Source organism: Rattus norvegicus, chromosome 11 (genome assembly GCF_036323735.1).
Source record: "Rattus norvegicus strain BN/NHsdMcwi chromosome 11, GRCr8, whole genome shotgun sequence".
In the NCBI taxonomy this organism is placed as follows: Eukaryota; Metazoa; Chordata; class Mammalia; order Rodentia; family Muridae; genus Rattus; species Rattus norvegicus.
Window position 1 is genome coordinate 90,320,621 of NC_086029.1, and position 143,562 is coordinate 90,464,182.

General features: G+C 45.0%; 3 protein-coding genes and 2 long non-coding RNA genes across 10 annotated transcripts; 3 read left to right on the forward strand and 2 right to left on the reverse strand.

Moving 5' to 3' along the window:
* Positions 1 to 22,177: 22,177 nt before the first annotated feature.
* Positions 22,178 to 38,032, reverse strand: LOC120095689 (uncharacterized). 2 transcript variants are annotated; one of them, XR_005491443.1, is made up of 3 exons: positions 37,614 to 38,032; positions 27,307 to 27,410; positions 22,178 to 26,399 (listed from the first exon to the last, which is right to left on the reverse strand). It is a non-coding gene; the product is annotated as an uncharacterized LOC120095689 (long non-coding RNA). The 2 variants fall into 2 exon arrangements; XR_010056177.1 differs by lacking the exons at positions 22,178 to 26,399; positions 27,307 to 27,410 and adding an exon at positions 34,672 to 37,072.
* Positions 38,033 to 38,132: 100 nt separating this feature from the next.
* Bcl6 (BCL6, transcription repressor) lies at positions 38,133 to 61,429 on the forward strand. Of its 3 annotated transcripts, none has more exons than NM_001107084.1 (10): positions 38,133 to 38,273; positions 48,046 to 48,084; positions 48,890 to 49,061; positions 51,127 to 51,348; positions 52,956 to 53,930; positions 54,446 to 54,630; positions 55,998 to 56,165; positions 57,696 to 57,826; positions 57,936 to 58,073; positions 60,210 to 61,427. In NM_001107084.1, the coding sequence occupies exons 3-10, from the start codon at positions 48,901 to 48,903 to the stop codon at positions 60,351 to 60,353; spliced, it is 2,124 nt and encodes a 707-aa protein (NP_001100554.1). In that variant the 5' UTR covers positions 38,133 to 38,273; positions 48,046 to 48,084; positions 48,890 to 48,900; the 3' UTR covers positions 60,354 to 61,427. The 3 variants fall into 3 exon arrangements, with proteins under 3 accessions (NP_001100554.1, XP_038944226.1, XP_038944225.1); XM_039088298.2 differs by lacking the exon at positions 38,133 to 38,273 and adding an exon at positions 44,603 to 45,573 and having other exon boundaries at positions 60,210 to 61,429; XM_039088297.2 differs by lacking the exon at positions 38,133 to 38,273 and adding an exon at positions 45,588 to 46,714 and having other exon boundaries at positions 60,210 to 61,429.
* Positions 61,430 to 101,932: 40,503 nt separating this feature from the next.
* Rtp2 (receptor (chemosensory) transporter protein 2) lies at positions 101,933 to 116,064 on the forward strand. 2 transcript variants are annotated; one of them, NM_001107083.1, is made up of 4 exons: positions 101,933 to 102,095; positions 110,123 to 110,212; positions 111,138 to 111,305; positions 113,839 to 114,355. In NM_001107083.1, the coding sequence occupies exons 3-4, from the start codon at positions 111,142 to 111,144 to the stop codon at positions 114,344 to 114,346; spliced, it is 672 nt and encodes a 223-aa protein (NP_001100553.1). In that variant the 5' UTR covers positions 101,933 to 102,095; positions 110,123 to 110,212; positions 111,138 to 111,141; the 3' UTR covers positions 114,347 to 114,355. The 2 variants fall into 2 exon arrangements, with proteins under 2 accessions (NP_001100553.1, XP_038944224.1); XM_039088296.2 differs by lacking the exon at positions 101,933 to 102,095 and having other exon boundaries at positions 110,045 to 111,305; positions 113,839 to 116,064.
* Positions 102,598 to 110,038, reverse strand: LOC134481024 (uncharacterized). 2 transcript variants are annotated; one of them, XR_010056179.1, is made up of 2 exons: positions 109,200 to 110,038; positions 102,598 to 104,239 (listed from the first exon to the last, which is right to left on the reverse strand). It is a non-coding gene; the product is annotated as an uncharacterized LOC134481024 (long non-coding RNA). The 2 variants fall into 2 exon arrangements; XR_010056180.1 differs by having other exon boundaries at positions 107,031 to 110,038.
* A 24,861-nt stretch (positions 116,065 to 140,925) lies between the features above and the next one.
* Positions 140,926 to 142,203, forward strand: Sst (somatostatin). Its single transcript, NM_012659.2, has 2 exons — positions 140,926 to 141,213; positions 141,835 to 142,203. The coding sequence occupies exons 1-2, from the start codon at positions 141,076 to 141,078 to the stop codon at positions 142,045 to 142,047; spliced, it is 351 nt and encodes a 116-aa protein (NP_036791.1). The 5' UTR covers positions 140,926 to 141,075; the 3' UTR covers positions 142,048 to 142,203.
* Positions 142,204 to 143,562: the final 1,359 nt, after the last annotated feature.

Below are 143,562 nucleotides of genomic sequence, written 5' to 3' on the forward strand. Positions count from 1 at the left end.
CACTTCCTTCTCCCACTTTCTGTTCTGTTTTATACCTACATATCTTACGTTAAAATAATTATCATGAGAACTTTACAAGAACTTTCTTATTTAATATTCACAGTGGCTGTCAGTACTCCATTCAGCTGCGTGACGGGCCAACAACATGGCTGCTGCTCCTGTCTGGTTGAGGTATTAGCTAAGAGGGACAGGCCTGGCTTTCCAGAGCTGTACAGCATGGCAATAAGCCTTTTTCTCCTCATGGCAATTTTGGCAATGTAAATAAAGAAACCACTTTGTTATTTTGGCCTTTCTTATTTTGGATCCCAGTCAGGGCAGCTGAACTCAGCCCTACAAAGTCACCAAGGAATGGCAATCGGAACACAGCAAAAATGCCGTACCTCACAAGGCAGAGTAAGCAAGTGAGTTAGGCATAACCTCAAACTCAGGAAACTCAACATGAGACAGAAAATGTCAGGCACATGCATTTCAACCATGCTAGAAAGGAACGGCCACAATACTCTGAGGCAAAAGGGTGGCCAGTTTGACAGGGATCATCATTACCAATGAGTGGCCTTCAAGTTCAGCTTCTCAAGATAGAGAAATTTTTGATTCCTAGAAATGAATAAGAAAAAGACTGAGTGTCCAGCTCAATGACAGGGCCTTGCTTTGCCCTCATGGCCCTGGGTTTAGTCCCCAGCAGTACTGGAGACAAGGAAAAGCGACAAGACATCTTGGGCAGAAGGAATATGACTTTCCCTTCAGATTTTAGATTCCAGTCATCCTAGAGGCATGATCATCTCCCAGAGCGGTTCCAAGTTGTGCTCCTATCTCCAAAACAGGACAATGAACATTGGGAAGTTATGACAGAAACATTTCCAGTGTTTAGAAGAATCCAATGTTTTCCTCTGAGCCCCCTATTTACAAAGAGGCCTTGATCTGCTCATTTCAAAGATTTTGCTGGATTGATTAGAGTGTTTCTCTAAGTGCTTTCCTGAGAGCGATTCATGGGCTTACTTTGAATTACTCAAAGTGCAGAAGACACGGAAACAGCATTGTTCTAAAGCATCACCGAGAATGACACCTTTCCTCCAATGCAAATAGAGCTTTACTGCAATTACCACTCCTAAAAGAAAGGACTGGGCCTTACACTAGGTGTTTATGGTTTCATAGTACCTGGTAAGGCAGTGAGCTCCAGAAGCCCAAAGCTGCTGCATATTTTGTTTTGTTTGTTTGTTTGTTGTTTGTTAATTAACAAAACAAACGTAGTTGCCCTATAGCATTGTCCATGTGGAGTACAGTGCCCTTTCAGTCCACAGGTGGACATGGATTGATGAGCTCCAGTATTTGATGCGACTGACTATCACTTGAGGTGCGTACTGTCAGCTTGGGTTAGAATGTTTAATATCTTCTCAGCCAGCTACTTTGAAAGACCCAACCAATTGTTGAAATTGTCATCACCCAACAGGAAAATTAGCCTTTGTATCCAGCTGTGCCCTAGAATCCAGACTTGGATATCAAGAAGGAGGGTGTTCTGTTTGGGTGGGTGAAGAATGGTCTACACAAAGGAATGAAACAGGGGCCCCTCTGATGTGCTGTTTGTAACTACTCTAGGAACAGGTGGAGTGAGAATGTAACTTTGAACTCAGTTTAAATTTTCCTGGCCTCATTCTCCCACAGTTCAAGCCTGCAACATTAAGTTAAGCCTAAACGTAGCCCAGACATTTATCTTTATTTGCACCCAACAATATGAACTATTGTTTGCCTGACTTCTGAACTTCTAGACTAACCTGTGAGTAACTTGCTCTTTTTGCCAAACCTTTTTACCCTCGGCTCCATTCTCTCCACAGCCCCTGGAGTGGCACTTCTAATCAGAACCTTCAAGGGGCTCCCCATTTCCTCCAGAGTCAGAACCAACAGCAGGCTCCCTTGCTAACCTTTGGACCTCTTTTCACATTCTGCTCTAACTACCCTGGCCACCTTGCTTTTCGGAGGATGCTCAACTAAATCCTCATGACAATACCATTTCAAATGATGCTGGGAACTCTTCCTTTGGATTGCTACAGGTATACTCCTTCATGGCTCAGTTCAAGCACCACCTCCGCTAAACAGTGCACACTTGGCCCTGTACTCTTTGTGCTCCAATTAATATAGACTTAAAACAAACCTCAGCAAACCCTACCGTGCTTCCGTTTGTGTCTTTCTTTTGCTCCCCCCTCACTAAATATCAACTCTGTAAGATTGAAGACTGTATCTGCCTTATTTATCCAATTCTGTATGTCTACTTCTGAAAAATACATTCAAGGTCATTCTTGACTTCGAAGTTTGAAGCCGCTGTTGGTTATATGAAAAAACACATGGGTTGGGGATTTAGCTCAGTGGTAGAGCACTTGCCTAGGAAGCGCAAGGCCCTGGGTTCAGTCCCCAGCTCCGAAAAAAAAGAAAAGAAAAAAAAAGAAAAAAGAAAAAACACAGAACAAGAACAAAAGGAAGCAGAAGGGTATTTACTGTGAGATACATTTTTTTCTAGGTTAGCTTCATTTGGGTGTCAGATTTTTGTTCATTAAGATTGTCTGGGGCAGAAGAGATAGTTCAGCAGATAAAGTGCTTGCAGAGCAAGCCCAACAACCCACGTTCAATTCCCGCAACCCACACAAAGGTAGAAGGAGGGGCCGACTCTGTAAAATTCTCCTATGACCTCCACATGCATTCCATAGCAGGTGCATGCCCATGTACATACATCATTTAAGAACATGATAATAAATACATTTTTAACTAAAACAATATTACAGGAAGATGACAGAAAACACTCCAGCATGGGTAATGTTCTCAGCCTTGGTCAGAAAAGCTTCTATTTACCATAGGTGGCAGATGATAGGAAGACCCATATGTGGTCAGTAGCAGATAAATGACAGTTGAGTGCTCATTCCTAAATGGGACCTCTACAATACCTGCTCCAAGGTTCAGGGAACATTTTGACTGAAGGACTAGAAAGGTAAAAAGAACGTCAGGATAGTTTTAGGAAATGCTGTCTTCAAGGCATGGCATGACTGGAACACTCATGGTGGCCATGGCTACCTGCACAAGGTAGGTCCATCAATATTCCTTGGTGGAATTAATTTTTGTCATTTACTAGTTTTTCAATGGTTCAAATATCGACACACAAAAATAGCAAGTCAACATATGAAAACAAGTAGCTCGTTCCGAATACTATAATATTCTTTGGGGTTTTTTTTTTGTTTAAAAGATTTATTTTTACTTATGTGTGTGTCCATGTGTTTGTTTGTATTCATATGTGTGTGTTTGTGTGTGTGTGTGTGTGTGTGTGTGTGTGAGAGAGAGAGAGAGAGAGAGAGAGAGAGAGAGAGAGAGAGAGAGAACAGTGACTTCGAAGAGGGCATTGAGTCCCTGGGATCTGGAATGAGAAATACTTGTGCTGTCCAGTGTGAGTGCTGGGTACTGAACTCAGGTCCTCTAGAAGAGCAGCCAGCAGCCTTAACCATTTAGCAAGTTCTCCAGCCCAGTTTTTGCTTCTTTTAGCTATAGTTTTGATCTTGCTATGTTACTCAGCATGAAAAATTCCAGGACATTCCTAAGAGATCGACTGGTCAAGAGGACAATTGCTAGACTCAAGGGTCCAGAAGTCCTGTCCTATCACTTTCTCATGGTGTTAGCATCATCAACCTATCAAGTCCAGATAACTATCATTTTCTGTCTGAGTACACAATTCGACAGCTTATAGGTGCAGTATGACGATGTACATTGTGTACATTATCTTGGTTTATGGGTGTAATCATTATCAGGTGATTGGGCTGAAGCAGTCTATGTTCTTCTTTAGCTGGACTAAAGTGTGTTTAGGTGTCAAAGATGCAGGCAGTGTGTGAGCTCTGGGAACAGGGTTCAGAGTCTCGGCTGGAGATTCAAATCTACACTCAACTGCTTCCCACTGACTGGGTTTACGCACTTCCCCAGACCAAGTCGTCTCTTTTGCAAAATGAGTCACAAACAATTCCTGCCTAACCACCTCATGTTGTAAAATGAGCAGTGTTAGCTTCTCAGAGTAGACCAGACCCTGGGTAAATTGTTCAGTAAGTGACTGAAAGCCATTATCCAGGGCCTTAACTGATTCCTGGAAAGATTAGTGGTCACGTCTGGTAGACGGTCTCATCCAAATCTTCTCACGGGAGAACAAAGCCGGGTAATGAAAGAATCTAATTTTATGATTTTAAGGGCTACCTTTGGAGGTTTGTTCGCTGTTCCACTGAGCACCTTGCTGTGTATAAAATGCTGAACCTCAGAATTAGAGTCAGACAAACCAGCCTGAATGTTATGAAGGTCTTGTCCCGAAAGTATCCCTAGAACAACAGCAAAGACCAGCCCTACACAAACCCACGTCATTGCACACAGTGGGGAGTGTGTTAGGAGCAAGGAGAACGTGGCATGAAGTCAGTTCTGCATGGCCTTTGTCAATCATTCTGGGTCTCTGGACTTTTATTTTCTCTTCTGGGATAGTTTAGTAATCAGGAGATGACTGAATCAAAATAGGAGAGCCTTTTGCTGAGGAGCTTTGCAAAATGGGAATTCCTCTTCCTTCCTTCTCTACCTTCTCCCATCTGCCTCCTCTTTCTCCTTACTCCATCCCTTGCCCCCTTTCTCTATTCCTCTTTGACGGGTTTCCTGCTGTCAGAGAGAGGCACGTCCGTGGCTGGTTTACCTCGATCACTCCAGGTATAGCACAGTTGCTAATCCTAGGATCCAACCTGTTTCCTTATTGTTTCACGGGCGCGTGAAGGTTCTGAGGCGATGATAGATTTAACTCTCGCCTGATTTAGACATGTCTTTCCAGTTTGTTGCAATAGAGAAGATGGAATCAAGATGAACAATGACCTTTATTTCCGAAAGATACGCATACACCTCAGGACCAGGTTGTTTGTAAAGTAGGCAGTATTTCAAGTCACTTAGCACTAATGAGCTAAAATAGACACACCCACAACTTCACCTCCCTTCACCTGCGCTCCCTGGAACTTGTGATAGAATATGAAGAATGACAGGAAACTTAATTCTTGATGCATTTTATTTCTTAGCTGGTAAACCGAGGCTCAAAAGAAGGATCCGGTTACTGTGCAACTAAACCAACAATTGATCTTGAACTTTGATCTTTAGTCCACAATTTTATTTTTTCCTTGGACTCTTAGCAGGTGCAAAGGGCCGGGCAGCCAGAGGCTCAAATCACTTCCATTTACCCTTTCTCTTTAGCTTGGATTTCCCTCTTTGGACATTCTCTGTGCTTCAACATTTAGACCTTCTTCCTGAGTCAGTTCTAACAGCACGTCTCTCCAGCCTCAGGGCCTTCCAGGTCAAAGGCAGAGTTACATATTTAGCTTAACATCACCAATACTCCATGATGCAACTCCCCTCCTCATTGTAAGTGCCATCTAGCCAGGAATCATAAAGACTCACTGTTTCGTTTTACAGACTAGTCACCAAAACCGGAGGACTGTGTTGCCTGCCCCAGATCACATAGCTAGAAAACAATAGAGTCAAGATTTGGATCAGATCTGACAAGTGCCAGAGTGGGTTACTGCCTCAGTGCCCCCCAGCATAGCTTTGACCTTGGGAATGGAACCTCATGGTTGAAGTTCACCCATGGGGTAACTGAGTCCTGGCTCTTCCCTGGGGGTGGCGGCTCTGTGATCTTAGGCTCTGGAACATTTCTGCAAGCCTAACCACACACAAAGTGGTGAGAACTAGGGCAAGTCACTTCCCTCCCCCTCAGATCTGAGAAGAGATAACGCCTCCCAAACAGCTGTGAAAATGAAGGATTAAGAGACACAAGGTTCAAGCTTCAACCAGGGAGTCTGTCAAAGACAGGACAGCCAGATAAAAGCCTTGCCTAAAATGACCCTGGCTTTTCTAATTTATATGTTAACTAGTATATTGGTTACATTGTTTATTTTTTCCTTCGTGAGCCCTTTCTTGATTTTCTTAAGATTGCTTTCAATTTATGTACATGCATTCGAGTGAGTACATTCCACATGTGTTTCAGTGCCCGTAGAAGCCAGAAAAGGCCATTAGACCCCCGGAGCTGGAGTTCTAGGCAGTGTGAGTCATTTGATACAGATGCTATGAACCACACTCAGGGCCCTCGGACGAGCAGAGAGGTCTCGTACATACTAAGGCATCACTCCAGCCTTCTGTAAACCTTTGTAATATCTTCTTTAAACAGTCAGTTTATGTACAGTAAATGAAGAAATAATTTTTGGATATTATTGAAGTTTTTACTTGACCTGATACCAAGGGTCTATTTATAGTTTATCATGCCATTATATCAATCCTTTAATCTAGACAAAAACATAATGTTGGCATATTAACAAACATCTATTGAGCACATATCAGAGAATGAGCTAAGTTTTCTATTTCCCATAATTCCATTTGGTATTAGAAAAGGTAGATGCTATTGTTGTTTCCATTTTTTTAAATGAGAAAACTAAGATCCAAAGTGTCTGAGCAGCTTGGTTATGTAACAATTAAGTAAAAAGATATCAGCCCTATCAATGAAAAACACCCAAATGTCATGGGTGACGTGCAGACTTGCAATCCAGTACATATGGAAAGCAGGTGAGATATAGCTAATCGTTTGGGGAGTTTACGAAACTATGTGTGTTTGTGTGTTTCTGGGCATGTATTTGTTTGTATATGTGTATGTCTACTTGTATGTGTGTCTATGTGTATGTGTGTGTGTCTGTGTGCATATCTGCAAATGTGTGTATGCATCTCTGTGTATGTGTGCCTGAGTATGTGTCTGTGTATATGTATGTGTGAGTATGTATATCTATGCATATGTGTATCTGTGTGTATCTATCTACGTGTATGTCCATATGTGTGACTGTGTGTATCTTTGTGTATGGGGAAAGGATGGTTAGAAGGCAGGATTGTAAATAATATTTAAGCTACAGATAATATATATTATATATATAATATATATATATATAATCTGGTATATTATTACCAAACATATACATACATATATATATATATATATATATATATATATTCCCTTCACAGAAAGACATGTGCATGATTACTAACAAAAAGAACCCATCATTTTCTGTGCATAAGGACAGATGTGCAAACTTTGGACAGCACAGAATACAGAAGCAGAAACTGGAACTCACAGAGGTCTAGATAAACTGTTGGATGAGTATATTCAAGTTATTTAACATAAATAATTTGCATTTAATTAAATTTCCTCTGGGGTATGTCAGAAAATTGGTTTGTTTTGTTTGCTGGTTTATTGAGACAGGATTTCTTTATGTGCAACTCTGAGTGCCCTCAAACTTGCTCTGTAGACCAGGCTGGCCTCAATCTCAGAGATCCACCTGCCTTTGCCTCCCAAGTGCTGGGATTAAAGGTGGGCACCACCACTGCCTGCTTCAAAAATTGGTTTTTAATTAAACTGCCCCTCGATATATTTGCTGGGAAGAAATAAAAAAGAATGCTCAGTTTGAGGGAATACAGAAGTAGATTTGGAAGCAAAAGAGGTAAGTTCTTTAAATGGCCAAGACTTTGAGCACAGGATACTTTGGCCTTCAGTGGAACTTTGAGCTCACCAAACCAAACCAAACCAAACCAAACCAAACCAAACCAAACCAAACCAAACCAAACCAAACCACACCAAACAAGCAAAAAAAAAAAAAACAAAAAAAAAAAACAAAAAAAAACCACAAAACAACAACAAAAGAAACAAACAAAAGCAAATCCAGTATCCTGAAATCTACATAAAGCAAACTTGGCTTTTGATTCCCAGAGGTTCAGATTAAGAAGACAGCTCTTCCACGGCGAACAGCAAAACAGAGCGATGGAATGGCCATTACAAATAACCCCAGAGTCTAGACAAAGAGCAATTTCTTTTGAAGTCCTTGAAAGAAGCTGGGAGTAAGCCAGAAGAAAGGTAACCAATAGGTTTCACCAAGAAGCAGAAAATATCTACAGCTGATTTCATTTTCATAGCACCTAAATACTGCAGATCCCAGCTGGACCTGCTGTCCGATGTCTCCACTGCTACTCAGGCTATGTGGCCTCTGCTTCTCTAGCATGTCTGTAACCCCAAGTCCAGCTCCAGAAAAGACCCCTGAAGCCAGAAACAATGAAGTTCATGTCTTCCATGAGCCACATGACTGCTGTGGCTGCAGACAAGTTGTCTTAACTCCCCACGGGCTTCTCCTCACTGGTAGTTGGCCTCAATCTCTACCAGACGGCCCCAGCTTCTTAGTGGGATCACTGAAGCCACACAATGGCTATGTCACCTCCAAATGAATCATATCAGCAACACATGAATGTAAAAATACACCGGGAGGTGATTAAGTTTTCTAAGTAGGGAAGGCTATTATACACGACTGAACCTCTAAAAGCTGTGAGGAGACGCACCAGAGGAGTGCTCACTGTTCTTCCAGAGGACAGGAGTCCAATTCCCAGTGCCATTTTTGGTAGCTTAACCATCTGTAACTCCAGTTCCAGAAGATCAGATATGAAGACATATGAATTAAACATAGAAATATTCTTTCGAACCTCCAAGAGGTGAGAGTACAGATATTCACACCACCCACAGTTGCTAACAACAGTCCAATCAATGAATGAATCAGGTGAAAGCATAGAAATGCCCCTGGACTATTCAGAGCAGAGCCCCAGTGCCCTGCCGGAGTCTCAAAATAATCTGCCACAGTGTAGTCAAGGATTTTACCCTGGGCTGGCGCAGCCTATCCCTTTTATGCCTACATATTAATGGCCCGTTTCTACTTTGGAGGATGTCTTTCCCTGACCTGCCTTCCTGTCCAGAGCCTCTTAATCTCCCCCCAGGGAAAGACATCCCCCCCATTCCTCCTGCTGTCATCTGAGGCTTACTCTGAATCATTCTGGTCGTTTTGTTTGTGTCCCATATCCCTTTTCTTCCCATGGATGCAAGTCCTTTGAGGTCAACAGTTTTTCTTTGTTTTGGTTGCCAAGCAAATGCTAAGAGACAACAGCTAGAGGTGGGGGAGGGAGGGGGAGAGAAGGGAGGGAGGGAGGAAGGGGTGAGAGACAGAGAGAGAGAGAGAGAGAACACTTTACACCTGTGTTCTCCTTTCATCCTTTACTGCTTCCCAACAATGTTAATCCCTCATTTAGCAGTTGAGGAAGCAGATGCTCCGACGGGCTGACTGGGTTGACTGTGCTTATAGCTGTTAAGCAGGAAAGTCCGAGTGAAAGCCAGGGGTAGTCTCAGTTGTTTTGTCGCCCATATGTGCACACACTGCAGAGCTGAGGCAGGAAGCACTCCCAAGATGCTCATCAATCAGACAGGGAACAAGTAGATGGGGAGGGACCTGCCAGTCTTCAAATGTGTGAATGTCTCTGCTCCTAGAGCCTCACTTTCTTTCTGGGTAGTGGCTGTGCAGTGATCATCTCCTGAAGGAATTAGAGGAGCCCGCGGTGCCTGGCTAGCCCTCACTCTTCCTCCCAGCATTTATAAGCAGTCTGCTATGTCCTGGACAGATGGCCTAGGAATAGAGACTAAATCAGACATTTGCTCTGTTCTTTGGGGACTTATCTTTGATAAAATGGGAATTACTGGCTTCCCCCCCCCACCCCGAGTCTAGAAGGAGATGTTGCTAAAAGAATAAGAATTGTCTGAGCTCAGGGAATGGCCAACAGAGCTTTAGAGGTGGCCAGTAAGGTAAGTCTCAGGCTGAGCATAAATAAGCCTCCCTTCAGAGAGGAAACTGAACTGAAGATCACGAAGAATAGACAGATGACTCACCCATCAAAATGGGAAGCTCTCTCTGGAAAAGGTGGTGGCACCAGAGAGACCTAAACCACGAAGATCCGCAGAGGCCCTTACCACACCAGGGACTACGTTCTTGTTTCTTGGTGCTTGTGGTGGCTTGGACCCTGTCAGGGGCTAGAGAGGGAGTGAAGCAGACTGTTAGGGCACTCCCATACCTAGACTTACTTTGTCTGCCTCTAAGCCATTGGTCCCTGACCTACCTAATGCTGTGACCCTTTATGTAAGGGTGACCCCGAACCATAAAATTCCTTTTCTTGCTACTTCATAACTGTAATTCTGCTACTGTTACTAATCATAATATAAATATGCAGGACATCTGATATGCGACCCCGTGGGGTCTCAACCCACAGGTTGAGAGCTGCCGTTCTTCCCTCAAGCAGCAGATGCACAGATGTGGACTCTGGGCCAAGTGGAGGCAATCACAGGTCTACCGTCACCTAACTGTGAAGAACAAGGACCCGATGCCTGTGGCGTACGTAGACCAGTGGCTGGCTCACAGTAAATGCTCGGGAAAGGCTGACTACATTTACGGAGCTTTGAACAATGACTCTGTAAATCCGAACTGAAGTATTCAGTGAATTTCAGCAGGAAGAGAAGATGTTTATATCTTACGCAGACCTGAAATAGCACAGTATCATTTAGCATACACTTTCTAACCACCAGATTGCCAAGATGACAGTTGCCCATCACCCAAAGAGAGGTTCCCCCGAGCTGCTGTTTGTGGACAGCACACTATGCTCTGTGCCTATGAAGTTCACCCTCAACTCCAGGGCAGCAGGAAAGTTATTCTTCTAAAGTCACAAAGTCATATTTGTTCTTACTTACTAGTAAATTTATCTGGACACATGATCTATTTGTGGCACACAAAAATATTATGCTCACCTCAAAAGTAAATGTTTTTTTTAAAAAAATCAACCAATGCTAATTGAAAACACATTTTATATATCAAAATATATACATTGCAAAAATAATAATTTATGCAAGTAATATATAGCCAAATACAAGACTTAGCTTTAATGCAAAAGGTTCTGATTTTAAATCTATTAAAAAAGATGGTTTTAACATAATCATATTTTTGACACAAAATAATTTTTTAAAGTTATAAATGGTGAAAAGGTGTTTTCAAATTTTTATGTATTTATTAATTATTTTATGATTATACATTTCATCATGCTACTAGAGGCTTTAATTTGTCGTATTTCCTATACAGTACATTAAATACAAGAGCCATACCAATTAGTTTGAGAGATGCTTCTTGAACTGGCAGAGGAGATAACCAGGCTAATTTTACAGGAATTTAATTTAAAGCAAAACCAAATAACTCAAGTGTATGCCATAGCAGCAGTTAGCCATATTAGGGTTTATTGTTGGAGGCCCCAAATGAGTTGGAGAAAACTTAGAGAAGGTAGATCCCATGGTCAAAATAGAATCAACCAAACCGTAGCTCCGAGATTTTGGCTATGTGGCCTATACACTTCAGCTTCTTCACCTAAAAAGAACCTCAGTAACTCACCAAACCTGTGACGTGTTGGAAAACTGAGAGTCGGTCATAGATGAAAAGCACTTGGAGCAGAGCAAATGCAGTTCTCATACTGTGGTGATAGATAACCTGGAATGTTTGAGCGCGTATGCATGAGTCCGTGTTCATGATTCACTTACTTCATACTGATACTGCTAAAGAAGGCTGCCACCTTGAGAGCCGAAGGAGGCTGGCTTGTGTGTGTGTGTGTGTGTGTGTGTGCTGTTGTGGCTGATGTTTTGTTTTGTCTTGTTTTTGCTTTTTCTGTAAACCTTTCTCTAGGTTTTCCATGAAAGTTCATAATCAGCGAGGGCACCACACCCTGCCCTGGTGAGTTACTTATGTCATGGCACACGCTCCGTGTGTTACTCGTGGAACCCCATAGGGTTTGAAGATGGGCTCACTTCTGACTCAATCTCAACGGGCTCTGTGAACTTAGATGGGTTCCTTGTCTTTCTGACCTCAGATCAACTTTCTTCTGGGAACTTTCCTCTAAAACTGTAACAAAAAAACTAATTCTACATGTGCGTACTTTTAGACATGGCTCGAGACTATAGATGTATTTTTGGAAGGGAGCTGGGGCACAGTCACAGGTCCTACTTTCATCAATTCAAGTCCCATAAAGCTCTAAGTATGACTGCTAACTGATACTGCACCATGATAATATCTCTTCTAATAATTGAGCCAGTAAATAAGTTCAAATAGCTGTGAAATAAGTTCTTTGGCTGTGAGCCTAGCCTTTAATGGCTCAGCCATCTCTCCAGCCTGTAAGTTCACATTTAAACTGTTCAACTTCTAAGCTTGGCCAAGACATAGAAAGAGTCAACTTGAGAAGCACACTATTTTCTCCTCAAGAGATATACAAGAAGGGGATGTTTTCAGTAGATGTGGTATGTTAGGGATTCAAACTGGATTGATGTCTCGCTTCCCCTCTGAATCCAACAATTTTTTATGATTCTCTAGTTATAGTCACGCTTACAAGATCAACTCTGGAAGTTGGAGTATTAGCCTATATATTGAGATTTTTTTTTCTTCTAATTAAAAAAAAAATAAATGTGCAGCTCTGTAGGGACAGAGGGAGATACCAATGCCAACGCACAACTAGTTGAATCTTAGTACGGACGACTCCTGTATTCCAGGATTCTGAGCTATACAGCATTGTGACCAAAAAAAAAAAAGTCAGTCAGTAGAGGAAACTGACATGCCCAAACGCAGACTTGGCAAGCAGGAAGGAGCACGATCACCTTACTGGTATTCGCTGTGGTTCCTGCTGATTACCTCCTCACTTCTCTCAGAGCTTCTGAGAATCCCAAAGCCTGTTTGGTTTGTGCCCCATTTGGTGCCACAGGCTCATTGGATTCTCTTGCACTTGAATCCACTCCTCCTCTCGGCATACTGCCAGGTCCAACTCGAAATTTAAAAGGTTGCACTTCCTTAAAATGCAGCATTCGCCAATAGAACCTCCGTCAATCAACTGACTGATTGTTCCTGTACTGTTCACTGATGAGCGCTAGGTGATGAGCTCTGGCTTGGTTGTCTATGAGGCTGCTCTCCCCCTCATCCATCCGAGACTCAGCTACTTAAGAGGAAGTGCATGGAGTTACCTGGAATGTAGCAGGGAGAACACCTGGTTGGGTCACCGGAGCATCCAGAGGCAGATTTGGAAGCATCTCTCCAGATCTGGTAAGCCTGTTGAGTCTTGGTTTAAACGTCAGGGTTTGGAGAATGACCCGGGAATTAAGAGACGACATAGATGGAGAGATCTAGTCCAGTTCTTGCTTCTCTGGTCTTTAGGAAGCCCTACTTGCCTCCTTTTCTAGGCTTACCTAGGGTTTGTAATGATTTAATAGCCTAAAGAAGGAATGGCATAGTCCAACCAAACATCCAAAGGGCAGCTCGTCTATGTGGATCAAGGACTTGAAGCCTTTACAGGACTTATCTTGGCTCCAGACTGAACCCAAGTCAGGGAAGAGAGGCCCATCTCTGTAAGAATTGTACCTGAAGGGCCGGGCCCATGCTTGTCAAAACAGAGCTAGGTGTTAGGGCCTGACTTGCTCTAATGTTCTCTGGGGAACCACAAATGGGTGGTGACATCCTACTCATTGAATTGGGTTCATGTTTCTGCTCCTGTCTGGGTTTACTGCAATCTACTCTGTTGGAAGAAAATTCTTTGGCTCTAAATTAAAGTAATCCTCATTGGCTACCAAGCCTCCAAAGAATATCCCTGCACCCTTCTCTTCCAACTCCCTCTCTTCTGCTGGGCCTATGTCTATTTTTTGTTTGCACTAAATGTTGATGTAGGGGCCCTTAATGTTTGACATGGTCACCAGAGAAGCCCAACACACAGGTCTTTGAATCTGTTACTGAAAAGAGGGAAGTGAAAATGCCCATTGGCTGAGTGGTGACATCAAAGACAAGTCTGTTCTGGACTGTGCAGTGTGACTGGGAGATTTTGCTCCCAGAAGAGGATTAAGTAACAGAGCTTTCCAGGAAAAGAATGGCGTTTTCTTTGCACTCCCTTCATGTCCCAAACCATTCAGAAAGGTGAGCATTAGATACACAGAGATCAACTTCATTCGGCGAGAAGCCCTAATGTCATTGACAATACACACTAGAATTATATGTGATTCAAATGATAGTATTCAAATGTTATGTTAACTCTGTGGATCTCTTAACAGTGGGCTATAAAAGGATGAGTTTGAATATTTTCCCAACTTTTCAGCAAGAACATTAGTCCAGAAAGTAAAATATCTTGTCCATAGATGATAGTTACAGACACCAAATACAGTACATACGTTCTTTACTTGGATGATTAAACCTAGACCAGGAGTAAGTCTCTGGATTCTGTAGTTGGGCTTAAGTATCAAGGAAGAGGATTGCTTTTTAAGACTGATTTGAAGACTCACTAGGCTACAATTACTTTCCTGAGAACCATAACAAAAGCTTGCAAACCCAAACCAGGCCTTTGAGCATTTCTTGGCTATTGTTTGTCTTAGTTGAGTGGCTAGCTATGTTTTATCTTGATTAGCAAGAAGCCTTTGTAAGATCAATGTCCATTTATGATATTTCTGTTGTGACCTAGGGAGGGACTGTAGGCAAGTTCATCTCTGCTGCTAGTGAGAATGACACAGGAGCTGACACAGGCATTATCCCACCTCTGGTAAAGTTCAAGTTCAGGAGACAGCTGCAGCTCAGCGTGTTCTGGAGTCCAGAGTCCCTGGGAATATCTTCCAGTTTAACGTGCCTGCCTAACAAGTAAGGCTATGCGTAAAGGACCATTTCTCCCATCTTTTCCTCTCTGGATCACTCCCTGCATCCTAAAATTAACCCCAGTGCAACCTTAGAGAGACCGATGTATAGTGGGGCATACTTAGCTAGGAGTATGAAGTTCGTCATTCTTTCAAGGGTCTCTGGGTTCTTGGACAGATGGCTTAGCTTTGTGGCTAGTAGTCCCCAGCTAACCAATGAGCACCAGACTGAAGTGCTCTGTTTCATCTACTTTCTCTTTATTGTAGTATGTCAATATAGTATCTTGAGCTTCTTTTGTTAAAATTCATTTTAACCTTAAATTATACATGTGCGTATGCATGTGTGTGTATGTGTGTAGGAATATGTGAATGTGATTGCAGGTGTGGTGGAGTCTGAAAAAGGGTGTGAGATTCCCTGAGGCTATAGTCACAGATGTTTATAAGCTCCCACAGTGTGGATGCTGGGAGCCAAACTAAGGTTCTCCGCAAGAGAAGCGCTCACTCTTAACTGCTGAGCCATCTTCTCCCTGTCCACGTTGAACATTTAGAGGAAAGAAGTCCTAGGAAAAGTAAGAAGTCAATGACCAGTAGATATTAACAAATAATTTGGTCTTTAAAAATAATCATTTAATGTGCAAAACTAGAAAACAAGTAAATGGAATGAAAATGGATACTTCTTATTGTTTAGTCATCCAAAGATTCCCACTGTGAAAATCTTAGTGAGTTTCTTTTCATTGTTTCACATATGCATATAGCGCATAGATAATTTATAGCACAAATATATACTCGTATGCCACATGTAATATATCCATGCATTTGTGAGTACTCTGCACTATGTCCCAAAGGATGTTTCAGGAGTTACTACTGTGTGTCCAAGACCTTGTATCACTTGTATAAGACCTAACTTCCATAATAAATTCTTAATTCCTATAATTTATTGTGGTGCTGCTTTCCTGCTTGTGTTCTGACTGGTGCAGGAACAACTTTTGAAGCATTTCGATGGAATGTTACAAAATATCCCCAGGGCTACAAAATAAATCCTCCAGTTCCTATTATAGTTAACATTTACTGCATATATACTGTACACATCAGAGGCCACACTAAGTGATTTATAAGTATAATATTACTTAATCCTAACTCCCCAGAGGGAAAAATATCACTGTCCTCATTTACGGATGAGGAAACCGGGGTTTAGTCAAGTTAGTTGGGCCAAAGTCACTAGCTAATGAATATCAAAATCATGATTCAAACACAGGCAGTTTGCTTCCAAAGTCCGCCTCATGGATTCAAAGTTAAACCACTCCTAAACATGCTGCTCCAAGGGGTCCTAATGTACTGGGGCTCTGGCAGGCCTTCGGGTGCTTGCTTGATTGAAGCTTTCAAGCTGAGTTGTTGAGAGAGGCATGAGCTGTGCTAGGCGAAAGTCATGAAGTCAAACAGGCCTGGGAACCCACCATGACAGCCATGTGACCTCGGGTATCTAAGTCACTATATTGCTGTGAATAGACACCATGATGAAGGAAACATAAAAGAGCATTTGATTGAGGGCTTGCTTGCAGTTTCAAAGGTTCAGGCTAGGACCATCATGGCAAGAAGCATGGCAGTAGACAGGTAGGCATGACCCTGGAGCAGTGGTTGAGAGACTATGTACCAATCATCTATAGGCAGGAGGCAGAGAAAGCAACTGGGCCTGGCATGGCCTTTGGGAACCTCAAAACTCCAGTCCTGGTGACCACCTCCTCCAGCAAGGCTACACCTCCTAATTCTTTACCAACCGGGAATCAAATGTTCAGATAGATGAGCCTATGGAAGCTATTCTTAGTCAACCTTCCATACCCTCCATGTTACTTTTCTGTGTAAGCATCAGAGTCTACTGATAAGGGTTATGCTGTTAATTGAGAAGGTAGTTCGTAGAAGTATTTGGCTTGCTTCCCCTGCAATAATAAATCTGAATAATTCAACTGCTGTCAATCTGATCAGAAAAGGTCCAAGTAGAGGGCTGGCATTCAGTCATGGTTGGAACATAGTTGTGATGGGATTTTGAGCAAGACCTTGCTGGACTAGTCCCTCGTTTTTCCGGATGGCTATCTGGTTGAACTAGGTGAGAAGTTCTTACCCTGTGGGTTATGTCCACTTTGGGTGTCAAACGATCCTCTCCCAGGATCACACATCAAATATTCTGCACTATCAGATTTATATTGCCACTCATAGCAGTAGCAAAATTACAGTTATGAAGTAGCCACAAAACAATGTTATAGTTGGGGATCACTACAACAGGATGAACTGTATTAAAGGTGTAGGTTTAGAGCCACCGGACTGAGTGATCTCTGTAAGACCGTATAGCATCCTAGGCCTTCCTTCATCTGGTCTCAGAACCAGTTGTTCTATCTTCTCACAACCATCAAAACGAAGGCACTGAAGTGTGTATCCTCTACCCTGGGTAGGGAGCTGAGACATAATCTATGCATTTCCAACTTTCTGAGATGCTCAGAGTCTAGTAAAAGTTACAGTCATTTCCCAGAAGAAGGGGTGAGGCTGTTTGTTTTGAGGACCCGGATGCTATAGCTTCTCCTTCTAGGAAAGGAGTAGGCTGTGGGCCTAGAGAGATGCCGCAGTACGTGTGTGTGCTGCTCTTGTAGAGAGCCCTAGTTGAACCTGCAGCACCCAGATTGAATGGCTCGAAACTTTCTCTAAGTCCACATCCAAACTCTATGCTCTCTTCTGGCTTCTATGAACAACCACACTCATGGACACACAAAATCTCCACAGAATCGGTCACAAAGAATCTGACACGTACACGTTCACACAATAAATAAACAAACGAATTAATAAACACAACTTTAAAAAAAAGGTAGTCAACTAGGAAATGACAAATCCAAATGAATTCTTGAGTTTTTTTTTTTATTTGCTGTAATTCTGTATTTAGCTGGAGGATAAGTGCCCTAATGTCAGTGGTTCTTAACCCGTGAGGGTCTTGACTCCCACAGGGGTCACATTCGAGATGGGTATCAGATATTTACATTACAATTCATAACAGTAGCAAAATTACAGTTGTGAAGTAGCAACAAAATAATTTTCTGGTTGGAAGGTCACCACAGAATGAGGAACTGTATCCGAGTGTCTCTCAGCATTGAGGTTGAGAGCCACTGCCCCAAGTGAAGACGTCCTAGATGTTGAAGGTTTTGGAGAAAGGGTGAAGTGCTTGCTCTGCAGTTCCTCCCTTCTGTTGCCTCCTATGTCTCTGCTCCACAGCCTTACCCTCGGTGTGCACTCAGGCCTCTGTGCGCTGCTTCTCAGTCTTCAATCAAATGCTGCCTGCCAGTGAGCATTTTCTGAAACATCCGCGTGCTCCCTCCTCCCCTCCCCCATTTGTTTTTGGTGCTATCACTATAAGGAGTGTTTAAGTGATTGCTATTTCTCTCCGCTAGAAAGAGTCCACAAAAATCCCTGGAGAATATTATCATATACTTAATGAGTATGAAGCAAAGAAACAAATGGAGGGTTGACTAAAGCTTTCATCATGGAGTCTGGATTTGAGTTAGGTGCTGCTCCCCTGATAGGAGGAGAGGAAGAGAGATTCTGGACAGCTGCTTGGGAGAGAGGAACACAGAAAAGAGGCCTGGGAAAGGGGTAATGACATGGGTAGGGCTGGACCTGAGACCTTTGGCCCATCAACATCTACCTTTCTAACATTATGTCTTCCAGAACACCATTCATTGTCTTTCCTCTGTCAGTGGCAAAACCCCCGGGTCTGTCCATGTACTAAAAAGCTCATAGGGGGATTTCAGAGCCAGGGACCTGAATCTAGAATTGTGACTGTGGGTCTAACCACTAAGCTTTCTGACCTTTAGCTTGCAAAGCTATGGAAGCAGCCCTGGCATGCAGTTCTCGTGGGACTGTGGTGAAGATCCGATGAGGTCAATAATGGGTGGCACTCCACTCTCTGAGACTTGGACCACTGTAGTGGTTGGTAGACTGTGTGACTGTTGTGATAATGGGGAAGGGAGATTCCACACGTCTGGCTACTCAGGGGATCCTTCATCTGGATTGAGGAGTCACACAGCAGAGGGGAGGGATTAAGAAGACGCACCTTCCTGGGCATGCGTTCAGTGTCCTAATAAGGTGCTATTTCTTGCCTGCATGTCGGGGTTTGCGGCTTACTTCTCCTTTCACCTTTACAGACGTTTTCAAGTTAGATGTTATGTATCCCTTTCTTTAGAGATAGGAGACTCAACTCAGAAAAGTTGTTTAACTTCTCGATGCTATTTAGTGTCAGTCCCTAGGGTGTGGGGGTGGGAGTGGGCCGACCTCATCTCTATAGCCTGTATGCTGCCTTTTCAAACCCCCAAGGCAAACAATGAAGTGTTGACAGTACTGCTTCAAGCAGCTTGAATGTGGAAAAGTTACAAAGTAAAAATTTAAAGTGGGAGCTGAAACAGGCAAGAGACTGAGCTGTTAGACATTTTCTAAAGGTCCAGGAAAAGGCTATGGTGCCCACAAACCTGCAATCAGGTCCTATCCAGACCTGGTACTGTGAATATTTAATTCAACTGTACTTTTTTTGAAGAAATCAGGTGTTTGGCTTATATTTTCTGAAAGAGTAAAAGAAAAAATATATATCACTGGGGGTGATACCTTCTGGTCGCTCCACAAACCACATCATTGAGATGATAGGCACACAGCAGCTACCTGTCACTCAGTAGGGCTTAGCAAATGCTTACTAAGCATGGCCAAGGCTCTATGCGTACATATAGAGTAGGCAGGGCCACAGCACAATTGAGTAAACATGTGTCTTCGCTTAGATAGATGATGGACGTCCACATGAGTGGATAAAGAGAACACTCCACACAGTGGAGAGCAGAGACACTCCACACACAGCCCTAAGCTGAAAAAGCGTAGAGAATGCCGAGAGATCTTATCGTAAAAATTAAAGCACAAGGAAAACTGATAGAGCACCTACTGTGTGCTCGTAGTAGGAACTGGGAGACACGGCACCTTGCACTGGCCTCAGAAGATCCTAGGAAACATATATTGGCAGTTTTAAGCTATAATCTCTGTAGCTAAGGAACACTTGTATGTGGAAGCAAAGGAGAACATCTTCTTTCCGGGGATTCACAGGTCAGAGTGTTAGAGATAAGAAAGCCCGAGTCGTTGGGTGCACTGAACCATTTCCGATTTCAAAGTTGAGCCACATAAAGGAAAGTTACACCGTGATGTATAAGCAGACTGAAATAGTCCAAACAAAAACATTCCTTTCCGGGCCACCCTTATTTCAGAAGCTACCATGGAAAATTCAAGAAAGAGGTTGTTACATAGAAATAGAAGCTTTGCTGGAGCTCAGGAGCATAGTTCAGTGGTAACATGCTTACACAAACAGGCATGCACAAAAGTGCATGCACAAGCATGCATGCACAAAAACTCAAGCACAAAGCCCAAGCTTCAATCGAGTCTCTGTTCAGAATAAAGCGAACCACTGCATTATAAAGGCTTAGCCGGCTGAGTCCCCAGTCTAAGTGGTCCTAGTATTTCATCTCCCTCTAGGGTCCTATGCACCCTCACACTTGGGCAAGGCACCTTCTGCTGTATCCCTCTTCTGCCATTCTCAGGTGATCTAAGAAGGTGCCATTAAGTCAGTGTTTCTCAACCTGTGGGTCATGACCCCTTCGGGAGTTAAATGACCCTCTCACAGGGTTCACTATCAGATATCTTGCATATCAGATATTGACATTATGTTTCATAACACTAGAAAGTTGCAGTTATGAAGTAGCAATGAAAATAATTTTATGACAAGAGGAACTGTGATAAAGTGTCATAGCATTAGGAAGGTTTGAAAACCACTGGGTTAAATGAATCTTTCCAGTCCTACCATCGACTTTAAACAAAAGGCCAAGATAATGGTAGCATATGAACATCCAGTCTCCATGCATTTATGTAAAGAAATAGCTACTGTTCCTTGTTACATTAAATCCTCAATGTATTACTTGCACCCTAGCAGTTTCTTTTACCTTTCCAAAGGAGTAAATTAAAGCATGCAACCTAGAAAGAAATAATGATGTCTAGCATGTTGGGGAGACTCTTTTGGAAGACTTGACAGAATGTAGAAACGAGGTCTTTCGCTGGAGCGATAGCCTTGATAAATCACATGCAAACTTTTCAGATTCCTTCCTGTGTGTTCCTTCATCTTGCACCGAAAACTTTAGTTGTCTTTCTTTCTTATTGTCTTTTTATAAATGTTGCCTTTCTGGGCTGAGGTCACAACTCTGCTAAGAGCTGGGATAGAATCCGGAAGACAAAAAAACAAAACATGGTCTTCTGAACTGAGTCCCTGACCAAACATGCACAAACAAATCTGACGACGCTTGGGAACCCAGCCCTTGCTGCCGGAGGCGATCGGGCTGCCTGAGAATTTTCACTCATCTCTTTGATTGCATTTCTTTTAGCATTTGATGTACTTGCCTCTGGATCCATGATAGAGTCAGCCCTGTTCTCTGGACATTGATTTTATAGTCTCCCTGGAGGCTCTCAAACTGTACCCTATGAAATGGTACTTACTGAGCTGTACCCGATGTGACTGTCAGTGCAGTACAAGGTGTTGTCCTTATTTCAGCAATAGACCGAGCCTGGGGTATTACTGGCAGCCTTATTCCCAGCCGTTTCCAAACAGACACAAAGCCCAGCTTCAACTAATTCTAATAATGGAATTAAAATTTTGAAAACACTGAAGCTAGGTCTCATATTTAAATATTGACTTTCACCACGCAGGAAAGGGCGGCCAAATATAAGAGTGACTGGAAGATTTTGGCAAAGGTATTAATTGGGATTTTTCCATTGTCGGAGAAGCTGTCTAACCAATTCACGGGTGATGCTGTGGATTATTGGGGTTCGGGGTTCTCAGGGTCAAAAATCAGAATGTGAGTACTAGCATACTTCATAGGAGTCACCAGCTTCCCAGAGAGGATCCAGGCTTGAACTCTTTCCCCTCTGAGAGGCAAGAACACCCAGTACACACGGATATTCGAGAGGTGACATTAGAATACTGTCTCTCCACACTCCCTCCCCTCGACCTGCATTCATTCAAAGGGGTCTAGAATAGCCCTAAGTGCAGGCTGCACACTGTCGGGAGTCAAAGCCCAGCCGTGTTATCTGGGCCTTCACATTCTGGTACATCAGTTTCCAGTCTGTCAGACAGGGGCAATACCACCAATACCGCCACCCATTTTATGATGCCGTTATGATGACTGAGTAAATCATAAGTACAAAATATTTTTATAACAGTCCAGACGAGGTACTGTGATAGAAAGAATGGGCTAGTTATTGCAAAGCTGCTTGCTGGCTTTGTGCCTGTTATGTCAAGGATACGTTCGTTATTTTACTTTATTTCAATGTTATGCCAGAATCTCACTCCTCCAAGAAACTCCCTGAGCTCTTTGGGTATAAGGCAGCCATGTACTTACTCGACTAGAGTATCTGTGAATGAATGCTGAGGTCATCGCTTTTGTTTTCCAGCACCAAGCTTACATATAACACACACACATATTATATATATATATATATATATATATATATATATATATAGTAGTCAGTTATAGGTTTCTGTAACATCCTCCATCTTCTGTACAAAGAAGTTTCCTTCAAGAGGAGAAGACTACACGTATCCGTGGGTAGAAGGACCAACACTTAGAACGTAGTTAGGGACTACACTGGTTTAATAAAGTGGTGGTGGTAGGCTTCTCTTCCAATTGTCATAACTTTACCAGCCCCGAGTAACTTGCCAGCTTTTCAGTACCAAATATGATTTCCCTCTCGTTGAGTGGGTCTTAAGTCCAATTAGAAATCTGTTGGTCACTGCCAAGTTATGTGTGCCAACACTGTACCTTTAGGGTTATTGGGTCATACTAATGGTTATGTTACCATAACACAATTCTATTTTTAAAGACTGAAAAGCATTACAATCAGTTATACTCTAACTGACATGTAATATACTCACGGCAAATGTGTGCACATGGAAAAACAGAAAGGTAAACCAAGATATTACAAAAAGTTTAATAGAAGTTCCTATTCACTGGTTGCCTCTTACCCTAACCATGTATTTGATGGATAAACTGCTTAACCTACATGTTAGGTCTAGATTAAGGTTTCAAGGAGAAGAAAAGAATGGTCTTAATCTTTACATACTCGAATTCAAAAGGAAAGAGTTCAATTACAAGCAAATGCTAATTGGACTTGAGTGCCAAATAATAGGGACTTATAAAATGTGCGTTAGGCTTAGTCATTATGCCGAGGCTTAATACAGTGGTTCTCAACTTTCCTAGTGCTGCAACCCTTTAATATAGTTCCACCTATCTGATAGGTGACCTCTGTGAAAGGTTCATTTGACCCCCAAAAAGGTCACGGCCCACAAGTTGAGAACCACTGTAGTAGGCTAGCAAACTGTCCAGTTATTTCCATCCCAAATGACCATACCTAATGTTCTGATAAAGAAGGAATCAAGAAGACAACTCCTTCTTGACTTTAAATGAAGTGGAGAAGTCAGTTCTGAGAGTGTGTGGCGGTTCGCACATAGTGGATGTGATTATAAAATGAAGAAAAGGTGGTGGCCATGAACCACATACATCTACACAGTTCAATCAGAGGGTTTGTCAGCTTCAGTCTCTTGAATGTCAAACCTTGAGAGTACATTATGAGATGAAGAACGTTCTCCTTAGGCCAATGGTGCTAGCTGTTCTCACCAACCCATTTTTGCCAGGGAGTTCATTTGTTTCAGCTGATTTCTCTGTAATTGAGAAGTTTGTCTGAAGTATTTCTAAGGACTGTTTCACCTTACTGTTTGGGGGCAGTGGGTGCTGTTCCAGTAAAGCTGGGACTCACACTGTAGCTCAGATTGCCCGAGAACTCGCTGTAATCTATGGTAGCATTAACCTCATGACGTCTTTTCCCCAGCCATCTGGGGGCTGGTACCCAGGAGTGAGCCACCACTTTTGGCTTGGTTCTTTTGTTGTTATTGTTTTGGTTTTAAAGTGGTCTGCTACAAAAATAAATTCTTTCCCCTACTATCAAAAATTAATGAATTCCAAATTTGTATCTCCAAACTGGTATCTTTTTTTTTTTTTAAGTTCAGGTCTTGAGTATTCAATTGCCTGTCTTAAAACTTCTACCTCAGGGACATCTTAAGTATATAATGTTCAAAACTGAGTTCTGAACAATTCCCACCCACACCCACATATTTCTTTACCCTGTTAGTCCTTGAGCTACCTAGTTTAAAGGAAAATGAAATTTATTATTGCCAGCTCTACTGCCCTTCCACTCTCCACAGTGTAGTCAGATCTGTTGTTAAGTCTTGTCGATTCTCCCTTGGCAGTGCGTCTCAAGTCTTTTTATGCCTCACTATCTACAAGGCTAACTCCTTAGTCTATGTTAATACCTTTCATACCAGGGATTCTATAATAGACTTTTTAGAAGATTCCCTTCTGGTCTCTTTCTTCCCCTAAACAGGTAGAATTACGTGCTGGTGAGTTTGGTTTGCTTGTCTACTTGTCACAAGCTAGGATCATTCAAGAAAATGAATATCAACCGAGGAAGGGGGCAAGTATAAGATAGGCCTATAGGCAAGCATGTGGGCGATTTTCTTCATTAATGAATGCTGTGTGAGGACTCAACACACTGTGGGTAGTCCCACTTTTGAGTGGGTTGTCCTGAGTTGTATAAGAAACTAGGCTGAGAAAGATGTGAGGAGCAGGCCAATAAGTAGCACTCCCGCGTGGCCTCTGCTTTATTTAGTTCCTGCCTCCAGGTTCCTGTCTTGTCTTCCTCTGATAATGTAAGCTTTAAGCCAAAATATATAAAACCTTTCCTTCCCAAGTTGCTTTGGGTCACGGTGCTTTATCACAGAAATAGTGTACAAATTTTGTCTTAAGACAAAAGTCAGATCTGTCTACCATCTTGCTAACAACCTTCCATGATATGTTGAACATCTGGAATAACCTATAAAGTCTTAACTGTGGCCTGTGAAGAGCCATCTACATCCTGATCTTCTCCCATATCAGCCCATTTCAGCCATTAGAACAAAACATGAATTTACTCTGTGTAATGTTTCACTCCTGTTTCCTTGGCCTGAACATGCTCCCTCCCACATTTGGCCTGGCCAATTGAGCCTTCTCTTTATAATTTCATATTAAAGTTTACTTAACATATATTCCTGTGGACCATTTCTGAGAAAGTACTGCCAAGTGGGTGGTCAAACTCTTTCTGTTCTGACCTCCTCAAGTCTTACAATACAGTACTCTCTCCTTGGACCATCCCAGTCTCCCAGTTTCCAGTGAGGAGGTCATCATACCTTGGTACAGAGGTTCCTCTGCTTTGATCTGCCTAGATATAGGGATGGGAAGACCTACAAGTATGGTTGGGTGAAAGATTTGGGGGAATGGGATGATTGGGTGGGGGAATATTGAACCAGAGTGGGAGACTGTACTTGCCCAATGTTGACATTGTCTAGGATCCTAATTTTTGTGGTGATTCACCCATTTTCAGCATTTAGACCATATACAACAATATTCTTGCCTCTTCGCTTCTAGGAATCTAAAAATAAATGGTCTATTGATCATTTGGCTTTAAATTGTAGATATTCTCATGCCTGCCACCTTCCCTTTGGAGGTGTGTGGCCCATCCATTTGTGTGGAATACCCTGATTTCTGTTCCATTTAAGTACTTACTGGAGACTATACAAAGCATGGGATGAGCCTGACATGGTAACACACACCTTTAATCTCAGAACTTGAGAGGTAGGGAAGGTTAGATCTTCAAGGCCAATCTAGGCTATGTGGTGAGTTTGGAGCCAACCTTTAAGAGGAAGGACTAGAGGGGAGGTGGCCAAGGAAGAGAAGAAAAGAAGGAAGGCTTTTAAAATCTTTATTCATTTAGTTTTATGTTGTGTGAGTGTGGTATATATGTTCAGGCTGTATATGTACACGTGCAGACGGCTGTGTGTGAATACATATATGCATGCAGGTAGAAACTAGAGATTGATCATTGAGTATCTGCCTTGATCTTCCTTAACTGGTCTCTCTTCCATATCTTTTGGGGCAGTGTCTCTCACTGAACCCAAAGTTCATCAATTCATCTAGGCTTGTTGACCATTGATCTCCGGGGTCTACCTGTCTTCACCCATGAGCCAGATGTACGCCACAGGGTCTGGCTTTTATATGGGTGCTGAGTCTCTGTTTCCGGTCTTGGTGTTTGTGTCACCAAGAGAGCCATCTCTCTGGCCTCTAAGATGGGCTTTTAAAAACTGTGTTCTCTCTCTCTCTCTGTGTGTGTGTGTGTGTGTGTGTGTGTGTGTGTGTGTGTGTGTGTGTGTGAGTATATTGGGGGAGGTATGTGTGCCTCTGTACGGGAGTGTGCATTGCATGCACATGAGTATGGAAACAGGATCTCTCATGGAACCCAATGCTCAGCAATTGGCCAGACTGAGGATGGGTCTGACTCTTCCTGCCTTCCTTCTGTGTCCCCAGGCGTACACTAGGTTACAGATTCACCACCTTGCCATGGCTTTCACATGGCTGCTGAGTGTCCGAACTCAAGTCTCCGTACTCAAGCATCAGGCACTTATCCTTTGCCATCTCTGTAGCTTCATGAGATGGGTTTTTGAGTAGTTATTCTTTTTTTACTTAATACGTAACAAATGTCACACTCAACTGTTTTACTTGCTTGATCATTGCCTCTTGAAGATGGTGGGTTGTCTCTCTCCCCTCAACATCTATGCTGACATTTTCTTTAATCCTTATGGAGATCCTCTTTTATTTACTATAATGTCCTGGGGATGGCTCTGTATTTGCTGCAGAGAGGAAAAGGACAGATTTAAACTCCACCATGAGATGGAGTTAGACCAGGATTCATTCTATCATTTAGGGTTTGATAATTCTCTCATCACTTCCAATGCTTTAAAACGGTATTAGCAGCTGCCTTGCGGATCCTAGAACACAGGCCTAATCAACTGGAATTTTACTGTACATTTTTCTAAGAGTAAAGGTAGCTCAAAATAACTGCTATTTTCCTATTTGGGTGTAGGAAAGGTGTAGGGAGGAGCTAACGTAAAAGGGGGAGGAAAAAAAGGGGAAGAATGTACCAGAAACGAGGATCTAATACTGGATTTCAGTTCCCACTACAGGAAAATGGTTCATTTCCAATTCTGCATTTCAAGAACAAAAAGACTTTCTGATGATCTTTTTAAAAATTTTCTTTGGATCAGTGTTTATCTTTAGCTGAAATGTATATCTTCCAGTACTTAAAGGCTTAAAGCATTTGAGGAAGTGACATCATCATATTTAAGAATGGTTGCGAAGTCAAGACAAGGCACTTGAAATGCAATTTTTCTAGGTACAATGTGAGTCTCACAAGGTGTTACCAAATGACAGAATGCTACCCTGTGAGGATGGTGCCTTACTATCTAGTTAATCATTCACCAACCACTCTAAACAATGAGTTTTGGATCACCTTTCCCTCTGGTGCCCTTAATTCTCATGAGATGCTATTCGGTTCTCCCTTCATGGAAATGACAGCTTTAGAGAACAAGAAACTGACATCCAGAGACCTTAGTCAACTGTGGTGCTTTTAGCTGTAATGTGGGTCTGCAGACCTCACACCGAATTCCCTTTCGGTTCTTCCTTCCTCAACTTAGTTAATGTTTTTTTAAGTGCACATTGTCTGTCAAACATAACGCTAAGAAAACAAAACTGAAGTACCTCTACTTCAAGACAGAAGAGATCAAGGCATAGAGGCTCGGGTGCAGAGTGCAGGGAACTGCATGGTTCTCTAGGGAATCCTCAGGAGTGTGGTGTGGAGAATTCTGTATATGAGATTGGAAAGAAGTTAGAGAGCCTGACTGACATCATTCTCTGATTAAACATTGCTTCCTCGATTCTTAATTCACCTTCCTAAATGACAGCCTGTATTAATCTTTTCCTACCCATTTTGTTTTGAGTCTTTTGCTGAAATTTTGGTGTGAGGCCTTATAACATGGCAAGGTTAATCTCGACAGTTTGATGCTTAAACACTGAAAGCTGTTGGACGTCCGGTTAATTGTTAACTCTCAGCTAGGCAGTATGTATGCGCCACTGTATCTTGCAGTTTCGATCCTGAATACCACCCTCCCCAATGGTCCTGCATTTTCAAGGCTGGACTCCGCCCCAGAACTATTAGGAGGAAGTGAAAATTTCTAAGAGGTAGATGTACCGAGGAGGGCTCCTAACTTATCAGTGGCATGATCTCTGTCTCCAAGCTTCGCATACTCGCAATGAATACAGCACATTCTTCTGTCATTATAAGCTGCCTTGCCACCAGGCCCAAACAGCAGAGCCAATGAACTAGACTGGGACTTCTAAAACCTGGCCAGAATAAACATTTTCTATTGAAATGTTAGTGCATTGGTATTCGTTATAGAAATGGAAAGTTGACTACTCTGATATCCAATTTATTTTTGCCTGGCCGCAGAAAACAAATAGTTACAGCTCCTGGCTGATGGGTCCAACCTGAGGCAGGCTGGGTCTTGACGACTGGAATGCTGTGGAAACCTGTCTTGATGCATAGCCGGCACCTGGAGATAATACCTATAGCTTATGACCCAAAGTTCTGGAATACCCATATAGCTATAGCGATCTTGACCTTAGGTGACTAGGCACCACTATCCTCAGGTTCTGTGGTAACTAATGCTGGATTCTAGAGTCCAGATTGTGGGTGTTCCTTAAAGTCGTGTGCATTAGAACAACATGATGCCGGGTGATCTATGTTTATGGTAGAACCTCGAAGCTAGAACATACATGCTGAACACATAGCTCAGAATAACAGGCTTTCCAAGAAGGCTAAAAGTACAAGCAAGAGTGGGACTCTACTCTCCTTGGAATAATGGACAGACTTTGTGTTGCAGTGGCCTGAAAGCTGAGGAAAATTGTGATGATGGTGGAGAAAGCTGAGGCTGCGAGCTCTCGCACTGCCTCTTTGGGGTTCTTTCACACGGGGAGTTAGATTTTCCTGGAGGGTACATGGAGGTGACTGGGCTATACTGTTTTCACAATAAATACGATCAAACACTTCAGAAGGCTGACGTCATGAGTGAGCCAGGGCCTCCCTCCAATCTGAGATTGTGTCAGAGCGCAGCTTCTGAGAAGTCATGGAGTTTTACTGGGCTCCCAACCAGGACATGTGGGGCAAGTTTTAGTACAGGCAACTGTCGTTTGCGTAACCTAAAGCATGTCTCAGCGCCTTTCTGTATCTTTACATCTTCAGTTGATGGGGAATGCCTGTGGTCGGGATCTCATGTTTCATTCATTCAGCACAGTGACTACCTCACAAAAGGTTAATAACATATGAAGTTTGAGCTAGGAAGTACATGTGTGAATAGAATGAATGAAAAAATGAGAAATCCTATCTGTAGGTTAAGAGAGTCTTATTAAAACCATGATCCTTGCTCTCACCTACTATATACTGACCTCTACCCCCATGCCCTTCTTTGAAAGGCAGTGACTCTGATAATGGCATAATCCCCAAAGTTCTTAACAGTTCAGCAGTTCTCTGATTGAACATTGAATGATAAACATTGAAATAACTTCTTTTTTTCAGAAGTTTCGAGTCAAACATGTTATCAAGAACCAAAATAAATAACCTGTTGTTCTAAGAGGGTCTTGGAAATTTAGCTACCAGGATAGCACATGGGTAGCTTCATAGCACAGCACCCAGGAAACCGTTTGACATTTGCAAATGTCGTGAAACACTAACAAACAAGAAACCCACACCACCAAGGGGGCGGGAGATAGATCAGAGATCTGCAGATCCGTTTTATTTATTTGCCGTCAGTGCCCATAGAAAGGGTGGTGGCTTGTTGGGGAGGCCGGTGTCTCTAGAATAAAGGGTCCTCTCTCTCCAGGACTGAACGAGCAGTTCTCACTTCTGTTGTAAGGCTCACAGATGTGAGCGACTGACACTGTACGTCAAATATTTGAAACTGTGAGTTAAGCATCTAATTGTCTGCAGGGAAAAGACACTGCTTGGGGCTATCCATGTGTGCCCCAGTGAGATAGGTGGTAGACACTAGACATTTTCAAAGACAAAGAACAGAAGGAAAAATGTATAATCCTAGAACAGTGAAGGAACCACTATACGTATTTTGTTAGTTGGACATTCTTATTTATATCTAGTCTACTTTCTAAAAATATTTTAAAATATAGTCATAGATGTATTATCTAGACCTACCACAGGTATGTAAGTATGCATGTACCCAGCTTTATTACTTTACATTGCCATCTGTATTTTTGTTTGTTTAAGACAAGAATCACTATGTAATTGTGCCTGGCCTGGAGCTCACTATGTGGATGATGTTGGCTAGCCTCAACAATTGCCTCTGCTTCCCAAGTCTTGGGACTCAAGGCATGGGCCATCACACCCAGCCCCGTGTACATATTTTAATTTTAACCTTGCAGACTTAGTATTTTGTAATTTACTTAACTGTTCCCCTACCTAATGCGCTCTCTATCAACCAGTCATGGCCAAACATACAGACTGTTTGAAGAGTTGGTATTTCATGCTAACATCAATGTTCACATGCTAACATTCAAAGATCTGCTTTCCTACAGGTTCCACTAGACCTAGAACATGGACTCCTAGAAGTGGAGCACTGGGTCAAAGGGCATGACCGTGCTCTTGACTGTTGACACGTGACCAGATAGCCTTCTGGAAAAGTCATGTTAGTCACAGGAGGACTCAGTCTTTTAGCATTTCTCCAAGAATTATTTAAATGTTATACATCCAAGAAATGTAAGTGTTGGTTCAAGGACTATTGACAGCTGACATAAAGGCTGGGAGTATTGGGAACAGTTAAAGGGGAAAGGGAGAGAGACAGGTACTCTGAATATACTTTAGAAGTAGAAGCCAGTGATTACTGGCAAACAGCCAGAAGTTCATGGGACATCTTAAGTCAGTAGGCACACCAATGTTGTAGTAACTGTCAGTGTACTCAAGAATAGTGTGGCTAAGAAACTGATACAGTGTCGATCCGATGGGACATAGCCACAGGAACTTGCTAAGTTCGCTGTAAACTATTTTCTTGTCTAATTTTCCCCACATATAGAACCTGTAAGAAGATGGGACTAGAATGGGGGAAAATGTTAAAAAACATCGTGCAGTTGTATAAAATAGCCTTATATAGTTCAGTTTAATCAAATAAAGACTAAGCGAGAGGCTCTTCCCATTTAGACTTTGTGGTTGTATGAGGTTAATGAAGGCAGGCTCATGGCTGGGAGCTTCAGTCCACGGCTCTTCTGCACACCCAGAGTTACTGTTGACCCACAGTTCCACTGGAGTTATTAACTAAAAGCAGTCACTTTGGAAAGACTGTGAGCGCTCCTACGATGTCAGCCACAAAGCCCTGGGTTCTGTGTGTCCACATGGATGGGTGACAGGTGAGCTGAGAGTTCTGTTTCCATGGAAGGTTTCCATGGGGGGGGGGGGTGCTAAGCATGTGACTAGTGAGCAAGGCTTGGGTTGCCTACATTGGTGTCTCCCCTGTGTTCTGATGGTTCTCTATGTAGACGGTAGCACACAAGAACTAAGTTGCTTTCAATGTAGGAACTAGGGGAGTAAACAGAACAACTGGGAAAGATGGTCGATGACTTTAGTCAGCTACAGAACCCCCGGAGCTGAGGCAGGAGGATCATGAGGCCAACCTTGGTTCCATGGTGAAATGCTGTCTCAAAGCAGCAAGTGGATGGATGAGTGAATATATATTACCAAAGATAAAGAAGCATGCTGTCCTGACTCGAGCTTGAATGAGAATCAGAAGCTGTCTGAACTCAGTGGAGGCTGAGGTCATGATTTGGAGGTTTCTAAGAATGAAAAAGAGATCACACACAAATATTCTTTTTTGAGTTATAGGCTTTATTTCTAAGAATGATTTTATATCAACAGAAAAGTGAGAAAACAGTCCAGAGAACAACCCTGTACCTACTTTCCTCTACTATTCATAATTAGTAACAACTTCTAAGCAATCGTGTCAGTTGAGATGATGGATTCAGTCTTGCTTAGGATTCCTTCTGACCTTTGCTGTTCAATGATCTGATAGATCCTGGAACTGACTTTCGATCTCTCTTTCCTTTCTTTCTCTCTCTCTTTCTTTCTTTCTTTCTTTCTTTCTTTCTTTCTTTCTTTCTTTCTTTCTTTTTTTTTTTGTTGTTGTCTCTGGCCTTTCTTTCTGTTCCTTCCTTCCCTTCTCCCCTGCCTTCTCCCCTGCCTTCTCCCTCCTCCTCCTCCTATTTCTTCTCATTTTGAATGTTTACTTTGAGTGCTGTGATCACTGATCACTGAAGACACTTCCACATGGCTACCAAGACTCTCTTTGGGTCCTTCTTTCCTCTCTCTCCTCTCTCTTGGCCATGCCACCTTCCCCATGTCCTGAAATATTTCTCATATTCATGAGAAACCTGTTGGCTTAAAGGCTATCCAATTTACAACTGTCCTTCCCTTTCTACCATTGCCTGGGACAGTTTTCTAGAACGAAAAGAAAAGAATAAAACAAAATTGAAGGGCAGCAAATCTTCCAGGGTTGCCGCCTCTGATCATGAGCAGTGAAAGCACCAAAGGTCTCATACCCTGCCCCTTCTGATCCTTAACATTCAAACCAAACCAAACAACCACCACCACCAACACACACACAAACACACACACACACACACACACACACACACACACACACGAAAAACTAAACAAACGCCTTCACTTGGCTTTTGGACTCAGTCAGCACAGTCAGAGACTTTGGTCTACAACTGGTTAAAAATTGATAAGATGACTATTTGAGGATTGCCTTCCTTTACTCTGAAGCTTACATTTTAACCTCTGACTCCACCCCAGCCAGACACACACACACACACACACACACACACACACACACACAGTCTTTTTACTTCCCCTATCCTAAAGTTACACAAATGTATGTCTAGGTACAGAGTCAGAAGTCAGGACACACTGGCAGCCCAGAAGTCACTGGGCTATCCTTCCTTCACACAGGTGAGGAAACCGGGTCCTCATGGTGGCTTTGCCTTGTAAAAAAGTTCCAAGCTGAACTGTAATTAGAAACCAAAGAGCGCTGGGCAGCAAGCCACCTTTTCCTCTCCCTCACTCTCAGTACCTCAGAGCCAAGTTTGTGTTCTTCCTATGTGTACAGGCTACATAGAGACTGGCATGTAAGGTACACGCACCCGGCCTCTGCAGCCTGACCTCAGGGGACGGTTTAATGACTTGAATTTCAGGCAGCTGAAAAAGTTTCTGCAGGAGGAGGTTGAAATAAACAAGAAGAGCCACTGTGGAGATGTGAGTGGAAAAGTACCAGCCCTCCCTCCCTCTGCACTCTTCTGCTCTCACTGCCACCAAGCCAGCTTCAGATAGGCTTAGGCATGGTCAGGTGTACAGAGGGCGGCGTGGAGAAGAGGAGGGAGGAAAAATAGGCAGGCACAACGCGTAAATCAAGTTTTTCCACTCCTAGCCTCCGGTGGTAGAGAGCAGCCTGGTAGGCAGGGCCAGCCACCCTGAGTTTACAAATACTCAAGTCCCTCCCTCCCTCTCATCCCTCTCACTTTATGGTCCAATTTCCGCTTTTCCTCCTGCTAAGGTTTCATAGGAAGTGAAAACCCTGCTATTCAAACAGTGATGGAACGCAAAAAGCCAAATGATTGCGCGTTCCCATCCCAACACTTCTCTATTTTAAAATCCAGATAGTCACTGTCATTCAAATAAATGAGTAGAACGTACACAATTGTTTCTGTGATGAAAAAAGCGTCTAAGCCAAGCTGAAAGGGCTGGCTAAAGGGGAGCAGATGATGATGGTGGTGAAGAAGAAGAGGGGGAGGAGGGGGAGGAGAAAGGAGAGGAGAAGGGGGAGGAGGAGGAAGAAAAGGAGAAAAGGAGGAGGAGGAGGAGGAGGAAAAGAAGAAGAAGGAGGAGGAGGAGAAGGAGGAGGAAAAGAAGAAGAAGAAGAGGAGGAGGAGGAGGAGGAAGAAAAGGGGAGGAGAAGGGGAGGAGGAAGAGGAGGAAAAGGAGAAGAAAAAAGGAGGAGGGGGAGAAGAGGAGGAAGAAGACAAAGGGGGGATGAATGGATGCGTGGAGCTTCTTTGAGCAAGAGGAGAAACTGAAATGAGATCTCACGATCCTCAGGAGGTGGGAGCGCAGCTGTGAGTAGGCCCAGGTCTATCCTCCCATCCCAATGTCTCAGCATTTTTTCCTCCATTTTCCCCTTGTTCCTCCATCTCCCCAAACTCCACTAACCTATTTTTAAAAACATACATGCCAAGAGCCTTCTCCTGTGCCTGAGAATAATATACAGAGTTTTTATAGCACGTTGTTTGTTTGTTTTTCCAAGATGAGGTCTAATGTAGCCCAGGCTGGCCTCCAAGTCACCCTAAAGCCAAGGAAGACCTTGCAAAACTAATCTTTTTCCCTCCAACTTTCATGTGCTGGGGTTACAGATATATATGCCTGGCTTGTGTACAGCACTCCCAAACTAAAGACTTGACACAGAATAAAGGTTTACAAACACTTAACCACTCAACTCTTCACAAATCCAAATGACCCAGCCCCCATGAGCATGGCCTGGGGTTGGTTCTCGAAAGCAGCTTCAGTTTACACAGGGCCTAATGTAGTCTCGCTGTCCTCCATCCTGTGAGAACACGATACGCACCCCTCAAGGCCAGATGGTCAGGTCAGCCAGATCCTCAGAAGTGACTCCGATCACCAGACCACATGGATTCATGTCCAGTTGTGACTCTAGGTTGGCTCATACCCCTTCATGAGGGATAGTCTAGCCTTTGGAGGAGTGATCATCAGTAAGGCCTCTTGTTCTAGAATCTACAGGGCTATCCTCCAAGCTCCTAACTGGTGGGGCATGCTTCCCTTTCAAAGCTCCATAGAGAGCAGACAGGACAATGTTTATCCCAAGGATAGATAGGTTCGATTTTTCAACTGCGGCTGAATTGTGGGAAAGGTCTTGTGACAAGAAGTGGGTGTGAACCGTGTTCCATCCCTTCAACAATGTAATATTAGTACCGAGTTATTTTATTTTGTAATAGCTTATATTTACCCAACAGCTGTGATCAAGGATCTATTCCTAAGTTCAGTCCACGGGGCAAGGAAGCTGGCCCTAGTTCTCTAGCCTGAGCAGTAGCAGCCAGGAATCATTAACTCATGGCATTAGATGATCTGTGTTGTTCCCAAGTCTGCAGAAATAGTTCTTAGGACCTCAGGGCAAGGCATCACTCCTGTGAGCTCCTTAAAACTGATTTAAAAGAATCTTAATATATTCCAGTCATTTCTTTAGCCCAATAATAGCACTGTAGAATTCAAAGGCCTTATCCAGCTGGAAGTGATGGGGTAAGACCAATAGTGAGAGAAGAAAGGACATTCGGGAAGAGATTATATTGGTACAAAACTCAATTAAGTTACTTTCTGTGGAACTGAAGAAACTGAAAGGTGAGCGCATAATTTTCTTCAACCTCCATTCAGTAAAGAGACTCATCTAAAAGTAGGTGCCTCCTTCTGTTCTGGTTATTTTCTTCCAACATACACACTTTGATTTGGGGGGTGGGGTGGGAAGAGGGGGAGAAAAGGGAAAAAAAATTAAAACACAACAATAAAAATCCCACCGCAGTAACACAAACTCTGGCATCATGGTCCCAGGAAGGACAAGAGGTTCTAGTGATTGGGTTAATTACCAACAAAGCAGGGCCATGGACCGTTGCTCCCTGAAACTCTTCAGAGAATCAAAGGGTATGAGGTATGAGACAGGAGATGGGTAAATTCCTTCCCAGCCCCCACTCTCGCTGGTTCCACCGCCTGAGGGAGCAGATTTCCCTTTGCTCTGCAGCGCCCCCATGGGGCTAAGAGTGGAGTAGCAAAGGGAACACAAGACAACAGACAGGCTGCGTGTGTGTGTGTGTGTGTGTGTGTGTGTGTTTTGAAGGCTTGGTGGTAGGAGTCAAGGGATACGACACACAGTCAATTGGAAAAGAAAAATAATCAAACACACCATAAAAGTAATTCTACTTATGAGGACAACAACACAGCAAACTCATACAAAGCCTCCTGTTCCAAAGCTTAAGTTGCATTTAAGAAATTCGAAGTACTTAATGCTCGGAAAAGATAGTAATCAGACAGCTAGCTACACAAAGAAAATCACTTCAGCAAAATTAGGGTATCATTTTGGTCCAGTGGGATTTACTTAATACTCTAAAATGAGAGGGGAAGGGACTCTAGATACAAAAAAAAAAAAACTAAAGCGGCCACCCTGCTTCCCGGCAGCAGGATCCATTTGACAAAGTCACCATGTCTCTGGAAGTAAAATGTTCATTTCCACAACAGTGATAGGATTAGGCCTATGTATATTCCTCAAAAATCCTTCACAAGACAGGCATTTCTGCCGAAACTGCAATAGTCCATCTGCCAATTCGTATTCAAACATTCAGATTTCTCAGGGACAGACAATGGATTTTGTAAGTTCCAACCCCCACAGAAAACAATCAGCTCCTTCGGACTCCCCCAGTTCTAAAGCCTGTGACATCATCTTTTGATGAAGCGGTGTTCGCCAACAACGGCATAGCTGTTACGGACCATTCCTCCGTACCCCATAAATCAGCAGTCTTCCAGAATTTTGCTTGCATCTCTATTTTTAAGCCCACATTTAGGGTTGTGGTCCACAGGTACTCATTAGAAATTAATATGTGGAGATGTTTTGCGAATACTTAAGAACCCCTCTGTGATTTAACGAGCCACTTGAAGGACTTTCACAGCTAAAGCCCAGAACAGCCTGACCTTTGAAAGCGTCTTTTGCTCCAAACACTTTGGGTTCATTCTAATTCTTAAGGAATCTGAATATTATTTAGCTCACACCCTTCTTGCAAGAGACAGACATAAAAGAAACAAGAGTCTCACTCATCCAAGGATGAGTAGGAGGGCAAAAACCCCAACCAACATTTAAATAGGGAAACTGGCAGCTATGAACAAACAAACCAGGGCCCACAGTGAAAGGATTCTGCCCTGCACTCGCCTTTTAAAATAAAGGAAGAAAGAAGGGAAAGAAAGATCCCCCCCTCCTCCCCTCCTCAGCTCTGCTCCAGAGCCTAGAAGACCTGGCTGCGTGCAGTGCGCCTAGTTGTAGCACAGCCTGTACTCAATACACGCAGTATCTGTGAACCTGGCAACCAAGCCTTTAAATTCCCTCAGGCTGATCCCTTCAACACATACTGAAAAGATTTTTTTTTCTTTCTCCGACGACCTTGAAACGAACCCATGGGGGGGTTTAAAAAAAAAAAGAAAAAAAATGTCCAAGACCTTAAGAAAATAACAAAATATAAACATGTATTTGGCTTCACAGAATGTTGTAGCAGACAAACGTCACGCGTTCCCACACACACATTTCTAGCATCAAGAAATTTCCTCAGAGTCGACAGTAACAGAGTAAACCCACCACTTGCTGTCCTGGAAAGAAACAAACCAAACCAAACCAAATCCCTTTACATCTCTTTCAAGTGCAGTAAAGCTTCCCTTTAGTAAAGTCCAAGACTTAAAGGAAACTGCACCAAGGGCGGCTGGGGGGTGGGGTGGGGGGGATATTGGAGGTTGGGGTTATAGGTGGCCAAAAACATAAGCTTCTGTCAATGGTATTAGGCTGAAATAATGCATCTTTTAAATGCCTGAGAGATTCAGAGACAGAGACAGAGAGAGACAGAGAGAGAGAGGAGACAGAGACAGACAGACAGACACACGCAGAGAGAGAGAGAGAGAGAGAGAGAGAGAGAGAGAGAGATACAAAGACAATAAAACCAACGTATGACAGTTCCTACGATTTACATAACACCACAAACTTGCAAAAGGCAAAAAACCAGACAGAAGCGGAAAAAAGAATAAACCCTAAATCATTAAAATACAACAAGGAGCATCCCCAAGCCACCATCCCAAAAGGAGCCCCCCCCCCCGCAACATACTTTGTCCCAAATAAAAAGAAAACAAATGAACCCACCGAAAACTGCTTGGCAAATATTTTTCTCGTGGTGCCTAATATTCTAGCTGGAAAGAGCTGTGGTATTTATTGTTTTCTCCCTCACTCGCCTCTCTAAACCTGCCTCTAACATACTGGTTCTAACAGCTCAAATCTCTGGCTCCCTTTTGTGTATTTAGCTCGAGGAGCCGAGTTTATGGGTAGGAGAGGAAGAATTAGCCCCAGACCCCGGGAAAGCGAAGCGCACTCCCCCTCTTATGTCACCGAATAGCAAATTAGTTCTCAGAATTCCAGAGGCCGAGCTTTGCTACAGCGAAGACGCCGACGTCACGGAGGAGGAGTCCACGTGACGGCGGCGGAGCGGGCCGTTCCATCGGTGGCCGGGGGCAGGGAGGGTCGCCTTGTAGTCGCGCGCGCCCCCCATGGGACCCCCGGTGTTCCGAGCGGCAGTGCTGCGGGAACCCCAATCCACATCGTAGGGCGCCGAGCGGCGCGGCCCCGAGGCATTCTACGGGCCGGGAGGGCGCCACGGCGCGCGGCGCTGCCACGGAGTCCTCCCCTGCTGTGGAGCAATGGTAAAGCCCGCAGCTCAAATTCCGAGAATTGAGCTCTGTTGATTCTTAGAACTGGGGTTCTTAGAAGTGGTGATGCAAGAAGTTTCTAGGAAAGGCCGGACACCAGGTGATTATTGCTGTTGCTGCCGCCGCCGCTGCCGCTGCCGCCGCCGCCGCTGTTGCCGCTGGTGCCGCTGCCGCCGCCGCTGCTCATGATCATTATTTTACCTTTTAATTCTTTTTTTTCCGCTTTTGCCAAATGCTTTGGCTCCAAGTTTCCTATGTGTATCTATTGATATAAATGTATCTATTTATTGATTCTAGCTGTCAGGTGTTAAAATAAATGCCGAAGACCAGCCCCACGTCTCTCCCACTGTAGGATCTAGCTTTACGCATACGTATTCTTCTTTTTTGCTGTCTTGGAGCGCCTCGGCCGCCTCGGAGAGGCTGTGCCGCCCTGCCCGGTGTTGTTTCGGTGTTTGGAGACGCAGGGGCGCGGGGCGGCGGGCGCTGGGCTGCGCGGCCTGGGAGCGCGGACCGCGGCGGCCCCGCCGGCTTCGCGCGGCTTGGCTTGCTTTCTCTGCTCGCTTGCAAACTGCCTTCCCCGCCGCTGCCTCCCTCCCCGCTCAGTTCTCCCGGTGCCCGCGTTGGCGGCCGTCCACCGGCCCCGGCCCCGCACAGTCCCTGCCTTGCACCCGAGCCGGGAGTCAGCAGGGGGAATGCAAGCCAACTCCTCGGCTGGTTGTTTTATTTTCCCTTTTCTTTTTGGTCATAAAGCCAGATGAAGTATCGTGTCTGTAGTTTCCTTTGAGAGCCGTGATCTTCCCAAGGAGAGACAGTGTTTTGGGGAGGCTTCGCTTGCACGGGGGGCGGGGACGTTGAATACTTTGAAAATTATTCTTTCTTGGTTGGAGTCGAGGCAGTCGGGAACCCGGGTGCGCTCGGTCTGCCCAGCCCGAGGAAGGAGGCTTGAAGGCGGGACAGGGATTTGGGGGGTGGGCGGGAGAGGGGTGCGCGGTTTTTTGCACCTGCGGCGCTTTCAGCGTGCGGGACCCGGAGGGTCTTGGCCAGCCAGCCCAGAGCTCCGGGGAGGTGGCGGGATTTCTGGCGGCCGCGGTGTTTGTATTTTGGGTGCTGCGTGACTGTATTGGCTCTCAGCGGTAGTTCCCTCCCTTTCCTAAATTTAATTTCATTTTTCCCCCTTGGTGCAAGCTGTGTAAAATAAATAAATAAAAAGCAGCTATGGCCCTGGGTATAGCGGACGCCACGCTTCAGACTCCCAAGGTCCTTATTTTTGGGCGAAGGAAGAAAAACAGAGCCCCAGCCTGCGTTCCTGATTTGCAAGATCAGGGAGGAAAGAAGGGGGCACTTTGTGATTCTGGCTGAGGGACTCTGGACGGGAGGAGCGGGTGCGAAAGGGAGATCTTTGTGAGTTATTTTGCAAAAACAGATTGCGAGGTTGGTTGGATTTGCAACCTGTGGCTCTCCTCGAGGGAGTAGGAATGGGGAAAAGCGGCGGCGGCGGCCCGGGGCGGGAGTGGGTTGGGAGTTGGGACCTAGGAAATCGGCTGCCTGGGGGGCAGCGGTAGCTAGAGGCCACCCCTGCCGGAAACGGTGAACGTTAAATGTCTTGAGAACTGAGGGTTGCGTTGCCTGTATAGTACCGTGTTATTGGAACCCTAGCGAGAAATTGAGCTAATGTTGCAAAAATGAGTTTTAAAAGTCCCCCATGAAAACAACAGCACCAAACAATATTTTTTAAGAGTGAAATAAATAACCTCTGTGTTGTGCTCCCTCCCACAGGGATTTAGTTTTTGTGCTAGGGGTAGTGAGAAATGACCTCAAACCGGGCGCTGGAACTCCAAAGCGATTCACAGGGTCCTTGACTGCAGTAGAGACAAGCATCGCACCCCACCCCCTAAGAAGTGATTTTTATCTCTGCCCGTTTTCTTTTTTTCAAACATTGTCTAGTTCTCGGAGGAAAATATTGCAGTGCCAGTGGATATTACTATCCGAGAGAGAGAGAGAGAGAGAGAGAGAGAGAGAGAGAGAGAGAGAGAGGAGAGAATGGAAGAAGGGCAAGAGAGAGGTATCCTCTCGGAAAAGACTGTTTAGAAATACAGTTTGTGGCTCCGAGCTATGCCGCTGGCTTCCCCTGCAGATCGCTGGTTTCCCTTTTTCTTTTCGAGGTGTGTGTGTGTGTGTGTGTGTGTGTGTGTGTGTGTAATAAACAACTTTAAAATAGGGGAAGGGGGCAGCGTGCTCTACCCGGAGACAGGTATCTATTTTGCTTACAATTTACTACCAAGAGCCTTTGGCAGGCACTTGAGCAGGAGGACCTCATAAGCCTGCAGACCAAGTTGAAGTTCATCTGGCCCTAGTCCACATGCTATTCCTGGAGGTAGCAAACATGAGCTCAAAGGAGTTAGGTGAAATCATATTCCTCTTTATATATGGATTTTAATAAAAGAAGGAAAGGTATTTGTCCCCGGGGGAAGAGAAAGTGGAGAGAAAACACCAGGAGATGGGTATCCCTCTTGCTAAAATGACTGCAGTTGAGTCCTGAGGCCAAAATAGAAAGCTGTAGATGGACACCTCCCCGCCCCCCAGTTTATAAATAGAAGTTTCCAGTATCCTATTTGGAAGAATTTCTTTTCTAATACTTCAGGGCGTTGGGTGATTTTAAGGATCTGTTGGTAGTGACAATAAGGCTAGATGCTGTTCAAGACAACCAAGTGACTTGAGCAGAGACAACCAGGAAATGGGTATTCACGAACTACTCTCTTCCTCCCCTCACTTTTGAAGGGTTTACAGGACTGTTTTCTTGAAAAGACTAATTTATTCCGGCCTTAGTGGTCAGGAATGGCATCCTAAATTTCTAAGTTGTCCTTTGCTCAGCCCTGAGGAGTTCCAGTTATGGGTTGAGTAAATGCCATGACTAGATGTCAAAATCTTTCCTTCCCTCTGTCCCCTGCTGGGGATATCCCCCCCTCTGTTGTGAAAAAAGAGAGAGAGAGAGAAAAAAAAAAAACCACCCTTAAGTTTCAGGGGAGGTAGTGCGGCAGCGCCACCCCTTGGTGAGTAAAACTATTGGTAAAAGTCAAATATTTGAAACATAATTGTAAATTGAGCGTAATGTGCTCCCCCAACCCCGAGAGGTTTTTTTTTTTTTAAAAACTGAGAGATGAAACCTTTAAAATCAATACTTTGCATTTAATCTCTCAAATAAGTTAGAAACACGTTGTTTTCCAAACTAGAATGGTGTCCTAACAGGCGATGTCCTTCCTGTAGTTCAAGGGACAGACACCCTTTCAGGAGTGGGGATGAGGTGGGATACAGTTGGCTCTTAGTGACTTCTCTGGACTGTGTAGTTCTTTGCCCCTTCAGACTTGTACCCACAGTCGATTGACGGTCTGACTCTGAGCTAAAGAGGAATGGTTTTTTTGGTGTGTAAAACTGTAGAACTGAAAGTATTGTAGTTTCCCCGGGGGGCCGTGGTGGCTTGTGTCAGAGTGATGGGGGAGAGGTTTGTGGACCGCAGGGAGCAGCGGTAGGCTGGGCTGCAGCCTGATGAGAGTCAAAGTAGCTTGGCGCGTGCCGGTTTCCTACACTGCGCAACAAGTGGGGCGGCAGCAGCGACGTGCGACTCTGCGCACTGGCTCTGCTGGCTAGCTTCTTTTCGCTCCTCCTAGCCCTTCCTGCTTCCCAACTACGGACCAGTAGCACCTCCAAAGACCATATTCTGGTTTCACACTTCTGCTTTGCCCAGTGGGTGAAGGGCTTACCTCTGGTTCCCCGTTCCTTCGTGGGTAGGGATCATGGGGTTATTCTGGATGGTTGCTTCCCTCCTCCTCCCTCCCTCCCTTCCTGCCCACTCTCTCTGTCTCTGTCTCCCTCTTTGGCTAGAGACTCTTTTAATAGTTTCAGGTGTGATTCTTTTTGAAAGCAAGTGTAGCCAGCTTTGAGGAGGGGACGAAGGGAATAGCCAAATAATAGACTTAGAGCGGCTCCTGAAACCGTACGGTGTTAGCTTAGAGGCATAAGCATCGGAAGAACGGAATTACATCTGCTCAACTAAATGTTTTCCGACTTCAGATTTGGGAGCAACTCCCCCCCTCCCCCCATCCTCAAGAGAGGCAAAAACGCGCTGGTTAGGGGTGCCGGGTGTAGAAGGCGCTGGTAACCGGGTGATTCTTGAACGGACTGAGTCCGCCACCTAGTGGTAGGTCAGGGTCAAGGTTCCCGCCCGAAGCGGTGGTCTCGGATCCTGATCAGATGCTAGGACTGAGGAGGGCATACGCCAATGAAGACCGCATCCGACCTCCAAAGTTTTGAAGAGACAGATGAAAATCATATGCCCATGCCTTCCACGCCGTCAATATTTGTCTCAACTGAGAAACTACTTTCAGGACATTTGTGGCCTCTCTACAGAGAAAGTTGGTAGGCAGAAGAATTGCGCCCAAACTCTCAGGAGCTTTATTTAAACTTCTTCATTGCCATTGTGGAATCAGACCTAACAGTAAGTTTCTGAATTCCAAAGAATTCATCAAGGGACTTCATTCCAGTCCATCTAAGAGAAGGGAAGAGCAGTTTAACCTTAGGTCACTGGAGTCTCCAGTGCAAATGGAAACGGTTCCTTCCCTCCTAGTCTTAGCTTAAAGTTTTCGACATTAGACATGGAAAGGTTAGCGAGGTGTGAGGGGCGGGACATCTCAAAGCTGTGGTGCATGCTTGTTTTGAGAGTTGGGTGGCCAGAAACTACTTAGTCTAGTTGGAGTGTGCACTGGCTTTCTGTAAGCTTGAACTCCGGACCCACACTCTTTCCGTCCAGTTCATCCTTTACCTAGTGGCCTGGGGAGAAATCCCGAGTGTGTACCCGCGTGCGTGTCTGCAGGGGTTGTGAATAAATAGAGCTTTATTCTTTGAGAATGTGTACCCCATCTCTTGCGTAGTTTTCTTTCTCAAAGCTCTTAGCAGAGATGGCCCACTTGCACCGACGCGCTGGCGGCCTCTAGTGGCGTCCTCACCACAGAGACACAGCTGTCTCCCCCCTCCCCCCCCCAGCCCCGGCCCCACCCCCCCCTACCCCCACTGGGCCGGGAGGAATCCAGTTCATCCTCCATCACTGCGGGAGTTGTCCCAGGCCGCGGCAGAGAAATGCGCCTCTGTTCGGGTTGGAAACGAATCTGGGGACGTGTCTGAAGCGCGGTCAAGTTTGACTCATCGCTTTCCAAGGACAGTTAGTGCCTTCCATCTTCATTAACGTGAATAAAGACCTTGGCTGACTTCTGTCTAGATCGAATTTTAAAAGGCATTGTTTGCTTGGGGAGATCATGCCTCTCTTTCCTGCCCCACAGTACCCCTCCCACCCCATTGCCGATCCCAGTCCAGTAAGGATGAGGGAAGAGATCTCTTCTGAAGGACATGGTTTACTGGCATTGTCTGCAGGCCTTCTGGAGGCTGTCTCGACCAGGCTCGTGGGGAGCGTCCTTTCAGCTCTTCGACTCTTGATGATAAAACACATCCCTTTATTTTATTGCATTTCCTCGAAGCTTGCAGGCTATCAAGAGTTCTGAGGCAGGACACGTAACAGAAATGAAAGTCAGGACACAAAGTCCTCTGGTTAGCTCCTGAAGCTGCGGAGTCGCATTATCAACTTCTTCTTTTTTTTTTTTTTTTAAATCTTTTGTGTCATTTCGTCCAGAGGCAAGAGCACCAATATTGTCCTTCCGTACCTTCAGAACAGAAGCAACACTTTGACTCTACCCATTATCGCCACAACAGGGTGGTTAGACCTGAGCACCCTGTTAGGAAAGAGCGCTCCTGCTGGAGCCCAGAGGCTTGTTACAGCGCGTCATCTACCCCCCACCCCTTCCCGTCGCTTGTCCTTCAAACTCCTTGTCCCTAAACAGTGTTTACATTTTAAGAATCCTCTTTAGATTTTGGGGGTGAGCTATTGGAGCTATTAGATTACTAATAATCCAACATCCATCCTGGATAGAGAGAAGTGGAAACGCGTTCTCCAAATCCAGACACTGGCCAAACTAGGTCAATGGGAAGGAGGGGCGGGGCGAGCAGCGGACTATAGTTTCAAGCCTTGATGGAGAGCTCTCTCTAGCGTTAGACAGAGGTAAATACACCATATGATTGCGCTTTCAGAAAGCCGCGGGATGGTAACTCACGGATATTCATTCCTGTCCCATATAAAATTCCCTTTGTCACCGTTAGCCCATACCGAGGGACAAACCCACAAAACATGGAACCAGAGAGTCCCCATTTCTGGGGTGCGAGCCTGATCCCGCCTCCATCTATGAAAGGATGTGCTATGCAGTGATGCTACCCGTTACTTTTAAGACTGGACCGAGGTTGTGCAGACCGCCCCAAAGACGCAAGGCTACTGAGATCACTTAGGAGGTAGCCACATGGGGTTCATTTCTGGGAAGGCGAGACAGCTCTGCCGTGTGTCCGAGCTTGCACTGGGGTGGGCTCTGTTACCCTGTCTCTACGGTTTCAGGAAAATAAGACTGAAATTCCGGAGCCTGTCAGCCTGGTAGCTCCAGCTGGAAAGAAGGTTGGGCGGAAACCTCCCCTTTCTTGCCAACGTAGGCGGAAGGGGCTTTCAGTTTACTTTTCTTCCAGGTTTAGTCCCTCCACCCCACCCCCCACCGCATCCCTCAAAAAATCGGTCAGGTTTCTCCAAGGGTAGTTCCGGGGATTCAATGTTTTGCCTTGGTTTTTCACCTTCCCATTCCCTTCAAAAGCAGGGAAGGAAGTAAGCGGGAAGACAAAAAGAAAGTCCCAAGAAATAACATCAAGACCCTAAGACAAACAACAAAACAAAGCCAAACGAACCCTAGCTCACGCAATTGCCAGAATAGGGCAAACTAGAAATCATGAAGCGAGCCTCGGATTGTCTCCAGACTCCTGGGCTCCGCTCTCTGAGGCTTTTAGCTTGCTCGGGGGCAGGGATGAGGACCCGGTGGAGTAGGGCCTGGAACCCGGAACCCATGTGGACGGCGGATTTAGGAGAAAAAGGTGCTTTGTCCCCGTCTAGCGCTGCGCAACCAGCGATCCCGGGCTGGACTGTCAGGCCGCGGCTTCCTGGAAAGTTACTTCTCGTTGGAGACCGCGCTGGGCAGGAGTGTTCTGTGAAATCCTTAGAGCTGAGATCGACTATGTTCCGGGAATGAGAGGGCTGTGCCATTCCCCTCGTGGCCCCCTGCTTTGACAGAGTAACAGGAAAAAAAAAAAAAAAAGACACACAATGCTAGCTAGCTACCGAGGTGCACGAAAACATTTATTTGAATGTAACCAAATTAGCCGTTACAGTCCTTCCACTCGGCCCCCGGCCGAACCTTCCCGGCTTCAAGGCGGATGGGCAGCAGTGCCAGCCGATCGCCAGGGGGTGGGCGGTCCCAGGAAGACAGGTACAGCTAGGTGCGGTGAGCGAGTCTGCGCAAGCTTGCCAGACGGCAGGACTGGGGTTTGTGCGGGTGTGTGTGAACAGGCAAGTGCGGCTGCCACTCCACCCACCTCCTCAAAGGGAAAGAATGGAATCTTTCGCATTGGCTACTGTGCTCTTTCCCCTTCGAATCTCAGATATATATCCTCTCTCTCTCTCTCTCTCTCTCTCTCTCTCTCTCTCTCTCTCTCTCTCTCTCTCTCTCTCTCTCTCTCTCTCTCTCTCTCTCCTCTCTTTCTGTCTCTCTTCCCTCCCGCTGGAAACTCCTTACATGAAGCTGCCTCATTCACACTAGGGAAGTGCCCCAGGGAGGGAAAGGCTGCATGGATGGGCTAATTTAATTCTTAGTTGGGTATTACTGAGGCTGGACCTGGCTTAGAGTGGAGTCCCAATTCTAGTTCAACTGTCTTTACTGTCTTTGCCGGGCCTGATTCTCCTTGGGGTTGTTTGCATAACTTTGTTGGAGGATGGTTTTGAGGTCTTGGGCAAGAGCTGGTCTTGGAGAGCCTCAGTTTCCTTTATAGTGAATCCTAGCTGTTATAAAATGTGGTCTAATGATGAGTGGGAGAAGGCTGAGTAATTGGTCAAACAGGCAAGCTGAATGCTGATGGAGCTTCCCTATCTGCAGCATCTGGAGGGAGGTGGCACTCAGTTCCAACGCTAGCCCCCACCCCAGGGAGTTATGGAACCTGCTGAGACCAGTTGGCTGACAGAGATGTGAATCTGTTGAGAGGGGTGATTCCATAGCACACAGCCTGCCCTTGTGTGTGCATGTGTTTTGTTGATGGAGACAGGCTTAAGGTAAAAGGATAGCCTGTCAGTGGACATAGAAGGGCTGCCTTTTTTTGTTGTTGTTTGTTTGCTTGCTTTGTTCCTCATCTGGAGTGAGTCATTACCACTTGTCCTGGTGAAGCGGCAAATCTGGGCTTCCTGTGGTTCCAAAAGTCTGTGACTGGAAATCCACAAGTGAGCTGGTGGTTGAAGCCCAGCCCAAGAATTCCAGAAGGGCTTGTGGATCTCGTCCACGGGGAAGCAGGAGACAGTTAGTAAATAAACTTCACGTGTCTTCAGTGCTTATTTTCAAAAGAGGCAGTCATTGAACTTGGGTGAGGGCCACGTGAAATCTTTTTACTCGCTCAGAATGAGGATGGGTTTGGGTTCTTTTTATTGTTTTCTGTCCTTTCACTTCCCCGGTTTCCTACCCCATACTCACTCACTCACACGCACGCACGTATTAACCTTGAAGCTGAAGAGATTGAGTGACTGGCGCTTGGGACCACAGAGAAATATCTGAGTGTTTGGTTACAGACTCAAAGAAACCTCACATTTTATAGTGCCCATTTGGTTAGGCTCAGCAGCAAGGAATGGGGCAAAGTTTGTGTGGGGGAAGGAGCTTAAAACTGAGAGTCACCCACCTCAGGGTGCTGCGGTCCTGCGTGCTTTGTGGCACGTAGGCTGACTTGGAAAGAGGACAGGGATCTGAGCCAGAAGACCTAGGACCAGGCCATCAACTATCTAAGTGGCCCAATGCGACCTCACTGGCCTTAGGCCCCTTTACCCGGAAAGCAGCTCTGAAGACAGGAGGACAGAGGTCCAATCTATTACAGCTCAGGCTTTTCTAACCCACATTCGATCATAAAGGAAAGTCTTGCACCTTTGCTTCTAATGGTTTTTGTTTTAGAGAAAGCAATTTGGAGAGAGTACATATTTTATTAAATCTCTTGAAGGCTCCCCGGCCAGTTGTCAGAGAAACCACACAGTTAAATCTTCCACCAGCTAAGGGAGGGGAAACTTTGAAAAGGAGGGCAAAGATACCCAAGGAATTCGTAAACATGGTGTCTCAGGTTTTATTCCAGAGTTGGTACTCAGTCTGAAGCGTTCCAGAGAATCAGGAAATACTGCCTGGCTGTTTGTCCTGAACAAGTCATTTGAACCCTGGGTCTCAATTTCATCACCAGAGAAATAAGGATAAAGATATTGGGCCTATCAGCCTTGTGGAATCATTCTAAGACTTGAAAGATAATATTTTTAGCAAGGGTTTGAATAGCGTCCAGTGTTTTTAGGTCCCTGAAGAATCATTACCATTAATATTGAAAGAACTACTTATTTTTTTTTCTTTCCCATAAACTCAAATGGCCTCTTGATGTATATATTTTTTTTAACCCTAAAAAAGGAAATACATGTATACAGGTATATCTAATTAACGTATGCAGTGGTGTTCCTAGCACTGAGGATAAGGCATTGTTACCCAATGGCTTTGCGGGCCTGTTGTTTCTGTAAGAACTGAGCTGGAATGTTTGCTAGCTTGTGGGAAAACTGCACCAGCTGGCAGGCTGCAGCCATCAAAGCAAAGCTAGCTACGTGCGTCCTAAAATAAGACTGGAGTGGACAATCTTACACGCATTTAGTCAATCTCTGCTTGCTCTCTTCTTTGCAGTTTTAAAGCAAAATTTTGGACTGTGAAGCAAGGCATTGGGTGAGTAAATCAAATTATATGCTCTAAAATTTGTAGGTGAATTTTTCCTCTTGAATTTTTCCCATGCTGCGGTGTGTGTGTGTGTGTGTGTGTGTGTGTGTGTGTGTGTGTGTGTGTGAAGTTTGCCACTTGATGAACAAAAGGATAATGAATTCTCTCCACACAGAGCTCAGGTCTCACCCCTCTGACCCTTCAGTAACTGACTTCATACCATTGTATATGTGGGATTCTTCCTTCCCGTTCTCAGTTCAGGTTAACCTGGCTGCCTACACTGCTAGCATTATGCGAGTGCTAAGCACTCAAACTATTGAACGAAACAACCCCCAGTCTCAGCGCATGGGATGAACAGTGAAATGACATACCGATTAAAAATAGCTGCACTCATTTTTTTTTTAAAGAACCTATTATGGTGTAGGCACATATTTCTAATTTTAAAAACCACATAGGTATTGCCGTTCCTATTTTGGAAAGTGAAAGCCCAGAAACAGTAACAGCGCACTCCAAGTAACAGAGCTGGTGAAAGGCAAAGCAAGCTGGGTGACTCTCCAAGAGTGGTTTTCTCCATTGCAACACACTCTCAATGCTTGGCAGGGTGTTTAGTATGCGGAAAAGCACTTCACGGGCAGCCCTTCCCTTCCCCTTTCCCCTAAAGAGCTTTCTACACCAGCCTTCATTCTCCCTATTTGACAGCTACGAAAAGGAATGCCCAGAAAATGGGCTAGGACTTGTCCACTGTATACCTGAGTCGCTACAGCAGGCTCACCTAGGTTCGCAAGGAGTAATAGGAGTTTTAACTTCTGCCCAGGCAAACACAACATGGCCTCACCGGCTGACAGCTGTATCCAGTTCACCCGCCATGCTAGTGATGTTCTTCTCAACCTTAACCGCCTCCGAAGTCGGGACATCTTGACCGACGTTGTCATCGTGGTGAGCCGTGAGCAGTTTAGAGCCCATAAGACAGTGCTCATGGCCTGCAGGTGAGTGGTCTTGGCATGAAGGGCGATTGCATAAAAGGGGATGCTAGGATCGGCAGCCGTCGAGATGAATGTATAGGTTGTTCTCCGTGTCCGAGATGACATTTCCTTAGTCTCCAGACCTCAGCAAATGGCTTGGTGTTGTGGACTCTTAGGAAACAATTGAATGAACACACCTTTCGGAAAGCATTACTGTTCCGAAGGAATACTGAGGGAAGAAATCATATACTTTCAAAGTCAAGATGTGTTTGAGACCAGCAGGGAGAGTATCTTCAGTTAACCAGTATGAGGATGAAACATAAGAGTTTTGAAACAGTTTAACCAACCTTGAAAGCATTTGACCTTTTATGCCATGACTATACTTTATTTTTTAAAAAATTGCTTTTTGGTTTTTCAAGATATGATTTCTCTGTGTGTAGCTCTGACTGTCCTGGAACTTGATCGGTAGACTAGGCTGGCCTCGAACTCACAGAGATCCACTTGCCTCTGCCACCCAAGTGCTGGGATTATAGGCGTTTCCTGCCACTGCCCTAAAATTTTGAGACCGGGTTTAATGTACATTAAGCTAGCCTTGGACATAATACTTAGCTAAGGCTGGCCTTGAAACTCTGACCTCTCAGCCCAAGTGCTGGGAGTGTAGGTATAAATCACCATGCCCAGATTATCGTACTTAATTTATACTATAACCGTATTTCCATGGTTTAAGCATAGAGTGAGTAAGCCAGCTAATTCTTCATATTTTCCTGAATTTCAGGTTTTTCTGTGCCATAGCATATTAAGTTATTTCTAAGGTCTTCCTGCTAGCGTCTGTTGTGGCTGACCCCAACGTCTCATCTCCATTTTGTAGATAACGAAAGCAAGGCACATATCTGGATAACGATGGAGGCTCTGTATTGCAATTAGAGAACTTAACAAACATCTAATAATAGCTTTTAACAAAACAATGTGAGAGGCTGGTGAGACAGGTCAGTGGGTAAAGGCATGTGCCACCAAACCTGATGATGTCAGTTCAACCTCAGGACCCACACGGTGGAAGGAGAGGAGTGACCATCACAAGTTGTCCTCTAACCTCTACTCTCATGACATAGCATATTCACACACACACACACACACACACACACACACACACAGAGAGAGAGAGAGAGAGAGAGAGAGAGAGATAGAAACACAGAGAGACAGAGACAGAAAGACACAGAGACAGACAGAGAGACAGAGACAGAGAGACACAGAGACAGACAGAGAGACAGACAGTGAGTGTAAAGACACATTTAAAATGTAAAACGTGAGAACGGGAATTTATAGGGATATAAAGTAATAGCTAGTGTTCAGTATTTACCATGCCCTGCATCAGTGTACACTCTAACATTGTTTTGTTCTTGCTACAACCCTATTAAGCACATGCAAAAATATCCCTTTGCTTAGCAGATAAGGAAATCAAGTTAAGGCTGTTGGCTACTTCCTGGGGAAGCCTTGGCTCACTTCTGGCAACCCACCCAGAACGAGAATTCTGATGACAGTCTAGTCTAGAATTTTAATATTAACTGACTAGACAACATGACCTGGAGGCATTGCTTGGGATTAGACTCGAATCTTCTAGGACTAATTGACCTTCTGGTAATTGTTGGGCTTTGAGCAAGGCAGCGGCGTACAACTATGCACATACCGTCATCATCCATCCCCAACTCGCTCCACGTGCAGCAGACTTCTAAAACTAAGGCTATTGTGATAAAGCAAGGGGAATATTCATAGCAAACACATGCAGTAAGTTAGAATGCTAAGTTAGACGAAAGAGAACAGCACTGTGGCTCCAAGGCTATCTTCCATACTCTGCTAGCCCAGTTTCTCCACTTGTAAAGGTAGAACATAGTGGTACACATCTCGCAGGATTGGGGAGAATGCTGGTTAATGTGAACTTGCAGAATACCTCAGGAATTGCTGGCATCTGCTAGGCTTTCCACAAGTAGAAGTTACTATTAAGCGCCACAGAGCTGTGGGTTCCGGGCTCGGGGAAGACAAGGCACAGAGATGCTTTGTGACCACTACCGTGGTAACTCTGTTTGTCTTGCAGTGGCCTGTTCTACAGCATCTTCACTGACCAGTTGAAATGCAACCTTAGTGTAATCAATCTGGATCCTGAGATCAGCCCTGAGGGGTTTTGCATCCTCTTGGACTTCATGTACACATCTAGGCTCAACCTGAGGGAAGGCAACATCATGGCCGTGATGGCCACAGCCATGTACCTGCAGATGGAGCATGTTGTCGACACATGCCGGAAGTTCATCAAGGCCAGGTGAGCTGCTACCTAGGTGGGAGCTGTGGACACAGAAAGGAGAGTTCCAGATCAGAAATCATGCATGCTGTGATAGCCTCCACGACACGTGACACCTCCCTCTCTACTCTTTATCCATGTACTCTAGGCAGATGCCATTCCTTGCAGGACCCCAGATGCATGTCCTGTGTGCCCCACACACTGACCCACTTCCACCACCTCCACCCACCAGCCCACCTCCACCCTATATCCCTTTAGTCTCTCTTCTCACTTGACCTACAAGGCCAAAACTGGAAGCCTTTAGCATGGACCTTTCCCTGACGTCCTCGGCTCATCTGTTGGCAGGCAGCACTTTGCTTTTCCTTCTGACCTTCCTCCTCCTAACGTTTGTCTGTGTGTGTTAGTTCTCCTTTAGACTTCTATTACAACGGTTTCTATATGTGCCTTAGTTCTCTGCCAAGGCATAGGCCACTTGAGTTCACAGTTGAGTTGCGTTGTTTGCTTTCTGTCATCACATTCATGTTGGGGAGGTCACTTCATGGATAGAATCGGGTTCCCTGGGTCTAACCCTTACCCAAGGTAGGAGACACGAGCATCATCAGAGGATGGGGGTCCTGAGAGTTGAGGAAATGACGAAGAGCCTTGGTAACGGCTCCTTGAGGCTCACCTTCCTCAGAACTGCTTGACTCCACAGCTTTAGGATAGCTGCCTGCTTTCCTACCAGAAGGGATTTCTAGTCTCTATTTGACCACTTCCAGGACCTTGGAACTCACATTCTCACAGCCATGCTGTCTACCTCGGATAGCTGCAATGTTCCATTTTATAACCTCTTGAAACCTGGTTCCATTACTGCTCACTTTCTGATCCTCCCTGTTAGCGGAGGATCCTGTTGAGCTGCCCTACTTTCTCACCCACACAAGTCTGTCCCTTTAAGTATTTGCAGCCAGTGTTTGTGTCTCCCGTGGGTGACAATGGCGGCGAGTTCACCACCGCTGTCATTTGGGAGTACTTTACACAGGCCAGGCCTTGTGCTCTCGACGGTTAAGCAACTTGCTCCAGGTCAGAGCTGGGTTTTGCAAATCAGGCCAGGCTGCTCCAGCGCTAGGGCTTTCATGCTGCTCACTCACTGCCTGCTCTCCTTCATCGACCTCCCCGAGAATCCGCTGAACATATGGGGGAGGTCGTTTATTTGATACACTCTGACTGTTTAGTACCACCATGGTGTGCATTCCTCCCTCCGAGTTTCTGGGAGGATAAAACGGCCTGCATTTCCTCACAGGACTTTCGCACGTGTGAAATGGGATAGGGGCTTTAAAAAGCTTTATGTTACCCATATAATTCTATATAATCAGAGGACCTACAGTTTCCAAGGCATGCATACATGTGCGCCTCACATTTACATGCCCAATCAAACATGTGAGTAGCTCTTCTTCCTCAGTTTCCCCAATCATACCTCAGACTGCTAGACTTCTGGGTATAATGCCCTACCATTCCGTTTTCCTACTCCAGAGTCACATCTCCCACGTCTAGCTGACTCAAGCACAGATGTGGTTATATAACAGTGTCACTGGAAGGTCATCTATTTAACAGTTCTAATTTTGGGTCTTTTTTTTTTAAATCCCCCACAGTGAAGCAGAAATGGCCCCTGCACTTAAGCCTCCCCGTGAAGAGTTCCTGAACAGCCGGATGCTGATGCCCCATGACGTCATGGCCTATCGAGGTCGTGAGGTTGTGGAGAACAATATGCCACTAAGAAATACTCCCGGGTGTGAGAGTAGAGCTTTTGCCCCTCCCCTGTACAGTGGCCTGTCGACACCACCAGCCTCTTATCCGATGTATAGCCATCTCCCGCTCAGCAGTTTCCTCTTCTCCGACGAGGAACTACGAGATGCCCCCCGAATGCCTGTGGCTAACCCTTTTCCCAAGGAGCGCGCCCTCCCCTGTGACAGTGCCAGGCCAGTCCCTAATGAGTATAGCAGGCCAACCATGGAGGTGTCCCCCAGCTTGTGCCACAGCAATATCTACTCGCCCAAGGAGGCAGTCCCAGAGGAGGCTCGGAGTGACATACACTACAGTGTGACTGAGGGCCCCAAGCCTGCTGCCCCTTCTGCTCGGCATGCCTCGTACTTCCCCTGTGACAAAGCCAGCAAAGAAGAAGAGAGACCCTCTTCAGAGGACGAGATCGCCCTGCATTTCGAGCCCCCCAATGCACCCTTGAACCGGAAGGGTCTGGTTAGTCCCCAGAGTCCGCAGAAATCCGACTGCCAGCCCAACTCACCCACAGAGTCCTCCAGCAGCAAGAACGCCTGCATCCTTCAGGCCTCTGGCTCTCCTCCAGCCAAGAGCCCCACTGATCCGAAAGCCTGCAACTGGAAGAAGTATAAGTTCATCGTTCTCAACAGCCTCAATCAGAATGCCAAGCCAGAGGGCTCTGAGCAGGCAGAGCTGGGCCGCCTCTCCCCACGAGCCTACCCTGCACCGCCGGCCTGCCAGCCGCCTATGGAGCCTGCGAACCTTGATCTCCAGTCTCCAACCAAGCTCAGTGCCAGTGGGGAGGACTCTACCATCCCCCAAGCCAGCCGGCTCAATAACATCGTTAACAGGTGATTTCAGAGGCCCTGTGGGTCTAAGGTCAGGGGCTACCCGAACACAGTTCCGAGGCCTCATAGCTTCCGGTGGATGCAGAGTGCAGGGCTGTGCTGTTTTTCTGTCTGAAACGCTGATGGGTATTAGTACCGGAGTGGAGTGAGTTAGCCTGAGTCAGGACTGACCATATTACATTGAAGTTGTATTTTCGTTTCATTTTTTTCCCCCATTCCTTTGTGTGGGAGAAAAGCATTCCACAAATCCCAAAGGCCCTTCCTGTGGCCTTGATGGAGCAGGGAACCCCTCGTTTAGACTGAGAAAGGCTTTGGGCCCCAAGGAAAAGCAACTGGCCTTGGAGTGGAAGATGGGCATTCGTGGACCACTAGAAAAGGGCTCTGAGTCTTAGAACTTGAGAAGGCAGTTCTGGTCTCTGGGCTTGCCTGAGAGACACAGAGAGAGGTTAGCATGGCGGCCATGTGGCCCACTCTTCCCAGATGAATGCTGAAACTCCTTTTTTTCCCCCTGTCCACAGGTCCCTGGCAGGCTCCCCCCGAAGCAGCAGCGAGAGCCACTCGCCACTCTACATGCACCCCCCGAAGTGCACATCCTGCGGCTCTCAGTCCCCACAGCATACAGAGATGTGTCTCCATACTGCCGGGCCCACATTCCCGGAGGAGATGGGAGAGACCCAGTCAGAGTATTCGGATTCTAGCTGTGGTGAGTTTTAGTCTCTCTTTCTCTCAGAGCCTGGAAGGGAGGCCCCTCTGTTCCCTGGCATGTGTGTGCTGCTGTCTCCGGGACATGACCCAGATTAGAAGTCCTCTGGCACTCAATAGCACGAGCAATAGTTTCTTTTCTGTCTCCCAGGAACTGGGCTGCCTCAAGCAAGCCAATGGGTGTAGCTGTTGGTGGAACTGGGATAACTAGACTCCAGCATAGATAGCCTGCAGAAAACTTCTGGAAGCCTCAGAGCTTTCTCAGCCTGTCTGTGCCCAAACGACCTGAGCAGGGTGTGGGGTGGTAGCATTTCCTGGTAGGCTGTAGATTCTCTGTGGAGAAACAGCTGGCCTTAGTCACTCACATGTCTTTCACCGGCCTCAGTTGGTTCCTAGAATGGCAGAGGTATTAGTAAATGCTGAATTAAGTTCGTGGAACTAAATTATTAAATTGGCATTTCCACATAGTCGGTGTTGGCTCCCTCAGTGTTTAAACCATAGTAAAAAGTCTCACTCTTTCCTCAACCCTAGTTACCATCTTTTATGACCCGGAAAATATATAATCAGGGTTAAATTACACTGATAAGCCATTCTCAAAGGATTAGGACAGAATAAAGAAGTGGCTTACAGTGAGCCATTTGGCATAGGGTCACAAGTCAGGGAGCATAGGGGCTGTGCCTGCCTGTCCCCAGATTATTTTCCCACTCTGCGTTCCAGTTCTGTCACTGGGCCTCTGTTTGTCTCTCTCTACCACCTTTAGTGTCCCAGGGTTACAGATAGGTTTTGGAGACATGAAATCGAGATATGCACAAGATGATTGCTGGGTCATCAATCCCTCCTGGGGTGGGGGGACTTAAAGGATGAATGGATCAGATCTGTGTCTCATGGCCCCATAATTGTTATTCTTTTTCTTCCCCATTGTATAATGTGTTCCTATGAGTAGGCAAGACAGGGCTTATTAGCTATGCTTTAGAGGCAGAGACACGGAGAGGCTTAGGGAGGTAACGCGTCTCGCCCCAGGGCTGCTATGTGTGAATAGAAGTTGAACTGTGAACTGGTATGCAAGGCTTCTCAAAGCTCCCAGAGGAGAAAAAACTAAGGCTTCCTCAAAGCAGTGAGGCCCTAAGGAGAGTCTCTGAAGTGAAATGTGTTGACCTTAAGATTCACTCTGTCTCCTGTCTCTCTCTTCCCCGCCTGAGACTCTAAATGCTAAGAAAAATAAAAGTCCCCACTGGTCCTATGGGTCCCCATAGATGTTGGGTAGGAGCCCAGGGTCCAGTGAGACATTGGCAGAGTTCCACAGGAGGGAGGCTTTCAAGCTCTGCCCTGTCGCCCCATGCTCACACGGTATCCCTCCTCCTCCTGTAGAGAATGGGGCCTTCTTCTGCAATGAATGTGACTGCCGTTTTTCTGAGGAGGCCTCACTCAAGAGGCACACGCTGCAGACGCACAGTGACAAACCATACAAATGTGACCGCTGCCAGGCCTCCTTCCGCTACAAAGGCAACCTCGCCAGCCACAAGACGGTCCACACAGGTATGGCCTTGTCCCAGGCTGAGTGCTCCATTACCGGTTACAGACGATAGATCTTAGGACAAACCTGGGGACTTGGTTGGAGTGAGACAGATACCTGCCCCACCCTGGTTTCCACTAGGGCAGTAGTCCTCAACCTGTGGGTCTTGACCTTTTCGTGGGGGTCAAAAAAACCCTTTCTCAGGGGTCACACATATCAGCTATTCCACATATCAGATATTTATGTCATGTTTCATAGCAGTTAGCAAGATTATAGTTATGAATTAGCAATGAATATAACTTTATGGTTGAGGGCCACCACAACATGAGAAACTGTCTTAAAGGCTCACAGAAAGAGGAAGGCTGAGAACCACTAAATCAGGGGATTAACCCTGTCTTGTCTCTGCCACTCTTCCTTATTCTTTGTGTTTCCTCTGTGTTTGTTTGTTTGTTTGTTTGTTTGTTTTTTCCTGCTTCTCTGCCTTTGCTGGGGTTCAGAGTATTAATCCCCCTGGTTGAGTGAAGAGATATATGCTGACCACGTGGCCTGGGGTTTGGATAAAGCCAGCTAAAATTAAAAGCTTCCTGATGTCAAGGACTTATCGACCAACTCACATTCCTTTCCCCAGGACGCTTCTCATAATCTCCTTGTTGTGAGCGTTCACTAGCCCTCAGACCTTTCGGTGGCCCCATTATCCCCAAAACTTTCCACGGCCGGAAAGCTCAGCTCTAGATTGGTTGCCTCTGCCCAGCCCCACACCCTGTCTTGCGAGCAAATGGAATACAGCTGTAGTTGCCACAAGCGGAAAAGTATGTTCTGAGGGAGAAACTAGAGTAGCCTGATTGTCTCTCTCTGGTGAGTGAGTGGGTTATTGCATGAGTCCGGCCAAGGGAAAAGCCAGAAGAATCTTCCCAGGTTGTCTAAATCAGCCCTGCCCATTCAGAGAGCGAGGCCAAGGCCCAGAGAAGGGCTGGGTCTTGCTTAAGTTCTACAGGCAGATGCCCATCATGACAAAGGTGGCCCTGCAGGTTGGGCTCCTTGAAACTCACCCCACTGTGTCCTACGTAGAGAGTTTCCGCCCTACCGTGCCCAACTGCTTCTTTCTTGGCCTCGTTCCTTGCTAGATGTGTTGGCGTGTGGCAAGTACCGAGATCGGTGGTTCTCAGCCTGTGGGTCGAGACCCCTCCCCCGGGGGGGGGGGGACGGGGGTTGAACGGCCTTTTTATAGGGATCGCCTTAGGCCATCAGAAAACACAGATATTTACAATATGATTCAGTACAGTTCGTAACGGTAGCAAAATCACAGTTATGAAGAAGCAACGAAAAAACAATCTGTGACTGGGAGGAGGGGTCGCCACAGCATGAGGCACTGAGTTACAGGGTCACGTAGTGAGCCACCGCCGTAGATTCTCTCTCTGACCCCCCCCCCCAGGGAAGGGAAGGCATATGTGGTCTTGAATGGAAGTAGTTGTCTTGAAATTAAGGGTCATTAGCAACCCCTCCCCCCCCCCCCATTAAAGATAATTTCCTTTTTCCATTCGTCTTGGCAATAGGTGAAAAACCCTACCGCTGTAACATTTGTGGAGCGCAGTTCAATCGGCCAGCCAACCTGAAGACCCACACTCGAATTCACTCTGGAGAAAAGCCCTACAAATGTGAAACCTGTGGGGCCAGATTTGTGCAGGTGAGCCCCGCGTGGCGTGGCCAAGGGACGACTGTGTGGGGGATGGGAACCGGGTCCTAGGCGAGCAGCGTACCCTGGCAGCACCTCTCATGCTGTGCTTCTCCTTCAGGTGGCTCACCTCCGTGCCCACGTGCTCATCCACACTGGAGAGAAGCCGTACCCCTGTGAAATCTGTGGTACCCGCTTCAGGCACCTTCAGACTCTAAAGAGCCATCTGCGCATCCACACAGGAGAGAAACCGTACCATGTATGTAAACCCTGTGGCTTCTCTCTGGCCCCGGGGCGGGGGGGGGATGTAGAGTGAGTGGGCAGCAGAGTGGTTTGCTCCAACCTTAGTGTACAAGCAGACTAATAATGGTCAGGAGATCTAGATCTAGGCCTGGTTATCCAAGTTCCCTTCTTCAACCATCCCAGGTCTCAGCGTGGTCATCTCTGACATGGAGGCATTGGCCCTGGGCCTTAGGAAAGGAAACATAGAACTTGTTTTTTTTTGTTTGTTTGTTTTGTTTTTTTGTTTTGTTTTGTTTTGTTTTTCAGATCGAATATTTTAAGGGAATATTTATTATATAGTTCCTTGCTATATTCTTTTGTTAAAAATAAAAGCCCAAATCACAGAGATTTATTTTTGCCAAGTGTGCTAGTGAGTTTCATGACAGATAGAACCATATAGTGAAACATTTTTACTCAAACAAACACAAAGTATTCGTTTTATTTTTAATTATGTATCTTGTGGGGTTTGTGAAGATGAGTGCAGTTGCTCTTGGAGACCAGAGATTGGAGTCCTAGTCTTACAGGTGGAGGTACAGGTGGTTATGGGGACAGAATTTGGGAGAACTTGGTTAGTCATTCAGTCCACAGATGTTTTCTCAGCATCTCCGGCATACCTCTATGGTAGATCTGTGTGGACGAGCATTGAAGGTGTTCAAGGGAACTTAAGAGTAGGAGAGCAACCAGAGAAACGTGGCAAAGAAGAGACCCCAAACCAGAGGCAGTATATAAACAAATTCTAGAAAGAACAGGCTGGGACCGGGGTGTTTCCGCAGTTAAGAGCACTTGCTGCTGTTAGAGAAGACATGCGTTCATTTGGTTCCCAGCACTTGAATTGGGTGCTTCACAACCACTTTTAAGTCCAGTTTAGGGGATTCATTTCCCTCTTGAGGCCTCACCAGGTACCCTATATCCCGCAGGCCTGTGGCGTGGACATAGATTAGCATACATGTGTGTAAATTTCAAAAGAAGGAGCAGGTGCCTGCATGTTTAGTGCAGTGCTAAGAACAGGACATAAATAGAATATAATTAGAATATAGCCACATGGATACCTTTACGACTTACATAAGGATGCTTTGAGGCATTAAGGGCAGCACTTCAGGTACTGCCAGGCTCCAGATCAAATCATTGAATGGTTCACTGGCACCCAGAGGGTAAGCTTCAATGTGTGCCTGCTTTCATTGACTTGTCCCAAGGCTTTGAATGAATATCTTTGTACTTGCTATTTGTTTCTTGGTAAATTAGTTGTTTGCACCCTTCTGGCTTTATGCTTTCCTCACCTGTACATTGATTTAGAAAATAGTGCCTACCGGTAAAGTGGCCATATTTAGGGAACTAATTAATTTGGTACGTTGAGTCTTTCAAGCATATAACTGGGTCACGAACTGCTAGGATTTTACTCGCAGAGACAGTAAGAGTGGAAAGTGGTGTTTGGATTTGATTGACCCAGCCCCTTACAGAAGGGAAAGCCGGTCTTGGTAGATGATATGGCCAGGATACACAGCAGCGAGTGGCACAGGTACAGTGGACCCATGCCATTTAGAGAGAATGAAAGCCATCTCCCACACTCAGGAACCTCCATGGCTTTATGCTATTTAGTTCGTTTGTACTGTTGCAATCAGATTGATTTCACAGCTTTCTGAAGGTGTATTCTGCTAGGTCACAGGGGAGACTACCATGTTTGGATGAGAAGTACTTCCAAGTATCAGCCACATGACGAAGACATTACTACAGCAGGACCGCTGTGAGGCAAGGGTGAAAATCTGAGAGTTACAAAGAGACGATTATCTTATCTTAGATTCAGAAATGTCACTAATTAGGGGAGTATGCATATGAACTTATCTTTTGGATAAGACTTGTAATCATGCAGTTCAGTCAGGCAAGGACACCTCAAGCCCAAGGGACATGTGACCTAAAGGAAGACTGGGGCATTTGCACAATTAGTCTACGTAACTTCCAGTGGAAGCCAAGATTTATATGGGTTCTAAATCTGCCCTTTGAGAGGGAGGGGCTGCCTCTACCTAACCCTCACAGAGATCTCGCCTCTGGGCTTTTGAGCACTGACATGTTTCTTGAGTGAATGACAGCTAACACGTTACCTCTGGTGTCCTTTCAGTGTGAGAAGTGTAACCTGCACTTTCGTCACAAAAGCCAACTGCGACTTCATTTGCGTCAGAAACATGGCGCCATCACCAACACCAAGGTGCAATACCGTGTGTCGGCCGCTGATTTGCCTCCGGAGCTCCCCAAAGCCTGCTGAAGCATGGAGTGTTGACTCTTTTTCTCTCCAGCCCCTTCTCAGAATCTACCCAAAGGATGCTGTAACACTTTACAAAGGTCATCCCATGACGTAGTGCCTCTCTCATCCACTAGAGCAAATCATAGTTGGGGTGGGGGTGGGGGTGGGGGTGGGGTTTGCGGGACCGGGAGCCAAGGCAGCTCTCCTTCCCACACTGCCATAAAACATTAAGAAAATACTATCGCTTCTTCTCCTATGTGTAAGGCAAACCACGTCAGCAAAAATGCAAAATCATTTTCAATATCAAAATAGGGGAGAACGCAGAAGTTCTGACTTGACAGGTTGCAACATGAGGAATGTAAATGTTCTGTGGGGACAGAGATCTCTTTTGTATGTAAATGTGCATTGTTTTAAAAGACAAGACTTCAGTATGTTGTCAAAGAGAGGGCTTTAATTTTTTAACCAAAGGTGAAGGAATATATGGCAGAGTTGTAAATATATAAATATATATATATATAATATAAATATATAAACCTAAAAAGATATATTGAAAATATAAAACTGTGTTAAAGGCTCGATTTTGTATCTGCAGGCAGACACGGATCTGAGAATCTTTATTGAGAAAGAGCACTTAAGAGACTATTTTAAGTATTATGTCTGTATAAGTAAGAAAATATTTTGTCTAAAATGCCTCCGTGTATTTGTATTTTTTTGCAAGTGAAGGTTTACAATTTACAAAGTGTGTATTAAAAACAAAAAAGAACAAAAAAAAGCTGCAGAAGGAGAAATGTATACTTTTGTTCTGGTTTTCACTTTGTACATACCTGTAAACGTGTCCTCACGGTGCCTTTTTACACGGAAGTTTTCAATGATGGACGGGTGTGGGCCATCCCTTTTTGAAGTGTAGGCAGACACAGGGACTTGAAGTTGTCACTAACTAAACTCTCTTTGGGAATGTTTGACTCCTCCCACATTCTGCGTCATGCTTGTTATAATTACTCCGGAGACAGGGTTTGGCTGTGTCTAAACTGCATTAGTGCGTTGTAAAATATAGCTGTATCTGTATAAAATATAAGAATAAAACATGGAAAAGTCGAGCCAACTTTTTCTAATGATCTGTCTTTGCATGGAGAGAGATTGGAGTGGATGTAGCCTCTTTGTCCCAGTGGGGAATGTTCTAGGAGGAGGAGGGGCCGCTGGCCAGAGAGACGAGTGAAAGGAGCATTGCTTGAGGGCCAGACTGCGGTTTGTCCAGGTAGCTTTCTGTCTGTTTTGGTCCTGAACACCAGGATCAGCTACAGAGCTCAGGCACTGGGCCTGAAAGGCAGGTAGAGTATCTGAATGGGCCCTTCCCCAGCTCTGAGTTTTACTCTTAATAACTCCTCCCGCCCTTGTTCTTTAGACACAAACATGTCATAGCCTCTCCTACCTCTGACACGTTAGAGCCTCTCCTGCCTCTGGGCCTTTGTTGATTATTCTTTTTCTCAAGTGAGAAGTCTCATCTCAGCCCTGGCTTCAGAAACAAGTTTTCTTTCCTTGGCTACCCCAGGCCTATCAAAGGTATCTGACTGAAGCCACACACATCTCAGCATCCATGCATTTGGAGTCTCCTGGGTGACCGACAGACATTTACAGACTTAAAAGCTTTATGATTGGCCAGAGGCCAAGCAAGCCTCTCTCCCAGTGCTGGAGCTCAGCCACTGCCTCCTGTGTGCGTCAGGTCACTATTTTTGCTGTGGGTCTCTGTCCCGACCCATCCAAGAGTAGACCGGATTAACGAGACCATTTATGAAGCCATGATTCAGATGTAAGTTCACACCGGCCTGCTCTGGCACCCGTTTGGATTTTACCTCAGAAAACCCTGAGGACCAAGTGTGATTGACAGGACCTGAGAACTCAGCAGACAAGTGTGGTTCTGGTAATGGGCCCAGACGAGAAAGCCTGCATCCCCTTCCTGTTCCTGGGTGGCAGTGGGGAGGGAACACGTGTCTACTGGTCAGATCCTGGCAGTGACTTTGCAGCACTCTCTGGGCACGTGTTGAGAAGCTAAGGGAGCTACCCACCCAAAGCCCCAGAGAGAGCTTCAGAAAGTCACGCCACCTTCTGCCAACCGCACGGCCTTGCAGCTCAGGTTTCCTTTGAAAATGACTTTAAAGAACTTGCCAGCCCAAGGCCTCAACTCACCCTGTTCTTTGAAAAGGGAGAAAACGATCCCTCTGCTCCCATAGAAACCTGGCAGAAGAACTTACAGAATAGACAGCTTCAGGAATGACAATTCACAGGCCTGAGGGAGACTGGCCCCAGGCTCCCTGTGCTCCCGAGAGTCTGTTTTTGTATCATTACTATTTATGAGGGAGACAGAGGAGCAGACAGGGAGGGTGGTGTTCTGACAAAAGGGAGATCAAAGACTGAGAGCTACTACAGTCGGCCGATGATTAATATTAAGTAAAAGGAAAACATCTCTAAACAGAGCTATTAAGAGTATAGCCCAGAGCAAAGGGGAGAGAGAATTTTATTACAAAAGTATGAAGTGAATGCATTTTCACACACACACACACACACACACACACACACACACACACACACACACACAGATGCACACACATAGACACACACACATACACACACACAGACACACATACACAAAAATACACACACACACACACATACAGACACACACATGCGCGCACATACACAGTGGTGTCTCAAAAAAAAAAAAAAAACAGGATATGTTTAATATTCTCTGCATCATGGAAGTTTTCTGAGGGAAAGGTTTATTAGGACCTCAGGTTGAGGTAGGTGTATTAGCTTTGGCTTCAGTCCACTTTCTGTTGCTGTAATAAAACACAGACCAAATGCAATTTGGGGAAAATGGTTTATTGGGCTTACATTTCCTGATCACAGTCTACCACTGAAGGGAGTCAGGGCAGGAAGTCAAGACAGGAACCTGGAGGCAGGAACTGAAGCAAAATGCCATGGAGGAGTGAACACTGCTTACTTGTTCGCTGTGGCTTGCTCAGTCTCTGATCCTGGCCCATCTGCTCAGAGAAGATACCCCCAGAAACTGTCTACAGGCCATTCTGAGGGCGGCACCCTCTCAGCGGACGTTCCTACTTCCCAGATGACTCTAACTAGAGTGGAGTTGACAACTGAGTGGCACAGAGTTAGCTCCAGCGTGACACAACTCCCATCCCAGCAAGGAAGGGCTGAGGCCTTTAAATTTCACAGTTTTGAGGTCTTTAAGGTCACAGCTTCAGATGTGCCTACCCATTGTCCTCTGCTCTGCTAACTCTGGGCTCATGATGAGACAGGAAGTCATGGCAGACAGGAAGCAAAGAGAGAGAAAGAAGAAGACACTTTCAAGGGCATGCGCCAAGTGACCTACCTCCTCCATATAGAACTCGCATTCTAAAGTTTCCAGAACTTTCGAAACCAGTGCCACTAACTGAGGACAAGTGTTTTAGAACAATAGCTTTTGGAAGAGTTGGGGGCTTGACTGTGGACTTAAACCACAGCAGCAGGTCAGCAGACTGGGTGGGTCCACACAGCAGAGCTCTTTAGGAGCTGAAAGTCGCAGAGTGGCAAGAACTCTCTCCTTCAAGTGACTCTTCTGACCCAGGCAGGGACTGAGGGAAACAGTCTGCTGCCATCTAGTGTCCGGGCAAGTGTGGAGACCTTATCGCAACCCCAGGAAGGAACAGGTGTGTGTTCTGATTTAGGAATGATGAAATGGATAGGGCTTGCCCAAGGTCACACAGCTAAGTGTCCGGCTTGTTCAAGTTCGCACACCAAAGAGTTCTTTGTAGAATTTAAAGTTCAGTCAACGCTTAGGAACTAGGCTTCTTATTTTAACTTCTTTGTCTCACTTACAGTAGTAATCGGTAACAAATTCTCTTACGTTCTCCCAGAGGCATACTCAGGAAAGCAGTAAGAGAACTGAAACAGGGAAGAGAAACAGGGAAAACTAACCCCTGGGCAGTACTCACGCGACATCAGTGGTAGAGCCCCAGAGCGAGGCTCCCAGAACAAGGTGATCTTCCAATACTGGGATCTATGTTGCCTGCTATCATCTGGAGGTTTTTGGACTTACATTTCTATAAGACTCAGTATCTCTTACACCTACTTACAATAGGGTACCTTGCCCAGAACCTTCTCTTTACTTGGGCTAGTTTGTGTGGACTCTTATTTCTCAGAACAAGAGTACAGTTTATACTGACAGCCATACTTTATGCATGTCTATATTTCACATTTTATATAAATGTATCTTTGAGTTTTAAGTTATTTATTTACAGAGTTATTACTAATATGATGCGTTTAAAGTGTGAAACTTTTGTAGTGCTTCCTAAAAAAAGTAGTAAATCAAAATCCATTTGTTCATAGCAACTTGATCATTTTGCATTACTGGCTATGAGGAACAACATCACCAGGGTCTACTGAGGTAGCTTAGTGGAGGAAGCTTGCGGCTCTTCCAGCAGACCTGAGTCCAGTTATTGGCACCCACATCAGGCAGCTCACAACAGTAACTCCAGCTCCAGGGGTTAAAAAAGAAAGAATACTCTGAACGGTAACGTCAGACTTTGGAGACTATTTTCAATAGTTACATGACCAGTTTCACTTTTAACTATGGCACCACAATAAAATGCTGCCTGCTCTATACACTGCTTTTCACTGTGGATGGTTTTGCTGATGATAACTTTGTGACTTTCATAAAGGATACACACACTTTTTTTTTTTTTGTTCTTTTTTTCGGAGCTGGGGATCAAACCCAGGGCCTTGCGCTTCCTAGGCAAGCGCTCTACCACTGAGCTCAATCCCCAACCCCGATACACACACTTTTTACCACTGTGTTCCCACACTCATATAATGTGAGTAAAATTCAATTTACTATTAAACTAAAGCAAAATTTGTAAACCAGATACTGCTGTTGGAGGGTGAGTGTGTGTGTGTGTGTGTGTGTGTGTGTGTGTGTGTTTTCATACATGTAGGGACCCATATTTACATGAGTGGAGGCCATATGGTTTTCTTCCTCAGTCTTTTTCCACCTTATTTATTGAGGCAAGGACTCCCACTTGAATCCAGAAACTCCTGATTTGGTCAGTCTACCTAGACAGCTGGCCTTTGTGGACCCACATCTCCCCCTTCCAAGTGACAAGGTTACAGGCAACTGCTAAGGCAACCCAACATTTCTGTGGTCGCTGGAGATCTGAACTCACTTTTACCAACCTCACAAACCAACTGGGCCATTTCCCTGGCTCATGTCTACATTTCTTAATGAATGGTGGCTGACATTTCCTGGATTCCTCCAAGGAAAGACACAAACCTTGGTTTACTCAAAATACTGTGACCAATAGAGACGACCAAGCTCCTCCAATCCCTAAAGAACAGAAGGTATTTCTATCCTGCTGGCGTCATGAGAACCTGCACAAGCAATGTGGTGATCAAGGGCACTTTCATTGAAAGGATAGAACACGTCCGTGGGCACGAGGAAAGTAGACTTCTATGTAGAGGGATGTGAAGCCAGAAAAGGCTTGCAGTCTCAGAAGGGAACTTAAGATGCTTGGAAGGCCACTGTAACACCCACCTTTGGTGACTGACCACCCTAGATGAATGGTTGCTTGGGATATTTAACACCTGAGTCAAGCCTGAGGATAGAGTTTTACTATAAAACCCAGGCCTGTTTCAAACTTACTACATACTCAAGCTGTCCTTGAACTTGCTGTTATCTTGTCTCAGCCTCCCCAGGCCCGGGATTCTAACTGTGTGGCATCATACAAAGTGTGTGACACCATGCCAAGCTTCTGTTTTATATCCTAAGCAGGCAGGTTTGGTTAAGCAGCAGTCATGTACAGAGTCAGAACCACTGACTACTGTAACCCAGGATCTTTAGGGATTATAATAGTTTCACAGAGTCAAGAGCACCAAGCCCAAACCAGGAAGCCATCTCATCAAGGGTCACAGCAAAATTTTGATCAGAGAGATCGCTTAACTCCAGCGTTAGGGTTTTAGCATGATCCGGGCCTTCATAATATTTGCAGTTAAGTTGGAAAACCATGGCATAGGCAATGTAGAAAAAAATACCAAGACACATGAAAATGATGGTCAATTAATGATGATCCTAGGAGTCCTGGGACCCTGAGAAGGACACAGGTGGAATGACACATTGCTCTCTCCGGACACTATGTGGTGGCCAGCCTTGCCGAGCAGTTAAGCTAGAGAGATAAGTGTGCTGAGGGTTTCAAGAACCCTGGGTTTCTCCATGGAATGGCAGGGCCTCCTCTGTTTGGTAAGAACTACCTTTCTTGATGTGACCATCTCTGAAGGTTGTCTGGGCTGCTGCATCAAAGTATGATAAACTGAGGGGCTTCATACAAGTCCTGGAGGCTGGCTTTCTGAGACCGGGTGTCAGTGGTTTCTCCTGAGTGCAGTGTGGGAGTTTGTTCCAGCCTTCTCTCATAGCCTCTGGCAGCTGCCTGGCAATCTTTGATTCTCTTCTGTCTTATGAAAACACCGTCCCTGTCTCTTTGTTTTATTATGCATGCATGCACACTCTCACGTACATGTGTAACCAAAGTCTTTTATATCACACTAACAGAAAAACTTCAGGAAAGGGTTAGTGCCCACATTATCTATGAGGTTCAAGCTACTCAGGGAGCCAGAAAAGATCAGACTCAAAGTTGGTATGGGGACAGCTGGTGGGACAGTTCAGTGTGTGAAGGCACTTGCCACACAAGCTCAGTGACCCGAGTTTGATCGCAGGAATTCATTTAAAGATGGAGGGAGAGAACCCATCCCACAGAGCTGCCCTCTGCTTGTCACAGACGCACAGTGGCCCATGTGCTGCACACACAGATATGTTGTTGCTGCTACTACTACTACTACTACTAGTGACAGTGATGATGATGGTGGTGGTGGTGGTGGTGGTGATGATGATGATGATGATGATATAAAAACGGTACAAACAGAAATAGACATATTTCCAGACATTTAAATGATCAAGAGAAACATGAAAAAGTGCTCAATGGTATCACTCATCAGGGGAATACAATTAACATCACAGTGAGCTATCACCTTACTCTACTAGAACAGTTGTTATCAACAGGGCAAGGGCTAGCATGCGTGTGGAGAAAGGGGATCTCTACACACTATTCTTGGTAATGTAAATTAGTAAGGAAAACAGTGAGAAATTATGGAAAACAGTGAGAAAGTTCCTCAAAAATTAGAAACAGAACTTACCAGATGATCCGGCATTCTGACTGCTGGGGATACACATCCAGAGGAAGCACAACTGAAGCCTAGCACCCCATCTCCAGTGCAGCACAAATCACAGTGATGAAGAAGTAGAAACGCCCTAGAATCTACCAATGTAGGAGTGGATAAAGAAAATGCGTTACAAAAAGGAAGGGGCCTCCCGTCTGCAGGTGAAAGGCTGCAGAACCTGCAGCTCACTCTGTTAGGAAACTATGGCCAAGAGGCACAACTCCACAAGATTTAGACTCACTTAGGAGGCAACCCCCTAGGCATGTTTATGAGGGAGGTTCTACATTTGGTTATTAAGGTGGGAGACCTACCCTAAGTGCGATAGAACCATTCCATGTGCTGTGATCTGAGGCAGAATAAAAAAAAAATGATTTGTGGTGTTCCAGTGCAGAGAACAATATTAGTATGTCTTTGAATCCTAACTGTGGATACAATGTGATTAGACACCTTATTCTCCAGCCACCATGCCTTCACTACCATGACAGTTTATACTCCCTTGAACTGAAATAAACTCGCCTCCCTTTTTCTTTCTTTTTGTTGAATATTTGGTCACAGGAAGGAGAAAAGTAACTACTACAGAATATTGGTGTCAAGTAGTCCTTGCTGTAACTGTGACAAACTTGAGCATGTGGTCATTACATCTTTGGAACTGGTTTGTGGGAGGAATGTGGGAAAGACTTGAACTTTGGCTTAGGGCCGTATATTCTATTAGCAGAACTCAAAGGGCCATCCTGGTGGAAGGTCAGAAGACCAGAATGCTGAGAGACATACGGACAGGAGGGACCCAGTCTGTGAGGTTTTAGGGAGGAGCAAGGATTTTTATCAGGAATTCAGGTAGAGGTCATTCTTGTTCTGTTCTGGCTGAAGCTGACTGCATTTTGTTCTGAGAATGTGAATGGGGGATGAATTAGAAAGCAGAACTAATGTGTCGGTGGAGAAAAATCTTGAAAGAGAATAGCATCAAGGCTCATTACTCTGATTGGGGTCTACAGTGAGGCAGAGCAATAAGGGAGCAAATAAATATGAAAAATGCATTGTCTCGTGGTAGAACAGGGAATTTAAATTTGTAGGTGAGGTGAGGTGTGTGTGTGTGTGTGTGTGTGTGTGTGTGTGTGTGTGAAGATAACAGCTGTAATTGTTAAAGAGACAGTAACCCTAAAGGGATGGTGTAGGGTTGATGTCAATATGCAGGTGAGGGCTGGTCCAAGTTAGGTCAAAGCCATGATTGGACAGAAGAAAAAAAGGTGGGGACAAAGGTTTTGTAAGAAAAGAGAATCGACACACCCGAGGATCCCGGCCCGCAGCAGCTCTCTGCTCCCAGACCCGGTGAGAGAGAGACCCAACCGCCTGGTCAGGTGGGCACTCCTGAGGCTGCAGAGCGGAAGAGACCACCAACACTGCTCACCCCTGCCCACATCCCTGGCCCAAGAGGAAACTGTATAAGGCCTCTGGGCTCCCGTGGGGGAGGGCCCAGGAGCGGCAGGACTTCTGCGCCTGAGACACCACCGGAACCTGAAAGAAACAGACCGGATAAACAGTTCTCTGCACCCAAATCCCGTGGGAGGGAGAGCTAAACCTTCAGAGAGGCAGACAAGCCTGGGAAACCAGAAGAGACTGCTCCCTGCACACACATCTCGGACGCCAGAGGAAAAAGCCAAAGACCATCTGGAATCCTGGTGCACTGAAGCTCCCGGAAGGGGCGGCACAGGTCTCCCTGGTTGCTGCCGCTGCAGAGAGCCCCTGGGCAGCACCCCACGAGCGAACCTGAGCCTCGGGACCACAGGTAAGACCAAATTTTCTGCTGCAAGAAAGCTGCCTGGTGAGCTTGGGACACGGAAGCAGAATTTCTCTAGGAGGCACGGTCTGTGTTTACCGGAAGTCCCACACCCGCGGATCCCGGCCCGCAGCAGCTCTCTGCTCCCAGACCCGGTGAGAGAGAGACCCAACCGCCTGGTCAGGTGGGCACTCCTGAGGCTGCAGAGCGGAAGAGACCACCAACACTGCTCACCCCTGCCCACATCCCTGGCCCAAGAGGAAACTGTATAAGGCCTCTGGGCTCCCGTGGGGGAGGGCCCAGGAGCGGCAGGACTTCTGCGCCTGAGACACCACCGGAACCTGAAAGAAACAGACCGGATAAACAGTTCTCTACACCCAAATCCCGTGGGAGGGAGAGCTGAACCTTCAGAGAGGCAGACAAGCCTGGGAAACCAGAAGAGACTGCTCCCTGCACACACATCTCGGACGCCAGAGGAAAAAGCCAAAGACCATCTGGAACCCTGGTGCACTGAAGCTCCCGGAAGGGGCGGCACAGGTCTTCCTGGTTGCTGCCGCTGCAGAGAGCCCCTGGGCAGCACCCCACGAGCGAACCTGAGCCTCGGGACCACAGGTAAGACCAAATTTTCTGCTGCAAGAAAGCTGCCTGGTGAACTCAAGACACAGGCCCACAGGAACAGCTGAAGACCTGTAGAGAGGAAAAACTACACGCCGGAAAGCAGAACACACGGTCCCCATAACTGACTGAAAGAGAGGAAAACAGGTCTACAGCACTCCTGACACACAGGCTTATAGGTCAGTCTAGCCACTGTCAGAAATAGCAGAACAAAGTAACACTAGAGATAATCTGATGGCGAGAGGCAAGCGCAGGAACCCAAGCAACAGAAACCAAGACTGCATGCCATCATCGGAGCCCAATTCTCCCGCCAAAACAAACATGGAATATCCAAACACACCAGAAAAGCAAGATCTAGTTTCAAAATCATATTTGATCATGATGCTGGAGGACTTCAAGAAAGACATGAACACACTTAGGGAAACACAGGAAATCATTAATAAACAAGTAGAGGCCTACAGAGAGGAATGGCAAAAATCCCTGAAAGAATTCCAGGAAAACACAATCAAACAGATGAAGGAATTAAAAATGGAAATAGAAGCAATCAAGAAAGAACACATGGAAACAACCCTGGATATAGAAAACCAAAAGAAGAGACAAGGAGCTGTAGATACAAGCTTCACCAACAGAATACAAGAGATGGAAGAGAGAATCTCAGGAGCAGAAGATTCCATAGAAATCATTGACTCAACTGTCAAAGATAATGTAAAGCGGAAAAAGCTACTGGTCCAAAACATACAGGAAATCCAGGACTCAATGAGAAGATCAAACCTAAGGATAATAGGTATAGAAGAGAGTGAAGACTCCCAGCTCAAAGGACCAGTAAATATCTTCAACAAAATCATAGAAGAAAACTTCCCTAACCTAAAAAAAGAGATACCCATAGGCATACAAGAAGCCTACAGAACTCCAAATAGATTGGACCAGAAAAGAAACACCTCCCGTCACATAATTGTCAAAACACCAAACGCACAAAATAAAGAAAGAATATTAAAAGCAGTAAGGGAAAAAGGTCAAGTAACATATAAAGGGAGACCTATCAGAATCACACCAGACTTCTCGCCAGAAACTATGAAGGCCAGAAGATCCTGGACTGATGTCATACAGACCCTAAGAGAACACAAATGCCAGCCCAGGTTACTGTATCCAGCAAAACTCTCAATTAACATTGATGGAGAAACCAAGATATTCCATGACAAAACCAAATTTACACAATATCTTTCTACAAATCCAGCACTACAAAGGATAATAAATGGTAAAGCCCAACATAAGGAGGCAAGCTATACCCTAGAAGAAGCAAGAAACTAATCGTCTTGGCAACAAAACAAAGAGAATGAAAGCACACAAACATAACCTCACATCCAAATATGAATATAAAGGGAAACAATAATCACTATTCCTTAATATCTCTCAATATCAATGGCCTCAACTCCCCAATAAAAAGACATAGATTAACAAACTGGATACGCAACGAGGACCCTGCATTCTGCTGCCTACAGGAAACACACCTCAGAGACAAAGACAGACACTACCTCAGAGTGAAAGGCTGGAAAACAACTTTCCAAGCAAATGGTCAGAAGAAGCAAGCTGGAGTAGCCATTCTAATATCAAATAAAATCAATTTCCAACTAAAAGTCATCAAAAAAGATAAGGAAGGACACTTCATATTCATCAAAGGAAAAATCAACCAAGATGAACTCTCAATCCTAAATATCTATGCCCCAAATACAAGGGCACCTACATATGTAAAAGAAACCTTACTAAAGCTCAAAACACACATTGCACCTCACACAATAATAGTGGGAGATTTCAACACCCCACTCTCATCAATGGACAGATCATGGAAACAGAAATTAAACAGTGATGTCGACAGACTAAGAGAAGTCATGAGCCAAATGGACTTAACGGATATTTATAGAACATTCTATCCTAAAGCAAAAGGATATACCTTCTTCTCAGCTCCTCATGGTACTTTCTCCAAAATTGACCATATAATTGGTCAAAAAACGGGCCTCAACAGGTACAGAAAGATAGAAATAATCCCATGCGTGCTATCGGACCACCACGGCCTAAAACTGGTCTTCAATAACAATAAGGGAAGAATGCCCACATATACGTGGAAATTGAACAATGCTCTACTCAATGATAACCTGGTCAAGGAAGAAATAAAGAAAGAAATTAAAAACTTTTTAGAATTTAATGAAAATGAAGATACAACATACTCAAACTTATGGGACACAATGAAAGCTGTGCTAAGAGGAAAACTCATAGCGCTGAGTGCCTGCAGAAAGAAACAGGAAAGAGCATATGTCAGCAGCTTGACAGCACACCTAAAAGCTCTAGAACAAAAAGAAGCAAATACACCCAGGAGGAGTAGAAGGCAGGAAATAATCAAACTCAGAGCTGAAATCAACCAAGTAGAAACAAAAAGGACCATAGAAAGAATCAACAGGACCAAAAGTTGGTTCTTTGAGAAAATCAACAAGATAGATAAACCCTTAGCCAGACTAACGAGAGGACACAGAGAGTGCGTCCAAATTAACAAAATCAGAAATGAAAAGGGAGACATAACTACAGATTCAGAGGAAATTCAAAAAATCATCAGATCTTACTATAAAAACCTATATTCAACAAAATTTGAAAATCTTCAGGAAATGGACAATTTCCTAGACAGATACCAGGTATCAAAGTTAAATCAGGAACAGATAAACCAGTTAAACAACCCCATAACTCCTAAGGAAATAGAAGCAGTCATTAAAGGTCTCCCAACCAAAAAGAGCCCAGGTCCAGATGGGTTTAGTGCAGAATTCTATCAAACCTTCATAGAAGACCTCATACCAATATTATCCAAACTATTCCACAAAATTGAAACAGATGGAGCCCTACCGAATTCCTTCTACGAATCTACAATTACTCTTATACCTAAACCACACAAAGACACAACAAAGAAAGAGAACTTCAGACCAATTTCCCTTATGAATATCGACGCAAAAATACTCAATAAAATTCTGGCAAACCGAATTCAAGAGCACATCAAAACAATCATCCACCATGATCAAGTAGGCTTCATCCCAGGCATGCAGGGATGGTTTAATATACGGAAAACCATCAACGTGATCCATTATATAAACAAACTGAAAGAACAGAACCACATGATCATTTCATTAGATGCTGAGAAAGCATTTGACAAAATTCAACACGCCTTCATGATAAAAGTCCTGGAAAGAATAGGAATTCAAGGCCCATACCTAAACATAGTAAAAGCCATATACAGCAAACCAGTTGCTAACATTAAACTAAATGGAGAGAAACTTGAAGCAATCCCACTAAAATCAGGGACTAGACAAGGCTGCCCACTCTCTCCCTACTTATTCAATATAGTTCTTGAAGTTCTAGCCAGAGCAATCAGACAACAAAAGGAGATCAAAGGGATACAGATCGGAAAAGAAGAGGTCAAAATATCACTATTTGCAGATGATATGATAGTATATTTAAGTGATCCCAAAAGTTCCACCAGAGAACTACTAAAGCTGATAAACAACTTCAGCAAAGTGGCTGGGTATAAAATTAACTCAAATAAATCAGTTGCCTTCCTCTATACAAAAGAGAAACAAGCCGAGAAAGAAATTAGGGAAACGACACCCTTCATAATAGACCCAAATAATATAAAGTACCTCGGTGTGACTTTAACCAAGCAAGTAAAAGATCTGTACAATAAGAACTTCAAGACACTGAAGAAAGAAATTGAAGAAGACCTCAGAAGATGGAAAGATCTCCCATGCTCATGGATTGGCAGGATTAATATAGTAAAAATGGCCATTTTACCAAAAGCAATCTACAGATTCAATGCAATCCCCATCAAAATACCAATCCAATTCTTCAAAGAGTTAGACAGAACAATTTGCAAATTCATCTGGAATAACAAAAAACCCAGGATAGCTAAAGCTATCCTCAACAATAAAAGGACTTCAGGGGGAATCACTATCCCTGAACTCAAGCAGTATTACAGAGCAATAGTGATAAAAACTGCATGGTATTGGTACAGAGACAGACAGATAGACCAATGGAATAGAATTGAAGACCCAGAAATGAACCCACACACCTATGGTCACTTGATTTTTGACAAAGGAGCCAAAACCATCCAATGGAAAAAAGATAGCATTTTCAGCAAATGGTGCTGGTTCAACTGGAGGGCAACATGTAGAAGAATGCAGATCGATCCATGCTTATCACCCTGTACAAAGCTTAAGTCGAAGTGGATCAAGGACCTCCACATCAAACCAGACACACTCAAACTAATAGAAGAAAAACTAGGGAAGCATCTGGAACACATGGGCACTGGAAAAAATTTCCTGAACAAAACACCAATGGCTTATGCTCTAAGATCAAGAATTGACAAATGGGATCTCATAAAACTGCAAAGCTTCTGTAAGGCAAAGGACACTGTGGTTAGGACAAAACGGCAACCAACAGATTGGGAAAAGATCTTTACCAACCCTACAACAGATAGAGGCCTTATATCCAAAATATACAAAGAACTCAAGAAGTTAGACCGCAGGGAAACAAATAACCCTATTAAAAAATGGGGTTCAGAGCTAAACAAAGAATTCACAGCTGAGGAATGCCGAATGGCTGAGAAACACCTAAAGAAATGTTCAACATCTTTAGTCATAAGGGAAATGCAAATCAAAACAACCCTGAGATTTCACCTCACACCAGTGCGATTGGCTAAGATCAAAAACTCAGGTGACAGCAGATGCTGGCGAGGTTGTGGAGAAAGAGGAACACTCCTCCATTGTTGGTGGGATTGCAGACTGGTAAAACCATTCTGGAAATCAGTCTGGAGGTTCCTCAGAAAATTGGACATTGAACTGCCTGAGGATCCAGCTATACCTCTCTTGGGCATATACCCAAAAGATGCCTCAACATATAAAAGAGACATGTGCTCCACTATGTTCATCGCAGCCTTATTTATAATAGCCAGAAAATGGAAAGAACCCAGATGCCCTTCAACAGAGGAATGGATACAGAAAATGTGGTACATCTACACAATGGAATACTACTCAGCTATCAAAAACAACGAGTTTATGAAATTCGTAGGCAAATGGTTGGAACTGGAAAATATCATCCTGAGTGAACTAACCCAATCACAGAAAGACATACATGGTATGCACTCATTGATAAGTGGCTATTAGCCCAAATGCTTGAATTACCCTAGATCCCTAGAACAAACGAAACTCAAGACGGATGATCAAAATGTGAATGCTTCACTCCTTCTTTAAATGAGGAAAAAGAATACCCTTGGCAGGGAAGGGAGAGGCAAAGATTAAAACAGAGACTGAAGGAACAGCCATTCAGAGCCTGTCCCACATTTGGCCCATACATATACAGCCACCCAATTGGACTAGATGGATGAAGCAAAGAAGTGCAGACCGACAGGAGCCGGATGTAGATCGCTCCTGAGAGACACAGCCAGAATACAGCAAATACAGAGGCGAATGCCAGCAGCAAACCACTGAACTGAGAATAGGTCCCCTATTGAAGGAATCAGAGAAAGAACTGGAAGAGCTTGAAGGGGCTCGAGACCCCAAAAGTACAACAATGCCAAGCAACCAGAGCTTCCAGGGACTAAGCCACTACCTAAAGACTATACATGGACTGACCCTGGACTCTGACCCCATAGGTAGCAATGAATATCCTAGTAAGAGCACCAGTGGAAGGGGAAGCCCTGGGTCCTGCTAAGACTGAACCCCCAGTGAACTAGTCTATGGGGGGAGGGCGGCAATGGGGGGAGGGTTGGGAGGGGAACACCCATAAGGAAGGGGAGGGGGGAGGGGGATGTTTGCCCGGAAACCGGGAAAGGGAATAACACTCGAAATGTATATAAGAAATACTCAAGTTAATAAAAAAAAAAAAAAAAAAAAAAAAAAAAAAAAAAAAAAAACTAAATTTAAAAAAAAAAAAAAAAAAAAAAAGAAAAGAGAATCAAGATAGAGACGGAGAAGGATGGCCCAGATCTGGGGGTCTTGAATTGCCAAGGTAGGTGGGATGGATTTCCGTAGACAAATTTATCCTATCTAGGTGGGTGGTTTTTATCCTTACAAATTGGTTTTTGTGTAGATGTACTGTGGGTTGAGAATTTAACATATGAATCTGATTGTTGGTTTACAGTTTGTTGACTCTTGATTTTAACAGATTTTGGGAGTTTACACCACAACTATTAGGGGGATGTTGGGAACATAAGCAGAGCAGCAGCAGAGAGTGACGAGAGGGTAGCCGCCGCTGAGGCCAGGGGTGGATGTTGAAAATGTGAACAGAGTCCACAGTAAGAGAGCGGCGGTATAGATGGTCTCTGTATGAAACGGGCATGGCAGTGACCAACCTGTGTCAAAGAGTACTTTGGGGGGTTGGGGATTTAGCTCAGTGGTAGAGCGCTTGCCTAGGAAGCACAAGGCCCTGGGTTCGGTCCCCAGCTCTGGAAAAAAAAGAACCAAAAAAAAGAGTACTTTGGGGGGCAGCATGGAGCTGCAGAGATAAATTAGGGCTAGTTCTAATGGCCCGCCAAGCTGGAAATAGTGGGAGTGCAACCATAGGGGTATGGGAAGGAACCGGTTGTGCCTTTTTTTATTTTTATTTTTCCAAAGCAGGAAAGCTCCTACTGTGCACTGGGTCGTTAGTAATTGGCCCCGCCCATCACAGGCTCCCTCCTGTGAAAGTCCGAATGTCACTTGGAAGATGGCAGTCTGAACTGAGAACGTTACGCCTAAGAAATTTCTCACCCAAAATGACTGCCTAGGAAGACTTTTTCTCCGACTCGGGCACAGTCAAGGGGGCGAGGAGGCTCCACCCTTCTTGCAGCAGAACTTGGCAGCATACTGTATCTACATGATACAGTTTCTGCAGACACGGAAGCTGAAAGAGTGATGCAGGCTTGTGCCAAAGTCTCTAAAAACCGTTAGTCAGGCCAGGCAGTGTGTGGTTGGAAGACCTGAGAGACCGGTGCATGACACAAAGAAGAAAAGGAGGAGGAGGAGGGGGAGGAGGAGGAGGAGGAGGAGGAGGAGGAGGAGGAGGAGGAGGAGGAGGAGGAGGAGGAGGAGGAGAAGAAGAAGAAGAAGAAGAAGAAGAAGAAGAAGAAGAAGAAGAAGAAGAAGAAGAAGAAGAAGAAGAAGAAGAAGAAGAAGAAGAAGAAGAAGAAGCTAATGTTGCACTGGAGCCCCCAGGATGATGGAGATGCCAGGACCACAGGCCTTCTGCTGAGAGAAGCTGCAGATTTGGACTGGATGCGACCAGGAGAGAGTCAGTGAGTGCTATCGGTGGCAAAGCCGTAGATATATGGCTGCTCGGCATCTTTGTGTCCAGACGATGATATCACAAGCTTTCCATCCTGAACACAGAGCTTCGTGAAGTTTTGGTCTTGGTGTGGTCTGGTACAACTTTGTTACGTCCTCATTTCTCCATTTCAGAGCGGGAATGCTTACTCTGTGCCAGTATACATCAGAACTATGCAAATAGGGCTTTCTAAAAATAGGGCTTACAGCGAAGAGATTGGCTTAAATCTCTGGAGAAACTCAGACTTTGGGTTTTTAAACACTATTGGAACTGCTAAAAGCTGTGGGTACTTTTGAAGTTGAACTGACTGTACTTTGCACTAGGAAATACCCTTGAACCTTCGGAGACAAGAAATGGAAGGTTGTGGCTTACACGTGACATGCTTGGGTGTCAAGTTGACAAGGGGTGGACTTGAAATAGCTAATGTTGATTATCAACTGGACAATATCTAGAATCACCCAGGAGACAAATTTCTAGGTGTGTCTATGAGGAATTACCTAAATTATGTTAACTGAGACAGGACGTCTCACTTCAAGTGTGAGTGTCTGGAGTTCTAGATCAGCTAACTAACTAACTAACTAACTAACTAACTAACTAACTAACTAACCAACCAACCAACTAAACCCTTTCTCCCCTAAGTAACGTATTAGGTATGTTTGTCACAGCGATAAGAAAAGTAAGCATGACACTAATTACTATGCAACAAACCTGTCTGGAAACAGCGATACATTCTTAGATACTCGGGATTAAAATCTCAACCTATGAATTTTGAAAGGGACATATTTAAACTCAGAACAGAGACTGCTTGTAAGGGAGACTTGGAGAAAAGTTCTCACAAACGGCCCCAGCATCACGTGTCTGTCTCTGTCTCTAGCGCGAGCGCTCTCTCTCTCTCCCTTCCCCATTCATATTCTCCTGCTGACTAGAGTTCCAGCGATTTGAGATTTGAATTCCTTCTCAGGACCAGACACATGGTCTCGGGGGCCTCCCAGGAGCTCACCAAGGAGACTTGACCTTGCTTCTTGTCTCAGAGGAGGAGAGACAAGATGGTGGTGCTGGCCCCAGTCCAGTAGTTGCTTCTTTCCCATTCTAACTAGTTTTGTCATTTCTACCTTTGGTGGGTCTCACCAAGAAACATCAGTGAACAATATAGCATTTGCTGAGCAAGGGCATTTGGGCTACACAGACATGAAAACAGGTCAAAGCTGGTATCTATGAAATAGAAATCATCAAAATGTTAGAGGAGAGACCATTTCAAGATCCGTGAAAATCCCTTTCACTGGAGACTTTGATAGCTCATTCCATTTAAACTTGCGAAGGGTATCTTGGGTTTACAAGCCCTCACAGCCAAGAGAACTTTACTCCCAAGTGCTCTTTAACAGACTGCCACCTGTCATTGTAAGTGCCGTCAGGTGGTCTGGCTGTGAAGAATCTGCAGTTCAATCCCTTTATCATTTAGAGAAGAAGAAGGGGCAGGGTGTTAGGAAGGTTGAGAACCACTACCCGACAGGTCACCTCTGTCAAATAGCCTCAGCTGTGTCTGACTGCTTCTTTGGCGAAGCTGATGGGGGCGGGGCAGGGGGGCTGTGACCAATGGGTGAGAGACACAAAAGCAGAGCTCTGCCTGATTGGAGGGAAGGTTTTTCCAGCAAGTGTCTAAAGATAGAAAGGGCCGTGGGTTGTGTTACTGTAATAAATACCCAAGACAACCAACTTATGGTGAGAAGAGGCCCGTTTTGGTGCCCTGTGATCAGGGGTCCATCTGTGAACACTTGGCCCTGGCCTTGAGCCTGTGGTGGCCTGCCTGAAGCTAGCATTGACCAAGGGAGTGCGGAGATCACAGTGCAGACCTGCGCCATGAGTCACAAGAGAGAAGGGCCATCGCCCTGAGTCTCAGCCCCTCTGGGGTGGATCTGGACAGAGTTGTATTGTAGGCTCAGGTTGGTTTTCCTCTTTTTATAGCATATCCTGGGCTGGCTTCTCACATGCCATTTTTAGTTTTAAGTCTCTCTCTCTCTCTCTCTCTCTCTCTCTCTCTCCCCTCGCTCTCGTGTGTGTCTGTCTCTCTGTTTCTGTCTCTGTCTCTCTGTGTGTGTCTATCTCTCTGTCTCTCTGTCTCTCTGTCTCTCTCTCTCTCTCCCCTCGCTCTCGTGTGTGTCTGTCTCTCTGTTTCTGTCTCTGTCTCTCTGTGTGTGTCTATCTCTCTGTCTCTCTGTCTCTCTGTCTCTCTCTCTCTCTCTCTCTCTCTCTCCCCTCGCTCTCGTGTGTGTCTGTCTCTCTGTTTCTGTCTCTGTCTCTCTGTGTGTGTCTATCTCTCTGTCTCTCTGTCTCTCTGTCTCTGTCTCTCTCTCTCTCTCTCTCCCCTCGCTCTCCTGTGTGTCTGTCTCTCTGTTTCTGTCTCTGTCTCTCTGTGTGTGTCTATCTCTCTGTCTCTCTGTCTCTCTGTCTCTCTCTCTCTCTCTCTCTCCCCTCGCTCTCGTGTGTGTCTGTCTCTCTGTTTCTGTCTCTGTCTCTCTGTGTGTGTCTATCTCTTTGTCTCTCTGTCTCTCTGTCTCTGTCTCTGTCTCTCTCTCTCTGTCTCTCTGTCTCTCTCTCTCTCTCTCTCCCCTCGCTCTCGTGTGTGTCTGTCTCTCTGTTTCTGTCTCTGTCTCTCTGTGTGTGTCTATCTCTCTGTCTCTCTGTCTCTCTGTCTCTCTCTCTCTCTCTCTCTCTCTCTCTCTCTCCCCTCGCTCTCGTGTGTGTCTGTCTCTCTGTTTCTGTCTCTGTCTCTCTGTGTGTGTCTATCTCTCTGTCTCTCTGTCTCTCTGTCTCTCTGTCTCTCTCTCTCTCTCTCTCTCTCTCTCTCTCCCCTCGCTCTCGTGTGTGTCTGTCTCTCTGTTTCTGTCTCTGTCTCTCTGTGTGTGTCTATCTCTCTGTCTCTCTGTCTCTCTGTCTCTCTGTCTCTCTCTCTCTCCCCTCGCTCTCGTGTGTGTCTGTCTCTCTGTTTCTGTCTCTGTCTCTCTGTGTGTGTCTATCTCTCTGTCTCTCTGTCTCTCTGTCTCTGTCTCTCTCTCTCTCTCTCTCCCCTCGCTCTCCTGTGTGTCTGTCTCTCTGTTTCTGTCTCTGTCTCTCTGTGTGTGTCTATCTCTCTGTCTCTCTCTCTCTCTCTCTCTCCCCTCGCTCTCGTGTGTGTCTGTCTCTCTGTTTCTGTCTCTGTCTCTCTGTGTGTGTCTATCTCTTTGTCTCTCTGTCTCTCTGTCTCTGTCTCTGTCTCTCTCTCTCTGTCTCTCTGTCTCTCTCTCTCTCTCTCTCCCCTCGCTCTCGTGTGTGTCTGTCTCTCTGTTTCTGTCTCTGTCTCTCTGTGTGTGTCTATCTCTCTGTCTCTCTGTCTCTCTGTCTCTCTCTGTCTCTCTCTCTCTCTCTCTCTCTCTCCCCTCGCTCTCGTGTGTGTCTGTCTCTCTGTTTCTGTCTCTGTCTCTCTGTGTGTGTCTATCTCTCTGTCTCTCTGTCTCTCTGTCTCTCTCTCTCTCTCTCTGTGGTCACACACATATGGATTTGGCTGTGTGTATCCGTGCATATGGAGGACATGAAGTGTCTGGGCCCTGTCACTCTTCACCTTGATACCATCACTGAACATGGAGTTAGGGTGGCAGCCAGAGAACCCCAGCCATTCTCCTGCTCCCACTTCATAAAACACGGGGATTAAAGGGATAGTTGTTAACGTCGGGCGTTTTACATGGGCGCTGGGGATTTGAACTCAAGTTGCACCTCATACTTTCAGAGCAGGCATCCATACCAAATGAGACCCCAACTCAGCCCGCATGACATTCATTTTATTTTATTTTATTTGTAGTGAGACAGTTGAATGCCCCCACCTGCTAAGGTTGCTATTATATCTGCTGGCACACGAGTCACATGGGAAGATGCACAAGGTCTACATCAAGAGGCAGCGTCTGGTCATCCTGCTGTGCCGCCTGGCTCCCTCTGTTCTCCACTTACCCCTCCACAACTCACTGCAGATCTGGCCCAATGTGGACCGAGCGATGGCCGTGCATTTACGGATTTCAGATGTGTTCCTTTATTCATTTATGTTTGAGGCTAGATGTCACTTTGTACCTTATCCTGCCCTCAAACACACAGCAATACTTGGACCTCAGCTCCCCAGTGTGGATATCACAGGCATGTAACACCATTCCCAACGCTCTGATTGGTCTTTGCTTATATTTTATTTGGTTTTTTAGACTTTCATAGATGTGTGCTGTATTTACAACATTTTCTCTATCTTCTGTTAGAGCTTCCTGTGCCCAGGCACTCTCAAATTCATAACCTCTTATTTATCATTCTTACACACACACACACACACACACACACACACACACACACACACACACACACACGCGTATAAACACAGCAGTGTTGTTTTTGTGTGTATGTTTTTATGTCTGACAACTTGGCATAGGATAACCAGTTGGGATTTTCAACTCATTCTAGGTTGATTTTTGCCAGTCTCAGCATCTCTTTGAAGCTAGTTTTGAAGCTAGTTTTACTTGTGTAGTTTGGAAAATGGCCACAAGGTGGCAGGGTAGGACAAGCAGTGGCTATTTTAGCACACACACCTCCACCCCCGACCACCACCAGTGTATATAGGGCCAGGCTGTCTTTTGGGACTGTTCTCCCTAGAATCCGTTTGTTTCCCTTCTTGTAACTCCTTTCACCTCAAGTGACTAGTGGCCCATGAGATGTGATTTGAGGTCCTACTTAAAGTTGTAAATTTCCACTCTGGCCTTTCTTTGAATTGAAGTTTTCCAGTTTTCCTTGAAAGGCATGGAAGTCTTGTCCCAATTCTCAGCCAAAAGAGGCCAATCTCTACTTGAGCCCTTCAGATAAAACCACTAATGAGCACAGTGCGCTTTCTAGGTCAGCAAAACACTGCCGGATCCAAGAGCTTTGATCCTCACCACAATCTTCCCGTTTAAGAAAAAACAAGACAAGAAAAACCCACCTTATTCAGGAGCTAAGAACACTGGACTGCAAGATGACCAGGCTGGGCCCCAGGGGGCAGAGCCACTCCTTGGAACACTGTGCCCCTGTTCCTGCACAGTCCTGTGCACAACTTTTCTAGTACACAGCGTAGCTTAAGGAGATAATGGAGCCTCTCAGAATCGGAAGGTTTGGGGGAGTGACAGTGCAAATTCTGGATGAGTCAGATAGGAAGCCACCAGGGACACCCAGAATTCACCAACTTTATCGTTACCAAGGCTGTGGAACTGGCACACCCCTCCTGCCTTCTGCTACACATCAGTGATAGGCCAGAGGTGCCCCCAAGTCTCGTTCTGATCTGTAGGTGGCTGTGAGCCTTAGCAAATCTGTGCGGAGCAGGGACCGCTCTGAAGTGGTTCAGTGAGACTGTGCAAACAGTCCTAGCTCAAGAGCTCCATTGTTGACTAGCTTCCGGCACTGGTGGGGAAGTCTGTTGCTCTCAGGCACAAAAGACCACACTGGAGATTTTCAGGACAACCTCCCACCCCCAACCGCTGGCTACTTCACTTTTATGTTGCTGTAATGAAGTACTCTATAGCAGAAACATTTTTAAAAATGTTTTTATTACATATATTTCTTTATTTAGATTTCAAGTTTCCTTTCCCAGTTTCCTGTCCATAAGCCCCTTCCCCTCCCCCTCCCCCATATGGGTGCCCCCCCCCCCACCATCCACCCTCCCTTAAGCCCCACCACATTCCCCTGCAATGGGGGTCCAACCTTGGCAGGACCAAGGGCTTCCCCTTCTACTGGTGCCCCAGCAAGGCTATTCTCTGCTACCTATGCAGTTGGAGCCCTGGCTCAGTCCATGTATATAGTCTTTGGGTAGTGGTTCCGTCCCTAGAAGCTCGCTACAGCAGAAACTTAAAGGACAAGATGTTTGTTCTTTCTCACACTTCCAGGGTACAGACCATTGTGACAAAAGCTTAAAGTAACTGGTAAGATCACCTACTCTGTGTGTGTGTGTGTGTGTGTGTGTGTGTGTGTGTGCGCGCGCGCACATGTACATGTGTGTATGTGAGTGGTGCCACCTACAGTGTGTACATGTGTGTGTGTGCGTGTGCCGAGGCACAGAAAGTCTCATCATTGCAATTAATGAAGAGTGAAGACATTGCCCCACAGGCATGCCCAAAGGTCCATCTCCTGGGTGATTCTAGGTTCTATAAAATTGACAATCCCCATCTCGGTGACTCTGAACCCTCCCTCCCCCATCTAAGTGTGTGGACGCTGAGACAGGAGGCTGTGCTCACTGGAGTGCGCTAGGACTGTCAATCTCTCACTGAGACCACAGAGCTCTAGCTGCTCTCTCAGCTCCTGCTCCTGGGGTTTCTTGCCCACTCAGCCACTCAGACTCTTCTCTGGCTGTGGCTCCCGATGCCACTGAACCTCAGAAGGAACTTGCACATGCCACCACCTGTCCCCACTATGTCATTTTTACAATTCTCCTCGCCTCAAAGTCCCTGTATAGACAACAATTTGTAACTCTACTGAAATAGATTTTTCCAAAAACACATCCTAATATTTAACTTTAAAATTAATATATATTGAATGGTGAAAAAACAGCTATGACGTAGACAATAGTACTAAAGATTATTGATGGGGCATTCAAAATGTGCCAGGAACATTTAAACAGCTTTTAAATCCTAAAGTAATTTGCAAGTTCAGGGAAGTTACAGAGAGAGTGCAGGGAAGGCCAGAATTCTTGTCTTCCTATGTCAGCCGGAATATGATAGACACCTACTGCATGGTATCACAGTGAGACTCACAGGGTGTCATTCGTAGACCTAACCAAGATTCTCACCAGTTCTGCATGTGCTTGTGCATGTGTGTTTTGAGTGTGTGTTTGTGTATGCATGTGTGTATATGTTTGGGTGCAACTCGTATGTTTGCAAATATGTGCCCATACCTGTGTATGGTGCATGCATTTGTGTGCTCATGTGTGTATGGATATCTATGTCTGGGTGTGTAGGCCTGTGCGCCTATGTACATATCTGTATTTGCATGGTATATCTCTGTGTATATGCGTATGTCTGTTCGTGTGTGGGGGTAGGTGTGCATCGTGTCTCTGTATATGAGTGATGTGGGTGTTTATGCATTTTCCTCTAAGGAGCTTTCCACTAAGATACACGGATGCTCCATCCCACTCAGTCTCTTTTGTTCCCTCTGCCCTTCGCCTCTACCCCAGACATTCTGCAGTCACCAGTTTGTTCCCCATTTCCATAACTGGTGTATTTGAGAATGTTGTCAGTGACCTGCCACTGTGTCATTTATTGAGCACTTGCCGTGTGCCACGAGCTGGTGTGAGCACATTTGGTTCTGTCCCCAGTCCATTGCCCTAGTCTCCATTAATCGGTATGGTTTACAGGCTCAGCTTCTCGCCCAACTGATGGGGTCAACAGCTGGGATTCACATCTGGATCTGCCTCCACAGGCTGGACTTTAACTGTAAAATACAACGTCTCTTAAAAGACACAGTGTGAAGACACAGCTAAGCGCATGCCTCTCATATGAGCACTTGGGAAGCAGAGGTAGGTGGATCTCTGTGAGTTCAAGGCCAGACTATGCTACAGAGCAAGTTCCAGAACAGCCGGCCAGAAGTACATAGAGCAACCCTGTCTCAAACAAACAAACCAATAAATAAATAAAGTCAACACAGAATGTTATAATTATAAGAGGTTAGCAGTAGCCTCAGAAAATTTCCATGGGTTACTACCACACAGTATATTTTCTAAGAACAATAAAATGCTTATTTCTTTTGAAAAAAGAAATAATAAAAATATAGAAAAATTGTATTTGTTTTTTAACTCAAAACTTTTTAACTGATGGAAAATTCACAGGTTGGAAATAGGCAGGGCATTATCTTCATGCAGACGGTCCTAGGTTCACCCATGGCACCGTACAGTGAGCGTCATACACTCCCAGACCATGATGATGGATGTGGGACCAGCTCCATGCCAACTACATCCCCGAGAGCAGGTGCCGTGCTCCTGAATCCCCACATCCTCAGGGCTGCATCCCACACTGACTCACAGACCCAACTCAGGCTGTTGGTTTCAGATGCTGGTTAAAACCAGCCTGCAATGATATTAGGACAGCATTTGGAATCTGTGTTTCTGGGTCATGGCTACTGTATTCGACTCCAGGATAAACTAGCCTATTCCCCTTGAGGCGAGAGCTCTGCTTTTGTGCTGATGACTGTAATATATGACTTATCCATCCTTTGTTGAGAGGATATATGCGGCGATCTCTCTCTCTCTCTCTCTCTCTCTCTCTCTCTCTCTCTCACACACACACACACACACACACACACACACACACACACCATACAGTTCCTATATATCCCACGGGTCTCTAGAAAAACCAAACCAATGAGAGGGGGAAGAATTGGCTCCTGTGGTTATGGAGGGTGGTAGCATTCTGGGTAGTGTTTTGTGAACTTGACAGAAACCACATTTATCTAGAGATTAACTATTGCCATGCAATTGTAGTAGAGAATCAATATTCAATAACTTCACAAGGTGTGACCTGGGCAGTAGATTATTCAAGCCACCAGCAATGTTGAAATCTAGGCAGGTGATGGCAGCTTCCAGCAGAGGGCGTCTGATGCTGCTCCTCTCATTGCCTTGATAAAGCATCTGACCAGAAGCCCTTGCTAAGGGACAACCTTAAGTCAAACTAGAATTCAAGGGTACATTCTATCATGATGGAGGAGTTGTAGCAAGGATCTTGAGGCAGCTGGCCACAGTTGCCCAGTGCCAGGGAGAAGAGAATGCTGACAGTGGGTCCACAGTTCCCATTTTTGTGTTTATTCAGTCCAGGACACCTGTTCATGGGATGTAGGTATTCAATATGATGATGATTCTTGCCACCTCAGTTAACCCAAGCTAAACAGTCTCTTTTAAAAATGGTTTTAATTGGAAGGGGCGGCACAGGTCTTCCTGGTTGCTGCCGCTGCAGAGAGCCCCTGGGCAGCACCCCACGAGCGAACTTGAGCCTCGGGACCACAGGTAAGACCAAATTTTCTGCTGCAAGAAAGCTGCCTGGTGAGCTTGGGACACACGGAAGCAGAATTTCTCTAGAACCGGGCACGTTCTGTGTTTACCGGAAGTCCCACACCCGCGGATCCCGGCCCGCAGCAGCTCTCTGCTCCCAGACCCGGTGAGAGAGAGACCCAACCGCCTGGTCAGGTGGGCACTCCTGAGGCTGCAGAGCGGAAGAGACCACCAACACTGCTCACCCCTGCCCACATCCCTGGCCCAAGAGGAAACTGTATAAGGCCTCTGGGCTCCCGTGGGGGAGGGCCCAGGAGCGGCAGGACCCCTGCCAGAGACACCGCCGGACCCTGAAGGAAACAGACCGGATAAACAGTTCTCTGCACCCAAATCCCGTGGGAGGGAGAGCTAAACCTTCAGAGAGGCAGACGCGCCTGGGAAACCAGAAGAGACTGCTCCCTGCACACACATCTCGGACGCCAGAGGAAAAAGCCAAAGACCATCTGGAACCCTGGTGCACTGAAGCTCCCGGAAGGGGCGGCACAGGTCTTCCTGGTTGCTGCCGCTGCAGAGAGCCCCTGGGCAGCACCCCACGAGCGAACTTGAGCCTCAGGACCACAGGTAAGACCAAATTTTCTGCTGCAAGAAAGCTGCCTGGTGAACTCAAGACACAGGCCCACAGGAACAGCTGAAGACCTGTAGAGAGGAAAAACTACACGCCCGAAAGCAGAACACTCTGTCCCCATAACTGACTGAAAGAGAGGAAAACAGGTCTACAGCACTCCTGACACACAGGCTTATAGGACAGTCTAGCCACTGTCAGAAATAGCAGAACAAAGTAACACTAGAGATAATCTGATGGCGAGAGGCAAGCGCAGGAACCCAAGCAACAGAAACCAAGACTACATGCCATCATCGGAGCCCAATTCTCCCACCAAAACAAACATGGAATATCCAAACACACCAGAAAAGCAAGATCTAGTTTCAAAATCATATTTGATCATGATGCTGGAGGACTTCAGGAAAGACCTGAACACACTTAGGGAAGCACAGGAAAACATTAATAAACAAGTAAAAGCCTACAGAGAGGAATCGCAAAAATCCCTGAAAGAATTCCAGGAAAACACAATCAAACAGTTGAAGGAATTAAAAATGGAAATAGAAGCAATCAAGAAAGAACACATGGAAACAACCCTGGATATAGAAAACCAAAAGAAGAGACAAGGAGCTGTAGATACAAGCTTCACCAACAGAATACAAGAGATGGAAGAGAGAATCTCAGGAGCAGAAGATTCCATAGAAATCATTGACTCAACTGTCAAAGATAATGTAAAGCGGAAAAAGCTACTGGTCCAAAACATACAGGAAATCCAGGACTCAATGAGAAGATCAAACCTAAGGATAATAGGTATAGAAGAGAGTGAAGACTCCCAGCTCAAAGGACCAGTAAATATCTTCAACAAAATCATAGAAGAAAACTTCCCTAACCTAAAAAAAGAGATACCCATAGACATACAGGAAGCCTACAGAACTCCAAATAGGTTGGACCAGAAAAGAAACACCTCCCGTCACATAATTGTCAAAACACCAAACGCACAAAATAAAGAAAGAATATTAAAAGCAGTAAGGGAAAAAGGTCAAGTAACATATAAAGGGAGACCTATCAGAATCACACCAGACTTCTCGCCAGAAACTATGAAGGCCAGAAGATCCTGGACTGATGTTATACAGACCCTAAGAGAACACAAATGCCAGCCCAGGTTACTGTATCCAGCAAAACTCTCAATTAACATTGATGGAGAAACCAAGATATTCCATGACAAAACCAAATTTACACAATATCTTTCTACAAATCCAGCACTACAAAGGATAATAAATGGTAAAGCCCAACATAAGGAGGCAAGCTATACCCTAGAAGAAGCAAGAAACTAATCGTCTTGGCAACAAAACAAAGAGAATGAAAGCACACAAACATAACCTCACATCAAATATGAATATAACGGGAAGCAATAATCACTATTCCTTAATATCTCTCAATATCAATGGCCTCAACTCCCCAATAAAAAGACATAGATTAACAAACTGGATACGCAACGAGGACCCTGCATTCTGCTGCCTACAGGAAACACACCTCAGAGACAAAGACAGACACTACCTCAGAGTGAAAGGCTGGAAAACAACTTTCCAAGCAAATGGTCAGAAGAAGCAAGCTGGAGTAGCCATTCTAATATCAAATAAAATCAATTTCCAACTAAAAGTCATCAAAAAAGATAAGGAAGGACACTTCATATTCATCAAAGGAAAAATCAACCAAGATGAACTCTCAATCCTAAATATCTATGCCCCAAATACAAGGGCACCTACATATGTAAAAGAAACCTTACTAAAGCTCAAAACACACATTGCACCTCACACAATAATAGTGGGAGATTTCAACACCCCACTCTCATCAATGGACAGATCATGGAAACAGAAATTAAACAGTGATGTAGACAGACTAAGAGAAGTCATGAGCCAAATGGACTTAACGGATATTTATAGAACATTCTATCCTAAAGCAAAAGGATATACCTTCTTCTCAGCTCCTCATGGTACTTTCTCCAAAATTGACCATATAATTGGTCAAAAAACGGGCCTCAACAGGTACAGAAAGATAGAAATAATCCCATGCGTGCTATCGGACCACCATGGCCTAAAACTGGTCTTCAATAACAATAAGGGAAGAATGCCCACATATACGTGGAAATTGAACAATGCTCTACTCAATGATAACCTGGTCAAGGAAGAAATAAAGAAAGAAATTAAAAACTTTTTAGAATTTAATGAAAATGAAGATACAACATACTCAAACTTATGGGACACAATGAAAGCTGTGCTAAGAGGAAAACTCATAGCGCTGAGTGCCTGCAGAAAGAAACAGGAAAGAGCATATGTCAGCAGCTTGACAGCACACCTAAAAGCTCTAGAACAAAAAGAAGCAAATACACCCAGGAGGAGTAGAAGGCAGGAAATAATCAAACTCAGAGCTGAAATCAACCAAGTAGAAACAAAAAGGACCATAGAAAGAATCAACAGAACCAAAAGTTGGTTCTTTGAGAAAATCAACAAGATAGATAAACCCTTAGCCAGACTAACGAGAGGACACAGAGAGTGTGTCCAAATTAACAAAATCAGAAATGAAAAGGGAGACATAACTACAGATTCGGAGGAAATTCAAAAAATCATCAGATCTTACTATAAAAACCTATATTCAACAAAATTTGAAAATCTTCAGGAAATGGACAATTTCCTAGACAGATACCAGGTATCGAAGTTAAATCAGGAACAGATAAACCAGTTAAACAACCCCATAACTCCTAAGGAAATAGAAGCAGTCATTAAAGGTCTCCCAACCAAAAAGAGCCCAGGTCCAGACGGGTTTAGTGCAGAATTCTATCAAACCTTCATAGAAGACCTCATACCAATATTATCCAAACTATTCCACAAAATTGAAACAGATGGAGCCCTACCGAATTCCTTCTATGAAGCCACAATTACTCTTATACCTAAACCACACAAAGACACAACAAAGAAAGAGAACTTCAGACCAATTTCCCTTATGAATATCGACGCAAAAATACTCAATAAAATTCTGGCAAACCGAATTCAAGAGCACATCAAAACAATCATCCACCATGATCAAGTAGGCTTCATCCCAGGCATGCAGGGATGGTTTAATATTCGGAAAACCATCAACGTGATCCATTATATAAACAAACTGAAAGAACAGAACCACATGATCATTTCATTAGATGCTGAGAAAGCATTTGACAAAATTCAACACCCCTTCATGATAAAAGTCCTGGAAAGAATAGGAATTCAAGGCCCATACCTAAACATAGTAAAAGCCATATACAGCAAACCAGTTGCTAACATTAAACTAAATGGAGAGAAACTTGAAGCAATCCCACTAAAATCAGGGACTAGACAAGGCTGCCCACTCTCTCCCTACTTATTCAATATAGTTCTTGAAGTTCTAGCCAGAGCAATCAGACAACAAAAGGAGATCAAAGGGATACAGATCGGAAAAGAAGAGGTCAAAATATCACTATTTGCAGATGACATGATAGTATATTTAAGTGATCCCAAAAGTTCCACCAGAGAACTACTAAAGCTGATGAACAACTTCAGCAAAGTGGCTGGGTATAAAATTAACTCAAATAAATCAGTTGCCTTCCTCTATACAAAAGAGAAACAAGCCGAGAAAGAAATTAGGGAAACGACACCCTTCATAATAGACCCAAATAATATAAAGTACCTCGGTGTGACTTTAACCAAGCAAGTAAAAGATCTGTACAATAAGAACTTCAAGACACTGAGGAAAGAAATTGAAGAAGACCTCAGAAGATGGAAAGATCTCCCATGCTCATGGATTGGCAGGATTAATATGGTAAAAATGGCCATTTTACCAAAAGCAATCTACAGATTCAATGCAATCCCCATCAAAATACCAATCCAATTCTTCAAAGAGTTAGACAGAACAATTTGCAAATTCATCTGGAATAACAAAAAACCCAGGATAGCTAAAGCTATCCTCAACAATAAAAGGACTTCAGGGGGAATCACTATCCCTGAACTCAAGCAGTATTACAGAGCAATAGTGATAAAAACTGCATGGTATTGGTACAGAGACAGACAGATAGACCAATGGAATAGAATTGAAGACCCAGAAATGAACCCACACACCTATGGTCACTTGATTTTTGACAAAGGAGCCAAAACCATCCAATGGAAAAAAGATAGCATTTTCAGCAAATGGTGCTGGTTCAACTGGAGGGCAACATGTAGAAGAATGCAGATCGATCCATGCTTATCACCCTGTACAAAGCTTAAGTCCAAGTGGATCAAGGACCTCCACATCAAACCAGACACACTCAAACTAATAGAAGAAAAACTAGGGAAGCATCTGGAACACATGGGCACTGGAAAAAATTTCCTGAACAAAACACCAATGGCTTATGCTCTAAGATCAAGAATCGACAAATGGGATCTCATAAAACTGCAAAGCTTCTGTAAGGCAAAGGACACTGTGGTTAGGACAAAACGGCAACCAACAGATTGGGAAAAGATCTTTACCAATCCTACAACAGATAGAGGCCTTATTTCCAAAATATACAAAGAACTCAAGAAGTTAGACCGCAGGGAAACAAATAACCCTATTAAAAAATGGGGTTCAGAGCTAAACAAAGAATTCACAGCTGAGGAATGCCGAATGGCTGAGAAACACCTAAAGAAATGTTCAACATCTTTAGTCATAAGGGAAATGCAAATCAAAACAACCCTGAGATTTCACCTCACACCAGTGCGATTGGCTAAGATCAAAAACTCAGGTGACAGCAGATGCTGGCGAGGATGTGGAGAAAGAGGAACACTCCTCCATTGTTGGTGGGATTGCAGACTGGTAAAACCATTCTGGAAATCAGTCTGGAGGTTCCTCAGAAAATTGGACATTGAACTGCCTGAGGATCCAGCTATACCTCTCTTGGGCATATACCCAAAAGATGCCTCAACATATAAAAGAGACACGTGCTCCACTATGTTCATCGCAGCCTTATTTATAATAGCCAGAAAATGGAAAGAACCCAGATGCCCTTCAACAGAGGAATGGATACAGAAAATGTGGTACATCTACACAATGGAATATTACTCAGCTATCAAAAACAACGAGTTTATGAAATTCGTAGGCAAATGGTTGGAACTGGAAAATATCATCCTGAGTGAGCTAACCCAATCACAGAAAGACATACATGGTATGCACTCATTGATAAGTGGCTATTAGCCCAAATGCTTGAATTACCCTAGATCCCTAGAACAAACGAAACTCAAGACGGATGATCAAAATGTGAATGCTTCACTCCTTCTTTAAATGAGGAAAAAGAATACCCTTGGCAGGGAAGGGAGAGGCAAAGATTAAAACAGAGACTGAAGGAACACCCATTCAGAGCCTGCCCCACATGTGGCCCATACATATACAGCCACCCAATTAGACAAGATGGATGAAGCAAAGAAGTGCAGACCGACAGGAGCCGGATGTAGATCGCTCCTGAGAGACACAGCCAGAATACAGCAAATATAGAGGCGAATGCCAGCAGCAAACCACTGAACTGAGAATAGGTCCCCTATTGAAGGAATCAGAGAAAGAACTGGAAGAGCTTGAAGGGGCTCGAGACCCCAAAAGTACAACAATGCCAAGCAACCAGAGCTTCCAGGGACTAAGCCACTACCTAAAGACTATACATGGACTGACCCTGGACTCTGACCCCATAGGTAGCAATGAATATCCTAGTAAGAGCACCAGTGGAAGGGGAAGCCCTGGGTCCTGCTAAGACTGAACCCCCAGTGAACTATTCTATGGGGGGAGGGCGGCAATGGGGGGGAGGGTTGGGAGGGGAACACCCATAAGGAAGGGGAGGGGGGAGGGGGATGTTTGCCCGGAAACCGGGAAAGGGAATAACACTCGAAATGTATATAAGAAATACTCAAGTTAATAAAAAAAAAAATAAAAAATAAATAAAAAAATGGTTTTAATTATTTTATTTATTTATATTCCAGCCATTGTCCCTCCTCCAGGTTCCCCCCTTCTCATTCCATTCCTCCTCCTCCTTGCCTCCAAGAGGGTGTCCTCCCCACCAGGACTCTTCCTTCCCTGGGGCCTCAAGTCTCTCAAGGATTAGGTGCATCTTCTCCATTGAGGCCAGACCAGACAGTCCTCTGCTACAGATGTGCTGTGGGGCCTCAGACCAGCCGGTGTATGCTGCCTAGTTGATGGCTCAGTCTCTGGGAGCTCCCTGGAGTCTGGGTACTGAGACTGCTGGTCTTCCTGTGGGGTCACTCTCCCCTTCAGCTTCTTCAATCCTCCCCCTAATTCAACCATAGGGGTCTCTGACTTCAGTCCAGTGGTTGGGTGTAAGTATCTGCATTTGTCTTAATCAGCCGTTGGTAGGAAATCTCAGAGGACAGCATGCCAGGCTCCCATCTGTCAGCACAACATAGCATCAGTAATAGTGTCAGGTCTTGGTGCCCCTCTCCTCCATGATATAGATCCCAAACTGGACCCGTCACTGGACCGCCTTTCCATCAGTTTCTTCTCCATTTTTGTCCCTGCAGTTCTTTTAGACAGAAACAATTCTGGGTCAGGAATTTTGACTGTGTGTTAGTAACTGTGTCTCTCCACTTGAGACCCTTTTATCTACTGGAGGTGGACTCTCCCAGTTCCCTCTTCCCATTGTTGGACATTTTGGCTAAGGTCGCCCCCACTGAGACCTGGGAGTCTCTCACCTCCCAGGTCTCTGGTACATTCTAGAGGATCCCCCACCTCCCAACCCCCAAGACTGCATATTTCCTTTCATTCTCCTGGCCCTCTGGGCTTTTCTCCTGTCCATACCCCCATACCTGATTCTGCTTCCCTTTCCCCTCCCCTTCCCCCTCTGCCTCCCATGATTACTTTCTTCCCCCTTCTAAGTAGGATTGAAGCGTCCTGACTTGGGCCTTTCTGCTTGTTCTACTTCCTGGGTTGTATCCTGGGTATTCTGTACTTTTTGGCTAATATCCACTTATCAGTGAGTACATACTATGCATGTTCTTTTGTGTCTGGGTTACCTCACTCAGGATAATATTTTCTAGTTCCACCCATTTGGCTGCAAAATTCATGATGTCTCGCTTTTAACAGCTGAATAATATTCCACTGTGTAAATGAACCCCATTTTCTGTAGCCATTCTTTGATGGAGGGAGATCTGGGTTGTTTCTGGCTATTACAAATAAGGCTGCTATGAACATAGTGGAGCACATGGCCTTGTGGTATTGTGGGGCACCTTTTGGGTATGTGCCCGGGAGTGGTATAGCTGGGTCTTCAGATAGAACTATTTCCAATTTTCTGAGGAACGGACAGATCGACTTCCACAGTAGTTATATCAATTTGCAAACCCAGCAACAGAGGAGTGTTCCTCTTTCTCCACATCCTCGCCAGCATGTGCTTGTCACTTTAGTTTGGGATCTTAGCTATTCTGTTTGGTGTACAGTGGAATCTCAGGGTCATTTTGATTTGCATTTCCCTGATCACTAAGGACTTTGAACATTTCTTTAAGTGCTTCTCACCTGTTCGAGATTCTTCTGCTGTGAATTTTTTATTTAGCTCTGTGCCCCATTTTTAAATTGGGTTACTTGGTTTCTAGAGATTAACTTCCTGAACTCTTTATATATTTTGGATATTAGCCCTCCATTGGATGGATGTAGAGTTAGTGAAGATTTTTTCCCCCCAATCTGTAGGTTGCCGATTTGTCCTATCAATGGTGTCTTTTGCCTTACAGAAGCTTTTCAGTTTCCTGAGGTCCTGTTGATCAGTTCTGATGTTAGAGCCTGAGCCATTGGTGTTCTGTTCAGGAAATTTCTCCCTGTGCCAAGGAGTTTGAGGGTCTCTCCCAGGTTCTCATCTATGAGATTCAGTGGATCTGGTTTTATGTTGTGGTCCTTGATCCATTTGGAGTTGAGCTTTGTGTAAGGTGATCGATATGCATCTATTTTCATTCTAATCAACATCTTAAAGGCATGCTTGCAGGCTTCCTTTCTAGGCAATCCTAGATCCTGTCCAGCTGAAAATCATGTTAACATCATCAACTAGTAGACCCAGGCTCACGTGGTTCAAGTCTGTTTCTCTTAGGCAGTTGCGTACCAAACTGGGAAGGCATTGATGCTAAAATATTTCTAAGCACCGTATATAATATAAAACAACATGACATCTTTTAGGAGTAAAATGAGCTCTATAATTAAATAGAATTTGAACTTCAATAATGTTTTTGAATTGTTTTGCAATTTTAATGGCCAAGGAGACTCCATGTTGGAAGGCACACAGGTTGTGAGCATGTGACATAGCTCCAAATCCTTGAACAAGCAATCCCTTTGTGACCTCTAGTACATTAGCTAACCTTCAGAGCCCCCCCCCGTTTTCTCATATAGAAAGTGGGTGACGTCATTACAATACACACTGCCTCAAAGGGTCCATGTCTGTTGGATAAAATGGTGCCTGGATTGCATGGCATCATTAATTTTTATCCTTGATGCCTAGCAAGGTCCTCCCCTACACGCGTTGGTATTTGGATGACGAAGGAGTCCACCATTTTCCTGTTTGGCTCTTGCTGCTTCAGGCCGCAGCTTCTTCTATTTGTTACCTCATACAAAGTGTTTTGGAAGAATAACCTGGATCCCCTAGTTGGGAATTGCAACTACCCAGGCACTCCCTGACCAGTCTCCATGAATAGGTCCCCTTGGGCATCGAGGCCATTCCAGATTGAACCTAGTGCTCTCAGCCACTTGGACTTTTCTTACTCACCTTTCAGACAGATTAAGTGGTGGCTCTGGAAACTGTAGGTTATATTTTATATTTTATGATCACCACATTGACTCAGTCTTCTAAGTTAGTTTCAAGATTCTAATCACCCTTATATCCAGGATAAATCCACCTTGATAGCGTTCTGGCCAGAGAGATGACCCAGCAGTTAAGGGCACTTACTGTACTTAGAGGACCCAAGATTGCTTCCCAGGAATCTACTGTAAATCTACTCATTCACAGTGATCTAATACCATAGTTCCAGAGGATTTCATGCTGTCTTCTGACCTCTGTGAGCACCAGACACACATGTAGTACACACAAATATGTGTAGGCAAGACATACACACACACACACACACACACACACACACACACACACACACACACGACACTTGAAGTAAAAGTAAACAAAAATTTGAAAAATTGTTCCATTCTTGGTCTATATCATTCTTTTCTAAAACTAATTAGGAGATTAAAGACAGTTTGAAGGATATTCCCTGCAGCTTTCTGCTGTAGGCTAATGCTATGGGAATGCCCAGGCAAGATACTATATTTGGAAATAGACTTTCTTCTACCTCATCCCAAGGTGAAAGACAGAAGATTGAGAGACAGTGAGCAAGAGGGAGCTAAACATGGTGTCCTGCTTTGTTGAGGTAGAGGCTCACTAACCATTTGAGGCTGGCCTTGAACTCACAGTGATCCAACTGCCTTTCTGAGTGATGGAATTGCAAACACATGCCACCATATCCAGACAAATTTATTTCTTTTGTATGGGGGGGTAGGTGGGCGTGTGCATATGACTGCAGTGACCACAAAGGCCAGAGGGAAGAAACAGGATCGGGACTTATAGGCTATGGTGAATGAGTTGCCCTGTGTGAGTGCTGGGAATTGAACTTCCATTCCCGGCAAGAGCAGGGCATTCCCTTAACTGCTGAGCTATCTCTTTAGGCTCTAAACTTTCTATAACAGTGTTACACTCATAATAACTAATCTACTCATGTGCACCCATAAAATTAGTTCCTTCAAGAGAGCAAGGACAGATGATCACCTGACCATTTCTGATTAGACCCCACCTCCCAACATTCTTGCATCAGGGATTCATGTATGCATGAGGTATGACTTTTCAGGGACAGGTTCAGACCAGACTGTTTTTGTTTGTTTTCTACGTGTGATTGATATACTGACACAGACTCATAAGTGGACTGGATCTATTTCTAGCTCACATGAGCTCCACTGGGGTATAGGCCATAAAATCTTGTAAAACCTCATTAAAAAATTTAACATTCTCAATGAAAAGTAACTTTAATTACCTTCCTATGTAAACCTTGTCAACTGTCTCTCCATTTCCCTCTAACACTTAATGTCACATGCTTTAACTAGGAGTGAACAAAGACCATCCCATGGGATTTTGTTGGCCTATGGAGTAAAGTGTGTGATAAACCTGACTCCTTCACAGGAGCATCGCATTTCAAAGAATTAGACCAGAAACCAGGGCAAAGGAGCCATGGGAACATGGATTAGCTCCAGGCAAAGAGGGAAACCAGAGGGAGTAGCAATGCACTTGTGTAGCCTGTTACTAACAGACAGATATGATCATGGAGTTCAGGGTAAATCAATTCAGAGACTCCACATCGCCTTTAAGATTTCTCTCTCTTTTTTTTTTTTTTTATTAACTTGAGTGTTTCTTATTTACATTTCGAGTGTTATTCCCTTTCCCGGTTTCCAGGCAAACATGCCCCTAATCCCTCCCCCTCCCCTTCTTTATGGGTGTTCCCCTCCCCACCCTCCCCCTATTACTGCCCTCCCCCCAACAATCACATTCACTGGGGGTTCAGTCTTAGCAGGACCAAGGGCTTCCCCTTCCACTGGTGATCTTACTAGAATATTCATTGCTACCTATGAGGTCAGAGTCCAGGGTCAGTCCATGTATAGTCTTTAGGTAGTGGCTTAGTCCCTGGAAGCTCTGGTTGATTGGCATTGTTGTTCATAAGGGGTATCGAGCTCCTTCAAGCGCTTCGAGTTCTTTCTCTGATTCCTTCAACAGGGGTCCCGTTCTCAGTTCAGTGGTTTGCTGCTGGCATTCGCCCCTGTATTTGCTGTATTCTGGCTGTGTCTCTCAGGAGCGATATACATCCGGCTCCTGTCGGCCTGCACTTCTTTGCTGCATTCATCTTGTCTAATTGGATGGCTGTATATGTATGGGCCACATGTGGGGCAGGCTCTGAATGGTGTTCCTTCTCTGTCTGTTTTAATCTTTGCCTCTCTATTCCCTGCCAAGGGTATTCTTGTTCCCCTTTTAAAGAAGGAGTGAAGCATTCACATTTTGATCATCTGTCTTGAGTTTCATTTGTTCTAGGCATCTAGGGTAATTCAAGCATTTGGGCTAATAGCCACTTATCAGTGAGTGCATACCATGTATGTCTTTCTGTGTTTGGGTTAGCTCACTCAGGATGATATTTTCCAGTTCCAACCATTTGCCTACAAATTTCATAAAGTCGTTGTTTTTGATAGCTGAGTAATATTCCATTGTGTAGATGTACCACATTTTCTGTATCCATTCCTCTGTTGAAGGGCATCTGGGTTCTTTCCAGCTTCTGGCTATTATAAATAAGGCTGCAATGAACATAGTGGAGCACGTGTCTCTTTTATATGTTGAGGCATCTTTTGGGTATATGCCCAAGAGAGGTATAGCTGGATCCTCAGGCAGTTCAATGTCCAATTTTCTGAGGAACCTCCAGACTGATTTCCAGAATGGTTGTACCAGTTTGCAATCCCACCAACAATGGAGGAGTGTTCCTCTTTCTCCACATCCTCGCCAGCATCTGTTGTCCCCTGAGTTTTTGATCTTAGCCATTCTCACTGGTGTGAGGTGAAATCTCAGGGTTGTTTTGATTTGCATTTCCCTTATGACTAAAGATGTTGAACATTTCTTTAGGTGTTTCTCCGCCATTCGGCATTCCTCAGCTGTGAATTCTTTGTTTAGCTCTGAGCCCCATTTTTTAATACGATTTCTCTTTTTAAAAATTCACTTTACATCTTGATTGCTGACCCCTTGCCAATCCCAACCCCCATCACACAGTGCCTCCCTCGACTCCCTCTCTTTCTCCTATGAGAGGGTGAAGGGTACTTTTGGGTATGTCCCAAGATTCTGACACATCATGTCTCTGCAGGGATAGGGGCCTCCTCTCCCACTAAAGCCAGTCAACGCAGCCTAGTTATGGAAATGGGTCCCACAGACTGGCAACAGCTTTAGGGACAGCTCCCTGCTCCAGTTGTTGGGGACCCAGAAGAAGACCGAGCTTCACATCTGTTGCATATATGCAGGAAGGCTGAAGTCCGGCCTGTGTGTGCTCTTTGATTGGTGGTTCAGTCTCTGAGAGCCCCCAAGAGCCTAGGTTAGTTAATTCTGTTGGTCTTCCTGTGACAACATCTTAATGTTGTCTTTTTGTGTTGGCTTTAAAAGGGAAACCTTCTTGTGCTCGCTTGCTTGCACTTGCTTTGTCAAGCTAGCTGCTTCTGGTAGGGAACTTTTGTGTTGCTAAGATGAAAGGCTATAAAGAAGAGCAACTTAAGAAAGACAGAGTTTGTTTTAGTTTGCAGTCCCAGCAGGATAGAGTCCACCATTGGTCAGAAGGCATAGCAACAGTCATGAACCACATGGTAGCAAGAGGCCTAGCTGGCTGATCCTATTTTCACTTTAACACAGAAGTGGGAGTCGGGGAGAGAAAAGGAGACAGAGACACAGAAAGACAGGAACAGGAAGAGGCTAAGGTTATAAACATTTAGAACCCTTGCCTGTAGACATACTCCTTCCATTAAGGCTGCATTTCCATAAGGTTCCATAGCCTCCCAAACGGTTTCACCAAGTAGGAACCAAGGGTTCAAATATGTGAACCTATAGGGGACATTTATTATTCAAATCACCACAGAAAGTAGCTGGCATCATTTTAAAAGAGATACTTTAAAAGCCAGTAAAGCCATCCCTGTTCCCCTTTCCCTATGCCATGATGCTTGGGAATGTCCCAAGCCTTTGTCTGTATTCTATCCAGTTCAACCACCAGCGCCTGAATATAACCAAGGAAACCTAATGGGGGCCCTCATCTTGGAACCAACTGTACCTGCTCAAAGTGTCCCACTCAGCTCCTGCCCCTTGTCCTTGCATAAAACTTCTTTTCCTCTCTCCCTAATCTTCTGTTTACTTAGAATCTGTAAGTAGTGAGATGATCTGTCACTGGGTCTCTGCTAGGTATGTGTCATGGATTGAGTGAGCTGTCCTCTGTAGTTTCAGGCATTTGAATATTTGGTCCCCAATTTATGGTGCTATTTGGGGGGCGTAGGAGGTGTGGCTTTGCTGAAGGAAGTGGCCTTGGAGTGGATTTTGAGAGTTAAATGGTTTGTGCTATTTATAATTCTGTATTTCATGCCGGACATTCAAGGTGTGAGCTCTTAGCTTCCTCTTCTCACTGCCACGCCTTCATGTGACAATGATGGACTCTAACCCTTTGAAACTGAAAGACAAAATAAACTCTTCCTTTCATAAACTGTCTTGCTCATGGTGTTTTATAACAGCAATAGAAAGCTAACTAACGTAGTATAGTTAGATAGATCATGGCCATTCTGTCTTTTTGGTAAGGGTCCTGCAGCTAAAGCTCAGAGCCGTATTTATCAGGTCAAATGTTCTACCACTGAGACATATAGTCTGGAGATTTTATTTAATTGATTTAAATAAGCACATGGAAATTAAAAATTATTTATGTGCTGTTCAGATACATGTATGCATTATGTAATCTTAAGATTAAGGCAAACATATCTATTTCCTCAATTATTTATTTGTAAATGTGGTGAGACTATTCAAAATAATTTTTCTGCCTTTTGGAACTGCACAATATGTCATCATTGTCCTCACCCCCTTCCCCCTGGTGTGAGTGAACACCAGAACTCCTTCTTCTTGTTATGGGTCTCTGGGGGCTGGGAGAGGCAGCGAGAGCTCCAGTCCTGGAATATCAGTGACAGAATGAGGCTGACTCATGGTTGCTCTGGTTGCTCCAGCTGATAAAAGGCAATGTAGACTCTTTGCTAGGCATCACTGGTAGATACTTGTGAGTTGTGGTGACCAGGTGAACTATCCTAGGACTCAAAGTTCACTTCCACCCAAAATGCGAACCGAGTGCCGCAGTCTGTAGATGGAGAAGCCTTTCAAAATGTCTTGAGAAGGATCCACCAAGGATCTGGAGTTTGTCTGCAACACCAGCTACGATTCATTTTAAGTGTGGAGAAAGGTTTAACACAGCTCCCCACCCCTGATTTGTTTAGAAATATCCTGAGTCACTAAGTGATTTTACTCGAACCTTTGGTAGCCTGTGAGCTAATACGTGCTTACCAGTAACACTGGCTGGCTGTGGTGGGATTCAGCACAGCGCAAAGCTGGGGCAGCACGGCTGTGTTCCATGAAGGACATGTGCTGAGGTCTCTCGAGTCAGTTCCCCGGTGGTTCTGAATACATTCTTGCCAATTCTTCATTGCCCTTTCTTGTCAGGTTCCATAGTAAATGTGTCATAGAGTATCCTATTTCTAAAAAAATGATTTATTTAAATATTTTATGTCTATTGGTATGAGGGTATCAGATCCCGTGAAACTGGAGTTACAGATAGTTTTGAGCTGCCATGTGGATGCAGGGAATTGAACCAGGTTCTCTGGAAAAGCAGTTGGTGCCCTTAACCACTGAGCCATCTCTCCAGCCACTCCTCCCCCTCCGTCATATAGTATTCTAACAAATAAAATTTAGACAATGAACATTTTGAAAAAGTGTTTATTACTTGAGACTCCATAGTAGGGGACAAGAGTGGCTCATTTTGCTTACAAGGTATAGACAGTGTTATTTTATTAGGCTAAAATTAGTTCATTTAAAATAGTGTCACCCGCAGTGATCTGAATAGTCAGATGCCAGTGAGCCATGCACCCACATGAGAGCTTTTCAATGGTGCAGCCCAGTGCCATCCTGAGAAAGACTGAGGCAGTAATTGCCACCTCATCGTGGAGTAACTGCTACACTCATTGGTGCTATCCCAGGAAAGAATCCCCAATGCAAACTGCGCTGTTGAACAGAGAGATGAATCGCACTGCTTTCTGCTTAGAGGATTCTGTTCTAACTTCAGTGTGATCCTATGCCTAAGGGGATTGCATCATCCGAGCGAGAACAAAACAAGGCAAAGCAGAAGAACCCCGGCAATTCCCACCCTCCTTTAGACTTTCTTTCACTGCCATTTGATCTGGGAACACTGGTATAGCACATCTCAGAGCTGGACCACCACACTCAGCTCTAGGTCAGGCCAAATCTCTCAGCTTCCTTCAGTTCCTGGGAATTCATGGTCCTGCACATAACCTGTTTTGAGGCTGATTATAGGAGAGTCCCCAGTGAGCCACCCACTCCAGGGTTTCCTTAGGTAGTAGCTTTCTATTTCTAGGCCTGAGTTGCCCTGATTCACTAGGAAAAGATTTGGGCTGGCTGTGGTGCTGCAAGCCTTTAATCTCCGTACTCAGGAGGCAAAGGCAGACTGATCTCTGTCAGTTCCATGACAGCCAAGGCTACATAGTGAAACCCTCTCAAAAAAGTAAATAAATAAAATATAAGAGAAAGGAAAAGAAAATGAGAAAGAGGGCTGGGGTCGGGGGATTTGAGTTGAGGCCAATAAAGAAAACAGAAGTCAGTAGTTCTTGATGGCTGTATTACACAGATTCATCCTTTCTGTAGGTTAACACAAAGCTAGTGGAAGAACACTTCTCTGAGCTGAATAATATCCAGGGCCATCCTCCTAACCCCACCCCACACAGAAACCATATGGAGGTGAAAGATCCCACGCAGAGAGACCCTTACTCAAGTCTTGGGAAATCGCGGACCCCAGACACAGAGAGACCATTTTGGATGTAATAAGCAAAGGCGAGGTTTATTACGGAGACCTATTACAGAGATCTCCGGGCCGACACATATCCCACGCAGGAGACAGAGGTGTCGACCCCGAGAGGCTGGGAAAAAAAGTATTTAAAGGCAGAGGCTGTGAGCACCAGGGGATGGGGGATGTCAAAGGGGAATGCACCACAAGTTACAGGATTGTTTTATGGCTCCAGGAGATAAGGGGACGCCAGAAGGTTTTATGGCCCCCTGGTTCCTGGAACAGAGCTACTAAATCAGGAGAAGGGTAGGGTCTTCAGGTCCTCATTATTTTTAAACGTTTGTCAAAACTGATGGAGCATTTGTATTTGAAACACCTCTGGTTAGGCTTGGGCTGTCCGGTTTCTTGGAATGCTCTCTGTAGGACACAATGGCTGAAAAGCACAAGTAGGGGCTTATCAGGGTCTGGAGGATGGCCCTGAGTGAGCTGGGGGGGGATGTCTTCCTGCCAGACGTCCCATGAATCAGTCCCATTAACTCAGGCTGGTTCCTGCATTCCTTTTTTTTATGGCTTGTCAGTCCTGCCTGAACAGTGTTTCCTGTGCTCCTTTATCTTTATGGCCTGCTAGTCTTGGCTGCAGGGCTTAGCCCTGGGTCTGTGGCCTTTTGGGGTTTATTTTTTAATTTTTATATTTATAAACCTAGAATTCGTATAATTTTCTTTTCATTCCCGTCTTCTCCTATTAAATAATTCTAATCTTAGAATTTTGATATCAAGTCTTATTTGGTCTCACCAGTTGTCCTAACTGACTGGTACTGTTGTCTCACAACCATCAACCGCATAGCACCCACTCAATTTTTAACAAAAGCAATTAACCTGTTTGTCACGCAGGAGCCAAAAACTAAAACCAAGAAAATTATTAATAATGGCCCAGCTGTAGCAGAGAGTAGGGTAGTCATCTAGGGAGATCTACTAAACTAGCTCTCGAACCATCTCTGATGTGTTTTTCTGTCTGTCTTTTGTCTAACCTTTTTCTAAGTTTATTTATGGAGTCTTTAATTACTCCTGAATGGTCTGTATAGAAGCAACATTCTTTCAGTGTAGCACACAGACTCCTTCTTTAAGGAATATCAGGTCTAATCTTTTCTTATTTTGAAGGACTACCTCTGAGAGGGAGGTTAGGTATTCTTGGAGGTCAGCTAAAAAGTCTTTAGCATCAGGATTTTATCTGGACACTATCTAAACCTATATACCAAGGTCATGACTGTCTTTCAGAACTTTTAAACTTATATAGGTTGTGATCCCTGAGGCACAGTCCCAAGAAGTGTTAGGAGTATTAACATATGTAATGTTACATCATTTGTAATAGAAATCAAGCCTATCCCACACCTATCTTGATAGAACCCAGGACAAACATGACTGAATTTCCCTCTAGGTCCCAGCTCTCAGCCCTAACAGCTAGTACACGGCTGGTGAGGGCTGAGAATTGACGGCTGTCAGGGTGGTCAGCAGCACCAGGTACGGTCCTTTCCAGCGAGGCTCGAGTGTCTGGGCTCAGTGTAGCTGCTTCCGACCTGGAACTGATGGGATGTCTCAGGGGTCTCCGGGGCATAGGCTGCTGTCAGCTGTGAGCAGATTTCTTTCTGTATCACCTGTAGGTCTTTTAGCCTGGCACACAAATCATTATTACTATGGCACTATGACATGTTGGTTCAGTAACATCATCTAATACAGTCAGGGGAGCTTAGGCCCCATATAAGATCTCAAAGGGGGTAAAGCTGAGTCTGGAAGGGGTATTTCTTGCTCTGAAGAGAGCAAGAGGGAAGGAGTGTCACCCAGTCTGTGCCAGTCTCCATGGTCAATTTGGTCAGGGTCTCTTTTAGAGTTCTATTTATTTACTCTACGTGTCCTGAGCTTTGAGGTCTGTAAATACAATGTGATTTCTAATCGACCTCTAAATACTTGGCCACACCCTGGCTTACCTTGGCGGCGAAAGTAGGGCCGTTGTCTGACCAGATTACCTTGGGCATTCCAGACCTGGGGAAGATTTCTTCCAGTATCTTCTTGATGATTGTAGAGGCCGTCTCTCGTTTGGTGAGGAAAGCTTCTATCTATTCCTGAAAAAGTATCTACAAGCACTAGGAGATACTTGTGATTATATTTTTTCTGGTTTTATCTCAGTGAAGTTTACTTTGACTTTTTATTAAACTCTCTAGGTCTCTTTGTCTTGTTTGTTTGTTAAGCATTCACTTACTGACATATCTTATACTTTTTACTGTCTCTCTTGGCTAAAATCTTAAAGTCTATTATATATATTTTAACTATTTGGACAAACTTCTTATCTCCTAAATGAGTCCATTTCTTAATTTGGCAAAGTGAGTCTTTTGTTTGTTCTTTGGGGGGGGGGGTACAGCTTTCTCCCCAAGTGTGTCATTGTCTTTTTATCTTTTAAACAACTTGGGCCTTTTCTTCTGTTGTACATTCTAAGTGAGGCCATCCCTTAGTCTAATCCCAGTTCCCAGTGGCTGTCTCTTGTAGGCCTGTAACCAGGATAGGCTCCTGTATAGCCATTTCTCGAGCCACTTTATCTGTTTTGTTACTGTCCCATGTCACTGAATCTCTTTCCTCCTGATATCCTGAGCAATGAATAGTACTCACAGTTGTTGGCTTCATCAGGGCATCTAAGAGATGGCAAAGGCATCTGTGGCGCTGATGTGCTGGGGGGTTGGGGTTCAGCCATTCTAGTTGACATTGTGTTGTCTACCATGGCAGCACCCACTTGTCTCTGACCTTTATTCGTGAAGAGAACTGTTCCCGTCTGTGGACAAGGTCCTCGGCTTTCAGCAGGGGTCAATCAGCCAGTCGCAGAGGTCTTTCCTCCACCCATGTGCTTCTGTCAGTGTTTGACACTCGTGCTGTGGTGGCTCCAGGTCCGGATTGGGCAGCAAGGTGACCAGATTGTCCCCAACCGGTGGAGAATCTAGTCCATGGCAGCTGACCAGTGGTCCCATCTTTAGGGACACTCTATCAGCCACTCTATCACAGTTTAAGTCCTGGATTGGGTGATAATTGTTAGTGCCATGCTGGCAGGAACGGTGTGTTTCAGGCAGAAAAGCACTAAGCCATTCAACTCCCAGCATCAGTTACTGGTGTACTGAGACAGGTCTTAAGCTCCACATACACAGTCTATAGATATGTATACACATGGCCTCATCCAGCCATTTCAGCCCACGCAAGCCAATTTGGAGAGCAATTTTCTCATGAGCAAGGGATGGGGGCAGTCAGGGATGACTATGAACTAGTGGGTTACCCGGCCCACGCCAAGGTCCACTGTTCTTCGGGCAGTCCATAAGTATTGTTCGTTGTCAGTAGCTCCTTGCACTCAAGGTCTTTGGATATTGGCCCACAGGGGGGCATAGGAGCACAGAGCATTGGGTCCCTGTATCCACAAAACAACTGGGCGGGCTTCCCTTCTATCTCTGTGTATAGCCAGCACCAAGAGGCTCTCCAGTGTCCCCTCTTGTTCTTTCTGGGGCAGTCCCTGACCCAATATCCTTTTTCTTCGTATTAGGCACACTGATCTTTAGTCAGGAATTCTCTTCTGTTGTCAGGTACTATCTTCCTAGGTTCCCTAACTACTGTGGCCAGTATATGTTCCTCTCTCGTCTTTTATCTCTCTTTATCTCTCTAACTTCCTCTTCTTTTTGTCTCTTTTTTTTTTTAGCTTTCTGTTCTTTTTACCTCTTTCTCTGTAACTTGTACTAACTCTCAGCAACTTAACTTAACCCTTTAAATTTTTGTAACTTTTTCTTCATATCCTTTCTTTATCTTAGCCAGATTGGTGGGGCATTTTTTAGCCCCTCAGAGACCCACCCTTGGAGCCTGGCGGCAGACCTGGCACTCCCTACCTTTAGGCGTCTGAAGAGAGCAGGCAGAAGTGAGGGCCTTCTATCCATCTCTGGAACACTTTTTCTGGCCTCTAGTAGGATTTCGTCTTTCCTCGGTGGTAAAGAAGACCTGTAACAGTTACTAACAAGCATCTCAAATGGGATGGTGAGAAAACAAGAGAATCTTGAGAATAGAGGTCCACTGAAGAGGGCAAATAGCATTTAGTCACACAGCTAAGCCAAGAGGCTTTCTTGGGACAAAAAGACCTTGTGTCTGTGAAACAGAAAAGTGAGCAGAGGGGCAGCCTATCTGTTACCGGCTGTCTCTCTGGACTTAGATTTTCCCTTAAGGAGTACCTTCCTTTAGTGCCAGCTCAGTGGCTTTATCACTCAAGAGACCCATCCTCTAAATGGCACTAGGCTTTCAGTAACAACTAATAATAAAAGGATGGAGAGACGATAGAACCTGAGTGTTAGATACTAAGCAGCTGACAAAAGAATTGTAACCAGTTCACCTGGGGCTTCTTGTCTCTTATATCTAATAAAGAGATTGTTAATACTATAGTACCAACCTTTAATAAAAAAAAACTATAGCTCTCTCCATGTCTCTGAATATCAGGACTGTAGTAGTAGTCCTTTACCAAACTGTCTCAGTGGGCTAAGGGCCCATGGAAACGAAAACATTAATCCTGACCTCGGCCACAGCCAAAGCCTGAATTCTAAATTTAAACTGGCAAAACAAAACAAAGTTCTTTACAGTTTGTTGCAGATTCTTTGAAACTATTTTAGGGGCTTCTCTGTCCCCCAACCTGGGACATTTCGACCACAGGGGCAGGAACTGGCTGCTGTGGGGATAGGATCAAAGGCATTCTCCATGCTAATGATGACCAGTGAGAAAAGTAATTTAATGCTGGAGACTGGCTACTCTCTTGGAATAGGGCCAGCAGATAAGGCAGGCTCCTTAAAGAACTTCTCTTAATGAGCACCCTCTTTCTGTGAGCAAAAGAGTTGAAGGTCTGGTCACTAAAAGCAGAAATTCCTTTTTTGTTTTTGTTTTCTTTAGAGTCCTCCCCCACCTCACTCTCAGCCTTTTTAGATTATTCTTTATGTAGCATTTTTAACACAGCCTGTCCCTTTTTTATAGCCTGTTGACAGCATTTCTGATCTTTTAGGCAGCTATGCACTAAGTGTCATACCGGCTGAAACTCCACCTTTAAGATTCTTTGTTTCTAAGCAAAATTTAAATCCTTTTCCAGCTTATCTCAGCTGTCCACCATGAGATTCCCAGAGATCGCAAACCAAGGTGTAGTAATTCACTAAGAAATCTTTTTATAGTGTTTCTTTTTACCTTAAGCCTTTTTCTTTTAAACAGCTCCTGAAGAGCCAGAAAAATTGGGAGAGACTTGAGAAGTCCCCATGCTCGCTGCAGCAGCTCCGCAGCTAATTTCGCTCCCCCCTACTGTGTGTTTCAAGCACAAGCACAGATAAAACACTATGTTTTAAAAACTTAACATTGGCTATCAACCAACACACCGCCACTAGAGCGGGGTCCATAAAATTAAGTTTCTTACTCACTATACTTGTTTCATACCGGAGGCCTAATCTGGGGAACTTTTTTATTTATGAGCGGTTTCTTCCTCAAGGCTTTTGTTAATGTCTGTTTACACAACTGTTAACAGCAGCTAGGCTGATCAAGGGGAGTAAAGGGTGGCGCCTCTCTCCTTGGGAGGAGGCTCAAGAGAGAAAGACAAAACTCCCTGGCAGAAAACAATTTTTCTCAAGCAAATTATTTTTAACTCTTAACTTAAGCACCAAGAGGACCAAGTAAAACTCTTTGACGAACAAAGCAAACAGTTTCATGATTTCAAACACAGTTATCAGTCCAAGATTTTAAACACAGTCGTCAGTCCAAATTCAAACACAGTCGTCAGTCCAAAATTCAAAAACGAAACAAAAGCCAAAAAGACACTCGGCAATACCACAGAAAACAAGCCAGACAAACAATATCAAGACAAAGCATCTTATAACCAACTTTCACAGATGCCTGGTACCTTCAGTACGTGGCCCAAACTGCAGCTTAACCTTAGCTGCTTTTGGGATGAGATGGACCATCTGATTCCACCTCCCAACAGGATTCCAGAGTGTCCTCTTGTCCTAACGACCAAGCACACTTGTCCGTGCCTATATTTAAATAGGCAGCCGAACTCGACCTCTGACGGAGTGGGATTCCTCGTCCACTCCCGCCTAGGTAAAAGGAGCATTCCATCTCCTTTGTTCCAGAAAACCAAAGTCAGGTCCTCCTGACTGTCTATAGCCGGGCTCTCCCGACTGTTCTCCGCCCGTGGAACGTCTTCCAGGGGCTGCAGCCTTGCGGGCCCGGGGCGTCCCCCCTTCCGCAGCCAGGGGGTCCTCACGGACCACAAAGGCAGCTGCACTGAGTGGGGATACACATCCACTCTCCTACAGGGCAGGAACACACATCCACCCTCCTAGCACAGGGCAGGAATACACATCCACCCTCTCAGCACAAGGCAGGAACACACATCTGCCCTCTTACCACAGGGCAGGAATACCCATCTGCCCTCTTAACACAGGGCAGGAATACCCATCTGCCCTCTTACCACAGACCAGTACTAAGACACACATATATACACACACGGCGGAACCAAAACAGAGACAGACACAGACTGACAAATGCGGCGCCGCTCACACAGAAACACTCAGACAAACATCCAACTCACCTCCAAGGGGTCTTCGGAGTCTGGGGTAGTCGCGCAGATCCCGGACGAGCCCCCATAAATATGAAAGATCCCACGCAGAGAGACCCTTACTCAAGTCTTGGGAAATCGCGGACCCCAGACACAGAGAGACCATTTTGGATGTAATAAGCAAAGGCGAGGTTTATTACGGAGACCTATTACAGAGATCTCCGGGCCGACACATATCCCACGCAGGAGACAGAGGTGTCGACCCCGAGAGGCTGGGAAAAAAAGTATTTAAAGGCAGAGGCTGTGAGCACCAGGGGATGGGGGATGTCAAAGGGGAATGCACCACAAGTTACAGGATTGTTTTATGGCTCCAGGAGATAAGGGGACGCCAGAAGGTTTTATGGCCCCCTGGTTCCTGGAACAGAGCTACTAAATCAGGAGAAGGGTAGGGTCTTCAGGTCCTCATTATTTTTAAACGTTTGTCAAAACTGATGGAGCATTTGTATTTGAAACACCTCTGGTTAGGCTTGGGCTGTCCGGTTTCTTGGAATGCTCTCTGTAGGACACAATGGCTGAAAAGCACAAGTAGGGGCTTATCAGGGTCTGGAGGATGGCCCTGAGTGAGCTGGGGGGGGATGTCTTCCTGCCAGACGTCCCATGAATCAGTCCCATTAACTCAGGCTGGTTCCTGCATTCCTTTTTTTTATGGCTTGTCAGTCCTGCCTGAACAGTGTTTCCTGTGCTCCTTTATCTTTATGGCCTGCTAGTCTTGGCTGCAGGGCTTAGCCCTGGGTCTGTGGCCTTTTGGGGTTTATTTTTTAATTTTTATATTTATAAACCTAGAATTCGTATAATTTTCTTTTCAGAGGCACGTGACAAATCTGGAAGACAGCACTGATAACTTCTGGCACCTAGCTACCCTTTTCTCATCCTGCCCAATTTTGCTGTCTCCACAGGATTAGGGAACCAGAGCCTTAGGTTAAAGAAGTGACAGGTGAGGGACTACAGATATCACAGAAACCTCACGGTGCCCTGGGCAGAACCAGGTATAGTACCATAGCCTCTGGTCTCTAAAGAATTGAACTTGGGCATCAGGAAGCCTCAGCTCTCTGTTGTCTGCTCTGTAGAAGCTGAGACAGCAGCAGCCTGAAGCTCAAAAGGAAATAGATCCCCTATCAGCAGTGTCAGTGAGCTCTGAGAACAGGAGCGATTGTTTCAACCCTATAGTGTGAATTCTTATCACTGTGCTTTTCACAGTGCACTAAATTACTTCTGTCTCACCAACCGGACTGTGATTTCTCCAGCAAAGGGCTACCTGTCACTTGTTACTTCTCCCTTAATCACGATGTTAGGAGCTTAATACTCTTGCAATAATTAAAGGAATGGATATTGTTTAGGAAGGCCTGCGTCTGAACTGTGGATGGTCACTTGGAAGTTATATAAGCCTGTTTCCCGGTCTACCTTGGCTAGTGCACAGATCAAGCAGCTTGTGGCTAGCACAGGGCAAACAATGGCCAGGAGTGTGGGAGCATCAGGTCCCACATCTCCATCCTGTTTCTACTGGGATCCCTAGGGTATTATAGTTGCCATGGTGCACAGATGGAGAAAGCAAGGAAGAGTAGTGTGAATCAGGGCCACCACATAGTCCTTGTCCTCTAGGAACCTGTGTCAACTCATGGCAGTAGGGGTTGGAGTTCAACTCCTATCTGCTTTCTCCATGTTGTCAGCATTCCTACTCAGTTTGCCTCTGCAGTTTAGCTCAGGACCCTGGAACTCTCCCTTGAGGTTTTCCTCCTCCCTAGCTCTTGGTACCTGCCTGGCTGTCATAGCAACAGGTTCCAGGGTGACAAAAGAGGAAGCTGAGTCTTATGGGTAAGGCTTTTTGGACCACAGAGACTGCCCGGGCTGCATCTATCCAAGCTTTCTGTGTTCTTCCTCTGCCTGAGCTTACTCTTCCACCCCGGCCAACAGGACCATGTCCACCAGCCTGACCACTTGTGAGTGGAAGAAGGTCTTCTATGAGAAGATGGAGGTGGCAAAGCCAGCGGATAGCTGGGAGCTCATCATAGACCCCAATCTCAAACCCAATGAGCTGGGCCCTGGCTGGAAGCAGTACCTGGAACAGCATGCCTCAGGCAGGTGAGAGGCCGGTGGGAGGGTGGTGCAGAAAGCCCTGCCTCCCTCGTCCAGGGGGGGGGGGTCTGTCTCAGACTTTGCAAATCTGAGCCTTTGGAAGTTCTCATCATGTCAGCTCAGGTGACAAGCAGACAATGGACCACCAGGGAGACCACACAAGCTCTGCTGCTAACCACAGCTGTTCCCATTCCTTAGTTACTGGGAACGAATTGTGCCCTGCATTTGAGTCTCCATTTTCCACAGAAAATCAAGACCGGCAATGCTTCAGTGCCCTGCAAATTCAGATGCCAAGTGTAACTGGAATGGGGAGGAGTCTCAACCTAGAAGTCAGGGTATTTGTGCTTGGGGCTGTGGTGTCTGTCTGCTCAACCAAAAGTGACTAGACTTGAAGACAGAATAAGTTATTGACCACACGGGATGTTCAAGAATCTGGTTCCATGGGTCTGTGAATTTGGGCATGCCGCCTTCTTTCTCTGGGTCCCAGTTTTCATATTTATGAAGCAAGAAAGCTCATCTTAGCTCATCTTAAAACATGACTCCAATCCCTTCCAACTCTACTGTCTGTGGATGATAGAACTGCTGACCTCGGGCAGTGCTTGTCTAGCTCTTCCTAAGTGTTTCTCACTCTCTGTCATGCAGAGTGTCCTGGGGGCTTTCCTAAAATTACTTCCCGGAGCCCACAGTTTCCATCAGACAGCCTTCAGCCCACCTACAGCGGTGCAGCCCCCTCACTCCTCCACGGGAGACTGGCTGGTGGTTGCGGTGGTTGCGGTGGTTGTATTGTGGAGGTGTGAACGAGTTATGGCTGGGTTGTCCATATTGTAAGGGTGTGAAGCCTCTTGAGTAGAGGACAGCATGTAAGTGGAAACAGAAAAAGGCAGACTATGAGTGGGGAGTGAGCTCCTGGACTCTTACCACAGGCCTTGCAAGCAAATAGGTGGAGCATGTATTGACTGACACGGGACAGGGCACAGAGGTTGATTGGTTTGTGTTGGCTCCTCTTATCAACACTGGACAATGGAAATCTCTCTAAGTCGCTTCGTGCTCTCTTATTTTCTAGGCTTCAGTCTCATCTCCCCCCAAATGCTCACCCATGCTCAATACTTTTGGAAATATGGGTTTTGTCTTGCGGGAGGGGGAAATAATTCTGGATTGGCTTATTTAAAAAAACTTAGGAGACTGAAAGGCCTCGGAGGGTTTGAGCTTCCTGGGGGATAAAGTGTAGAAGGTTGAGAACCAGCTGGTGCGGGGGACTTCTGGAGTTTAAGGACATCTCCAAAGACTCAAAGGTCTTCTCCCAGCCGCCACAGAAAGGGCTGGAGTGTAGCTGCCCCAGTCATTCTGCACACATGCTGGTTTAATTTTAATCTTTCAGATGTGCTAAGTCTTGGGACTGAGTACCGGCTCAGTATAGGGAAAAGGAGTGGAATCTTCCCTGTGCAGGGTCCATTAGACACCTCTGCCCTTTTGACCATGTGTTAGGCTCTGCTTGGTATTGTTCTCTGCTTGTACGGTGGTCAGTGGCTTTCAGAGGTCAGAAGCCGGCTTGGTTCCTCTGCTCCTCCACAGTGGCTGAGTAGTGTTTAAAACACAGTCGGTGCCTGATGGACTGAACTGAGTTCTTCATCAGAGGTCTTTCACAGCCATTTGTACAATGGACTTAGGCAGAGCCAGGAATAAAGGCAGAGTCAGCCCAGTGGACATCGTGTATCTCTGAAGACTTTGTAACAGGGCTCTGAAGAGGCCATTCCGGGGGCATATGGAGCCTCCCTGGAGTTTAAAGGAGAGCTCCGTCACAGGTATGTAAGCACTACTGGGAGGCCAGGAGGAGCTGGGCTTGGCAGGCGAGTCACCTCTCTCCATTCTTTCTGAGGCCCAGCCTCTAGGAGTCCAGATCAGACAAAGCAGCCCATGTGATGGTTGGGCCGAGGGTAGGTATATTAGGGAACAAAATCTACTTTTCCCATTCTTACAGTGCTCTATGAAGACTTAAGAACCAAACAGCAGTCTTCCCTATCTATCCACTGCCATCTGCCAATCAATCCTGCCTTTCGGGGTGGCTTAGTACGGACCTAAAATGTGCCAGGATCTGAGCTTGCGTCTCATCTCCTCAGAGCAAGCAAGATGCAGGGCTCAGATGGTGACATCACCATCCGTAGCAGAGGCACGAGAGGTCTGAGCACAAAGTCCAGCGTGGACAGCATAACCCTGCATCTCACAGATAAGAAACGAATCACAGAGAATGGGAGCAACACTCGTTTTGGGGGTTGACCGGGCACAGCTCTGCAATAGGCTTTAGGAGACCACATAGAAGGCTGCTTCCGGGACACCCCTATTTGCTCAGTGCCTCCAGTGCAAGGCTCTCTGGTTTCGGGTGATCACCAGGAGGAGGTCTAAGAAACCCATAGACTGATAAACATGGCACTTCCATTTTCGTCCTCTATCTAACACGCTCACCTTTTCATTCCTGTGCTCCCCAGGGCGGGGCTGTCCCTGAGAGTCTCATCTGCTCTGTTCCTCCTTCCTTTTCTGGCAGGTTCCACTGTTCTTGGTGCTGGCACACCTGGCAGTCTGCCAATGTGGTCATCCTCTTCCACATGCACCTGGACCGTGCCCAGCGTGTTGGCTCAGTGCGCATGCGTGTGTTCAAGCAGCTGTGCTACCAGTGCGGCACCTCACGGCTGGACGAGTCCAGCATGCTGGAGGAGAACATCGAGGGCCTGGTGGACAACCTCATCACCAGTCTGCGCGAGCAGTGCTACGACGAGGATGGGGGCCAGTATCGCATCCACGTGGCCAGCCGGCCCGACACCGGATTGCACCGCAGCGAGTTCTGCGAGGCTTGCCAGGAAGGCATCGTGCACTGGAAGCCCAGCGAGAAGCTGCTGGAGGAGGACGCCGCCTTCACCGATGACTCCAAGAGGAAGGGCCAAGCTGGTTTTATCTCCGACTTCTTCTCATTTCGCTGGTGCCTTTTCTGGGGTGCCCTCTGCCTGGTCATTGTCTACCTGCAGTTCTTCCGAGGCCGCTCGGGATTCCTTTAATGGGGTTGGTTAGGGGTGGGGAGAGGGACACATGGAATTGATAGTGGGAAGGATTGGGTCTCCTCCTGAGTCTGCTACAGGTTCAATCTATGACTCTGGTCATCTGCATACTGCTCACTAGTTCGCACTAGGAGAAACAGTGGTCCTTCCACTAATTCGATAGCAACGGAGGGAGTTGGAAGGAATGGGGATTTTGGAAGCTTGCTAGAGGTTAGTGTGAGTCAAAAATCTGCAGCTGCCACCTCCAGCCTTTTACTTTACGTTCCTGATCTTAGGTCTCATCTTGTCACTGTCACATCCTCATGCTCACTTTCAGCTTCCTCTAATTGTCCTGCGTGGGTGGTTCCCCTTGTAGGGAGCAGCACCGCCTCCTACCTTCCGTCGAATATGCAGGGACAGCCACCCGGTCCTGCTCCTACCATTCTGAAATGCTGATGATTTCCCTCGGGCTGGGATGAGGGTAGAGGTGGGGGTGGTGGAAGTAGGGGTGGGTTGGGGGGTTGGAATGGTCAAGGGCACATCATTGTCCAATGGGTTCGCTATTGATCATATGTGGATGTTCCAATTTAGATTAATTAAAATGAAATAAAAATCGTTCCTTAGTAGTTCCAAACTCAGTTGAGCTTATACAGAATTTGTCCCCATGGGGGCCATTGCTCAATGGCAGATGAGGGTGACTTCTAGGAAGATGAACACCAAGGGTTTGGGCATCAAGTGGTCCCCAGAGGACTTCCACTCTCTGCTTTGTCTACCCTGGGAACCCCTAGGCAACACGGAGCAACAGGACAGGAAAAAGCAGGCGCCAGCCTGCATGCCTTGCTAAAATCTGGTTTTGTGTCTAGAAATAGTTTGCCAAAGTTCTGTCAAGAAAATAGGTCATGTCTCAGATGGTCACTAAAGATGGGGTGCCTGACCACCACCTCAGAGGGAGGAAGTGCTGCCGAGAATGGATGCAAGGGCAAGGGAGATAGAACAGGTGAAGAGAAACAAGGTCGGGGACATTTCCGGAAGCTCGTTTTCTTCAGTAAACAATGACTTCTGCATTTTCATGTTAAATTGGGTGACTAGTCCCTGACTCTCCCCGCCCCCCACGCCCTGCCCCGCCCCCCACGCCCCAGCTGCAAAGATTTCATCTCCTCAGAACCAGAGAATAGGTTCTATTTGTTTCCAAGACTTGTTTCCTTTTTAGTTTATGGGAATCTCATTTCTCCGTCCCTAAAGCCAGAGGTCCATACTTAACTACCAAACAATGGCTGCTTTTCTGCATGTGTGTACCTTATGTGTCTGCCACATTTTATAGTCCTCTCTTTCTGTAATTGTTCTGTTAATTGAAAAAGTGGCTGTCACTATAATAATCCTCTTCTATGTATTCTGATCACTTTCATATATTTATCACCTTTTTTTTTTTGCCCCTCAAACAACTGGTCCTCTCTTCCCCAAATGATCCCTTTCCTGCTTTTGTATCTGGGTTTAAAAATTACCATTTTACACATGAAGGAAAGCATGTGATATTTTGTTGTTTTTTTTTTTACTGGATCTCCAGTCCCACCCATTTCCCAGTAGGTGGCATTTCATTTTTCTTTATAACTGAATATATTCCACTGTATGCACACCACATTTATTTTTCTTCCATTGATCTGTTAATGGGCACGTGATCTGAGCTTCATAACTTGGCTATTGTGAGTAGTGTCATAATAATAAATTCGGATTTGTAGGTACCGCTGTGGTTTGCTGACTTACATGCTTTATAGTATGTGCTTAACCATAGTCTTAATTTCCCCCATTCCCTCAGGAACTTACATAGTGACTGGACAGCACCTGCTCTTCATATTTGAATAGCATTTTCTCTCAGTTGCAATAGTCTTTGTGGACAATCTCCTCTCCTTCATCCCTTTTATGTCCAGGGTGCCCCAGATTCTCCTCTGTTCATTTCTTCTCACAACTTTTGTTCCTTTCTTCTTATAACTTCAGTTTTTTTACAACATACACACCCTCAGTCTTTATGGGTTTCTAAGCTTTCGTACAGAGCTCCAGACACATAGACCAACTTACCTGCCCACCAGGAGCTCTCTTCCATAGCAGCCTGGCCAGACCTAGTCTTCAGCTTCTTAGAAATCTAGTGCTATCTATCCCTCTTCTCCTCCCTGGCTCACCCACAGTATTTTCCTATTATGTCCCATGTTGAGTGTCATCATCTCATCCCCCCTCATTGCCTTACCCACATCACAGAGAAGTGAACCAAGCCCCTTAGAGGAGCCCAGAAGATTGTGAGTGGATCCCAGGTATTGAACATTGAGTTATTCACACTGTTGGAATTTGGTTTGCTCTGTTCAGATTGTGACTGTGTCCTAGTCCTTTCCTCATGGATTAAAAGAGTATTTAGCTTAATTGTGATTTTTATAGAAGCCCACAGTGAAGAGGGATTTTGGATTTTCAACTGAATTTTTAAATTGTTTGAATTTGTAAAGACTGTGACTTTTAAAGTTATTTATGTTTTATACTGTGATATTAACAAGAATGTGCCATCTTGGGGATAAATGAGAAAGAAAAGGTTCTAATTGCAAAGTGGTATGTGTGTCAAGTTGTCAAGTGTCCCCTCTGCTGGCATGTTTTATGTTAACTTGACACAAACTAAAGCCATCAGAGAGGAGGGAACTTCAGTTGAGAAAGTGCCTCCATATCATAGGGCTTCAGGCAAACCTGTAGAACATTTTTGTAGTTAGTGATTGATGGGAGAGGTCCCAGCCAATAGTCGATAGTGCCATTCCTGGGATGGTGGTCTTAGGGTCTCGAAGAAAGCAGGCTGAATAAGCCGCATTCAACAAGCCAGTAAGCGACACCTCTCCACGACCTCTGCATCAGCTCCTGTCTCCAGGTTCCTGCCCTACATGAATTCCTGCCCTCACTGCTTTCAATGGTGAGCTATTATATGGAACTATGAGCAAAACAAGCCCTTTCCTCCCCAAGTTGCTTTTGTTCCAAGTGTTTCATCACAGCAGTAGAAACCTTAACTAAGAGAATAATATATAATGAGGGTCAGTTCAAAGGAACATGGTCCCTTGTCAAGAGAGCAGAGCTAATTTACTACTATTTATGCTAAATGGATACAGAGCATGGATCAGTGCATCAATCAACTCTCATCAAAGAAGCTCCTTTGCAGTACATAGCGCTTAACACAGAGAAGACAGCTGGCCATGGTGCAAAGAATAAGACACTACAGAATCCTCAGCCCTGGATGAGGCTGTTTATCTGGATCACACCCCTCCCTTCAAGGGTCAGCAATCCTTGAAGAAAAAGGGGGCAGCAAGAATCAATGGGGGTGAGATCAACTGTGATCTACAACAGTGGGAATATAGAACCTGACGAGGCCATCTCCTGTAACCAGGCAGGAACCCCAGTGGAGTGATACAGACATCAAAGTCACCCACAAAACTTTTAACCCAAAATTTATTCTGTCTACAAGAAGTACAGGCACAGGGCAGGGAGCAGAGACTGAGGGAATAACCAACCAATCACCAGCCTAACCTGAAACCCATCCCATGGGCAAGCCCAATCCATGACATGATTAATGGTACTCTGTTATGATTGCAGAGAGGAGCATATTGTCCTCTGAGAGGCCCCACCCAGCAGCTGACTCAGACAGATACAGACACCCACAATCAAATGGTGGATTGAGCTTGGGGACTCTTATGGAAAAATAGGAGGAAGGATTGTGGGCCCCAAAGGAGATAGGAACTCCACAGGAAGACCAACAGAGTCAACTAACCTGGACCTTGGGGGTCTGAGAGTCTCAACCATCAACCAAAGAACATACACATGCTGTACCTAGGCCTCCCCACAAGCATGTAGCAGATGTGCAGCTTTGTCTTCACGTAGGCTTGGAACAACCGGAACAAGGGGTACCCCAAAAGCTGTCTGTGGGATATTCTTCTCACTGGGCTCCCTTGTCTGGCCTCAGTGAGAGAGGAAGCACTTAGCCTCACAGAGACTTGAAGTTCCAGGGTTAGGGAATATCCATGGGGCCCCCACCTGCTCAGAGGAGAATGGGGGAGGGGTGAGTGGGAGGGGGTAGTGAGTGGGATGTAAAGTGAATAAGTAAAAGAATAAAATTAAATTTAAAAAAGAAAAGGGCGCAGGAAGATTGTAATAGTCATAGATTTTACTATAGGGAAACTGTTTTCTAGATACAGTAGTTGGATGTATGCAGCTGGGGCAGCATGACAAGACCTCCACAGGCTCAAGCCAGATAAAATTCCAGCATAGGGAAGTGGGCATGAAGTCCCATTCTTAACTAAGGAGTTAGAGAGTCCTTAGCTACTGGGGACGGGAGAATTAGTTTTCTTTAGAGTTGAAAATCCTCCAGTAAAGGCCACATTCAAGGGTATGTGGGGAGCATAAACTATACTTGATTTTAAAAAAGACACAAAGTTGGATGGGTAGGGAAGGATATATGGATCTGGGAGGAGTGGAGGTTGATAGGTCTCAAAACCTGGACAAGTCTCACTCAGTATTTGTGGCTCCTGCCAACCCTCCCAGCACCCCATAGTTCCCATGGCTCCTCCCAGGTCTGCCCCTACTCTGAAGCTCTCCCTCTCAGTCCTTGAACTTATGCTTCCTGTCCCCTAGCCTGATCCTTATATAACTCAGACATTTAGGCTATGTCGGTATCTTGTCTCTTGGCCTCTTGGCCTGGGCTGCCTCTACTGGTCAGAGGCTCCTCTCATGGTTGGCTTTAGTCTGCCAGCCATGTTCAACCTGGAGTCTTCCCTCTGTCTGCTTTCTCCCTTATACCTACAATAAAAATATTCTCCATACTTTAGGGGTAGTCATGTCCTCCTCTTCTGTTTTATTTTACTTATTCTTTCATTCATCTGGTGTTGAAATTGTAGGTGTGACATAACTGAGCTCTTTTCTAAGGGACTCAGCCTCTCTGAACCAAGCTGCAGATTTGGTTCACCTAAGACATGTACAGATCATTTGTTTTTGCTGGCTTCTGCCACACATTGTATTTGATTCCAAATTCTTCACCCTCTTCTTCTCTCCACCTGCTCTAGTCCTCTGTCTCTCTTTGTCTACTTGCTAAATGTCCCCTCTCTTCTTTCTATATCCTGCTATGCCCTCCTGGGCACCCACTCCCTGGTCATCTCCCGTCTCTCTGTCTCTTGGACCCTGCTATGCCCTCCAAGGTGTCTATCGTATGGGCATCTCCTTACCATATCCTCCATGGCACCTATCACATGGACATCTTCCTGTTATGCCCTCCAGGGCACCCACCACATGAGCCTAAGACACTAACCCTGTTCTCATCTCTGTGTAGGAGCTGCCACTCACATCCTGCAGGACTTTCCACTGTTAAATCTTTTTTATCTTTTTTTTTTTTTTTATGATTTCCTGGCACTCTGTTCTCGAGAATCTTATAAGACTCTGGTGTAACCAGTCTTTTTCTCAGGATTCACGAATTCATTGAATATGACTAAAAAGTCTGTAAACATGTTCTTACAACTTGTAATAAAAGATTGAATCTTAATTTGCTGTAGTTCAACTATTTACTTACTGTATATGTAACTTGATTTCAACTCTTGCTTAGGAAAATGACGACGCCTCTGCCTCCAGTGTGTGAATATCGGGCATAGGTCTGCAGGATGAAAGAAAACACATACACGGCTCACCGGTTTTCAGAGAGTGCCACCAAGGCTTTACTGAGATTTCTTTATATACCAGAGGCAAAAGCTGTGGAAAAACAACAAAGCAGGTGAAAATCCCCAACCAGGAAAACAGGAGAACAGGAAAAATCTGTCGTGGAAAGTCCTGGCCCCAAAACAGGGGCGTAAACAACTTCTTAACAACAACAAGCTGAAAGGCTTGGCGAGGGAGAAGGATGTCATGGAAAGTCCTGGGCCCAAATCAGGGGCCAAGAGCAACAGCCAAGGGTGTCAACAACTTCTTGCCATAGCAGGCTAAATGGCAGCGTGGGGGAAGGGAAACAGCCCAAGGCAGGGCCCAACAGGAAAATAGACAAACATGTTTGTCTCTTTCCTCCATCTTGACTGATAACGGAAGTAACCACATGACTGGCAGCCATCTTTACTGAGGTTAAGGGATACATGTCATGTAACTTCATCACCATCTCGGTTAGGATGGCCATGCGGTATAAAGCAACCGAAACAACAATTATACAACTTCTTAGTCCTACTGGGCCTTCTACTTATCATTGTATCTCCTTTTTAGATTAGGAAGACAACAACAGATCTTCAAAATAACCCTGGATTAGGATGGATTTTATGATTAAATATAATCAGGAATGGTAAAGTCCTAAGGTTATAAAAATATACTTGTTTACAAAACCTGACTTAGAGATGTCCATCTAACTACTTAAGTCTTTGCTAACTTTGTTCAATACTGGACTTCTAAATTTAAATAAGAAATAAGAAAAAATATATGCAACAGTGATATATGTCTAGCCTCTTTTTCTTTGCTCACTTTGTTAAATTCTAGCTATTTAGACAAACTGAGTCATGCAGGAAACTATAATATTCTATGTTCGTAGAGTATGAAAGAGATCAAGCAAGTTCCCAGTCTCTCTATGAACCGCACTTATGGCTTAAACTTTTATTTTGATGCTAAATGATCTTCAGTTAAATCTTCAACGAAAGTTCTTAAAGTGCAAACTTAACAGGGATAAAGCTATAAAAAAAATCCTTATCTTACATAAGCTAGCAACTTGCTATAAACGGTTAAAGATTATTAACACATCCAAGTTAATGTGTTTTCAAAGTTAAGCCTAAAGCAAGTAATTAACTCAGGTATACTTAATAGATAGTCCTCAACTCTTCAGAGATCCACTGAATATGACATTTAAAATGTTTAATGAGATAGCTTCCCATAAATAGATAGAAGTGTCAGCTCCTAATGGGAACCATAAGGTCTCTAAAGAGGACAGACCACTCCACCTCGATTGTAGTAATAATAACCACACGACAAACTTGCCTGCTCCAGTGGACATTGTTAGGATGACTGCTCCACTCTGCCTAAGTCTAGATAGGTCAGTCTCCCAAGTTCTTCCTCCACCGGAAGTCTCTCATATCTTCTGGGTCCAACAGCTGAAGCCTGACACTGCCTGGTGACTTCTGCCTCTAAACAAGGGTACTGAGACCACAGAAGCCTGGGGGAACCTCCAAGGCAGCAAGTCTTTGTCATTTGAATTGATACATAGGCCATTTGGGTTATTCTTCCTGCTATAACTTATCCTTCTCAGATTTCTGATGAGACTGATGGCTAACTGTAGATTTATGTTCCTCCACCCAAGGCCACAGCAGAGGCCTATTCAGTTCAGTTCATGGGTAAAATCAGGCCTCACTTTTCTAGAGCTACTAGGTCTCCTGCTGAGAAAAGCAGACATAGGTTACTTGCTGACAGGCTTCAGTCACAAAATAGGTTTAGACATTTTTCAGATTTATTTCTCTATCTGTATTATTGTTATACTAAGATTTCAAAAGTCCAGAGTTTTAACATTAACAAAGAGATCTCTGATAAGCTACTAATCTAGCCCTGGTAAAGCACTGATGGTAAAAACAATTATAGTCAGAAGCCTAACAATTTGAATTTCTTTTGGTTTTCTTCTAAGTAAAATTAAAAGTGCTTCTCAATCATGCTACAAACACCCAATCAATAACATGGAAAACAAGTTAGTTCTTTTGACCCAGAACCATTTTGGGGTTCTCAAGCTTTTACTATGCTTCAAAGTTGTGCGCCTTTTCTCTAATGTGCATCTCACTATGTTACTATAACTAAATTTTAAATATCTTCTTATAAACTTAAAAGCATTCGGTACCCTTTAGGGCGTATACTCCGATCCCTCTCTCTCAGGTCAAATGGACTCCAGATAAGAACTCCTGGGAGAGTTTGCCCACCTGTTCACGGGTGACATTCCCTTCCCCTGAGGGGTAACATTTCCCCTTTTCAATCATGTGAATCCCCCCCCCAACTACCACACGGTAATCCTGCAAGTGTCAAGCATACACCAAAGATAAAAGATAAAAAAAAAAATTTCCCCTAAGGTCCTTAATTTTACCTTCTGTCTCTAGTCTATATCTGTACAGATTTGCAATCTACTGTGGGCCGCTCCAAACTTCCTGTAATGTACCAGCAGCAGGTGTCCCTTAGAGAGGGCTTTGAGCTGCCTGCATTTCCCTAGCCCCAGGTACTCCCACAGAACCTGGCAGTGAGTGCAACAGATGGCCCCCAGCCTTCCTGGATCCCTCAACAATACAATGTTGCTCCAATTTCTGCAAAAAGAAAAAAAAAGCTAAATTAAGGTCTTAAACCTAGGATTCTAGAACTTTTGGAGAAGTGAAAAATAAACAAACGGGGAAGATGTAAATGTCGAATGGTGAGTGAAAGTACATAAGGAACCATGGTTGTATTGCTCAGGAGACGGTCCCGCTCTGCTCTGTTTCTCCATGGGTGATAATGGTCTGTCATAATTCCTTCGACTGTCTTGTCAGAGTAGTGTGATATTTCTGGAGCCCTAGGCTAACATTCCTTTACTTGCCTTCTGTCCCCTTTGTCAAGTAGTCTGTAAGCATATGCCAAACAGCAATCAAGAAAGAACGTACTTCCTCAGAGAGCCCAGAGGCGCTACCCAGTAAACACAAACAAACAGTAGCAAAATGGGTCTTCTAACAGAGCCGAGCACACACGGTTACATGAACATCATGTTCATGTCATGCCAAGAGTCCTCAAGGATTTTTACCTAAGAGTGATTATTTTCTCTCTTGTTAATAGCTCTTTTAGAATTTAGTGCAATCCACTCTAATCATATTTACACACTCTTCCTCAGAAGAAAAAAAGTGAAATAAAAGGAGGAGGAAGCGACTCCTAAAGTATAGAGGCTTTTATTGTAGATAAATAATTACAATATTGTAGATTGTAAGTGGGGAGGGAGAGAAGAAGGGAGGGAAGGAGAGAGAGAGAGAGAGGGAGAGAGAGAGAGAGAGAGAGAGAGAGAGAGAGAGAGAGAGAGAGAGAAAGAGAGAGAGAGAGATTGTTCAGGCTGCAGACTAAACAGGATCATGAGAGCAAGAGAAGAACTTCTGACCAAGTGAAGCAGCCCAGTCCAGAGACTGGTGTAGCCAAGATGGTTGCTGTCATATAGGAATCAGGCGAGGTGCAGGGGGTGGGGGTGGGGTGGGCGCGCATGACGGAAGTCCAGCCCCTGGGAGGGAAAGGTTTAGGGTAGGAGGCAGGGTAAGAAGTGCTGGGAGGGGCCATAGGTTCTGAAGGATGCTGGGAAAGCTGGGAAAGGATGGCATGCTCATAGTCTCTGCACCTATATTGAGAGAGGTGATGTAGTGTTTTGGTTCATGTGTATGTTGAGGATCATAAACTCAGGATAATATATATATATATATATATATATATCCTTAACTTTTATCATTTTCATCAGTACATTCAATCCTTCTCCTTTAATCACCTCACAGGAAATAATTAATTAATGACTGACAACAGCTCTTTGTAGATGGAATCTTTTGACACAAAGTTTCACCGTGTGGCTCAAACATAGCTCAGACAGTCCCGGAACTTACGTTCCAACCTTGCCTCCTGAGTGCTGGAGTTGCAGCGTGCATGAACACACCTGTGCCTGTTTGTGTTTGTCTGTAGAAGATCAGAAAAAGGAAGACGGCTGTTATTGCTTGGGAGCTGGTCTGGCAGTCACAGTCAGGCTATGATGCTCCTCTGTCAACACAAATAATTCCAGAGAGTACCATTCTGATTTATAGCTATGTTGGGATGATGAGCAACTAAGGTAAAGTCAAGCCTACTCTGAAATTATATCTGAGCACAGAAGACAGAAGCATGGATGTTATTTTTACAATAAACACGCCCCTTTCCTTATCCTGAGCAAAAGAATGGCTGCCATTTTTTTCTTAACCATGTTTCAAGTTTCATTCCCTTTTCAGTTTGTGGATTAGACCCACTGTGGTCTTTACCCTTTGCCATCATCCAGCTCATAGGAAACCTCCATTTAGAGGAACACTTCTCTAAATCTCCTAACACCGTTGTGGACGTTACAGCTCATGCTCTGGGAGAACCTCCTACTGCGGAGCTGTGCTCTCACGCACATGCTCGGCTTTTTACAGCGAATCAGGAGCCCAGCATTCATTCAACAACAGCTGTGTTTTCTGTAGGTTTTGTCTGACGAAACTGACCAAGAGATATCTCTCTTCTCCCAGTGTCCCCGAGGCTTACAGCTCAGTGAAATTAAACAAAAATAGAACTGAGAAAAAATAAGTGTAACTGAAATATAAAATGTATTTGGAAATTTGAAAACTTCATTAGGTCTCAGGGTTAAAAATATGTTTTCTGCTGATTTAGAAATTAAGGAGAAAGGACAGACATACAATTATATGCTTCAAAAAACCTTTGAAAAATAATTTTTAAAAATAATTTTGTAATATTGTTAGACTTTGTATCACTTTTCCTATAAAATCTATACATCAGCTTCTGTCAGTCTTCTCTGTCCTCGTCAGACAGGTTAGAGATCTTGGGTACCTTTTCTTATGCCACACAATTGAGTGATCTGTCTCCAACTCCTGCCTCCGTGGTAACCACTCTGGACTTTGGGTAATCACATGACTGAACAAGTGATTTGTGGATTTCCTACCCACAAAGCATACATGTCACCTCAGCTGGTGACATGAGAGGAACATGACCGTCTCCTTCATTCTTGCCCCAGAACACACTGTCAACAGCCTGCACGCATCACAACTGGGAAAACATGTACTTGATGACCCATGTACTTGACATCCCCTACTCATGCACAGTGCTTTGCATGCATTCCTACTTGTGAGGTGAGAGGTCACAGGCTTACCCTACTTTTGAGCATATTTCCACAAAGTTATGCAAATCCTGGCTCATGAGGCAAGAGGTCTCATAAAAACTACTATACCTGGTGCATAAAATCATACACTACTGATTCTGATTCATGAGATGATAAACCATGGCTCTCCCACACCAGGAAATCAACTCAGTCACTTATGAACAAATTAACTCTGAGTGTCTCTTTGACTGAACTGAAAGCAACACTGAGCCTAGCCAAGGCCCAGCAAATGGGGAATATCAAGTCCTAAACCATATGTTTATCAACACCAGCACACTAGAAAATCTTAACTAACAAACTGCCTGATGATAAAGACACAAGAACACACACACACACACACACACACACACACACACACACACACACACAAAAGACAAATAATCTCTTCCCCAAATTACAAATCCCACAGTAATGGCCACCAATCAGAGTGACTTAGACGAAATCCCAGCCTTTCGAAAGACAACATATATATTGAAATAATACACAAAAAGGATGTGAATAAATATGTGAATTCAAAGAGGATATGGATAATAACCTGAATTAATCCAAGAACACGTAAATAGATGAATAAAATTAGGGAAGCAATGCAGGACATGAAAAAAGGCTTCATGTCCTGAAATCCGAACTGAAATGATACTGGAAATGAAACATTAAATACTCAAATGAGCGTCTTCATCAGTAGAATGGACCATGTGGAGGACAGATTATCAGAGCTTGAGGACAAGGTAGAGGAATCAGATAATCCAGTTAAAGTCGGTGACAAATTTTTTAAAAGTATCAATAGAACATACAAAATCTGTGGGAGACTATGAAAATACAGGACTTACGAATTGTGGGCACAGAGGAAGAAGAAACCCACACCAAAGGCATAAAAACGTATTTTCAGCTTGCAAGTTTTATGTCGTCATTTTTAACAGCTGAGTAATACTCCATTGTGTAAATGCACTACACTTTCTTTGTCTATCCTTCTGTTGAAGTACATCTAGGTCGTTTCCAGTTTCTGGCTATTATGAGTAGTCTATCAGTGAACATGGTTGAGCATGTGCCCTTGTGGTGGTATGAAACTTCCTTTGAATATATGCCCAAGAGTTGCATACCTGGATCTTGAGGTAGATCAATTCCCAACTCTCTGAGGAACAGCAAATTGATTTCTATAGCGTTTGTACAAGTTTGCACTCCCACCAGCAATGGAGGAGTGTTCCTCTTACTCCACATCCTCGTCCTCATGAGACATTGATTGTGTTACTGATCTTAGCCATTCTGAGAGGCGGAATCTCAAAGGAGTTTTGATTTGCATTTCCCTAATGGCTCTGACTGATGAACATTTCTTTAAGTATTTCTCAGCCATTTGAGTTTGCTTTATTTAGAATTCTGTTTAAATGTGTATGCCATTTTAAAATTTGTATTATTTGGTTCTTTTGGTAGCTAGTTTCTTGAATATATATATTGGATATTAGTCCTCTAAAGAATGTGGAGTTGGTAAAATCATTTTCTTGTCTGACATCATAAAATTTGTACACAAATGAATGGATCTAGAAAAAAAAATCATCCTGGGTGAGGCTCCGTAGACCCAGAAGAAGGTGGTTTAACTTGTTTTGCCAGAAAGATATAACAAAATTACAATTAAGAATATGTTATGTCTCCTCCTTTATAAAGTAGTGAGGGCTGCATAGGTTAGAAGAGGAGTACAGTGAGCTTTAGTGTGTTACACGCATGTAATTTTCCTAGGTAGAAAAATGGGCTTGGGAAAAAAATGATCAAAGAAAACATTCATTCTAGGTTGGGTCTAAGTTTCTGAGCCTTGTTATCTAGGGATGTGGCCCCAGGTTTTGGTGTGCACCATGAAAAGGACAGGGTTATGAACAAAGAGTAAATCATTCTATTATGCGTATATGAATAGAGAATAGATAATTAGCCAGTTTAGCTGAACAAGACTTATTGCTTGGGGTGACATTGAACTTGTGGAGAGAGAGAGAGATGGGAAATGTTTAGTTAGGTGTGAATTTTAAAAGAAGACTACATACACCAATAATCCTGATATAATTTCCTTTTGTGTAATGATTTTAATCTTTTTTTGAAGAATATGTTTTTGTGGTGATTGTTTTTAGAGAATATGACTTTGAAGCAATCTTTTTCTTACACTCAGAACTCTGTCTTAATTGGTATAAAAAAGTTAAGAGAAAAAACAAAGTTGCTGGACTCAACTTGTTGGAGTGTGCTCCAGCCACTAAATACGTGTGTGTGTGTGTGTGTGTGTGTGTGTGTGTGTGTGTGTGTGTATGTGAAATTGGTTAGAGCCTGCTCATTGAAGCTTTGATATATCCATCCATGTCTGTCTGTTTGCCTGCCTGACTGTCTGCTTATCTGTCTGTATATGTGTGAAGCTGTTAGACCTTGTCTTGCTTTATCCACTCAGTTTGTGTGTGCACATGTGTATGTCATGTGCCTGTGTGTGTGTGTGTGTGTGTGTGTGTGTGTGTGTGAGAGAGAGAGAGAGAGAGAGAGAGAGAGAGAGAGAGAGAGAGAGAGAGATATTCCCCCCTTCTCTCCTTCTTGCAGGCCTCCAAGGAATTTCAAGTATTCAGAGAATCTCTTGCCAGTCACTGGAGTGCTAGCCCCAGGGAATCAAGCTACATTTCCTCCGAGAGAGATCTGCTGAGTGACCAATCACTGACTCCACACTTGGCCCTCCTCAGTTTACCCTGTGCTATCACACATACACACAGATATGAAAAATTAGAAAGAGGTTCAGTTTTCTGTTTGTTTCTGTTTTTTGCTTTTGCTAGGGCAGGCTATTGCTGTTCCATTTCTCGCTGTCCTAGGTTGTAGCTGGTTATGTAGCCTTGCACAATACTGGTTATTTATCCCAGATTCCTTTGCAGCTTGGTTTAGTCATATGACTAAGTTTTGACCATCAGAAACGAGATGCACAGAAGTTACATGTGCAAAGTTTGAGGAGATCTCCTTAAGAGATAGTGTCTAGATTATCCAGTGCTACTTTGCAAGTCCTTCCAGCATTTGGTGATACAAAATACAGCAACCACTATTTCTCCCACGTGACGGTGCTAATCCAGAGCTTTCATGTTATAGCTGTTGACCCCGTAACATCCAGGCAAACTGGATAATCCCTTCCTTAGCGTAGCTGTGAGACTTCCCTCTGTGGGCCAGTGTTTCCTCACTGCGGTTGTGTTAGCACTGGAGGCTTCAGAAATGAGCAGGTGACTCACATTTCTCTAATGCTGTAGCATTAGTAGTTTTCCTAATACACGCTATGCGGTGGTTTGAATGTAAATAACCCTTAGAGGCCCTTAGCCAGTAGCACCTGTAGGCGGTGTGGCCTTGTTGGAGTAGGTCTGGCCTTGTAGGAGAAAGTGAGTCACTGTGGGTAGGCTTTGAGGTCTCTGATACTCAAGAGGCACCCGGTGTGGCACACAGTTTCCTCCTGATACCTGCAGATAAAGATATAGAACTCTCGGCTCCTTCTCGGTCACCCTGTCACTCTACCATTCTTCCTGACAGGTCAGTAATGGACTAAATCTCTGAGAGTGTAAGCCAGCCCTGATTAAAGTTTCTCCTTTTGTAAAAATGATGGTGGTCATGGTTTCTCTTCACAGCAATAAACCCTAAGACACCCTACTAATGAGAAGAGTCGTTTTAAAGGGAGGAGTCAATGACCCCATCTTTCAATATAAAGTATATTAAAGTTGCACTTAAAAAAATATTGCCAAGCTTATCTTTGAGACACCAGCTTCCCATACTATGTTAGGGCCCTCCAGAGGAAGAAAACTGATATAATGAAAAATGTATATTAAAGGAGGACCTAGTAGAATGACTTATAGTCCATGCATGGCTAGGATAATCCAAATATGGCTACCTCCCAGTGGAAAAGCCACAGACCTAGTAGTTATTCAGTTCCCAAGGCTGGACATCTCAGCTGCTCTTCAGCTTATGTCGGAGTCATAAGAAGTAGCTTCTAGTACAAGTGAAGGAACGTGCCAGCAGCAGCGTGGGTGAACTTGCCAATGAGAGTAAGGAAAGTAGGCAAAACAAAACCTCATTCCTTCCATGCCCTATTATGCGGGCAGACACCAACAGAATCTGTGTCCCAGATCTAGGGTAGGTGTTCTGACCTCAAAAGATTCATATGCAGGGCAGGTCTTCCCACATTAAATGATCCAACCAAGAGAAAATGTTCACAGGTGCGCCCAGGTACTTAGCTTTAGTGATTCCACATGCGGTCAAACAGACAGCCAAGATTAGCCATCATGTGCATGTAATGGCCACTGTCTTCCATATATTTATCTTCATTCCACTGTGTCAGCACTGATCTTCCCATCTTTGAGCTTGGAGTCAAGACCACACTCGGCAAAGGAGCAGGACAGAAGCAATTCTAACTCCTAATACCAACCAAGAGCCTCGGCATCCTTGTACCATCAAGCAAGAGTTCAAGGGAGAGATGCGTGGCTCTGCTTTAACAGCCACTGTGGTTTTGTCTTTCTGAGGAGGTGGAACCCACCACAGCCATTCTGTTAGTCTAATCCAGGTGATGGACCTGCACTTGTGTGATACTGCGAGTTGTTCCTTACACTGTTTTTACCTTCGGTGTCTCATTTCATTCTTCAGCCAAAACTATTCTAATCAACAAGTGGTTCTTTTTCAGAAACTTAAAGACAGCGGCACCTCTCCCACGGCGCGTCTCTTTTACGTGCCCTCATAACCTAGTTCTTGAACCTGTTCTTAATGAGTACGTCTTGTACCACATCTTAACTGTTGGTAGACTACCCCTCCCTTTCTCCTGAGGTTTTATTAGGTTTTCCGAGGTGAATGACTCTTTACATTCATCTGTACCACCCCTCCCTGGAAAATTTCTAGGGAATTTAATTCAGAATCTTTATTCTTACTATATTCCAACCTCTTTGTGCAATGGATCTCTAATTATCTTTGTACTCCCTGGAAAGAGAGAGTTTTGCACTTACTTATAAAATTAGTTTTCTTAAGGCGCTCATGTCACCTGGCACCGGACTGTAATAGCTACAGTCTAGTAAGCGGTAAGTGCTCGGAGTACAGTGTGGGCTAGAGGAGACGGGTGTGGCTGCCGGGCAGCAGTCAGACTTCGAGGATGGTGAGCAGGGTTCTCTGAGGCTTTCAGCATGCGAGGTAAACAAAACTGAAGAAGTTAGAAGGACATCCAGAAGGGCTTCAAACCAGGATGAGGAGGGGGACCTTGTCCACACCAGCAGCCCTCAGGATGCAAGGGTTATTGAATGGAGACAGTTATGTGATGAAATGCATGTTTCCAAGTTGAAGGAGATTAGAGTGTAAGGTAAATGTGAAGGGACACAGCTAGCAGTGCCGATGAGGACAACCGTGGATGGGAAGGCCAGTTAGAAAGCTTTACAAATGTTTACAAGAGACAGGCTGTGATCCTGAGTTAGAGTGGGAGCTCAGTTTGATGGTAATGAAAAGAAACTACGAAGAAGTATACAAAGAACACTTAAGTAACGTACGGACATAGTCATTACCACAACATCAGAGGAGAGAGGTGGAGGCTGTCAGCTTAGGAGTCGTTTGCATAAAGCTGAAGGCTGAAGTTTAGGATTGACATTACCTAGCCACGAAATGCTCTGTAAGTGTTTCTGCAAGCATTTACTTTATTCCAGGCTGTTTTCAGGGCAAACCAAGACAAGAAAACATCATCCATCCCCGATGTTAAGAAAAATTCTTTAGCAACGAAGGCGAAGACTTTTTAACAAGGGACCAACAGACAACCAAACTAGTGACAGATAATAAGGTAATTGCTCTAATGGAAAACAAGCAAGCATATAATAGGTCTTGTTGAAGAATTATTTAGGAGTATGACTTCCCCTTTGTCCTGTGGCTTCTTAGATGTCAGGGAACATGCTTTTGCCTTAGTCCCATGAATCTGTCACAAGTGTACAGAGGGTCAGTGCTATAACTCACTGAGAGGACACTTGCTTGGCGGGCACAATGCTCTGGATTAAAAAAAAAAAAACAAGTCTGGCCTCCTTTTAAGAGAAAAAAACGGGGATGGCCCACAAAGGCATAGCACTAGATGAACATAGGTTGGAGCTCTGGAGGAACTGAGAGAGCATCTTCTGTACCCGTTCTACACTGCAGGAATCTTTCCTGCCTGGGGCTCCTCTCTCCTCTTGTGGCAATCTAAGAACACAGTTTTCTGCTGAACCAGTCCTCTTGGTAGGAACCCAGAGTTGACATCTGTTTCCCCATGACTCCTGCTGTCAAATGTTGCTTAGCCAATGGTTTATTTTATCCCAAGGCATGACAATGGTTCGTCAATTTATCTGAAAGTTTTCCTGAGTAAGACTTGCAGAGCTAGGGTAAATTCGAGAGTGGGAGGGATGAGTCCCCGTCAGCAATCAAGGCAGATGGTGATATATACTGGCTCAAAGCTGAGTAGACACAAACTATTCCTGCTTAACTTCCCTTTGACCTTGACTTCACAGACAGTAGATTTTCTAGAACACTATTGGATTGGGGGAAAATACCCCTAAACCCTGCATCATTAAGTTACTAACATTCCAGTAAACAACCACCTTTCTCTAATTCAGTGTGTTTTGAACAAATCTCAGTCCTTGAGACTTCAACTTTCACACCCAGGCCACCATTGCTATGGCAATGCTAAGCTTGGCTTACAGGTCAATAAGAGATGCAACATGCCCCCAGTTGGAATTGATTAAGACAGAGTCAAATGACTGTTGGAAGCTTGCCCTACATGACAATGGTAAGATTAGCCTCCAGAGACCTGGGACACAGGCTACTCTTTGGAAGAGAGCACTTGAAGGTCTGAGCTTGGATCTAGGGATGTACTGTAGGTGGGCCGGAAGCGTGGTTCCAGGGTAAAGTACCCAGCTCTCTGGTCCAGTCTCACAAAGCTAGTGACTTAAAGCCACAGAAATGTCTTTTCTTCCAGTTCTGGGAGTAGGGATGGAAATCTAAAATTAAGGTGTCAGCAAAGGCCACACTTCAAAGATGGGAGGGGGAAACGCTTCACTGTCACTTCTAGCTTCTGGTGACTCCAAGACTGTGCCATTTCAATGCTGTCATAGCGATCTGTTCTATGGTCTCCACCTAGATAACCCAGGTGACCTACTCTGGTGATCCTTAACTGAGTTACATCTGCAAACTCCCTTCTAAATACATTTTTATATTGGAAGTTTCTAGGAGTTAGGATAGAGACATGAATTTGGGGAGAGGGGCACTACTCAGTTTGCTACAGTTAGTAAACTGTGTTTCTGTAAGCAGAGAGCCAGGGAGCTCTGTGATGAGTTTGCCCTAAAAGTGTGGAAGAGAAGAGGTCGGCACCAGGTCCCATAGTGGATTGGCAGCTGCCAGAGACCCCATCAGGATTGAGGAGCTGCAAGAAAAGCTTTGAGCCTGGAATTCCAGTGGTCCAGTCTTCTGCAGTGTGGGGGATTCAGGCCCTGCGGTCACACATTTCTTCATTGAAGATTAAATAGGAAGCGTCAGAATTCATTGCAAATGTTTAGAAGCAGGTATTTAAGAGCTATATGCTAGTGAGCACTGGAGAGAGAGGACAGCAGGTCAGGAAGTGTCCTTGGTTCTTGGGTTAGGGTTTGACTGAGAGCTTTGAAAATGCTGGTTAGGCAATGGAGAAAAGAGCCACAAGGGGGCGCGCCCAACACATAGGATCCCTTTCCTCCTCCAGAGACGTGAGATCTGTGATGGGAAAAGGCAATCGGTGGTCTGTAAAAATCGGTCCAGCAGCAGCTTCTTCGAAATGTGACACTGATTGTAAACGGGTCTGTACTGGGGCGATCAAACCCCATGCAGGACGGGACTAAGTTCTAGAACGGCTGATTACCTTCTAACTTTCTTTTCCTTCCCAGCTCTTGTTCTTAGAAAACGTTCCTGGCAGCAACTCCTGAAATACATTGTGCTTCTTCTATCTTGGCAATCCCTGTGCGAGGAACTCCAAACCTATTTGGGAAGTCCAGAGGGAGTAACACTGCATTTGAAATCGTTGGTTGTCCCTTTTTATTCCATGGCTCAGGGAAAAAGAAAATTTGCGTTATTGGACAAACCTTGGCTTTTTCCTCAAGTCAAGGACAGTGGTTTGCTATTGTCTGGGTGCCCAGCCCTGAAGTGTTCAAAAACTGCGAGTTTGGAGGAAGAATTTATTTTTGTGTGTTTCTGTGTGCCTCCTGCACTGAGCACTTTGCCCACGACATGGAGATTGCTTATAAGTGAAACAATGAGGAAAACCTGCCCTGAGCTTTTAGGATTTTTGTCTGCTATCCAAGGAGCCAGCAGAGGGCAGGGGAGCTCAGTTTAACAATAGCATCCTCTCCCTTGAGAGCAGCCCAAGACAGCACAGCAGGTCTGGCTGCTTTTATGAGATTAGGAAACACCCAAAAGGACACAGACACAGCAGGAGAGCTCAAAGGAACGATTTCCACATCTCTGTTATTCCATTAATCACCAAAGCTTCTCCCATAGGGTATACCCTTGTCAGGAAGCCAGGCTCTTCTCTAGACATGCTGTGGGTCTGTCCTCAACCACTCGGGAAGGAATCCAAGGATAGGTGCAGCAATTGTCACCAGGAAAGATGCAGAGCCCAGGGAAATCAGGGTCTGAATAGGGAAAGTCATGCAGCCCCTAGAGGCTTGCTTGGCTTGGCTCTTCTTGTATGCAAATTGAGGTGCTTTTTAAGGCTCCAGTCTAGGTTAGGGTACATTTTTGACCCCAGTCTTGCCTCTGCCTTCATCTCTTGGAGGAAGAAGTATTGAGAAAGCCAATAAGCAGGCACCTCAGACTCACGAAGCCACGTCCACGAGAGAATGGAGAGAGAGCAGAGGTGTGATGGAGGGTGGGAGAGACAATGAGAATCAGGAAAGCAGCAAGCTGGCTGGGAGGAAAGATTGGCAGGTGACTGGGAAGTGGAGGAAATTGAAGGGAGGGAAAGAAAAACCCTGAGGGAAGAAGGGAGTGAGCCAAGGCAGAGGATGGAGTTGGGCGTTGGTCTGTGACCACAGATTCCGGGGTGGAGAAATTCTATTTATTGACAAGCTCTGGGATTCGAGTCAGACTTAAAGCAGGACTGCCACAGTGGTGCCCATCCAGGATCAAGAATCATACTCAAATTTGAATGTAGGAAAGGTAAAACTGGCATAACAGGGAGCCCTTTGTGTTCATGTGGTTTCTATTGGTCTGCCTCGGTGTGGAGGACTCCAAATCACCCCAAGGATGTCTTTCAGCAACTGTTCTGAGGTGGAGGCTTGTGATACCTAGTGGGGTCTTCAGGCCCATTGATGGAAGGTTCTGGCTAAGACCATCCTTCCCTGCTGACTGTACTGGGCAATTCCTTACGATAGCTCAGTGTTAAGCCTCTGAAAGTGGGAATGCAGGTGGGAAGGATCTACCATATGTCAGGGAGAGACAGACCTTGGCTTGGTTTCATTTCACAAGGAAGTCCCGAGCAGATCTTAGAGAAACAAGTGGGAAGTTTCTGGAGGGACCAGTGAAGCTACAAAGAGAAGAGAACTCGGGTAGATGAGAGATAGGCACAGAGCTCCCTTCCTAGCTCCCCCTTCTGACAGGATGAGCTGGAGTAGAAGCAGACATTGCCCTGATCCAGCCCAGCTACAGAGGAGCCCCTGTCTGGTTGGCATTAACACAACCAGTCAACCATGAAACACCACCCAGAGATGGGTTAGAAATCTCAGGCAGCTTCGTCGGTTGAGGATGCTTTCTGCCCAGACCTCTAAGTAACTAGGAAGGCTTATATTTTTAGCAACTCTATTAGCATACTCATAGGACAATGTCAGCTCTCAGCACAAGAAGCAATCACAGTGGGTAATGTTTAGCTTTACTTCCTTTTCGAAGCCTAGCAGTGACCAAGAGACCAATGTGTATATGTTCTGGAAGATTGTGCGGTGGGTAGTGTATGTCAAGGGATGTAGTCCTTAGTAGCCCAAGACCCGCATGTTCGCCCTACTTGCAGAAGCCACAGCGGTATCACATGTAAGGAGAAAGGCCTGTCTGCAACTTAGCCACTATTTTCAATAACCGCCTTGTGCAAGCCCAGACTGATGTTAGGTTTGCTGTGGCTTCACTGACTTTGCTTTCCCAATTCACCCATATCTGTCTCCGAGAGATGGGATTCCAGCTATGGGGCACCAAGCCTGTGTCTACCTTCCTTGTGCTCTCTGGGGAGGATGCAGACAAAGTCGGGATAGGTGTCTGCCTTCCATGGGTTTTGAGGCTTATGGAAGAGACAGAGACTAGAAAGACACAGAAGTTCATAAAACAATCTGGGAGCATCTCTGATAATGGATGCAGAAGATCCACTTTTGGGCGCAGAAGGCAGCTCATGGATTCTGAGGAGTCCTTGGAGATGTCTTAGAATGAGCTATATGATCTGACTGTCAGAGCGGGCTGAAAGACACTCCAGGAAGAGGAAACAGCAAGAACAAATGGATGTGGGAGAGAACAGAGCATTATGCACTGAGGGACAAGTGCTGGGGGACTAGGGGCACTGATTGACAAGGACTGGTCCGATGTGAGAAGCTGAACTGTTCAGAAACACTTCTTCTGAAGGAAACATCCTTGGCTGTCTGGTGGGCCTGCATTAGACCTGGCACTGGAGGCTCATCCAATGCTTTTGAGGTGAAAGGCAAGAGAAAACAGAGTAGATATAATACTAATATGATTAGGCCCAAGACACTACCACACACGCCTCCCTGCAGAGGAGTCTTCTGATGTTTAACCCACAAGCTTTCCACTCTTAATTACCTATTGCAGCCACTGTGTCATGGGCTTTGTGGAAGTCTTCAGCAACACTGGACTCTCTTAGAATTGTCACATTTGGGGATGAGCTGTCTGTTCCAGGAGAAAGCAATCCTTGGAGGACGACACACTCATTCTTGCCCTCGTCGGTAGTAGGGCCACTTTGGAGGAAATGTGTTCATGGGGTTTTCACCCAAGAAGTTTTCCCTTGGGGAAGAGTAGGCTTTATTTGCATACAGCCTAGTCTTATGCCCAACCATGACACCCGGGCAGTCTGCCTTCCGAGAAGTGAGTGTTGCATGCTGCAAATTCACCTCCCTCTACCTTACTTAAACCCGTCGTTGGCCAGCTCTAAATCCAGAACACAGTTCTAGTGAATTCACATAAAGGACTTAATAATTTCTAATTGCAACACATTTGTTTCCAAGGTAAATGTGTGAAGGAGAAAAAAATCGTTTTCCAGTGGGGGGGGGCAATTAGCATCCACTTGTTGCCTTTTTGTGAAAACCTCTTGCTCAATCTCCAGGTCATGCCCTCCATGGTCTCAGGATGAGGAAAGCTTGCCTGGTTGAGCCATGATGTTAGCTTGAACAGCCTAGCCTACAGTGTTTGGGCAGCTCATTGGTATCACTCCTCGGAGTAGGACTGGCTATGTCAAGCCTTGCCTTGATAGTCTCACACTGCTTCATGGCTATCAGGAGCTTTCACTTCCCTTGCCTAATCAAGTTCTCAAATCTTTTGAGGACTACTGTGGTGACTGTCAGCAAAAAACTTGAACATCCGTGCCCAGGGTCTCAGACACATGGCCCTTGGATCTCTGGACTGTGTTCTTTTCTCCACCGGTGACCTTCTTTCTTATTTTATTTTATCTGGAAAGTAAAAGGGGTTTCCATTTACAAGATGCCCAAGAAAGCCCAGGCTCTGTGGTGGTTTGAATACGATTGGCCCATAGGGAGTGGTACTGTTAGGAGGTGTGTTCTTGTTGGAGGAAGGATGTCACTGTGGGGGTGGGTTTTGGAGATCGCCTCCTATGCTCAGGCCTCAGCCATTTTGGAAGAGAGCTTCCTCCTAGCAGCCTGAGAATGCCAGTCTCTCCTGGTTACCTTCAGACCAAGATGCAGAACTCTCAGCTCCTCTGTCACTATGCCTGCCTGTGCGCTCTCATGCTTCCTGCTCTGATGACAACGGACTGAACCTCTGAATCTGTAAGCCAGCCTCAGTTAAATGTTGTCCTTATAAGAGTTGCCTTGGCCATGGTGACTCTTCATGGCAATAGAAAGCCCAACTGAGACACTTGTGAAACGTGAAAGCATTTTAGAGGAACGCAAATACTACTTAATGTACGTGTATCTGTGTGCAAACACATTGCTAATAGCCATCAAATAATGAAAGAAACACACATACCAATTATGATACATGTTTCTACAACTGCACACATAGCTGGTTTTTATGACTACCGTCCTCTACCAAACATTCTGCATTTCCTTTACTTTCAGAGAGTTCCTCAGCAGCTTTTCGTTCTTTCCCTATGGAGGGGTGACCCATACCTTCCTTCATTCCCGAAAGTCCCTATTTCATCCTGCCTAGATTGGGTTGATGTAGTTTCCCACTGACTTTAAGCAAAGGACTCTGTTGGGAAACCCTGCTGCTAAGGTTGAAGTCTGACATTACCAGACTTCCCTGAGCTCAGTGCAAAATGGCAGACTCCCTTTGTCAGTGGGCCTCCTCTTTTATACCTGTGGGATTCTGGACCCCACACCGACTCCCTGAGATGAGATTCCTGGAGTGCCTTCCCATGCTAATCTACCTTAGCCTTGGGCCAGTGACCTTTGCCCACCCTGGATATTCTCACTCTTCCAAAAATATATAGCCCTCCGAAAAGTATACACGTATCAGCCCACTTGAATAAAGAAATATGCACAAGCTAAGATCATCTCAGAGAGCTGATTCATTGAAGATCATCAGAGAAGGCTGTTGCCTAAAAGATCTGTAACACTAAAATCCTCAGAGAAGATCCATACTCCCTTCCCCTCCCCACCAGCCAGACCTAGACTCTGGCTGTTCTTGACTATTACCTGCTGCTCCTCCCCAAGTCTCTGTCACTCCTTTTAACACTATTCCTTTTTGTAGGCTCTTATTCCTTCTGTAGGCTGTTTGCTTAAGGACATAGAAGCCCACAGTGCCAGGGAGAAGTTTGAGCATCTGCTTCAATGGAATTTTTGCCGTGTCTCCAGGCAGAAGCTCTGTCCCCTCAGGAAACCAACCCTTTCAGGCCATCAGAACTTAAGTTTTGGCAACTGCAAGCAAGAACTTCTCTAGTTCACTAGCAGTGATAGGGAATGGAACCAAATTTTTACCCCTTTAACAGCATGACTTGCGAATCCCACCTATAGGAGAAGTATGAAGCATTCTTCTTTGGCCATAATATTCCCCACCTCAAGCCCACAGCAAAGCACTTGTGCTCTCAGAACCTCGGTCTCCTTCGTGACATATGCAATGTACCCTGAAATGTTAGTGACTTATAGAGACTGCGTCATAGGCCAGGTGATGGCTGGTGACCACTGCCACAATCCACCCTTCCTCTCAGCCTTGAGACTTGGGACAGAGGCCCCTGTGGTTATTTGAGAGGGTTTGGACTATAGCGTTTGAGGCAATTTAATGCTAAGCCATCCTTTCTGCTAAATTTGCCTGTTGTGGGGTATGGAAAAATTTGCCCTGCCTCTCCATTTAAGTGGATCTTAGATTCATAACAATCCAAGCATTATAAAAGCAAAGCATACCCCAGGAGTCATTTCATCTACAGCCTCAGCCCTTCAGGGGACTGTGGGAGAATCAGCTCCCACTCTGCTATTCCCGAGTAGGTGCTCAAACAGCTTGAGTATCACCAGCAGGAAGCAGCTGAGAAGAGGCAAGACAGGGAAAGGGAGAGGCGAGAGGAGGGCAGCCTAGAGGCAGAACAAGAACAGGGCATTGCCAGCAAGGGGAGAAAGGAGGGGAAGTGAGAAGAAGCCAGATAACAGCCAGATCAAACCAGAGCGAGGTCAGAAAGGAGCTGAAATGTGAGAATAAAAAGGAAATGAGGGCGTGGGTAAGGACAGAGTGAGAAAATGTCTGAGAGAGAACATTAGAAGGGTATGACAAGAGAGAGAAGAGACAGCATTAACGGTAGAGGGACCGGATAGGACCAGGGCAGGCAGGGCAGGGCAGGGCTCTGAGAAGGAAGGCAGAAGAGCAAGATAGCCAAGCACTGTTTGTGGCTTCCTCTGGTTTTCATGTTCTCTTTTGTGGGCTGTCAAGGGCCAGGTTCCACAGTAGGAGAGATAGGAGGTCCCTTGAGGATGCCACAGGACTAGTGACTGATATAACCTCTGAGAGCCCAGCCTGAAGCCCGAAAAGATCTTAGTGTGTGTAGAGATGTGACTTTCTTTCTAGGTTTGGGGTCTAGATTCATTGCTCTTGTGTGCTGCTGAGACACATGAGCGATTTTCAATTTAATGCTTTGCTTTGTGCTAACCCTGCCTGGAATTGCTAAGCTCTGGGAGCTTTAGCACTCCATGCTGGTCATGCTCTCTCTGCCTTGGCTTACAGATACAAAAGGACAGGTTATCCAAGCTGTTTCAAAATACTGACTAGTCCCTCTCACCTGTCCCCTTGTTTTGTTTGGATGCAAGCATTGGGGATGGTGTTAGAACGCATCTAACGCATGTTGTGTGGTCAATAGCAACAATGGACAAACCCTGTTTCACTTGATTTCTGAAGCTGTGCATTTCTAAAAAGACTTTACTGTTGGCTTCTCTGATGACCCTAAAATGTTAGTCCTTGAAGAGCCTGTGGAGATCACCTATGCTGTGCCAGGAATGGAGCTGGCATTTCCTTAATAAGCAATCAGTTAGAAAGCAGCAGTCTTAGCTCGCAACTAGATGCGAACACTCAATTTGATAAACAAGTAGACTTCCTTAAACTTCCTCTGCGGTAGAAGGAAGAGAGGCCCAGGCAGTTTGTTCCTCACATAGATATACAATGGCTACACATGGCCAGGGGCTCCTTGACTTGATATACACCCATCCCAACCTAGAATTGCTCCCACTGCCCAGGAATCTGTCAGAGCATTCATAGCAGTGTACAAGAACCCTGGCCTGGGAGTCTAGATGTCTGTTTGCTACAACTGTAAGGAGCAATCGTCTGCCAGTCCTTTAAGCTTTCTTGATTCAAGTTCAGAGGCTTATGATTTCTGAGACTGCTTCCTAGAGCTGTTTCCAGGTGCCAAATGTAGGCTTTCTCCTCCTCCTCCCTCCTGTGTGTGTGTGTGTGTGTGTGTGTGTGTGTGTGTGTGTCTGTCTGTCTGTCTGTCTGTCTATCTGTCTGTCTCCCTGGTGCCTTTCTTTTGTCACAATATAAAGATCAGCAGATTGGACAAAGTGATGCTCCTTTATAGCTCAGTCTTATCCTTTTTCCTACAAGGCTTTAAGGGATGCCAGGAGAGAAGATAGTTCAGTCCTCCTGATTGCATATTAATTCTCAGATTGGTTCCTAGACGGATAGCTTTAAGTCTCCCTTGCCATACAATACCGTTAAGCATGATGGCAAGTCCAGTAATCTGAGTACATTGACAGGTACCCAACTGTGTGTGCTGATGTATTGCTGGCCAAGGACTGAAGGATCTCAGTAATTAATCATGCACCTATGTGGCGGAAATATGGGATATGCATGTCGACACTGAGTGAAGGCAAGATTATTTGGTCTGTGTGGCGTGGAGAATTTCATGTGCCTGTGTGGGTGCAGGCTTTCTTTTTCTTCAAAAAAAAAAAAAATAAACCACTTTAGATCGTGTCGCCTCCCCTCACTTCTTTGATTGATTTTGCGAGGCTAATGGTGCGTAAAAGCACTGGTGAGATCTGGGGGCGCCTCCTTGGCTGACGTCAGAGAGAGAGTTTAAAAAGGGGAGACCGTGGAGAGCTCGATAGCGGCTGAAGGAGACGCTACTGGAGTCGTCTCTGCTGCCTGCGGACCTGCGTCTAGACTGACCCACCGCGCTCAAGCTCGGCTGTCTGAGGCAGGGGAGATGCTGTCCTGCCGTCTCCAGTGCGCGCTGGCCGCGCTCTGCATCGTCCTGGCTTTGGGCGGTGTCACCGGGGCGCCCTCGGACCCCAGACTCCGTCAGTTTCTGCAGAAGTCTCTGGCGGCTGCCACCGGGAAACAGGTAAGGAAATGGCTGGGACTCGTCCCCTTTGCGAATTCCCCAGCCTTCCCCTTAGTCCTGCTGTAGCCCCTGCGACAGGTGTTTTAGCGGGCGCTTCTCAGAGTCGCTCAGCCCCTGAGCTCCCAGGGAAACTTTTGAAGTCTAGGGTCCGCTCTTACTCGTTCCAGAATTGATCGGCGCTGGTGGTCACCTTGCAGGTAAGTTCCCCCTTCGCTTTCAGGAAAATTCCGAAAGCCTGCAAGAGAGCCGGGAGAGACTGAGCTCTATCCCTGGTACTGGCACGAGGGTTGCTGACCCAGGTGCTGAAAAAAAATCCGGCAAGAACTCAGGTCCATGGTCCATTTCGTGTCTCATAAAGGAAAATGGAGCTGCTCAAACTATTGGCATACTATATTTACAAAACGACTTCCTATCATCCGTGGTTTCTCTGTGTTTTAAGGCATAGCACTTTCTGAAAGACTTGGGTTTGAGGAAGCTTTTTTCCCTGTGCATAATCTAGTGAATATAGCAGCCATCCATATTACTGTGGAAACTTGGTTTTGAATGATTAAATCTTATTTTCAAACCGCATTTCTCCCTTTCTCCCATTCCCCCTTTTGCTCTCCTCCCTGCCCTATCCAGGAACTGGCCAAGTACTTCTTGGCAGAACTGCTGTCCGAGCCCAACCAGACAGAGAACGATGCCCTGGAGCCTGAGGATTTGCCCCAGGCAGCTGAGCAGGACGAGATGAGGCTGGAGCTGCAGAGGTCTGCCAACTCGAACCCAGCCATGGCACCCCGGGAACGCAAAGCTGGCTGCAAGAACTTCTTCTGGAAGACATTCACATCCTGTTAGCTTTAATATTGTTGTCTCAGCCAGACCTCTGATCCCTCTCCTCCAAATCCCATATCTCTTCCTTAACTCCCAGCCCCCCCCCCCAATGCTCAACTAGACCCTGCGTTAGAAATTGAAGACTGTAAATACAAAATAAAATTATGGTGAAATTATGAATAGCGAGTGTTTGACTTCTTATTGAGTAAATTGTTTTGTTCAGGAGTACAATGTGAGGTTGAGTCGTGCTTTCTGTAAATGTATTTTAGGTGTATGTGCCAACACTCACAAATACGTCTTTAAAATTCCCTGTGGTAATAAAGGTCAGACTTTAAATGATTATTCATTTAAAACCTAAATAACTTCAAATGTCTATAAATTGAAGCACATATCCAAATGATGGTGATTGGGAACAGCTGCCACTCACATGTTAAAGACGTTTGGGAAAAGCTGTTGGATTACCAAAATGTGTTTTAGAACTTATGGGCAGGCAGGTTGAAGTGCACAGTTGTGTACTGTGGTGATCCACAAAACACATATCATATTTAAACCAGAAAGAAAATAATCAAAAAGTGGGGAAAGAACTGGCTTCAAGTAGGTAAAACAAACTTTCAGCTCTTAAAATTTGTTTTTTGTTTGTGGACATTTATCTCTAGAAACACCACTGGTCTTATATCTTCTTCGATGATTTTCTCTGTGTCTGGAAAAGACTGCTTCCATTTAAAAAAGCATACTTTTTGTTTCCATAAGGGGAGGTTATCCCTTTTGTTATAAAATTAAGGCACAGGAATACTGGGTCATGAGAAACATGTGTGGGGTCCCCACCAGATGCTGCAGTGCACCAGAGCTTTTGACACTTGAAACCCTTATCACAGACTCACTGGAGGAGACACCTCAAGCCCTTTCTATTTTAGCAACATAGGAGTCAGATAGAAAGCAAAAATCCAATAATAAACGATCAATAAATTACATCTATAATTATCAGTAAACAATACATTAAATGGACTGCTCAGGATGAAGATTAAATTATTGATAATTTAACTCATCCAGCACTGGGATAGATGTTTTTTAGGGAACCTGTGTTTCAACGCTCAGTGGTCGGAATAACGAACCAAATAAAAAAATGAACATAAATAGATTACTAAAAACTTACTAAAGGAACAAATAAAGACCAAAGAGAAACTTCACATTTGGTAGGAAATATTTGTGCTCAATAAAGCATATATTTTAAATAAGAATGGGTCTTTGTGGATGCTAATTCCTGAGAAGTTGATGAAAAACATGGGCGAGGACTCCATCCGTTGTATTAATCTCTATAGAAACAGATACATTTAGAGGGTTGGGTGAGTCTTCTGTGACAGGTATTCAGGGGGTGACAGTGCACGTCCATTTAAAGAATGCGTCCATGCTGGCTGCCTATGCACCTTGGCTGTCAGTGAACGTCTGAGAGATGGAATTGTTTTGTTACATAAAAGAACACAGTGGCACTGTTTTCTGGTCAGCAAATGAACTATGTGAGTGAGAGGAGACTTCATGTTT

Coding starts and splice junctions, on each gene's coding strand:
- Bcl6 (NM_001107084.1), top strand. CDS start 48,901: ATGGCCTCACCGGCTGACAGCTGTATCCAGTTCACCCGCCATGCTAGT. Junction 53,931..54,445: donor CTCAATAACATCGTTAACAG/GTGATTTCAGAG, acceptor CCCTGTCCACAG/GTCCCTGGCAGGCTCCCCCC. Junction 58,074..60,209: donor CAGGAGAGAAACCGTACCAT/GTATGTAAACCC, acceptor GTGTCCTTTCAG/TGTGAGAAGTGTAACCTGCA.
- Rtp2 (NM_001107083.1), top strand. CDS start 111,142: ATGTCCACCAGCCTGACCACTTGTGAGTGGAAGAAGGTCTTCTATGAG. Junction 111,306..113,838: donor GAACAGCATGCCTCAGGCAG/GTGAGAGGCCGG, acceptor CTTTTCTGGCAG/GTTCCACTGTTCTTGGTGCT.
- Sst (NM_012659.2), top strand. CDS start 141,076: ATGCTGTCCTGCCGTCTCCAGTGCGCGCTGGCCGCGCTCTGCATCGTC. Junction 141,214..141,834: donor CGGCTGCCACCGGGAAACAG/GTAAGGAAATGG, acceptor TGCCCTATCCAG/GAACTGGCCAAGTACTTCTT.